Here is a 143,810-nt window from a genome sequence, read left to right as displayed (position 1 = left end):
TTAGGGGAATGAAGATTCTACCTAGTTTATCTTCACAGGTCATCCCAGAGTGCCCAATCCCAAGCATTTCAGATGAAAATTCTTTGTCTCCCCAGCCAACTTCAGCTCTCTGTCTACACATCTACTGCTTCCCAACAGCTGTGGTCACATTTGGTAGGCAGGCAGGGGCCCAGCCCTGACTGAGGACATTGTTGCAAAGACTGAGGAACCGGAAAACACTGTTGCAATCTGCTTGCCCTGAGGTACCCTGTAGAATCAAGGCCCACCCCTAAACTTTCCAGCTGTGAGTTGAGTTTGAGGTGAGAGCCCCATTTCAGAGCCTAGAGTGATCTTAGAATCTAGAGTGATGGGAAAACTGTTAGGACATGTGAGCATGCCCTGCTATTTTTTTTTTTTGACAGGGCCTTGCTATGCTGCCCAGGCTAGTCTCGAACTCCTGGCCTCAAGCAGTTCTCCCACCTCAGCCTCCCAAAGTGCTAGGAAGGCATGAATCACTGCACCCGGGTCCTTGTGCTATTTTGGAGCTGAGGTTAGAGTTTTCCATCAAAACCAAGAAACTCAGTTATGGATCTCTCTCAGAGCTGCACTGGCTGGTGCTATAGGTTCAGGGAGTAAGTAGACCCATCCATGCCCTTGAGGGGCTCACTGTCTGGTAGGGGAACATAGCCATACATACCACTCTTGCAAGCTGGTTTGAAAAATGTACCGTCCAGTCTGTTGGGAGCAGAGAGCAAGGCAGTACCAATTCTGTGTGTTGGTTGTTCTGTGTACAACACAGAACACTTCTGTGACCAGATGTGTGGGGGGTTTCTGCCCACCACCCCCCAACTCCCCCACACCAAGCAGTTCTCCAGGAGACACCAACTGGGTGTCCTAGAATTCAATTCCATTCTGATACTGTCCACCTACAGATAGTGTCAGATCTCATAGGTTAAGAGCTCCGCCCCACAAGGCTGCTTCCCCCTTTAGACACCAATTTCAACATACAGATGAACAGCCAGAAAGAAGAGATGCAAAGAGCAAGATATGCCCCCTCTAGGCACGTCATCCTCTGAGCACTTCCAAAGTTAAGCATCTCGGAAGCTCATCAATTTTTTTTTCAAGAGTTTTCATAGAGCTTAATTGCCAGTCTCCACCCCATTTCTGGAGGTTAGTGAGTTGGGCTGAAAGTTCCATCCCTCTAATTCCCTATTCACTTGGTCTTTCCGGTAACTGGACCCTTTCTGAGACTATCAGGGAAAGAGGCTCTTTATAAATAACAAAAGACACTCCTATCAGAAAACTCAGGAAATGTTGGCAAACTCAAGGGCTTACCAAATATATTTCATAATATATCCCACAGTGGGGAACTACTGCTACAAATTGGAGGATGGTGGGCCAGACAATGGAATCAGTATGAATACAGCCCCAGAGGTAAGTATGGTAAGAAAACAAAAAATTGAGGTGGGCACGGTGCCTGTAATCCCTGCACTTTGGGAGGCAGAGGCGGGTGGATTACTTGAGGCCAGGAGTTTGACACCAGCCTGACCAACATGGTGAAACCCCGTCTCTACTAAAAATACAAAAATTAGCCGGGCATGATGGCCCGGGGCTGTAATCCCAGCTACTCAGGAAACTAGGGCAGGAGAATGGCTTGAACCCTGGAGGCAGAGGTTGCAGTGAGCCGAGATCACCCCACTGCACTCCAGCCTGGGTGACAGAGAGACACTCTCTCAAAAGAAAAAGAAAAAAAATTTTTTTAAATCATTAAAAAATAATTAAAAAAAAAATCTCAAGGCAAGTGGGTGCACTTACAGTTCCAGTCACTTCGGGAGGCCGACGTGGGAGGATCTCTTGAGCCGGGGAGGTCGAGGTTGCAGTGAGCCAGGATCACGCCACTGCACTCCAGCTTGGGTGACAGAGTGAGACCCTGTCTCAAAAAATACCAAAACACACACACACACACGCACGCGAACAAAAAACCACCGACAGTTCTTGGATATGGCTGAGACTTGAGATGCCAGTGGGGTGGGCAGTAGGAGGTGCAGACTAAGATGTAAATTTTAACTGAGTCACCCTGCAAGGCCTGAAAGGCCAAGGCTTCACTGTGAGTGGGAGCTGGAAGGAAAAGCAACGTCAGGTTTTGGAGATCACTCGACTTAGGTAAGAGCAGATTGACTGTGCTAGGCATTTTATTTCTTTCGTTCAACAAATATTTGTGGAGTGCTTATTACGTGCCAGAAACTTTTCTGGACACTGGGAAAGAGGGATGAAGAAGAAACAGATCCAAGCCTTCCTAAGAGTAACCTCCCTAGGTTTCATGGAAGAGGAAACTGAAGATCGTCCTGACTCAGGCTCACGGCTGCAACCCGGGCTTCTGTGGCTGGAGAGCAGCACCTTACTTAGATGTCCTAGGGCACGTGGGGCAGACCACGGGTCGGTTGTTAGGCTGCGCGCGCCGCCCGGGCCTCTCCAGTGCCCCGCCTGGCTCGGCGTCCACCCCCAGCCCGACCCACACGTGGGTTCCCGCACGTCCGCCGGCCCCCCCCCCGCTGACGTCAGCCTAGTTGGTCTACTTAAGGCCCCTCCCGCGTCCGGCTCCGAGTGCTGGAGCAGCTGCCGCCGAGTCCGGATCCCGCTGCTGTGCGCCCCCGACGCCCGCCCGACGTGCATTCCTGGTACGGCGGGTCCCAGAGCGCTCTGCGCGGGAGGGGGAGGGAGAGCGAAATGCCTCCGGCTCTGCTGGCCTGGGCTGCTCGCGAAAGGGTTCTTGCCCCCGGGAAGTGTAGGAGCCGCTTCCCAGAAGCAGAGCCCCGAGACCTCTGGGCGGTGGCCCATACCACGCGTGTATTAGGAGCTCGCCGCGCTCTGCTTTTGCTGTAAGCGGGATCCATGGCTTCTGGCCGCGCTGGGGAACCAAGGAAGTGGCCTCACACAACCAGGGGTCGAAAGCCCGGGCGGATGCGGAAAAATAAGGAGATGATAGGCCTGAAGGGTGGAGGATACCTCTGGGTTCGAAATTCAGCGAGCGGTGTAAAACTCGAGGTCCAGTTTCCGGAGCCCACTGAGCCAAAAAAGCCTCGGTATCTCCGGGCGGGTTCCTGGAATCCGGAAAGGGACTGAGTACCACGCGGTTTGCATTTTTCTCTTGGGACGCTCGAGAGGTGGGCTCCGTGAGGGCGACTGCTGTCTGCAGATTATAGGGAGCTCTTTGCGCATTTATTAAGCAGCTGCTGGTGTATCTCCGGCTGCGCTGAGCGCCGGCTCATGCAAAGATGAAGCAGGCAGAATCCCAGCCCTCCCGCACCTCAGTCAGTTGAGTAGGATCCGCCGCTACCAACTCCTTTTAACAAATGGGGAGACGTTCAGGGCATCTCTAAGGTCTCCGTGAGTAGGTGCCAGAGGTGAGGAGTAGAACTCGTTTTGCATGTCTGTCGCCGCCAGACTCACCCTCCGTCACCCCAGCTCCCCCACTCCAGCCCCACCCCCACGTTAAAGGTAGCTCTGGATCCTGAGTCCACTCACTGAAGCTAGCAGGTGTCCGCAGGAACTCCCTTCCCCCTACCAGGCTAGAAACCTTACAAGGCTGCCTAGAAATAGCAGTGATTTGTAAGGAGAGACCCGACACCATCTTGGTGACTCTGGGCTGGCTGCCTAGAGGTCCTCTCGGATATTTGCCCTTTTGGGTAGTGTCAAAACAAGACGTGATGCCTTAGGGATGCAGCCTGTGATATCCCTTCCAATGAATGCAGTGTAGGGTTGGATTAGCAGAGTGGAAATAATTCGTGAGTTCCATCAAGTAGCTATTAACTCTAGGGCCGCAGGCCTCGGGCCGTCTGCAGCTATTTCTACACTCCCTCTACTGAAACGATTTCTTCATACTGGGCCTAACAGGCCTTTGCAACTAAGATCACGGCAGAAGCCACACCGTGCGCCTCCCTCCCGGTTGGTTAACAGTCCCTGATTTCCAGTACTGCGATTTAAAGTCTGGCGCTGGCCGCGCGCCAGGCCTGGGAGGCTGCCAGCTAGGCTTCAGGTTGCTCGCGTCTGCTTCGGGGCATTCATCAGGTCTAAAGTCTGCTCCCTCCCTCTCACCCACGAAGCTGGATAGCTCCAGATTGCCTCTCCTTACGGGCGGGGCTTCTCAGGCTTCAGCCGTCTGGCCCGAAGCCCACTTACCTACGGCCAGCGGCCGCTAGACTAATCGCCTCCGCCCTTGCGTTCTGTAATGCGCATGCGCACGTGCACAAGTTTCCTGAGCCCGCCAATCTTCCGGATTTGGGCGGGGCGTGAAACCCTGGCGTTCTGAGGACCGAGCTATTAGTGTGATTTCCGCTCACCTTTCGGAGCGGGAAGGAGAGCAACAGCGCGCATGCGCAAGGATCACCGCACGCCCCTGTGCCTTGGGCTCGAACTTTGTGGCAGTTAATGGCTTTTCTCCACATACCACTGGTTTTTACTTGAGAGGCCTGGCTGTGTCCTTGCTGTAGGAGCCGTAGTGGCTGAAGGAGAACTGGGCGGGTGGCTCAGAGTGATCTTGTGTGAGGAAAGGCCAGCCCCACTTCGGGTTAATAAACCGTGATGGGTGAGCCCTCAGGAGGCTATACTTACACCCAAACGTCGATATTCCTTTTCCACGCCAAGGTGAGGGCCTTCACTCTTCACAGACCCTGGCATTAGGCCTTTCAACTCCCTTGGCAACCATTAGGTTTTTTCCCCTCTCTTTTTAGTCATCTCTTGTGATTTTTGGTGGCAGGTACCCCAAAAAGAAGTAAAATAAGCCCTTTTTCAATACATCTCTTGGTTAATAAATATTAAAGAGGATGTAGTGACTAAGTGTTTTTCCCCCTATAGGTTCCTTTTGGTTCCAAGTCCAAAATGGCAACTCTCAAGGATCAGCTGATTCATAATCTTCTAAAGGAAGAACAGACCCCCCAGAATAAGATTACAGTTGTTGGGGTTGGTGCTGTTGGTATGGCCTGTGCCATCAGTATCTTAATGAAGGTAAGTGAGAATCCACCACACAGGAAGCACATACCTTGACCACATCCTCCACCCCGGCTCCCACCCCAAGAATTGTATTATTACATTATATATAACGATATTTAGGTTTATTCACTCATTGAGATAACTCGCTGTGAAACAAACTTTTGAAATATGATGATACACCAAAAACGTATCTGAAATGAAAACGAATCAAAATTTATCAAGCTGGAGACCCAGTTCCTAAAATTCATTTTTCTGTATTAACATGCATGAATTGACTACCAATGAAAAGGAAGGGCCATTCCTTTAAATGAGCCAGGATTCTTTTAAAGTAATTTTTGAATTGAAAATGACACATACATATGGTAAAATTAAAATAATATGGGAAATCTTTTTTTTTTTTTTTTTTTTTTAATGAATGAGAGGTTCTCATATTGCCCAGATTGGCCTTGAACGCATAGCTTCGCCGCCTCAAGCGCCAGGACAACTGGCCGGAGCCACTGCGGCTCCCGAATGTGGGAAATCTTAAGTTCTCCCACTCAAGCCCCATTGCCCCTGTGCCTTGGATAGCAATTTTGTTATCAATTATGGAACTAAAATTTAATTAGAAAAAGATAAATTGTGAATAAAGCACTCCTTATTACACTATTGAAACCTGGTTTATATTTAAAAGAAATTGAGGCAGCATACAGCATTAAAATATCTGAAGTTCAGATGTGGAGTTTCTAATAAAAGTAAAATGATGAATTGTGGGTTCTGAATAGAGATGGATTGAAGTGAGAAGGGACTAAAGCAGAAATGAGCTATGAAAAGGCCTTGTAGCAACACAGGACTCTCCATATGTTTTTGGGAGAGAGAGGCCACATAATACAGCAACTTTTATTCCTTACCCACTAGATGAGAAAGTGATGCTGTTTTCCCCACACCTACAAACTGCCTATGGTTTTTCTCTGTGATAGCCTCTGGCTCAGTTGTGGGTAAGAAGAGGAACTGCCACTCCTTATATTGTAGATGATTTGGGGGTAGATCTGCAGCTTGAATAACCTTTTTGGTAACAATAGACCACATCCATTTGTATTAAAGCCATTATTGGTGCTTCTGGCCTGAAATACACCTATGAACTTTCACAGTTGCAAGTATAAGGATATTTTTTGCCAATATTATACACTGCACAAACCTGTTTATCTGTAACTGTTAGTATTGGTTCATATACGGAATCAACCAGGGAATGGTTCAGATTCCAGGTCTGAAAGATGGGCAGAAATCAGACTTTTTATTTATTTATATATTTATTTTGAGACGGAATTTTGCTTTGTTGCCCAGGCTGGAGTGCAGTGGCGGAATCTTGGCTCACTTGACCTCCGGGTTCAAGCGATTCTCCTGCCTCAGCTTCCTGAGTAGTTGGGACTACAGGCGACTGCTACCATGCCCTTCTAATTTTCGTATTTCTTTTCTTTTTTTTTTTGTTTTTTTTTTTTGTTTTTGGAGACAGAGCCTCACTCTGTCACCCAGGCTGGAATGCAGTGGCGCCATCTCAGCTCACTGCAACCTCTGCCTCCCCCCAGGTTCAAGCTATTCTCCTGCCTCAGCCTCCTGAGTAGCTGGGATTACAGGCGCACACCACAATGCCTAGCTAATTTTTTGTATTTTTAGTAGAGACAGGGTTTCACCATATTGGCCAGACTTGTCTCTAACTCCTGACTTCAAGTGATCCGCTCTCCTCAGCCTTTCAAAGCGTTGGGATTACAGGTGTGAGTCACTGTTCCCAGCCAGAACATTTCTTATTAATTTTAAGTCTTGATACTGGTCAATATCACCTAGTTAAATGAATAACAATCTAAAATTGGTGTGCAGTATGGAATTTGAGAGAGTAGATAGAGCAGTTTTATATAATTGGAAGTCGTTGTTGTTGAGATGGAGTCTTGCTCTGTCGCCCAGGCTCTAGTGCAGTGGCGCGATCTCGGCTCACAGCATCCTCTGCCACCTGGGTTCAAGCGATTCCCCTGCCTCAGCCTCCTGAGTAGCTGAGACTACAGGCATGCACCACCATGCCCAGCTAATTTTTTTGTATTTTAGTAGATACAGGGTTTCACCATGTTGGCCAGGATGGTCTTGACTCTGACCTCGTGATCCGCCTGCCTCAGCCTCCCAAAGTGCTAGGATTACAGGCATGAGCCACTGCACCTGGCCAATTGGAAGTTATTCTAGCACCTGTTAACCCAGTGTTCTGCTTCCACATCTGCAGTGGTGGAACTCCTGTAAAGCTTGCTTCAATGCGGAGAGAGGGTCAGTGCTATCTACCTATCGGGTAATCTGTAAGTCAGCTTTTGAAACGAGGTCCTGCCCCTACTTTGAAGTGTATCTCAATACTGTACTCATAAAGTAACAGAACTCTCTTATGCTGATATATAGAAATTTTTCATGCTCTTCTAAAAATCCAGGAGTAGCAATTTCCCATTTAACTAAAGATTTGATGTCTTTTAGGACTTGGCAGATGAACTTGCTCTTGTTGATGTCATTGAAGACAAATTGAAGGGAGAGATGATGGATCTCCAACATGGCAGCCTTTTCCTTAGAACACCAAAGATTGTCTCTGGCAAAGGTTGATTTCAACAAGTTTATATTCTAATCCATGCTACACTTAAGTTCTTTTTTTCGGATGATCTCCCTTTGTTGCTTAGGCTAGAGTGCAGCTTCATAATCACAGCTTATGGAAGCCTTGACCTCCTGGGCCCAAGCAATCCTCCTCCTACCTCATTACCCCCAGCCCGCTCACAAACTGGGACTATAGGGCATGCCACCATGCCCTGCTATTTTTTTTTACTTTTTGTAGAGATGGGGTCTCACTGTGTTGCCCGGGCCTTTCTTGAACCCCTGGGCTCAAGCGATACTTCCTCCTTAGCCTTCCAAAGTGCTGGAACCACTGTGCCCAGACTTAGACTTAAATGCTTTATCAGGCTTAAAATCCTAGCTCTTTAAAGATTTTATTTAAATGCAGCGTACAAGAGCCTGGGAATAATTTCACTTCGGTACCTATGAATATCAAAGTTTCAATTTCTAGTCAATGGTTTAAAATAGAAATCCAATTTGTCCATGCTGTGGAAACCATCTGAATGAGAACGTAATGAGCAGAGCTTAAACCTTAGGTCTGTATTTAACCACATTGTGTTAAATACTTTTATTAGATATACTTACTTGCCCCCACATCCTTTCACATTCGCAGCACAAAGTTGATAATAGGGTAAACGAGCCAGTTCAGCTGATATTCTTGGCTTGACCCTTTCACACTTAATAGCACCAGCCAAGAAACCTGAATGTGGGCCCAAATAGTGTCTGTTTTGATACCTGAAAATTACTGGCCACCTTCCTGATGGGCAACTCCCTTCATCTTCATCCCTAGCTTAATTTGTGCTATAGGGTATCTAGAAGCAAAATATGCTTGTTAAGTGTAAAGCTGTCTCTGCTTAAAAACAACTCCCATACCACACAAGCACACACACACACACACACACAAAATTGCCTGTTCCTGGACTGATAGAACACCAGTTAAGTACTTAATTAGAAACAGGAGTATGGAGAAGTGTGAACGTTGAGCTTGGGTAACAGAAAATTTGAGGATATGTAAGAAGTTAATATGAGAATCAAATAATAAACTTGATTCCCTCCATCTCCCCCAATGGTTATATAAAGTTACAACTTGACTAAAGCTAGACTACAAGGAGGGTGTTGGCATGCTCTTCCTCCATTTAAGAAGCCATAATGATAAAACTCTAAATAAAAACAATAAGGAAAGGTCTCTGGGGCATTTATGGAACAAATTTTTGCGACTAGGTAAAAGTTATTCTAAAGCCCTTAATCTGGTCATTATTTCCCTTTTCTCTAGACTATAATGTAACTGCAAACTCCAAGCTGGTCATTATTACGGCTGGGGCACGTCAGCAAGAGGGAGAAAGCCGTCTTAATTTGGTCCAGCGTAACGTGAACATCTTTAAATTCATCATTCCTAATGTTGTAAAATACAGCCCAAACTGCAAGTTGCTTATTGTTTCAAATCCAGGTGAGGCTTTTAACTGTATAGATATTGACAAGCTATAGTGAAACTGATATGTATGTTTATTTATTTATTTATTTATTTATTTATTTATTTTTGAGGTGGAGTCTCACTCTTGCCCAGGCTGGAGTACAGTGGTGTGATCTTGGCTCACTGCAACCTCCGCCTACCCAGTTCAAGCGATTTTCCTGCCTCAGCCTCCTGAGTAGCTGGGATTACAGGCGTGTACCACCAAGCCCAGCTAATTTTTTTTTATCTTTAGGTAGAGATGGGGTTTTACTATGTTGGCCAGGTTGGTCTCAAACTCCTGATCTTGTGATCTGCCTGCCTTGGCCTCCCAAAGTGCTGAGATTGTAGGCGTGAGCCACCGCGCCCGGCCAATTTTTGTATTTTTGTATTTTTAATAGAGATGGGGTTTTGCCACGTTGGCCAGGCTGGTCTCGAACTCCTGACCTCAGGTGATCCATCTTCCTCTGCCTCCCAAGGACATACTGGGATTACAAGTGTGAGCCACCGTACCTGGCCATACGTTATATTTTGTGTATGCATGTTTATTGATTCATTTCTCATGCTTCATTTCCCTTCTAAGGAAATTTGTTTTTTTTTTTTTTTAGTAGTGAATTTTAAAACATTAAAGGGAGTATAATACCTTTAAACATAGCTGGAGCTTAAAATTACCTGCTTAAGATCTTGGATAAGGGATAAGTTTGTGAATAATTGATATTCTCTCTTTTTTTTTTTTTTTTTTTTTTGAGACAGTCTCACTTTGTAGCCCAAGCTGAAGTACAGTGTTTCGATCTTGGCTCACTACAACCTCTGTCTCCCAGGTTCAAGCAATTCTCCTGCCTCAGCCTCCCCAGTAGCTGGGATTATAGGCATGTGCCACCATGCCTGGCTAATTTTTGTATTTTTATTTTTTAATTATTATTATTTTGAGAGAGTTTCACTCGTTCCCCAGGCTGGAGTGCAATAGCGCCATCTTGGCTCACCACAGCCTCCACCTCCTAGGTTCAAGCTGTTCTCCTGCCTCAGCCTCCCGAGTAGTTGCAATTACAGGCATGCGCCACCATGCCCGGCTAATTTTGTATTTTTAATAGAGATGGGGTTTCTCCATGTTGGTCAGGCTAAGCTGGTCTCAAGCTCCTGACCTCAGGTGAACTGCCCACCTTGACCTCCCAAAGTGTTAGGATTATAGGTGTGAGCCATCATGCCCAGCCCCATAATTGTTATTCTCTTTTGTTGATGCACAGTTTGTTTTCATAAAACTGTTACACTTTTTTTTGAGACGAGTTCTCACTTTGTCGCCCAAGCTGAGGATGATCATGGCAGCTTTGATCTGCTCAGGTGATCCTCCTTCCTCAGCCTCTTAAGTAGCTAGGACTGCAGGCATGCACCAATATGCCTGGCTAGTTTTTTAAAGTTTTTTTGTGTATGGAAATGGAGTCTTGCTATGTTGCCCAGGCTGGTCTTGAACTGCTGGCTTTGAGCGGTTCTCCCACCTCAGCCTCCCAAAGTGTTGGGATTACAGGTGTGAGCTGTCATGCCCAGCCAAAACTGTACTTTTTGAATACTTAATGGATTTGGTATACATAGTATAGAGACTTAAAAATATTAACAAAATTATTGGTTAGCCATGTTCAGTATCAAAATCCATACAGAGCCATATATCTGGAGCAGACTATCATTATCTAATGATGTACCTAGTATCTGCTTAAGTGTTTTCTTCATAGTAGGGATATCTTTTTTGTGTGGGGGGAGGGGATAATGGGTGATTTTTATTTTCTCCTTTTTCATAGTGGATATCTTGACCTATGTGGCTTGGAAGATAAGTGGCTTTCCCAAAAACCGTGTTATTGGAAGTGGTTGCAATCTGGATTCAGCCCGATTCCGTTACCTGATGGGGGAAAGGCTGGGAGTTCACCCATTAAGCTGTCATGGGTGGGTCCTTGGGGAGCATGGAGATTCCAGTGGTAAGCATAAATTATTTTCTTTTTGTTTTCAAAAAGATTATGTAAAAAGTCGATGGGTGTTTTATTATTAAATTAGAGCCTAATCAGATATCCATTCAGATGGTTTCCCAAAGTCTACCATTTTGTATAATTACATGTTAAGAATTGGTAAGATTGCTGCCATTTTCTATGACATTTTATGGCGAGGGGGATGGGGAATGAAATTTCTCTTTTTACCATGGATATCTTGAGACTATAGTTTTTAGGAAGACTTTAGTCATTTAGTATCACAGATGTTTATACTTGACTTGTACTGTCTGGCCCTGAAAAGGTCAGCAAATCCAAATGGAGTGTATAAAAAATTATATTATTATCACAGTTGAAATGTTATAATTTGGTTAGAGTTCTGTATGCTAAGAAAATTCCCCTTATGTTCTCATACTGTCTTTATATTTCAAATATATATGGGTTAAACATTTTAATTGGTTAGAGAAACAGGTTAATAGAGTGAAAATTCTTAGTTTTATATAATGTAAATAAATGAAAATCTAATCTAAAAGTGAGTAGTGACTACATTAGTAGTCTTGACCATCTACCAAAATTGGGTATTCCTCCTCCAAAGATAAGAGAATTAGAAAAATGAATCACAATTTTTAATCTGTTGGTGCATGGAAATAAATGTAGTCTGTACGATTTCTTTTAGTGCCTGTATGGAGTGGAGTGAATGTTGCTGGTGTCTCCCTGAAGACTCTGCACCCAGATTTAGGGACTGATACCGATAAGGAACAGTGGAAAGAGGTTCACAAGCAAGTGGTTGAGAGGTAATAAATCTTTTAATTTGGCAACACAGAAGATTAAAATTTACTATTTAAAAGGTTAAAATTGTAATCACATTTGCATTTGAGAACCTTTTTTTTTTTTTGAGATGGAGTCTCGCTCTGTTGCCCAGGCTAGAGTGCAGTGGCATAATCTCGGGTCACTGTAACCTTCACCTCCTCAGTTCAAGCGATTCTCTTGCCTCTGCCTCTTGAGTAGCTGGGATTACAGGTGTGTGCCACCACCCAGCTAATTTTTTGTATTTTTAGTAGAGATGGGGTTTCACCATGTTGGCCAGGCTGGTCTCAAACTCCTGACCTCAAGAGATCCACCCACCACAACCTCCCAAAGTGCTGGGGTTACAGGTGTGAGCCACTGCGCCTGGCCGAGAACTTTTTGTTGGAGAGAAACTTGTGTGGTTTTTTTGTTTTTTTGGTTTTTTTGAGACAGTCTCACTGTCACCCAGACTTGAGTAAAGTGGTACTATCTCTGCTTACTGCAGCCTATGCCTCCTGGGTTCAAGCAATTCTCCTGCCTCAGCCTCCCGAGTAGCTGAGATTACAGGCATGTGCCACCATGGTCAGCTAATTTTTATATTTTTAATAGAGGTGAGATTTTGCCATGTTGGCCAGACTGGTCTTGAATTCCTAACCTCAGGTGATCTGCCTGCCCCTGGCCTCCCAAAGTACAGGGATTACAGGCATGAGCCACCTTAACCATCCAAGAAAACTTGTTTTCTTAAGCTTTGTTAAGATCATACTATAAAAACAACTTTAAAAAAAAAAATGTGCCTCACTTTGCAAGGCCTAGGCCCTAGTATCACTTGAACTCAGGACCAGCCTGGGCAACAGGGTGAAACTTTGTCTTAACAAAAAATATAAACATTAGCCAGGCATGGTGGTGAACACCTGTGGTCCCAGCTACTCGAGGGGCTGAGGTGGGAGGTTCGCCTGAACCTGGAAGGTCAAGGCTGCAGTGAGCCGAGATCCTGCCACTGCACTCCAGCCTGCTAGCCTGGGTGACAGAGTGTGACCCTGTCTTAAAAGAAGAAAATGAAATTGTTGAAATAGGGAAGCTTTCAACTTGGTGGCATTATTTACCTTTGTGGTCCTGCATGGACCTCAGGTCCATAGAATTGAAAAATGAATCATAATCTTTAGTTCATGACTTATTCTCATGATTGGTCAAGCAAGGCTCTCTTGTTTATATTTGTTTAATTAAATAAAACCTGTGAATCCACCACCCAACTCAAGAAACATTGACAACAGCTGTCAAATAACATTGTTTTGTGTGTGTGGTGGGGGTTTTTTTTTTTTTTTTTTTTTTTGAGACATAGTCTTGCTCTGTTGCCAGGTGCCAGGCTGGAGTGCAGTGGCGCAATCTTGGCTCACTGCAGTCTCCACCTCCTGGGTTCAAGCAATTCTCCTGCCTCAGCCACCCGAGTAGCTGGGACTACAGGCGCACGCCACCACGCCTAGCTAATTTTTGTATTTTTTATTAGAGACGGGGTTTCACCATGTTGGCCAGGATGGTCTCAATCTCGTGACCTCATGATCTGCCCACCTCGGCCTCCCAAAGTGCTGGGATTACAGGCATGAGCCACCGTGCCCGGCCCATAATATCGTTGAATCAGAATTTATATTCTGCTGGTGTTTGGAAATAAGTGGACTCTGCTCTTCCTCCAGCTATCCCTCTGTCTCCCTCACCCTCCCACTTGAGATGATCCTGAGTTAGGAATGCTATATGTTATCTTGGATTTCTTTTTAAAATTCATAATACATTTTTAAGAATTACTCAATTTCTTTTACAAGTAGCTGTAGTTTGTTATTTATTTATTTATTTGAGATGGATTCTTGCTCTGCTGCCCAGGCTGGAGTGCAGTGGCACGATCTCGGCTCACTGCAACCTCTGCCTCCTGGGTTCAAGCAATTGTCCTCTCAGCCTCCTGAATAGCTGGGATTACAGGTGCACACCACGACGCCCAGCTAATTTTTTGTATTTTTAGTAGAAACAGGGTTTCACCATGTTGGTCAGGCTGGTCTCGAACTCCTGACCTTGTGACCTGCCTGCCTCAGCCTCCCAAAGTGCTGGGATTACCGGCATGAGCCACCGCGCCTGGCCTTTTTAAAAATTATTATTTTTTGAGACAGAGTCTCTGTCACCCAGGCTGGAATGCAATGACACAATCTCGACTTACTGCAGCCTCCGCCTCTTGGGTTCAAGCGATTCTCCTGCTTCAGCCTCCAGAGTAGCTGGGACTACAGGTGCATGCCACCACACCTGACTAATTTTATGTATTTTTAGTAGAGACTTTAGTAGTGGGGTTTAACTGTGTTAGCCAGGATGGTCTTGATCTCCTGACCTTGTGATACGCCTGCCTTGGCCTCCCAAGGTGCTGGGATTACAGGCATGAGCCAGTGCGCCCAGCCTGTAGTTCATTTTTTGATAGCTGTGTAATATTTTATTATATCAGTATGCCACGATTTATCCATTCTTCTGTTAGGGCATTGGAAAGATTGCCATGTTTTTGCTGTTACTAACAGTACTGTTAATGAATATCTCTGTCATAATATGCTGGTATACATGTGGAAAGGTTATTCTTGGTATAAGGTAACGTTGTGTCATTAATCACTGTAAAATGTGTTTAATGAAAGCTTTGTTTTTCTTTCTTTCTCCTACCCTACCTTTTCTGTCCTTACCTATGGTTTCCTACCCTACAGTGCTTACGAGGTGATCAAACTCAAAGGCTACACATCCTGGGCCATTGGACTCTCTGTGGCAGATTTGGCAGAGACTATAATGAAGAATCTTAGGCGGGTGCACCCAATTTCCACCATGATTAAGGTAGGTCTGTGTAGCAATACACTGTATTTGAATGCTTTTTCCTGGCTTTTTAAGGAAATGCTTTTTAAGCATATGCTTTTTCCTGGCTTTTTAAGCATATGCTTTTTAAGCATATTAATGCTTCTTTAAAAAAAAAAAAGATTATTCGGAGAAAGATTAATGTAAGTCTTCCATCACTGGCTTAAGTAAAATAAATTAATATACCCACAGTTTTCCTTTTTTGAAAGAAATGGTTGCGCTTTAGGATTAATGTCCACTAGGCCTGTTCAACACACAACACATAGAAACTTGATAATTTGACTACAAAAAAGTCTCACTCAATTATGCTGAGGTAGGTAGAAGACTAGATGTTCAAGTTAGGTTCATCATGTTGCTATTTTTAATGACTTTCTTTTACACTATTACATCATAACATCTGGAAAGGAATTTCTGCTTATCGAGCTGTATTTTAAAATCTTCATAATTAGGCCAGGCACAGTGGTTCACAGCTGTAATGCCAGCACTTTGGGAGGCCAAGAAGGGCGGGAGAATTGCTTGAGCCCAGGTGTTTGAGACCACCCTAGGCAGTATAGTGAGACTTCGTCTCTGTTTAAAAAAAAAAAAAATGCTTCATCAGGATAAAAAAAAAAGAGAGAGAAAAAAATGCTAGGCGAGGTGGCTCACACCTGTACTCCTAGCACTTTGGGAGGCCAAGGGGTGGATCACCTGACAATCAGGAGTTCAAGATCAGCATGACCAACATGTTGAAACCCCGTCTCTACTAAAAATACGCAGCCAGGTGTGGTGACACATGCCTGTAATCCCAGCTGCTTGGGAGGCTGAGGCAGGAGAATCACTTGAACCCAGGAGACAGGTTACAATAAGCCAAGTTCGCATCATTGCACTCTAGTATGGGCAGCAAGAGTGAAACTCCATCTCAAAAAAGAAAAGGCGGTCTAGCCACGCCTGTAATCCCAGCACTTTGGGAGACCAAGGTGGGTGGATCACAAGAAGTCAGGAGTTCAAAACCAGCCTGGCCAACATGTTGAAATCCTGTCTTTACTAAAAGTACAAAAATTAGCTGGGTAAGGTGGCACAGCCAGGAGGCTGAAGCAGGAGAATCACCTGAACCTTGGAGGCGGGGGTTGCAGTGAGCTGAGATCATGCCACGGCACTCCAGCCTGGAAGACAGAGCGAAACTGCCTCAAAAAAAAAAAAAAAAGCCTCATAATTATAGAGAATGTAAGTCTTGGGAAACCCTGGAATGTATAGGCAAAATGTAAAATATTTTTCATTTCATCTTCAGGGTCTCTACGGAATAAAGGATGATGTCTTCCTTAGTGTTCCTTGCATTTTGGGACAGAATGGAATCTCAGACGTTGTAAAGGTGACTCTGACTCCTGAGGAAGAGGCCCGTTTGAAGAAGAGTGCGGATACACTTTGGGGGATCCAAAAAGAGCTACAATTTTAAAGTCTTCTGATGTCATACCATTTCACTGTCTAGGCTACAACAGGATTTTTAGTTGGAGGTTGTGCATGTTGTCCTTTTTATCTGTTCTGTGATTAAAGCAGTAATATTTTAAGATGGATTGGGAAAAACATCAGTTCCAAAAGTTAGAAATAGGAATGGTTTGTAAAGTCCTACAGCTATATTCTCATGTTGGATGGTGGTAACCTTGTGTAGTCCTAAACTGGTTAGTGTGAAATAGTTTTGCCACCTCTGAGGCACCACTGCCAATGCTGCACATGCTGCAGTTGCCCCTTGAGCCAGAGAGATGTTCATTTGTTACATAACTTCCTGGCTCCTTCACTGAACATACCTAGTCCAACATTTTTTCCCAGTCAGTCACATCCTGGCATTCAGTGTATAGATCCAATATTGCATGTCTTGTTCCAAAGGATCTTATTTTGTGAACTATATATATCAGTAGTGTACATTACCATACAATGTAAAAAGATCTACATATAAACAGTGCAACCAACTATCCAAGTGTTAGACCAACTAAAACCCCCAATAAACCTTGAACAGTGACTACTTTTGTTAATTTATTATATTAAGATATAAAGTCATAAGCTGCCAGTTATTCATTATATTATTAGGCTGTTGGGCAACCCTGCAATGATTTTTTTTTTTTTTTTGAGACGGAGTTTCGCTCTTGTTACCCAGGCTGGAGTGCAATGGCACCATCTCGGCTCACTGCAACCTCCGCCTCCTGGGTTCAGGCAATTCTCCTGCCTCAGCCTCCTGAGCAGCTGGGATTACAGGCACGTGCCACCATGCCCAGCTAATTTTTTGTATTTTTAGTAGAGACAGGGTTTCACCATGTTGACCAGGATGGTCTCAATCTCTTGACCTCGTGATCCACCTGCCTCGGCCTCCCAAAGTGCTGGGATTACAGGTGTGAGCCACTGCACCCGGCTGATTTTTTAAAAAAGGGATATTAATTACTAATAGCAGACGAAGTAACTAGAATTGTTTTGGTACCACTTCTATTAAAATCGATAGTTATAATATACTAAGGTTGGGTGCATTGGCTCATGCCTGTAATCCCAGCACTTTGGGAGGCCAAGGTGGGCTGATCACTTGAGGCCAGGAGTTAGAGACCAGCCCGGCCAACAGTGAAATCCCATTTCTTTAAAACAAAACCAAAAAAAGAAGTATCCTTGGTGGTTGTCTACTCAAGTTTTCTTTACATTTTTCTAAAAATACAACTGGCCTGAAAACCATACTTGTAAAGATTAACTGGACAATATTATTGCATAATTCCCAACTCTAGGATCTTTTTCCAAAGATTCTTTCCTGAGAGCCAGTTAAGAGAAGGAATTATCTCAAAGCATGGTTTTCCAACCTTTTGCTTTGTCTGAGCCACATTGGAAGAAGTGTCTTGGGCCACACATAAAACACACCCACCAGGCATGGTGGTTGACACTTGTAATCCCAGCACTTGGAGAGGCCGAGGTGGGTGGATCACTTGAGGCCAGGAGTTCAAGACCAGTATGGCCAACACGGTGAAACCCCATCTCTGCTAAAAATAGAACAATTAGCTGGGTGTAGTGGCCTGTGCTTGTAATCCCAGCTACTTGGGAAGCTGAGGCACAAGAGGCTGAGGTGATGATCAGGGGATGAACTGGTGATAAATCCACAAGAGATTGCAGTGAACCCAGATGGTGCCACTGCACTTAAGCCTGGGCAACAGAGGAAGACTGTCTCAAAAATTAAATAACACTACCAATAGCTAATAAGCTAAAAAAAGTTCATGCATAATCTTCCTGATACCTGCCACCACAGATAAGCAAAAGAGTCCTCACATTCAAAGGGTTGGACACATCTATAAAGTATAATTCTGTGGAGTTTTATTGTATTCACATAGTTGGCAACCATCACCAATATCTAATCTTAGAATACAGGCTGGGTGCAGAGGATCACACTTGTAATCCCAGCGCTTTAGGAGGCCAAGGTGGGTGGATTGCTCAAGCCCAAGAGTTTGATACCAGCCTGAACAACATGGCAAAACCCTGTCTCTACAAAAAAAATTACCCAGGTATGGGGGTGGGCACCTGTAGTCCTAGCTGCACAGGAGGCTGAAGTGGGAGGATCCCTTGAGCCCAGGAGGCAGAGGTTGCAGTGAGCCGAGATTGTGCCACTGTACTCCAGCCTGGATGACAGTGAGATCGTGTCTCAAAAAAAAAGAAAAAAAAAAAACATTTTAATTAGCTCAAAAAGAAGCCTGTACTTACTCCTGTAGCCTTTTGTAAACTTTGAGGCACCTTCAGTCTTTAAAATTTTTTAAATTTACATTAATTTCATATTATTTGATACAATAAATTAATATCAACATGACTGAAAAATAACACTTAAATAGACTGATTGTATTAGTCGTTCATGAGTTTTCAAATGGAATTTTGTAAAGCTTCCTTATTTACGGGCAAAATAAATGTTCCAGGTTCACTTTGTAGCTTTCTGCCTCAGGCAAGGAATAGGCCAACTCTACAAGGAGCCCTGATTCTTTTTGTCTTAGTAACCTTGGAAACTGGATTAAGCAGGCCTTATCCATCTCACAGAAGTTGCCAGTTAGTGTAGAAGCAAATGTGATCATCAGAACATGGTTCTTTTTTTTTCCCCCCAGAAACTTTCATTTAATCAGAACATGGTTCTACTGCCATTTTTTAAAAATCCCACTAAAGCCCATGTTGCCAAAATAAAACTCAATACTTCAAAGCCATGTTCTTTAAAATTTTTTTATTTTAATTTTTTTTTTGGATGGGTTTTCCCTATGTTACCAGCTGGTCTTGAACTCCTGGGCTGAATCACTCCTTGTGCCTCGGCCTCCCAAAGAGCTGGGTTGCAGGTGTGAGCCACTATGTCTGACCTCAAAATTCTTTAGTGAGTACCTACTATACTTTGGTAAATGTTGCAATATATAAGAATAAATAAAGACAATTTTTGGTTCGCCTAAAGTTTCTGCAGTCAAGTAAGCAAAATGGTAAGTCTGGAGTATTTGGGCAGGCATGGATGAAGAGCCAGTTCTAGTCACCTAGCATTAGTTTGGCCACTACCAAGCTGATAACTTCCTTGGCCGCCAGGGGCCTGAGGCAGTATAGAGCTTAAATTTCCAGTCCATTCAGGCCAGCAGTCTCCTTCTCAGCCCAGGGATAAATAAGGTTGCTGTGGAGGTATACAACCAAGTGGTTGCTGTTTCTGTCTGATATAGGGGGCCTCTAGCTTCAGGCTACTTGTTGGTTGAGAAAATTGCCATAAGAGAGAGGTATACTGGAAATGATGGTAGTTGACATTTGTCAAGGAAAGCCAGAGCATGTATGTGCAAAGCTGAAAATGAGGAATTAACCTTGAGAAGGGAAAGAGCTTTCTAGGTTTAAAGAACAGCAAAAAGTCCTGATCCAAAAAAAGTTGCCCAAAGCCTATTTGGAGGGGAGTGTATTGAGTGTCCTGAGATGATATCGGAGGTGGCATAGGAGGCCAAATCTTGAATATCTAGCTTGTGGTAATTGGTTACTCTACGTGCAATGGAAAGCCACTGAAAGGTTTAAAGCAGGGTTATTGCATAATCTGAACCATATTAAAAACAAATACTGGCCAGGCACGTATTTGTTTAACCATATTAAAAACAAATACTGATTCATGCATGTAAAACCAGCACTTTCGGAGGCCGAGGTGGGTGGATCCCTTGAAGTCAGGAGTTCAAGACCAGCCTGGCCAGCATGGTGAAACCCCATCTCTATTAAAAATAGAGAAAAAAAAAATTAGCCAGGTGCAGTGGCATACGCCTGTAGTCCCAGCTACTTGGGAGGCTGAGGCAGGAGAATGGCTTGAACTCGGGAGGCAGAGGTTGCAGTGAGCCGAGATCGCGCCACTGCACCATCAGCCTGGGCGACAGAGCGAGACTCCGTCTCAAACAACAACAACAACAACAACAACAACACTACAGGCTATTATATGAAAAATAAATTATATTTTGAATTTTGGAAAAGGTTCAAATGCAAATACTCGACAAAGATGGAGTAGGTTGTGTCCCCTTCTGTGAGTTATAAATATTAATAATTTCTTGCTGTAAATTGAATGCATCCTTAGCATCTTTGAGTTTCAATTATTATCCTCTGTTCTCTCAAGAGAAATTCTGACTTTATTTCAGCACTCAGTCCTGAGAAGTTAATAATTTTTTTTTTTTTTTTTTTTTTTTTTTGAGACAGAATCTCACTCTGTCCCCCAGCTGGAGTGCAGGGCCACCATCTCTCCTCACTGCAACCTCCACTTCCCAGGTTCAAGGGATTCTCCTGCCTCAGCCTCCCGAGCATCTGGGACTACAGGAGCGCACCACCACACTCAGCTAATTTTTGTATTTGTAGTACAGACGGGGTTTCACCATATTGGTCAGGCTGGTCTTGAACTCCTGACCTCGTGATCCGCCCGCCTTGGCCTCCCAAAGTGCCGGGATTACAGGCGTGAGCCACCGCGCCCGAGAAGTTAATAATTTTTTTAAATCCTGCAAATAATGCATCCCCGTCTTGCACACTCTTAGGTCAGTCTAGAATTCTTCGCGTCATTTCCCTGATCTGGACCGCCGCAACCCACAGCGCTCTCCAACCTGGAGAAGTCCACGTGCCTGCGCCGTTGGGGGAATGGGGGCGGAGCTTGCGTGCTGACGCAGAAGAGCCATGCGTGGGAGCGTGCGCGCCTCGAGACAGACGAAGGGCAACCGTCGGCGGGCTTTGCGCCTCAACCGTCGTTGGTGTATTTTTCTGTTGTCACTTCTGTGTCTTCCTTCAAGGTGGTTCCTTGTCCTTTTGGGTCATCTGTACTGCGCCAGGCCAAGCATTTGTGAGCGTGTGGTGCTGGGGTGAAAGTGGGGGCTGGGGACAGAGAGAAATCCAAAAGCCCGCTGGTGCCCCAGCCCTCTCATTGCCTGGTAGGCTGGGCCTTGCTTTACCTTCCCCGCACCCTTGACCAGGAAGTTCTTTCTTTGGTTTCTCTCCACCCCGGCTCCAACGTTCTGTAAACTGAAGAGGCTGTTCCTTAGATGTTCAGTGTGGTTAACACATCGTAGCTGTGAGAGTGATTAACTTCGGAAGTTCGATTCCATTGAAGTTGCGTTATCCCTATCAGGTTCTCCAAATGTCAACTGTCAAGGAGAAGCTTATTGAGAAGCTAATTGAGGACGATAAAGACTCCCAATGTAAAATTACCATTGTTGGAATTGGTGCCGTAGGCATGGCTTGTGCTATTAGCATTTTACTGAAGGTGAGTAAGAAGCCCATCCTGTGACTGAAAATCAAGTGAGCACTTCAAAGTCTTGGAGATGTCAATGCATTCAGGGTTCCAGGGTTAGTCCCTTGAAAGCAGATCTGTATCCTCTTATCTGGCCTGCCCACCCGCCAGCTGGGCCTCGCTTCCTTCTTTCCTCCTCCCCCTTCCTTCTTTTTTCTTTCCCTCCCTCCCTCCTTCCCTCTCTTCCTCCCTCCCTCCCTCTCTCTTTCCTTTTCTTTCTTTTCTTTCCTTCTTTTCCTTCCTTCCCTCTTCCTTCCTTTCTTTCTCTCTATTAAAAACGTGCGCTTTGAATGAAGAGATCCCCTAAACAGGCTTTGTGCGAGCAACATGGCTGTTTATTACCTGGGTGCAAGTGGGTTAAGGCCGAAAAGGGCGTTAGCAAAGGGCAGTGTAAGGATAGGAGTTGGTTTTACAGGTTTGGGGTGGGCAGTGGAAAGTTACAGAGTAAGATCAGTTACAGTGGTGGGGGTAGGGGCAAGGAGTATACATTACCATAAGTTTAGTTACAATGGCAGGTGGGATAAGAGTAGTTAAGATGATAGGATGGGGTGAGGGGCTTCTCCGGGGAAGCTTCGCTGGACGATTAGGGACAATGGCGAATGCGGGGTGGGGGTGGGGGGGTGGGGGGAGACAATCAGTCGAGGCAAGCAAGACTTCAGACTTTCAGGCTCCAGGCTTGACACTCCTTTTCTCTTTTCCTTTTCGTCTTTCTTTTCTCTTCTCCTTCCTTTCTTTTTCTGACTTTCCTTTTTCTTTTTTTGAGACAGGGTTTGTCTGTTGCCCAGGCTGGAGTGCAATGGTGCAGTCTTGCTCCCCTGCAGCGTCCGCCTCCCAGGCTCAAGCGATTCTCCTGCCTCAGCCTCTTGAGTAGCTGGGGCCTCAGGCGCGCACCACCAGGCTTGGCTAATTTTTTGTATTTTTAGTAGAGACAGTGTTTACCATGTTGGCCAGACTGGTTTTGAACTCGTGACCTCAAGTGATCCACCTGCCTTGGCCTCCCAAAGTACTGGGATTACAGGCATGAGCCATGATGCTTGGCTGCCAATAGGTATTTTTTTAACCCTTGTCCCCTCCCTTCCTCTCTGCTTTTGGAGTTCCCAGTGTTTTCTGTTCCCATCTTTATGTCCATTTATACCCAGTGTTTAGCTCCCACTTAAAAGCGAGAACATGCAGTATTTGGTTCTCTCTTTCTGCATTAATCACTTAGGATAATAGCTTTCAGCTATATCCATGTTGCTGCAAAGAACATGATTTTGTTCTTTTTTATGGCTGTTGAATATTCAGTATTCCATGGTGTATATGTACCACTTTTTCTTTATCCAGTCCACCATTATGGGTGCTTAGATTTATTCCGTGTCTTTGTTATTATGGATAGTGCTGGGAGAAACATGCTAGTGTAGGTATCTTTTTGGCAGAACACAATTCTAACTTTCTGTACTTTATGATGCTGGTGGTGGTGGATCTCTGCACATTTTCTTCCTTGCCAGTTGACATCTTCTCAGATTCTGCCAATAGAGGTCACTAGAGGGAAGTTGGAAGGTAAGAAGAGGAGAGAATAGACCTCCTTGTTTGCTTGTTGTTCTGGTTACTGTCATCCCAACTGTAGCCCTTTGTTGAAATTAGGTTGGTTCTAACCTCCAGCTTCTTTTGGAACTCCCAACATTGGCCTCATCTTGTCCGCTCAGCAGTATCAGCAGCAACCAGGTTTTGCCTTCTTCGGGTGTCTGAACATAGCTCCATGAAACACTTCCGGTAGTCTCTCTGTTCTGTCACCCTTAGGGGTGTTAGCGTCTAACTACAGTTGCTGTGTCTGGATTACCTCCTATGTTCCCTTTTTGCTCTTTCAGAACTCCAACTGCTAGCTAATTCCCTATACTAAATTTCCTCTGTTGAAATACTTAGAGTGGTTTCCATTTTTCTGACCAAACCCAGATAGACACATAGACTGATAGAAAAATTGACCCATAAACATGATCTGGTTTTTTTTGTTTTTTGTTTTTCTTGTTGAGACAAGGTCTGGCTCTGCTGCCCAGGCCAGAGTGCAGTGGTGCAATCTCAACTCACTGCAGTCTCTACTTCCCAGTTTCAAAGCCACCCTCCCACCTCAGTCTCCTGAGTAGCTGGGACTACAGGCACACACCATCATGCCTGGCTACTTTTTGTATTTTTTGTAGAGACAGGGTTTTGCCATGTTGCCCAGGCTGGTCTTGAACTGGTGAGCTCAAGTGATTCTCTTGCCTTGACCTCCCAAAGTGTTGGGATTACAGGCATGAGCCACTGCGCCCTGCCAAATATGATCTAGGTTGTTTGTGCACAATTCTGCCTCCTTTTCTTTCTTTCTTTCTCTCTTTCTTTCTTTTCTTTCTTTCTTTTCTTCTTCTTTTTTTTTTTTTTTTTGATAGGATCTCACTCTGTCACCCAGGCTGGAGTGCAGTGGCACAGTCATAGCTCACTACAGCTCAACCTCCTGGGTTCAAGTGATCCTCCCACCTCAGCTTCCCACATAGCTGGAATTACAGGCATGCACCACCATGCCTGACTAATTTTTTGTAGAAACAGGGTTTCACCATGTTGCTCAGGCTGGTCTCGAACTCCTGAGCTCAGTCTGCCACTTTGGCTTCCCAGAGTGCTGGATTACAGGTGTGAACACGTGGCTGGCTTTCTTATCAATTAGCTGAGAAGTGTTAATGTGATCCTTTTAGATGAAACTTCTTATCCTCCTCCCATTCATGATACATAACACATTATTTAGTAAATTTTAGAATATATAGTTTTTCAGAATGGCCAAATGGTACCTGATCTAAATAAAAAACAGTAGTAAGTAGGGACTTTTATCTCTTTCCCTTACTGTCCCTTTGGAATCTGGCCACTGGAATCTGAAGTACTATATAGTTCTGTACTCTGTTGCATGTGACAAAAACCCAATTCAAATTCAGTTAAGCAGAAAGAGACAACATATTGTTCATGTAACTTGAAATAGGGCAGAAATAGCTTCAGGTACTGCTGGATTCTGAAGTTCAGACATATCAAGATACAATCTGCATATCTTGGTTTAGATTTTCTCTGTTGGCTTAACTCTTCAAGTCTTTCTGTGTGGTGGTAAAGATGGCTGTACAGTTTGTTCTTACATTCTTTTTTTTTTCCCTCCAACTCTACAGTCATTACTAAGTTTCTTAGATTTGCATGTCATTCTTAGAGCTTATGATTCCGAAGAAAAGTGAGATGTAATCTTCCATCTTCCATTTTCAAACTTTATAGACATACTTGTTTCTTATACCTGGGCCATATGTCCACTTATGAACTGATTTCTGTGACCAGAAGGAAAAAATGGAACAATTGGCTAGATCTGGGTTTATGCCCATCTCCTCCAAGGTTGGAGGACTGATGTTAACTGTACTGCACTGAACCACATGGAATGGATTCCCATGGAAAAGAGGAATTCTATTACCAGGGACACTAGACAGATGAAAATAAGTGTTCACCAGAGGTGGTTACCTTTCTGTTTGGGCCATAAGGATGCATACTCAAAGCAGCTTCAGCCAACTCAGAAATAAGGCTTAAGGTTAAATATAATAAAATCCTGGCAGGGCACGGTGGCTCAGGCCTGTAATCCCAGGACTTTGGGAGGCCAAGGCAGGCGGATCACTTGAGGTCAGGAGTTTGAGACCAGCCTGACTAATGTTGTGAAACTCCATCTCTACTAAAAATACAGAAATTAGCCAGACATGGTGGTGGGCGCATGTAATCCTAGCTACTTAGGAGGCTTGAACCTGGGAGGCAGAGAGGTTGCAGTGCCTGAGATCATGCCACTGCACTCCAGCGTGGACAACAGAGTGAGACTCTGTCTCAAAAAAAAAAAAAATACAGGTTAAATATAATAAAATCCTTTGAAATCATTTTATTTTCCTTGGTTTTAAATTATTTAAATGGTAAAAAACAAAACAAAAACCCAACTCTAAAAAGTTATAACTTTTTAATGTGAAGTCAAAACAATAATTTTTGCTACATCCTAATGTTTACTTACCTTTACTTTTGGTCACCCCAGTTTCATTGAAAAACTATTTTTATATCATTTTTCCCTATTAAAATATGAGATTCCTTTAATTATGAAGTAGCCATATGAAAATTCTTCTTCTCCTAAAACTTGAGTAGGAACATTTTCCAGAACACTTTACTCAGAACTTTTATATATTTTAGGATTTGGCTGATGAACTTGTCCTCATTGATGTCGCATCCGACAAACTGAAGGGAGAAATGATGGATCTTCAGCATGGCAGTCTTTTCTTTAGTACTTCAAAGATTACCTCTGGAAAAGGTTAATTTTAGTTTTATAAAGTTATTTTCAAAGCTTTAAAAAAAAATAAATTTTACCAAACTTTGTCAATAAATGTAAAATTTAAAATAGCACCATTAGGCCATATAATTTAATTAATTTTTTTTTTTTGGAGACAGAGTCTCTGTAGTTCAGGCTGGAGTGCAGTGGTGCTATCTTTGTCTCACTGCAACCTGCCCCTGCCAGGTCCCGGTTCAAGCAATTCTCCTGCCTCAGCCTTCTGAGTAGCTGGGATTATAGGCGCGAACCACCATGCCAGCTAATTTTTTTTTTTTTTTTTTTTTAAGTAGAGACGGGGTTTCACCATGTTGGCCAGGCTGATTTCGAACTCCTGACCTTGTGATCCACCTGCCTCAGCCTCCCAAAGTGCTGAGATTATAGGTGTGAGCCACTGCACCCGGCTAATTTTTTTTTTTTTTTTTTTTACACGGAGTCTTGCTCTGTCACCATGCTGGAGTGCAGTGGTGCGATCTTGGCTCATTGCAACCACCGCCTCCTGAGTTGAAGTGATTCTTCTGCCTCAGCCTCCTGAGTAGAGCTGGGACTACAGGCACGTGCCACCATGCCCAGCTAATTTTTTTGTGTTTTTAGTAGATGATGTTTCGCCACGTTGGCCAGGATGGTCTGGATCTCCTGACCTCCTGATCTGCCCACCTCAGCCTCCCAAAGTGCTGGGATTACAGGCGTGAGTCACCATGCTTTGCCAATATTTCTGTTTTTTTGAGACGGAGTCTCACTCTGTCACCTAGGCTGGAGTGCAGTGACATGATCTTGGCTCACTGTAACCTCCACCTCCCAGTTTCAAGTGATTCTCCTGCTTCAGTCTCCTGTGTAGCTGGGATTACAGGCTTGTACCACCATCCCTGGCTAATTTTTGTATTTTTAGTAGAGAATGGATTTCACTATGTTGGCCAGGCTGGTCTTGAACTCCTGACCTCAGGTGATCCACTCACCTCAGCCTCTCAAAGTGCTGGAATTACAGGTGTGAGCCACTGTGCCTAGCCAGGCCATATGACTTTAAAAGTTAATTTTTTGAAAAGAACATTTCAGTATAATTGGAGGATATTTAGAAAACCTGTATAAAGAAAATTTGAATCTCTTCTATTAATGACTTTATGTAGGTTTTCTAAGCTTTTGTTTTCTTTACATAACTGATGTATAAATGCTTTTAAGCTTGTCATTCTCTCTTTCTTTTTTTTTGAGACGGAGTCTCACTCTGTCGCCCAGGCTGGAGTGCAGTGGTGGGATCTTGGCTCACTGCAACCTCCGCATCCCGGGTTCAAGCAATTCTCCTGTCTCAGCCTCCTGAGTAGCTAGGATTACAGGTACATGCCACTACACACAGCTTGTTTTTGTATTTTTTTTTTAATAGAGATGGGGTTTCACCATCTTGGCCAGGCTGGTCTCGAACTCCTGACCTCGTGGTCCAACCATCTTGGCCTCCAAAAGTGCTGGGATTACAGGTGTGAGCCACTGTGCCTGGCCTCGTCATTCTGCTTTATTTATTTTCCCAAAAATATATGCTCTTGAAGAGTTTTTATAATATTATTGATACATTTATCCATATTCTTTAGGTTTTTTTTTAAGGAAAATTTGTATTATTGTAATTATTTTTATGTACAGAAAACTCAGTAGTGTACATTTAACCCAGTTTAGTGGCAAGGTCTTTAGCCTTTGACTTTTCAAGCTTGGCAATAAAAGCCATAGACTTGGGACCCACGACATTGCCTCCCCAGTGACAGCAGATCTCATCATATCTGTTGTTGTAATTGGTCCTAATAGCTTCCACCAGCTTAACCAAAGTGCCTTTGTCTTCCAAGTTAACCTGTGTGAAGGTGACAGTGGTGCAGGTCTTCCTGTGGACTAGATGTCCCAGTCTTGCCTTCCCCTTGATAATGAAGTAAGGGATCCACATTTTATAACACAAGGCAGGCAAGAAGACAACCAGCTCGATGGGATCCATGTTGTGTGCGGTCACCACCAGCTGAGCTTTCGTGTTCTCCACCAAGGTGGGGACAGTGTTAACTCCTAGAACACACAGTCACTGTGAGCACTCACAGGGCCTGCTCTGGTCACATGAAGCTGCTGGGCCCAGCTGTTGTAGTTTTCTTTCTATATTTATAGTGAACCAGGTTTCAAGGCATAGCATGAGGCCATAGAACATAGGGAATGGAGGACTTGGCTTCATCGTCATTAGCATCACGTGTTGACCAACTAAAAGCCTCTGATAATTAGGAAAAATATTTACTTTTTATCATACACTAAAGTATGTGGTGCACTCTTTGGTAATGTGATTCAACAGATATACTTTGTTTCTTTCTTTTTTTTTCCTTTGAGACAGAGTTTCACTCTTGTTGCCCAGGCTGGAATGCAATGGCTCAATCTTGGCTCACCACAACCTCCGAGTCCCAGGTTCGAGCAATCGTTCTGCTTCAGCCTCCTGAGTAGCTGGGATTACAGGCATGCACCACCACACTCGGCTGATTTTGTATTTTTAGTAGAAACGGGGTTTCTCCGTGTTGGTCAGGCTGGTCTTGAACTCCTGACCTCAGGTGATCCGCCTGCCTTGGCCTTCCAAAGTGCTGGCATTACAGGCATGAACTACTGTGCCTAGCCTTCAACAAATATACTTTTTTTTTTTTTTTAAAAAAAGATGGGGTTTCACCGTGATGGCCAGGCTGGTCTTGAACTCCTGACCTCAGGTGATCTACCCACCTCGGCCTCCCAAAGTGCTAGGATTACAGGCGTGAGCCACTGCGCCCGTCCAACAAATGTACTTTCTACTAGAAGTCCTCTTATCTAACATGATTAAGATTAAAGGTAGTTACCTAATTTAAAAATGCTTCTTGCCAGGCACGGTGGCTCATGCCTGTAATCCCAGCACTTTGGAAGTCTGAGGCGGGTGGATCACGAGGTCAAGAGATCGAAACCATCCTGGTCAACATGGTGAAACCCCGTCTCTACTAAAAATACAAAAAATTAGCTGGGCGTGGTAGCATGTGCCTGCAATCCCAGCTACTCAGGAGGCTGAGACAGGAGAATTGCCTGAACCCAGGAGGCGGAGATTGCGGTGAGCCGAGATCGCGCCATTGCACTCCAGCCTGGGTAACAAGAGCGAAACTCCGTCTTAAAAAAAAAAAAATGCTTCTTAGAAAGAGCCATGATAAACATTTTATATTGACCTAAAACATACACATGTAGGTAGAAGTTTATTTGCTGATTTTCTGATTGTAGAGCAAGGCCTTTGAGTAAGACTCAGCTGATTAGAGTTTTGCAGTGCCTTCCCATGCCTTCCCCCTTCCCTTCCTTTTCTCTTTCCCCTTCCTTCCCCTTTCCCTTCTCCCTTTCTTTCCTTCCTTTCTCCCTCTGATCCTCTCCCCTCCCCTCCCCAGCCCTCCGTTTTCTTTTCTCTCCTCTCCATGTTGCCCAGACTGGAGTGGCTATTCATTTACTTACTTATTTTTGAGACAGAGTCTCACTCTGTCGCCCTGGCTGGAGTGCAGTGGCACAATCTCAGCTTACTGCAACCTCCACCTCCCAGGTTCAAGTGATTCTCCTGCCTCAGCCTCCCTAGTAGCTGGGACTATAGGCATGCGATACCCTGTCTGGCTAATTTTTGTATTTTTAGTAGAGACAGGGTTTCACCATGTTGGTCAAGCTGGGCTCAAACTCCTGACCTCAGGTGATCCGCCTGCCTTGGCCTCCCAAAGTGTTGGGATTACAGGTGTGAGCCACCACGCCTGGCCTGAAGTGGCAATTTATAGGCATGGTCTTAGCACACCACAACCTCGTACTCCTGGGCTGAAGTGGTCCTCCTGGGTCAGCCTGACAAGTACCTGGGACAACAGGCAGTGTCTTCCTGAAAGCACGTCAATAATGATTATTTAGATTGCTTTTTGTTTTTTGAGATGGAGCCTCGGTCTGTCACCCAGGCTGGAGTGCAGTGGCGCGATCTTGGCTCACTGCAACCTTTGCCTCCTGGGCTGAAGCGATTCTCCTGCCTCAGCTTCCCGAGTAGCTGGGGCTACAGGTGCGTGCCATCATGCCTGGCTAATTTTTTGTATTTTTAGTAGAGACGGGGTTTCACCATATTGGTCAGACTGGTCTTGAACTCCTGACCTCGTAATCCACCCACCTCGGCCTCCCAAAGTGCTGGGATTACAGGCGTGAGCCACCGCGCCTGGCCTAGATTGCTTTAAAGTACCACAAGTAATTTAAAATTGTTCATGAAGCAGTCTGGTTATGAAACCTTTCTAAATTTTATGACTTTATTTTACTTTTGGTTACAGTCTCACCAGGCTGGAGTGCAGTGACGTAATCATGGTTTGCTGCAGCCTTGAATTCCCAGGCTCCTCCCACATTACCCTCTTAGGTAGCTGGGACTATTAGTGTGTGCCACCATGCCCAGCTAATTTTTTAAAAAATTACTATTTGTAGAGATGGGGTCTTACTCTGTTGCCCAGGCTGGTCTTAAATTCCTGGGCTCAAGCAATTGCAGGTGTGAGCCATCATGCCTAGCTCATTTTTATTCTTTTCTCAAACCTAGAAGGACAGTTTTTTTTTCTTTTGGAGACAGAGTCTCACTCTGTCGCCCAGGCTGGAGTGCAGTGGCATGATCTCAGCTGACTGCAACCTCTGCCTCCTGGGTTCAAGCGATTCTCCTGCCTCAGCCTCCCTAGTAGCTGGGACTACAGGTGTACCACCATGCCCAGCTAATTTTTGTATTTTAGTAGTGACAGGGTTTCACTGAATTGCCTAGGCTGGTCTCAAACTCCTGAACTCAGGCAGTCCACGTGCCTCAGCCTCCCAAAGTGCTGGGATTACAGGCACGAGCCACTACTCTCAGCCTAACCTAGAAGGACAACTTGCTTTTGGGATTAACTTAATTTTCATAGAAACAATTATTTTTAACATTAATGATGGAATACTTGATAGAGAAAAAGAGATTAAAAATAATGTAACGTTGGGAGGCTGATGTAGGAGGGTCACTTGAGGCCAGGAGTTTGAGACCAGCCAGAGGCAACATAGTGAGACCCTGCCGCTATAAAACATTTAAAAATTAGCTGGGCATGCTGGAGTGTGCCTGTAGCCCTAGCTTTGGGAGGCTGAGGCAGGAGGATTGCTTGAGTTCAAGATTGCAATGAGCTATGATTGTACCACTGCACTCCAGCCTGGGCACAAAGCAAGATGCTATTGCTAAAATATATATGGTAATATAACAGACATAAGTGCATCTGCCACTCAGCGAAAAAAATAAAACATTCCCAAGTCAGTTGATACATTTTATGTATTTGTATCTTCCTGTCCCCCAAATCTCAATGTTGAATGTAGTGTTTACCAAACATTTCTTTCACACTGGTATTTAGTAACTTACATTATCCTTAATTATACATAATAAATATAATTACGTAAATGGGTACAAACATGACTAATTCTTGATATGTAGCAACTAATGAGCAGAAGTACACAGACATACTGGGTAGTAGTTTACTAGGTGAGACTGTTTAGTATGCCTGGGGTATCAGTATGTTTTGTATCAGTTAATTTGTTGAATTGGTTAAATGGAGTCAAATTTAAAAAAAAATTACTATTTTATCTTTATTTTTTGAGACATCTTTGCTCTGTTACCCAGTCTGGAGTGCAGTGGCACAATCTCTGCTCACTGCAACCTCCACCTGCCAAGTTCAAGAGATTCTCCTGCCTCAGCCTCCCGAGTAGCTGGGATTACAGGTACACACCACCATGCCCAGCTAATTTTTGTATTTTTAGTAGAGACGAGTTTCACCATGTTGGCCAAGCTGGTCTCAAATGCCTGACCTCAAGCGACCCGCCTTCCTTGGCCTCCCAAAATGTTGGGATTACAGGTGTGAGCTACCACACCTGGCCATATTTTAAAATACTTTAAAACATATTCAACCTTCAATTTCTAATAATATGGCAGGATAAATACCTGGATTTATCTTTCAATGTAAATGAGAAAACTCCTGCACAGAATATGAAAGAAAGACCAGGTACAGTGGCTCACACCTGTAATCCCAGCACTTTGGGAGGCCGAGATGGGCGGAGCACGAGGTCAGGATTCGAGACCAGCCTGGCCAACATGGTGAAACCCCGCCTCTACTAAAAATACAAAAATTAGCCAGGCTTGGTGGTGCGTGCCTGTAATCCCAGCTACTTGAGAGGCTAAGGCAGGAGAATCGCTTGAACCTGGGAGGTGGAGGTTGTGGTGAGCTGAGATCAAGCCACTGCACTCCAGCCTGGGCAACAGAGTAAGACTCTGTCTTAAAAACAAATAAATAGCCGGGCGCGGTGGCTCAAGCCTGTAATCCCAGCACTTTGGGAGGCCAAGGCGGGTGGATCACGTGGTCAAGAGATCGAGACCATCCTGGTCAACATGGTGAAACCCCGTCTCTACTAATACAAAAAATTAACTGGGCATGGTGGCGCGTGCCTGTAATCCCAGCTGCTCAGGAGGCTGAGGCAGGAGAATTGCCTGAACCCAGGAGGCGGAGGTTGCAGTGAGCCGAGATCGCGCCATTGCACTCCAGCCTGGGTAACAAGAGTGAAACTCCGTCTCAAAAAAAACAAAAACAAAAACAAATAAATAAAAGAAAAAAAACAATCCTTAAGAAATAATATGCTCTTAACGAAAAAGTAAGGCATTTTCACAATAGGTACTGAATGAAGTGAGGAAACCAGAGAGTTAAGCAAAGCACTGTAGCTCTGATAGCTCTTTTTACCCTGATAGCATTAGCCAAACATAGTGGACATCAATTTTGGTTTTCACTGACACAAAATTTAGGAGACCAGAGACAGAGCCAGATTTGGGGAGATCACCCCACAAAGCTGGTACCGTAGTGGACTAAGCCAGGGGTCACTAAACTTTTTCTGGAAAGGGTCAGATAGTAGACATTTTGGGCTTTTCCAGCTACATAGTAACTGTTATACCTACTCAACTTTGCTGTTGTGGTGCAAAAGGAAGCCACAGACAATAATACATAAGCAAGTGGGTGTGGCTGTGTTCCAGTGAGATTCTGTTTACCAAATAGGTGATACACCAGATGTTGTGTGCCTACCAGCAGTAGTTTACCATTGCCAGAACTATACCATTAATGTAATGATGATCTACAAATAATTATTCTCTCCCTACCTTTGGGGACCACAGTAAAATTGAATGTCTTAGACACTTTAGTGGGGGAAAATAGCTGCTAAGGATTTGGAACCACAAGCTGACCCTTATTTGAGTTCCAGAAAATCTTAGGCAATCAGATAATATCTGGAGGAAACTGATTTATTTCAGGCCTCAAAGAACTTCAACAAATAAATTTTCAGAGAAAATGAACATCTCACAGTAGGAATAATTAAATCTGCAAAAAAAGGCAAGAGCAAGAGCCAGCATAACAGAAACATGCCACTATAGATTTTAAAATTATCAAACACAAATTATAAAATTAATATGATTACTCAAAAAATAAAAGACAGACTTGAAAAATATCAGCATGAGACAGGAAACTATAAAAACACTTTAAAAAATAACAAAGTAATAACTTATAAATGTGAAATAAAAACTCAGTGGAGCCAGGCTTAGTGGCTCACTCCTGTAATCCCAGCACTTTAGGAAGCTGAGGTGGGTGGATTGCTTGAGGTCAGGAGTTGGAGACCAGCCTGGCCAACATGGTGAAAACCCGTCTCTACTAAAAATACAAAAATTAGCTGGGTGTGGTGGTGCACACCTGTAGTCCCAGCTACTCAGGAGGTTGAGGCAAGAGAATCACTTGAACCAGGAGGCAAAGGTTGCAGTGAGCTGAGACTGCACCACCACTGCACACTCCAACCTGGGCAACAAAGCAGGACTCAGCGGGGCAGGGGGAACCTCTATGGATTTAATGATAGATTAGACACATTTGAAGAGAGAAGTGGCAAATCTAAGGCAATTATCCAGAAGACAAGAAGTGGAAAATATAACAGGTTGAGAGTTATGGAGGATAGAATCATCACATTTGAAGAGATTATGATTGAGCATTTTTGAAGACCACTGAAAAATGTCAACCCACAGATTTAAGAGGCCAAATAATATCAAGAAGAATAAATACAATATCCCTACCTGGACATATTCTTGTGAAATTAGAAAACACTAAAGGCAAAAAGGAGTGTGTAAAAATTGTCAGAGAGAAGATATATTACCTACAGAAGAAAGAGAGGGTGATAGTAGCAGCGGTGAAACCAGAAGACAATGGAATACAATGGAATGATATTTTTAATGTTCTGAGAGAAGAGTAAGTGTCAATCTGGAATCTACCCAGCAAAAACATCTTTCAAGAACAAGAACGAAGCTGGGCCTGCCACAAGAATGTATTGTGGTTTACTTTGTAGTAGCCCCAAACTGTAAACAAGTCAATGAATCCCAGTACTAAGTTATATAAATTATGCAGTGTCGTATTACACAGCAGTGAAAGTGAAGGAACTACAGGGACACACATTAACTGGATAAATATTCAGATATATAATATTTAGCTAAGGGAATACATGCCTTGTTCAAAAACAGATAAAATTTAATATGTAATTCTGGGCATGGTGGCTCATGCTTGTAATCCTAGAACTATAGGAGGCTGAGGTGGGCAGATCAGTTGAGGTCAGGAGTTCAAGACCACCCTGGCCAACATGGTGAAATCCTGTCTCTACTAAAAATACAAAAATTAGCTGGGCGTGGTGGTGTGCACCTGTAATCCCAGCTACTCAGGAGGCTGAGGCAGGAGAATTGCTTAAGCCTGGGAAATGGAGGTTGCAGTGAGCTGATATCGTGCCATTGCACTCCAGCCTGGATGACAGAGTGAGACTCCATCTCAAAACAAAACAAGGCCGGGTGCGGTGGCTCACGCCTGTAATCCCAGCACTTTGGGAGGCCGAGGCGGGTGGATCACGAGGTCAAGAGATCGAGACCATCCTGGTCAACATGGTGAAACCCTGTCTCTACTAAAAATACAAAAAATTAGCTGGGCATAGTGGCGCGTGCCTGTAATCCCAGCTACTCAGGAGGCTGAGGGAGGAGAATTGCCTGAACCCGGGAGGCGGAGGTTGCGGTGAGCCGAGTTCGCGCCCTTGCACTCCAGCCTGGGTAACAAGAGCGAAACTCCGTCTCAAAAAAAAAAAAAAAAAAAAAAAACAGTTAATATGTAATTTAAACATGCATAAGTAGTAACACATTTTTAAAAGTAATGTGATTTTTGCCAGCCACAAGAGTGGTTGATAGATATAATCTATTTATTAGAGGCACACAGGGGCTTCCAAGGTGTTGACAATGTTCTATAAATTTGCATTTTTTGTTTGTTTGTTTGTTTTTAGACAGGGTCTTGCTCTGTTGCCTAGGCCAGAGTGCAGAGGTGTGATCGTAGCTCACCACAACCTCAAACCCTTGAATTCCTGGGCTCAAGCAGTCCTCCCACCTCACCCTCCAGAGGTAGAGTTGTTTAATATTTTTTAAATATTTTTTTCAAGGCCAGGCGTGGTGGCTCAAGCCTGTAATCCCAGCACTTTGGGAGACTGAGGCGGGTGGATCACCTGAGGTCAGGAGTTCAAGACCAGCCTGACCAACATGGTGAAACCCTGTCTCTAAAAAAAATATACATTTTTCATTAAAAATTATTATTATATTATCATTTTGAAACAGAGTTTCTCTCTTGTTGCCCAGTCTGGAATGCAATGGCATGATCTCAGTTTACCGCAACCTCCGCCTCCCAGATTTAAACAATTCTCCTGCCTCAGCCTCCCAAGTAGCTGGGACTGCAGGCATGCACCACCATGTCAGGCTAATTTTGTAATTTAGTAGAGACGAGGTTTCTCTATGTTGGTCAGGCTGGTCTCGAACTCCTGACCTCAGATGATCCACCCACCTTGGCCTCCCATAGTGCTGGGATTGATTACAGGTGTCAGCCACTGCACCTGGCCCATTAAAAAAAAATCATTTTATTTTAGAGACTAGGTCTTGCTCTGTCACCCAGGCTGTAGCACAGTGGCACCATCTCAGCTTACTGCAGTCTCTGCTGCCCAGGTTCAAGGGATTTTCATGACTCAGCCTCCCCAGTAGCTGGGATTACAGGTGTGAGCCACCATGCTCGGCCTTTTGTGTGCTTTTAACAGAGTTGTTTAATGTTTTATAAATTGAATGTCTATTTTTTATATGTTCTTCTATATGAAGTATGTCACAATAGAACATTTTGAAAATACGTTTTGTGAGGTCTAATGGGGAAGAGCAATGATGGAACATTGTTGATTATCCACAGATTTTTTTTTTTTTTAATTTTTAGTTTAGAGATGGCTGTTCATGGGTGCAATCACAGTGCAGTGCAGTTTCCAACTCCTGGGTTGAAGTGACCCTCTTGCTTCAGCTTCCCAAGTAGCTTGGACTACAAGTGCATGCCACTACGCCCAGCTCCACAGATATTTTTAATTACTTCATATGTACAATGAGTCCAGGTGCCTGGAACATAGAAGGTGCTAAAATATTTATGGGCCAGGAGTGGTGGCTCACGCCTGTAATCCCAGCACTCTGGGAGGCCAAGGTGGGCAGATCACCTGAGGTCAGGAGTTTAAGACCAGCTTGGCCAACATGGCAAAACCTTGTCTCTACTAAAAATACAAAAATTAGCTGGGTGTGGTGGCAGATGCCTTTAATCCCAGCTACCTGGGAGCCACTGCACTCTAGCCTGGGCAATCAGAGTGAGACTCTGTCTCAAAAAAAAAAAAAAAAAAAAAGATATTTATGGAAAGAAGGGAGTAATGTGAAATCAGAACCTATTATTAATATGGTGCTTATGATTAAGTTAGGGGTTTAAATAAGACATAACCATGGGAAGATAACATAAGCTCTTATAAGGGCATTTTGATAATTATAGGCAGTAAGTGCTATAAAAAATTCTGTGAAGAAAGTAGTATTTATGAATGATATGATAAATAATGAATGATATGATGGCTTTATGTCTTATTTTTATGTCAGATTTTCCAGGTGCCCTGATCCTGTTAATGTCGTCATTTCCTTACCTGCTGTTTATTTTTCTTTCTAAAATATAACCACATATCGTTTATAAATGATATGATAAATGCTTGGGGATACCTAGCAGAGGAATTGGTATTTGAGGAAGTACTTGACTAACGTAATAATAATGTTAATTGCTAACATTTATCAAACATTTAATACACACTATTGAATACTTAATGTATATTAACTCACTGAGTTATCTTCTTAAGAACCATATTTTTTAAACTGCTGTTAGCTTGATCTCGTAGATGAGGAACTGAGAATTAGAGGGATAGGCAAAGTAATTTTCCAGGGTTACACAGCTAGTAAGTGGCCAAGTTGGGAATACAGGGAGTTGGACCTCAGAGCTTTTGCTCCAGACCACTGTAGTTTATGGTCTCTTTGTGGTTATATTTACAAACAATAAATAAATAAGAGGTAAGGAAATGATGACATTAACAGGATCAGGGCACCTGGAAAATCTGACACAAAAATAATATATAAAACAAGTAAGATAATTTGAAGCCAGATTTTTTTTAATTTTTTTTTTTTTTTAGACGGAGTCTCACTCTATCAACCAGGTTGGATTGCAGTGGCACAGTCTTCCCTCACTGCAGCCTCCATTTCCTGGGTTCAAGTGATTCTCCTGCTTTAGCCTCCTGAGTAACTAGTATTACAGGCATGCGCCATCACACCCAGCTAATTTTTGTATTTTTAGTAGAGAGTTTCACCACGTTGGCCAGGATGGTCTCCATCTTTTGACCTGTGATCCACCCGTCTCAGTCTCCAAAGTGCTGGGATTACAGGCATGATCCACCACGCCCGGCCTCATTTTGGTGTTTCTAAGAAGGCAGAGAGCTGACTTTCATTGCCTTGGGCCTTTATAACACACGGGAATGTGGGCAAAAGGGGACGTTAGTTTCTATTGTTATAAAAATTTTTGAGGTAGCTATGTGAAAGTTGGCAAGTGATAGTGACAAGGCTTCCTTCAAATTATACAGGTTAGAAAAGTTCGTTCATCTCCAAAATGCCAGACATAAAGGTACATGAGTACTTTAATACTAAGAACAGATGATAGACTTTTAAAGAGGTAAGGCACAGTGGTTATGGTAATCTTGATCCAAATATAGTATTTTGTTTCCTTTTTAGATTACAGTATATCTGCAAACTCCAAAATAGTTATTGTCACAGCAGGTGCAAGGCAGCAGGAGGGAGAAACTCGCCTTGCCCTGGTCCAACGTAATGTGGCTGTCATGAAGTCAATCATTCCTCCCATAGTCCATTGTAGTCCTGATTGTAAAATTCTTGTTGTTTCAAATCCAGGTGAGTCTTTTCTCTTTTGTTTTATTGCATAAGGATGATTTTCCCTTACCATTCCTTTAAAAGAATCAACTTGGCCAGGCGCGGTGGCTCACGTCTATAATCCCAGCACTTTGGGAGGCCGAGGCGGGTGGATCACGAGGTCAAGGGATCGAGACCATCCTGGTCAACAAGGTGAAACTCCATCTCTACTAAAAATACAAAAATTAGCTGGGCATGGTGGTGCGCGCCTGTAATCCCAGCTACTCGGTAGGCTGAGGCAGGAGAATTGCTTGAACCCAGGAGATGAAGGTTGCAGTGAGCCGAGATCACGCCATTGCACTCCAGTCTGGGTAACAACAGCGAGACTCCGCCTCAAAAATAAATAAATAAATAAATAATAAAAGAATCAACTTCATTGAGGTAACATTTGTGTACAATAAATTGCACTCATTTAAAGTATATAATTCAATTTTTGATATATGTAATCACTCATGAAACTAACACCATAATCAAGATACAAAACATTTATCTCTGAAAGTTTTCTTGTGCCTCTTTGAACTCATCTCTCATTCCAACTCTGGCCCCATTTTCTGGAATTTCATATGAATGGAATCATGGTGAATGTAATTTTTTCTGCCTGACTTCTTTTGCCCAGCATTATTATTTTGGGATTCATCCATATTATTGGGTGTATCATATTGTTCCTTTTTTAGTGCCAAAGTATTATTTTAATTATACATTTTTTTTTTTGAGATGGGGTCTCAGGGTCTCACCCTGTTACCCAGGTTGGAGTGCAGTGGCATAATCTTGGCTCACTGCAACCTGTTTCTATCAGGCTGAATTGATCCTCCCACCTCAGCCTGCCCAGTAGCTGGGACCACAGGCATGTACCACCACACCCAGCTAATTTTTGTATTTTGGGTAGAAGTGGGGTTTCACCATTTTGTCCAGGCTGGTCTGGAACGCCTAAGCTCAGGCAGTCCACCTACCTTGGACTCCCAAAGTGCTGGGATTATAGGTTTGAGCCACCACACCCAGCCATTGTTTATACATTTAAAATACTATTTTCTTTATCTATTCATCTGTTGATACATAGTGATGTTATTTCCAGTTTTTGGCTATTATGAATGAAACTAATATCTTTTGTGTATAAGTATTCGTGTGGTCATATGTCTTTATTTCTCTTAGGTAAATACCTGGGAGTAACATAGGTGGGTTATGTGGTAGGTATATGTTTAACTCTATCAGAAATTACCTAACAGGCTGGGCATAGTGGCTCATGCCTGTAATCCTAGCGCTTTGGGTGGCTCAGGCAGGAGGATCTCTTGAGCCCAGGAGTTTGAGACCAATGTGGGCAACAAAGAGAGACCTTGTCTGTACATAAAATCAAATAAAAAATCTGGGTGTGAGGAGGAAGGATTACATAAGCTTGGGAGGTCTAGGCTGCATTGAGCTGTGGTTGTGCCACTGCACTCTAGCCTGGGTGGCAGAGTGAGACCTTGTCTCAAAAAAAAAAAAAAACACAAAAAACCAGTTTTAAATTTTAGCCAATCCAGGCCAGGCATGGTGTCTCATGCCTGTAATCATAGCACTTCGGGAGGCCAAGGCAGGTGTATCACCTAAGGTTAGGAGTTCAAGACCAGCCTGGCCAACATGGTGAAACCCTGTCTCTACTAAAAATAAAAAAATTAGCCAGGCATGGTCGTGGGCACCTGTAATCTCAGCTACGTGGGAGGCTGAGGCAGGAGAATCACTTGAACCCCGGAGGTGGAGGTTGCAGTGAGCAGAGATCACACCAGTGCATTCCAGCCTGGGCAACAAGAGCCAGATACTGTCTTAAATAAATAAATAAAATAAATAAATTTCAGCCAATCCAATATCTGTGTGTGTGTGTGTGTGTGTGTGTGTGTGTGTGTGTGTTTTGTTTTTTTGTTTTTTTGTTTTTTGTTTTTGAGATAGAGTCTTCCTCTGTCTCCCAGGCTGGAGTTCAGTGGCTCAGGGCAACCTCTGCCTCCTGGGCTAAAGTGATTCTCGTGCTTCAGACTCCAAAGTAGCTGGGATTACAGGTGCATACCACCACACCCGGCTAATTTTTGTATTTGTATTTTTAGTAAAGATGAGTTTACACCATGTTGGCCAGGCTGGTCTCGAATTCCTGACCTCAGGTGATCTGCCCACCTTGGACTCTCAAAGTACTAAGATTACAGGCATGAGCCACTGTGCCTAGCCAGGGTTTTCAAGGTAAACAATCATATTAGCAGCAAACAGGAACAGTTTGACTTCCACTTTACCAATTTGGATGCCCTTTATTTCTTTCTCTTGTTTGATTGCTCTGCCTGGGACTTCCAGTACTGTGTTGAAGAGGAGTGGTGATAGTGGGCATCCTTGTCTTATTCCTGTTCTCAGAGGGAATGCTTTCAACTTTTCCCCATTCAGTGGTATTATATTGGCTGTGAGTTTGCCATAGATTACTTTTTGGTTTTTTTTGGAGACAGTCTGGCTCTGCTGACCAGGCTAGAACGCAGTGGCACGATCTCGGCTCACTGCACCTTCTCCCTCCTGGGTTCAAGCAATTCTCCTGTTTCAGCCTCTCAAGTAGCTGGGATCACAGGTGCATGTCAAATTTTTTCTGTTTTTAGTAGAGACAGGGTTTCACCATATTGGTCAGGCTGGTCTCGAACTCCTGACCTCAGGAGATCCACCTGCCTTGGCCTCCCAAAGTGCTGGGATTACAGATGTCAGCCACCATGTCCAGCCCATGGATGGCTTTTATTACATTAAGGTATGTCCCTTGTATGCTGATTTTGCTGAGGGTTTTAATCATAAAGGGATGCTGGATTTTGCTGAATGGTTTTCCTGCATCTATTGAGATGATCATGTGATTTTTGTTTTTAATTCTGTTTATGTGGTTTATCGCATTTATTGGCTTGTGTATGTTAAACCATCCCTGCATCCCTGGTATGAAACCCACTTGATCATGGTGGATTATCTTTTTAACATGTTGTTGGATTCAGTTAGCTAGTATTTTGTTAAGGATTTTAGCATCTATGTTCATGAAGGGTATCAGTCTGTAGTTTTCTTTTTTGGCTGTATCCCTTCCTAGTTTTGGTATTAGGGTGATGCTGGCTTCATAGAATGACTTAGGGAGGGTTCCTTCTTTCTCTATCTTGTGGAATAATGTCAAAAGGGTTAGTACCAATTTTTCTTTGAATGTCTGGTAGAATTCTGCTGTGAATCTATCTGGTCCTGAACTTCTTTTTGTTGGTAATTTTTAATTACCATTTCAATCTCACTGCTTGTTATTGGTCTGTTTAGGGTATCTAATTCTTCCTGATTTAAGCTAGGAGGGTTGTATATTTCCAGGAATTTGTCCATCTCTTCTAGGTTTTCTAGTTTATGAGTGTAAAGGTGTTTATAGCAGCCTTGAATTATCCTTTGTATTTCAGTGGTGTCAGTTGTAATCTCCTATTTTATTTCCTAATGAGATTATTTGGATTTGCTCTCTCTCTGTTTTTTTGAGATCAAGTTTTGCTCTTTCACCCAGGCTGGAGTGCAATGGCGTGATTTCAGCTCACTGCAATCTCCGCCTCCCGGGTTCAAGTGATACTCCCACCTCAGCCTCCTGAGAAGCTGGGATTACAGGCACCTGCCACTATGCCTAATGTTTGTATTTTCAGTAGGCACGGGGTTTCATCATGTTGGCCAGGCTGGTCTTGAACTCCTGACCTCAGATTATACGCCCACCTTGGCCTCCCAAAGTACTGGGATTACAGGCGTGAGCCACCGTGCCCGACCTGCTCTCTTCTTTTCTTGGTTAATCTTGCTAATGGTCTATCAATTTTATTTATCTTTTCAAAGAACCAACTTTTTGTTTCAGTTTTCTTTCCTTTTTTTTTTTTTTAAGGCGAGGTTTCACCATGTTAGCCAGGCTGGTCTTGAACTCCTGATCTCAAGTGATCCGCCTGCCTTGGCCTCCCAAAGTGCTGGGATTATAGGCGTGACCTATCGCGCCTGGCCTTCATTTTTCTTTTGTAATTTTTATTGTTTCAATTTCATTTAGTTCTGCTCTGATCTTGGTTATTTCCTTTGTTCTGCTGGGTTTGGGTGTGGTTTATTCTTGTTTCTCTAGTTCCTTGAGGTGTGACTTTTGCTTGTCTGTTTGTGCTCTTTCAGACTTTTTGATGTAGGCATTTAGGGCTATGAACTTTCCTCTTACCATTGCCTTAGCTATATCCAGAGGTTTTGATAGGTTGTGTCATTACTGTCATTCAGTTTGAAGAATTTTTCATTTCCATCTTGATTTCATTTTTGATTCAATGCTCATTCAGGAACAAGTTATTTACTTTCCACGTATTTGTGTGATTTTGAAAGTTCCTTTTAGAGTTGATTTCCAGTTTTAGTCCAGTTGTCTGAGAGAGTGCTTGACATAATTTCAGTTTTCTTAAATGTATTGAGGCTCATTTTATGGCCTATCGCATGGGCTATTTTGGAGAAAGTTCCATGGGCTGTTGAATAGAATATGCATTCTGTGGTTGTTGGATAAAATGTTCTGTATATCTCTGTTAAATCCATTTGTTCCTAAGTATAGTTTAAATCCATTGTTTCTTTGTTGATGTTCTGTCTTGATGACCTGTCTAGTGCTGTCAGTGGAGTATTGAAGTCCCCCACTATTATTGTGTTGCTGTCTATCTCATTTCTTAGGTCTATTAATAATCGTTTTATAAATTTGGGAGCTCCAGTGTTAGGTACATATTATGTTTAGGATTGTGATATTTTCCTGTTGGACAAGGCCTTTTTATGTACCTCTTTGCCTCTTTTAACTTCTGTTGCTTTAAAGTTTGTTTTCTATGATATAAGAATAGCTTCAAACCCCAGCTTGTTTTTGGTGTCCATTTGCATGAAATGCCTTTTTCTTTCCACCCCTTTAAGTTTATTTGAGTCCTTATATGTTAGGTGAGTCTCCTGAAGACAGCAGATAGTTCGTTGGTGAGTTTTTTTCTTTTTATGTTATTTTATTTTATTTATTTATTTATTTATTTGAGACAGAGTTTCACTCTTGTTGCCCAGGCTGGAGTGCAATGACGCAATCTTGGCTCACTGCAACCTCCGCCTCCTGGGTTCAAGTGATTCTCTTGCCTCAGCCTCTTGAGTAGCTGAGACTACAGGTCTGCACCACCACGCCCAGCTAATTTTGTATTTTTAGTAGAGACAGGGTTTCTCCATGTTGATCAGGCTGGTCTCGAACTCCCAAGCTCAGGTGATCTGCCCGCCTCGGCCTCTCAAAGTGTTGGGATTATAGGTGTGAGCCACCATGCCTGGCTGGTTGGTGAGTTCTTATTCATTCCACAGTTCTGTACCTTTTAAGTGGCGTATTTAGGCCATTTACATTCAATATTACTGTTGAAATTGGAGATACCGTTGTATTCATCATGCTGTTTGTTGCTTATGTACTTTGGTGTTTTGTTTGTTTGTTGTTTTTGCTTTTAACTTGTATTTTTATTTTATAGTTCCTGTGTGATTTATGCTTTAAAGAGATTCTGGGCCAAGCATGGTGGTTTATGCCTGTAATCCCAGTACTTTTGGGAGGCCAAGGGGGGCAGATCACATGAGGTCAGGAGTTCAAGACCAGCCTGGCCAACATAGTGAAACCCTGTCTCTACTAAAAACACAAAAATTAGCCAAGCATGGTGGCAGGCACCTGTAGTCCCAGCTACTTGGTAGGCTGAGGCAAGAGAATCACTTGAACGTGGAGGCAGAGGTTTCAGTGAGCTGAGATCATGCCATTGCACCCCAGCCTGGGCAATAGAGCAAGACTCTGTCTCAAAAAAAGTAAATAAATAAATTAAAAAATAAAGAGGTTCTGTTTTGTTATGTTTCCAGGAATTGTTTCAAGATTTAGAGCTCCATAGTGGTGGCTTGATAGTGGCAAATTCTCTCAGCATTTGTTTGTCTGAAAATGACTGTATCTTTCCTTCATACATGATGCTTAGTTTCACTGGATACAACTCTCCTGGCTGATAATTGTTTTGTTTGAGGAGGCTGAAGATAGGGCCCCAGTCCCTTCTAGGTTGTAGGGTTTCTGCTGAGAAATCTGCTGTTAATCTGATAGGTTTTCCTTTATAGGTTACCTCGTGCTTCTGTCTCACAGCTGTTAGGATTCTTTCCTTTGTCTTAACTTTGGGTAACCTGATGACAATGTGCCTAGGCAAATATTCTTTTGCAATGAATTTCCCAGGTGTTCTTTGTGCTTCTTGTATTTGCATATCTAGGTCTCTAGCAAGGCTGGGGAGGTTTTCTTCAATTATCTCCCCAAATACCAAATATGCTTCCCAAGCTTTTAGAATTGTCTTCTTCCTCTGTAATATCGATTATTCTTAGGTTTGGTCGTTTAACATAATCCCAGACCTCTTGGAGTCTTTGTTCATATTTTCTTATTCTTTTTCTTTGTTTTTGTTGGATTGGGTTAATTTGAAGACCTTGTCTTTGAGATCTGAATTTCTTTTTGTTCAGTTCTATTGCTGAGACTCCAGGGCATTTTGCATTTCTAAAAGTGCGTCCAAAGTTTCCTGAATTTTTTACTGTTTTTTTTTACTTTAAGCTATTTATTTCTGTGAACATTTCTCCCTTCACTACTTGTATCATTTTTTTTTTTTTTATTTCCTTGCATTGGGCTTTGCCTTTCTCTGGTCTTTTCCTGATTAGCTTAATGACTAACCTCCTGAGTTCTTTTTCAGGTAAACCAGGAATTCTTACTGGTTTGGATCCATTGCTGGTGAACTAGTATGATTTTTGCAGGGGGTGTTGATGAGCCTTGTTTAGTCATATTACCAAGGTTGGTTTTCTGATTCCTTCTTAGCCTCCTGAGTAGCTGGGAATGCAGGCGTGTGCCCCCACACCTGGCTAATTTTTGTATTTTTTGGTAGAGACAGGGTTTCACCATGTCCAGGCTGGTCTCAAACTCTTGACTTCAAGTGATCCGCCTGCCTCGGCATCCCAAAGTGCTGGGATTACAGGCATGAGCCACCAAGTCCAGCCAGTGATTTGCTTCACTTTGAACTCTGTAGTAAATCTGTACTTGACTCCAAAACAATTCATCTATTGAGGAAAAAAAAAATTTAAAGTTACAATGAATCTTTTTCTAACATGAAATTTTTCTTTTTAGTGGATATTTTGACATACGTAGTCTGGAAGATAAGTGGCTTACCTGCAACTTGTGTAATTGGAAGTGGTTGTAATCTAGACTCTGCCCGTTTTCGTTATCTAATTGGAGAAAAGTTGGGTGTTCATCCCACAAGCTGCCATGGTTGGATTATTGGAGAACATGGTGATTCTAGTGGTAAGTAGAAATCTATTATCATTATGTGACTACCCTTACCTCTGATAATGCTTATTTTCTTTAAAGTTTTTTCCTGATATTAATATAGTTATATAAGTTTCATTTTGTTGTTATTTCCCTGGTATAACTTTTACTATTCTTTACTTTCAATCTTTTGCATCATTTATTTATCTTTCATAAAATAGTCCATAAAGCATATAGCTGTTTTAATAGTCAATGAGTGTTTCTCTTATCTGTAATACTTTTTTATTTATTGTGATTTTTTAAAACAGCTTTATTAAGACATAATTTATGATATGGTTTGGGTCTATGTCTCTGCCCAAATCTTATGTTGAATTGTAATCCCTAGTGTGGGAAGTGGGGCCTGGTGGGAGGTGGTTGGATCATGCAGACAGGTTCTCATGGTTTAACACCATCCTCCTTGGTGCTGTTTTCACAACAGTGAGTTCTTGTGAGATGCGGTTCTTTAAAAGTGTGTGGCACTTCCCGCCATCTCCCTCCTTCTGCTGTAGCCATGTAAGATGCTCCTGCTCATGCTTCCCCTTCGCCTTCTTCCATGATTGAAAGTTTCCTGAGGTTCCCCCAGGAAGACAAGCAGATGCCAGCATTGTGCTTCCTGTACAGCTTGCAGAATTGTGAGCCAGTTAAACCTCTTTTCTTTATAAGTTGTCCAGTCTCAGGTATTTATAGCAATACTGGAATGGACCAATATAAAACATATACCATAAAACTCAACCACCAAAATATACAATTCATGAGTTTCTAGTATATTCACAGGGTCATACAAATATCACTATGATCTAAATATAGAATGTTTTCATCAGCCCAGAATGAAATCCCCATTTTTTCCCCTACCCTAGCCCCAGGCAACCACTAATCTACTTTCTCACTCTGTAGATTTACTTATTCCAAATTTTTCATATAACTGAAACAATACATGATTTTAACTATTGAGGCCATACCAATCTGTCTTTACTGAATTTAAACATTTGATCTCTGCTATAGGGTTAGAACTTTATACTTTTTACAGTGTTCTTTAATTGTGTCATGTATGTAAATCTTCTTTCCATAATGGCAATGAACCCATTGAGAATAAAGACCATTTATTCAAACATTCATTCATTTATTCAAAACATTTAAAGTGCCCTTTTCTTTATATGCCAAGAGCCATAATATAACAAATACTTTTATTTGATTTGGATAAATATTTCTTCAACCAGAGCGTTACTTTGACCCTGTTGGCTTGTGTTATTGTCCTAACACAGTTATTCTTCCTGAAGGTCATTAAAACTGATTTTCTCAGGTATATTTTAATTTCTCACATTTAATATTATATAATTTTATTTTTAGAAGACAGTATATTCTGGCTAGGTGTGGTGGCTCACGCCTGTAATCCCAGCACTTTGGGAGGCTGAGGTGGGTGGATCACGAGGTCAAGAGATCAAGACCATCCTGGCCAACATGATGAAACCCTGTCTGTACTGAAAAATACAAAAATTAGCTGGGCGTGGTGGCACGCGCCTGTAGTCCCAGCTGCTTGGGAGGCTGAGGCAGGAGAATTGCTTGAACCCGGGAGGTGGAGGTTGCAGTGAGCCAAGGTTGTGCCACTGCACTCCAGCCTGGCGCCTGGCAACAGAGTGAAACTCTGTCTCAAAAAAAAAGAAAACAGTATATTCTGATTAATATTAATTTGAACATATTTAGTATTCTATTTAACATGATTTTTCTGTTTCCTTTCTCTTTTTCTGCTTTCCATTGGATCTACTTTCTTTAATTTCCTCATACTTTGATAGTTATCTATAAATTTTTAACATCAGTGCTTTACCTCAGGTGATCAATTTATTTACTCTTCTTTGGAATAATACAAATATCTTAGAATGTTGTTAGTTTGATCATCCTCTTTTTTATGATGTTGACACCATTCTCTTTCTGTTACACATGTAATTATTAATTCCTTTTCTGTAGCCATACTGTGCTTATCTCTCCCAAACTAGTTATAATGATTATTGTTTCAATAGTCAATGCTTGTTTTGATTCATGTACCAGTTTGCCAATTTTACCAGGTTTTGTGTTGCTTATCTTTATTTTCTCCATCTAACTTCTTCCCTTGGATTCAATTTCTTTCTTCCTGAGCTATATCCTGTTGGTGTTGTTTCTATAACTGTTTTAGTCTCACCTTATTCTGGAATGACACGTTAATTGGATCTGAGATTCTAGATTGACAGTTATTCCTCCTTGGCTCTTTATTCCTATTGAGAAGTATGGTATTAATTTGATATTCTCTAATTGCTTATAATATTTAATCTTATTAAATCATTAGTCCTTTTTTTGTTTATATTGTATTTTGTATATTGTTTAAAAAATATGTATTGCTTAAAAATGCCTCCTATACCACACAATTATAAATAAATTCCACTACATATTTTCTAAAAACTTTATAATTTTATTTCTTACATCTCTTTTGTGCATTTGAAACCTATTTTGTGTAGGGCATAAGGTGGTGTTTTAGGCCATTTTTGTGTTGCTATAAAGAAATACCTGGCCAGGCTGGGTGTGGTGGCTTACACCTATAATCCCAGCACTTTGGGAGGCTGAGTTGGGTGGATCACGAGGTCAAGAGATCGAGACCATCCTGGTCAACATGGTGAAACCCCGTCTCTACTAAAAATACAAAAATTAGCTGGGCATGGTGCTGTGCACCTGTAGTCCCAGCTACTCGGGAGGCTGAGGCAGGAGAATTACTTGAACTCAGGAGGCAGAGGTTGTGGTGAGCTGAGATCACGCCATTGCACTCCAGCCTGGGTAACAAGAGTGAAACTCCATCCCCCACCAAAAAAAAAAAAAAAAAAAAAAGAGAGAGAGAGAAATACCTGGCCAAAAGTAGTGGCTCCTGCCTGTAATCCCAGCACTTTTGGAGGCCAAGGCATGCTGATTACTTGAGGCCAGCCAGGAGTTTAAGACCAGCCTGGCCAACATAGCGAAACCCTGTTTCTACTAAAAATACAAAAAAAGTAGCTGGGTGTATTGGCATACACCTGTAATGCCAGCTACTCAGGAGGCTGAAACAGAAGAATCCCTTGAACCTGGGAGGCGGAGGTTGCAGTGAGCTGAGATCAAGCCACTATAATCCAGCTTGGGTGAAAAAAGAAAGAAAGAAAGAAAAGAAATACCTGAGACTGAGTAATTTATAAAGAAAAGAGGTTTTGGCCGGGTGTGGTGGCTCACGCCTGTAATCCAAGCACTTTGGAGGCCAAGGCGGGCAGATCACCTGAGGTCAGGAGTTCAAGACCAGCCGGACCAACTTGGTGAAACCCCGTCTTAAAGAAAAAAAAAAAAAAAGAAAAGAGGTTTTGTGGGTTTTTTTTTTTTTTTTTTTTTGATGGAGTCTCGCTCTGTTGCCAGGCTGGAGTGCAGTGGCTCGATCTCAGCTCACTGCAACCTCCGCCTCCTGGGTTCAAGTGATTCTTCTGCTTTAGCCTCCTGGGTAGGTGGGACTACAGGCATGCGCCACCACGCCCAGCTAATTTTTTTGTAGTTTTAGTAGAGATGGGGTTTCACCATATTGGCCAGGATGGTCTCTTCCTCTTGATCTCGTGATCCACGCGCCTCAGCCTCCCAAAGTGCTGGGATTACAGGCATGAGTCACTGCACCCGACCAAGAAAAGAGGTTTAATTTAGCTTGTGCTTCTGCAGGTTGTACAGGCATAGCTCCAACATATGCTCTTGATGAGGGCCTCAGGAAGTTTACAATGATAGCAGAAGGCAAAGGGGGACTAGATGTGTCACATGGTGAGGGTGGTAACAAGAGAGAGAGAGAGGAGGTGCCATACATTTTTAAACAACCAGATCCCACGTGAACTCAGAGTGAAAACTCACTTATCAACAGGGGGATGATGCTAAGCTATTCATGAGGGATCTGCACCCATGATCACACACTTCCCACTTCCAACCCTAGGGGTTACAATTTCAACATGAGATTTGAAAGGGACAAACATCTGAACCATATCAAGTGGCAGCCTAACTTAAAAAAACAACCCTGAACTCAAACTCCTGTTGCAATATTGGGAAGAAGAGTTTATTTTGAGATCTATATTTTTTAGTGCCCTTATGGAGTGGGGTGAATGTTGCTGGTGTTGCTCTGAAGACCCTGGACCCTGAATTAGGAACAGATTCAGACAAGGAAAACTGGAAAAATATCCATCAACAAGTTATTCAAAGGTAATATTACCTATTAAGTTTCTTAATGCCTTAATAATCAGTCTTAATAATAAGTTTCACAGATAAAAATCAAGTAGTTGATCTTTGCTTTTTGTGAGATAAATAACTCTAGGCTTCTGGAAATCACTAAATTCAGACTTATACATAGCTTTCTTTTTGGGGGCATTTTTCAAAAAGAGTAAGTACTTGTTCTTTTACAACTCATATATTTGAGGATAATAAAACCATAGTGATTATGAGCATGGACTTTGGAGCCAGGTTGTCCAGGTTTGAAACCTGCTTCATCATTTATTTAGTGAGATGATATTGGGAAATTACTTAAAATATCAAAAGTTGTTTACTCATCTTCAAAATGGGGATAATTATAGAACCTACTTTATAGAGCTATTATAAAGAGTAAAAAAGTTAATACTACATGTAAAATACTAGAACCATGCCAAGAACTTATTAAATGTTCATCATTTGACTTGATGAAACATTAAGCTAATGCAGATGTTCAGAAATCATTATGGTTTTCTTATAAATGAAGTATCTGACTCCATATATATTAGTCTTTTTAAAAATATATATATATTAGTCTAAACAGCATGCAGGATTATCCTTCCTGCTTAAGCCAAGTTACATATTAGTAGAAGTTATAGAACTTAAAAATTGGCCGGGCATGGTGACTCACGCCTGTAATACCAGCACTTTGGGAGGCCACGGCGAGTGGATCACCTGAGGTCAGGAGTTCGAGACCAGCCTGGTCAACATGGTAGAACCCCGTCTCTACTAAAAATACAAAAATTAGCTGGGTGCAGTGACAGGAACCTGTAATCCCAGCTACTTGGGAGGCTGAGCCAGGAGAATCGCTTGAACCTAGGAGGCGGAGGATGCAGTGAGCCGAGATTGCGCCATTGTACTCCAGCTGGGGTGACAAGAGTGAAACTCTATCTCAAAAAAAAAAAAAAAAGAACTTAAAAATCACTTTTGGATGTTCACAGCTTGGAATATTAAAATTACAAAAACCACAAGTCTACTATATGTGTACTAATGATAACAATCCTACAAAAATGTGTAAGAGGCTGGGTGTGGTGGCTCATGCCTGTAATCCCAACACTTAGGGAGGCCGCAACACGTAGATCACCTGAGGTCAGGAGTTCGAGACCAGCCCAGCCAACATGATGAAACCCTGCCTCTACTAAAAAAAAAAAAAAAAAAAAAAAAAAAAATTAGCCAGGTATGGTGGTGCATGCCTGTAATCCTAGTTACTTGGAAGGCTGAGGCAGGAGAATTGCTTGAACCCAGGAGGCAGAGGTTGCAGTGAGCCGAGATCATGCCACTGCACTCCAGCCTGGGCAACAGAGCAAGACTCTGTCTCAGAAATAAAATAAAATAATAATAAACCAAAATGTGTAAGAATTAGAGCAGAGACTAAAAAGTCACATAACAAAAAAGTGATTATGGGTGAGTTTTGATTCTTTTAAATGGCTTTTAGCTTTAAAAGTTTATATATATCATTTGGGTAGACTGTTGCAGTAGAAAAAAAAGTTTATATATATATATTTATTATAAAAAGTAACATGGTAACATTTATGAGTACAGAGTTTCAGTTTGGGAAGATGAAAATATTTGAGAGAGGATAGTGGTAATGACTGCACAGCAGTGTTAATGTACTTAATGCCACTGAACTGTATACTTCAGAATGGTTTTTCAGTTGGTAAATAGTGTAAAAAAAGAAAAAAAAGGAAAGAAAAATTGTTAAGATGACAAATTTTACCACAGTTAAAAAAGGAGTTAAGGCTGGGTGCAGTGGCTCACACCTGTAATCCCCACACTTTGGGAGGCTGAGGTAGAAGGACTGTTTGAGGCCAGGAGTTTCAGATCAGCAGGGGCAACAGAGTGAGATCATGTCTCCACAAATAAATTTTAAAAATTAGCCAGGCATGGTGGTTTGCCTGTAGTCCCAGCTACTAAGTCAGGAAGATCACTTGAGCCCAGGAGTTTTAGGCTTAACTTGAACTCACAGAGGTATGATCACACCACTGCACTCCAGCCTGGACAGCAGGATCGTGTCTCTAAAAAAAAAAAAAAAAAATTGTTAACCAACAGCAACAACAAAAAATTAAAAATTAGCTAGATGTGGTGTTGCATACCGGTAGTCTTAGCTACCTGGGAGGTTGAGATGGGAGGCTTACATTAGCCCAGAATGCAAGGTTGCAGTGAGCAATGATAGTGCCACTGAATTCCAACCTGGGCAACAGGTTAAAAAACAAAAACAAAAAACCAAACAACAACAAAATTAAAAGTATATAGCCACTAATTGTCTGAAATTCAGATGGTTCAACTCACAGGACATAATAGATTTTCACCCAACATTAAGTTTATCTAGCATGGTAAAAGGATACCAAGAAGAAAACACAGTATAGCATATCAGTATCTTCTTTAGAAGGTTTTTTTTTTTTTTTTTTTTTTTTTTGTTACAGTGCCTCACTCTGTCACCAGGCTGGATTGCAGTGGCACAATCTCGGCTCACTGCAACCTCTGCCTCCTGGATTCAAGTGATTCTCCTGCCTCAGCCTCCCAAGTAGCTGGGACTACAGGTGCATGCCACCACACCCAGCTAATTTTTGTATTTTTAGTAAAGACGGGGTTTCACCATGTTGACCAGGATGGTCTCAATCTCTTGATCTTGTGATCCCCCTGCCTCAGCCTCCCAAACCGCTGGGATTTCAGGCGTGAGCCATCAAGCCCAGCCCTTTAGACGGTATTTCAGTGCAGCCAGGTGTGGTGGCTCATGCCTGTAATCCCAGCACTTTGGGAAGCTGAGGTGGGTAGATCACTTAAGGTCAGGAGTTCAAGACCAGTCTGCCAACATGGTGAAACCCTATCTCTACTAAAAATACAAAAGTTAGCCAGGCTTGGTAGCGGGCACCTGTAATCCCGCTATTTGGGAGGCTGAGGCATCACTTGAACCTGGGAGGTGGAGGTTGCTGTGAGCCGAGATCATGCCACTGCACTCCAGCCTGGGTGACAGAAGGAGACTCTATGTAAAGAAAAAAAAAAAACAGTATTACAATGCTTGTTCACTGAAACATTTTAACTTGCATTAATGCTTTATGACTCTGCATTTATATTAAAAATTCACACACAAATGAAAATGGAAAAACTACCAATACCTGATTTCTGTCCTCTATTTTTCCACTGACAATCATATACTTAGGAACCTTTTGACCCCATGGAAAAAAAAATCTAACGTACAGAACTACCAATAACAGGAAGAAAATAATTTTTTTTTTTTTTTGAGAATGAACTGTTTCCCATCATAGTGGATTCTATTTTTTTTTTTTTTTTTTTTAAAGATAGGGTTTCACCATATTGGTCAGGCTGGTCTCAAACTCCTGACCTCAGGTGATCCGCCCACCTCAGCTTCCCAAAGTGCTGGGCTTACAGGTGTGAGCCCCGTGCCTGGCAATCATAGTGGATTCTTAAGCACGTTCTCCACATATGTGGTGTGCTAGCTCTATGTCTTTTGACATAATTGTTACATGTTTGGCATGGATAATAGCACACAGGTTGGTGTCTTCAAAAGGCCAATCAGATAGCCCTCACTTGCCTCCTGCAAAGCACTGATAGCTGCGCTCTGGAAACTCAGATCTGTTTTAAAGTCCTGAGCAATTTCTCATACCAGACACTAGAAGGGACGTTTGCAAATCAGAAGTTCAGTGGACTTCTGATAACGTCTAATTTCACAGAGTGCCACAGTACCAGGACTGTAACAGTGAGGCTTCTTCACCCCTCCAGTAGAGGGTGCACTCTTGCCAGAGGCTTTTGTAGCCAGTTTCTTCTTGGGTGTTTTACCACTGGTCGATTTGCAGGCAGTACACTTTATATGAGCCATGTATAGAGACTTCCTTACTTACCCCACTTCTCCTTTGGCTGGAGCTCAGTGAGCAAGAGGCAGCGCTGGTGTTGGAGAGCAACAGCCGCCTGGCGGTGGCTGCAAACATAAATTTTTATATTTTTAGTAGAGACAGTTTCACCACGTTGGCCAGACTGGTCTTGAACTCCCGACTTCAGGCAATCCGCCTGCCTCGGCTTCCCAAAGCCACCATGCCTGTCCTGTTTTAGATCTCTAAAGCAAATTTATTTCTTTTTTTGGCCAAACTGTTTCCATAAGAATCACATCAATTGAAAGTTTTAGGTTAATTTACCAAAATATCTTTTACTTTGGTAATCATTATTGGTATGTTTTATTTTCTTAAATTCTCTTAAGGGAACCTACAAATGCTTTGTTTCACCAAATAGCTTTGGATGAGAGGTTAATACCTAGAAAACAAAATGTGTGTTAATATTACAGTATATTTTCCTATCCTTCTCAAAAAGAATGTCCCTTATCCCCATATATTTTCAGCTATAGGGGCCATTGGAGATCAGTCTCCAGTAAATGCAGGGATCTAACTGGTCTGGAGGCCCATCCATACCCCCTACCCACTGAGGAACCTGTTTTAACCAATAGTGGTTTCCAAGTGTTATGGAGCAGCCCATCCACCCCCATAGGGATGTCACAGTGTTGGTATTTTATCTACCTAGTCACTAATAATTGTACCACAGAGAATGGTAGTTTTTTTTTTTTTTTTTAGACAAGGTCTGGCTCTGTTGCCCAGGCTGGAGTGCAGTGGCATAATCTTGGCTTACTGCAACCTCTACCTCCTAGGCTTAAGCCATCTTCACACCACAACCTCCTGAGTAGCTGGGAACACAGATGCATGCCACCATGCCTGGCTACTTTTTGTATTTTTGATAGTAATGAGGTTTCACCATATTGCCCAGGCTGGTCTTGAACTCCTGAGCTAAAGCAATCTGCCCACCTCGGCCTCCCAAAGTGTTGGGATTACAGGTGTGAGCCACTGTGCTCCGGCAGTTCCTTTTTAATTTGAGACACTTGCTTTCAGGGAACAAGGATTAAGATCACATTTCCCATTGAAGTCCTGTGTGATTTGAATACTAAATATTCCAACGTGTTTTAGGTCAGTACTTATCACTATTGGTCCTCTCAATTCTGCAGTATCTAAAATTAAATTATTTGCCTCTTGATAACTTAGCCGAGGATGTATAATTATAAACAGTCCTCAGGGTCCTGCTAATATTTATTTAAAAACTACTCAGCTCTTTTTACACAACAGCCTCTGATTTGCTGGTGTCTAACCACCAATTGCAGGGGAATAACATCACGATTTAATAGGACATCCTTACTTGTTCCCAAGAGGGCATTTGGTTTATAATGCTTATCAGTTTTTGTCTTAAAGTACCAGCCTTGAAACTATTTCTTCTGTTTGCTCCCTCTACCCTTTCTTTTACACCAGCAGTTTTATTTTCATCAGGATGGTTGATAACAACTAAAGGATTATGTTTTTAGCCATTCTCAACTTTCTTCTCTTTCTCAATTCATTTTGTTAATACCTGAGAGGATAAATCTGTCATCTAGATTCAGCTGGTGAGATTTGTCCCCAGTTATCTACTATAGAGCTTTCTTTACTTCAACTCACAGACGGTATGCTGTCAGTCAGACGCTAGGCTCCCTCTCTCCCTTTCCTTTTACTTACCCCCAGAGTCTTGGCCTTATAGAATTGAGGGCCTAAAAGTACTTTTGTCATCAAAAGTACTGCATGGCCTCTGATAGTGGCCCTGGTTTTGGACTGATACTCAAATCATAGGACACTACTGTAGGAACAGTCCAGGCCCAACCTCCCTGTGCTTAAGTGGTCCGTATATAAATATGTATCAGCCTTATCTTTGGCAACCAAGTGTGTCATGTGCATTCCTGGGCCTTTAAAACTGGGTAGTTGTAAGACCTCCTGATATGAACAATATGCTGCAGTCTATGCTTCTTGTCCTATATCCTTTCTTAAATAAACTTAGTGCTAAATTGAAGCTTCTTGGTCCAACGATTTTGACTGTCAATCTAAACCTGAGACCACTATTTATAGCAATGCAAATATATAATAAATATTAATTGTAGAAAATAAGAAAATTCAAAAAGGCATAAAGAAGGCTCACCTGTAAACCTGTCATGTAAAAATAATCACTCTTCATAACTTGGTGGGTTGATGCTGCTCTAAAGTTTATACAAAAATTTGCTTTTTACAAGCCAGAGATGAGAAAGTGCATAATGTTTAGTTTTGTGCTATTTTCCATTGAAAATGTATCATGAATATTTTCCATATTCATTATTGATTTAGTGATATATTTTTAGAAAAATATAGACACACAGCTTACAACTATATAAATTTACATTGGCACATTAGTAACAATTTTAAATGGTCAGAGAAATTTATATGGTAACTTTCAAGGTGATTAGTTTCTGTGTTTGCATATTTAAGCAACAATACAAAAAAATATTAAAAACTTAGGCCGGGCGCGGTGGCTTACATCTGTAATGCCATCACTTTGGGAGGCCGAGGCGGGTGGATCACCTGAGGTTGGGAGTTCGAGAACAGCCTGACTAATATGGAGAAGCCCCATCTCTACTAAGAAAAAAAAAAATTACACAATTGGCCAGATGTGGTGGCACATGCCTGTAATCCCAGCTACTCGAGAGGCTAAGGCAGGAGAATCACTTCAACCCAGCAGATGGAGGTTGCATTGAGCTGAGATTGTGCTATTGTACTCCATCCTGGGCAATAAGAGTGAAACTCTGTCTCAAAAAAAAAAATAAAATAAAAACTAGTTTCATCTTGAGTGGCACATATGTCCTAGTATTCTGCCTTTATGATAAAAAGAAGGGTGAATTAATTTTTATTTAAAGTATGTAGGCTGGGCACGGTGGCTCATGCCTGTAATACCAGCACTTGGGGAAGCCGAGGCAAGCAGATAGCTTGAGCTTAGGAGTTTGAGACCAGCCTGGGCAACATGGCAAAACCCCGTATCTACAAAAACACAAAAATTAGCCAGGCATGGTGGCTCACACCTGTACTCCCAAGTAGCTACTTGAGAAGCTAAGGAGGGAGGATTACATGAGCCCAGGAGGTGGAGGTTGCAGTGAGCCATAATCACACACCACTGCCCTCCAGCCTGGGCAAGGAAGCAGGACCCTGTCTCCAAAAAAAAATTCATCAATAAAAAAAATTAAGTAAATAAAGTACGTAGTGAAGTTTTATGAGACCAGTATAGTAAGTTTTGTTGCCTATTTATAAATTCTATAAGAAATCTATGAGAATATTTTAATATAGTTGCATTACATGTAGATTACTTCAAAATGGATGCTTGAAGACTATTATGTTTTCTCTGGGTTGACATTATGAATTTGATTTTCTTACTTTCTACAATTGAAGTGCCTATGAGATTATCAAGCTGAAGGGATATACCTCTTGGGCTATTGGACTGTCCGTGATGGATCTGGTAGGATCCATTTTGAAGAATCTTAGGCGAGTGCATCCAGTTTCCACCATGGTTCAGGTAGGCTTAAATTAAATCATCATTTGTCATTCTTTCCTTTGATATTTATTGAGTCACTACTGTGTGCCAGACAGTGTACAAGATGTTGAAGATATAATCGTGAATAAAAAATACAGAGACCTTGACTTCAGGTCAGGTCAAAAAAATACAGATACCTTGACCTAAGGAAGGGAATCCTGAAAGAGAACCAGGTTTGAAGATCACATTTACAGTTTTGGGCACAGTTTTGGGCACTGGCATATAAACAATGTGAAGACAACTCAAACTAGCTTATGCAAAAAGAAAATATATTGGCTCATGTAACTGAAATGCCAGTGAGGCCGGAATCAGGTACTCAGACTATGTTATGAGAGCTATCTTTTCTCTCTATTCTCTTGGCTTATCTTTTTCCTCTACTGGCTTTCAACTAATGCAGACTTTTTCCGTGGGGCAACAAAGATGGCTCCCAGTAGCTGCAGGCTTAGATCCTATACTACCTCTGGCTGAGAACCACTGGAGTGGACTGAGGAAATTAAGACAAGTGTCAATAGCTATTTTTAGGAATTTGACTGTGAAGGTAAGGAAAATCAGGGCAAGAAGTTTGTTTGTTTGTTTGTTTTTTACACAGGTAAGATGCTTATGGTAAAGATCAGGTACCAAGGGAGAGGATCAAGACAGAAGTGGTAAGCAGAAGGGGATGGAGTTGAGAGCATAGATGTAGGCATTACCCCTAAAAGGAGGAGGGGCAGGAGTTAATAAAGAGAGAATGTGTACTGACACATATAGATTTGTAAATTTGACATTGGAAGCATCTGATAACCTCTCTATTTTTAGTGAAAGGAGATAAAATCATCTAATGAGAGTCAAGGGAAGTATAGGGAATTCAGAGATTTGAGAAAATTTGAAATAGTCTTTATGGATAATGGGAAAGAGAATTTGATTTTAAAAAACAAAGCAGAGGCCGGGCGCAGTGGCTCACGCCTGTAATCCCAGCGCTTTGGGAGGTTGAGGCGGGTGGATCACGAGGTCAAGAGATCGAGACCATCCTGGTCAACATGGTGAAACCCCGTCTCTACTAAAAAAAAAATACAAAAAATTAGCTGGGCACGGTGGCGCGTGCCTGTAATCCCAGCTACTCAGGAGGTTGAGGCAGGAGAATTGCCTGAACCCAGGAGGCGGAGGTTGCGGTGAGCCGAGATCGCGCCATTGCACTCCAGCCTGGGTAACAAGAGTGAAACTCTGTCTCAAAAAAAAAAAAAAAAAAAAAAAAAGCAGAATTACTGTCATGCTTATTTGGGGTTGGTAAGCATTAATTAGTAATGTTAAATTTGTAATGTAAGTTAAAGATAAACTTTCTTGTGTGTTTTTTTCCCAGTGACTTGAGTGCAGGAATAGACAAAGCACATAGCTGAATTCATTCAGGTTTGGGTTTTACTGGCAGAATGTGAAAGGAAAAGAGAGAGGCAGACAGAGAGATTGAGGGAGGGAGGAAGAAGAAAGAGAGAAAGATTGAGAAAGAAAGAGGTGCAAGCATTTTGGCTTATACAGTTGTAAATGGGTTTAATATTCTGCTAAAAGTCACAGACAAAGACTTTTGTCCTTGAGTATATCTACTACACATGAATAAATTATAAAAATAAATAATTAAGAAATATTTATAAAAACTAAACATTAAAGTGGACAAAGGAGCTTAGGGTATGGCCAAAGGATTACAGAATGATGGATCATGAAACCTAAGTTGGGTATGGAGGAACCCCATAACAAGGTCCAGAGCAGGATAATAGGAGTGGGAGCAGAAGGTTCCACAAGCTAAAAAGGTCTAGAAACTGGAAAGAAAGGGAATTTTGGTTGGATTATTCATATGTATATTGAAGTCAACAAGGATAATGGCAGTAATTGGGATAGACAGGGAAGACTGTGAGCCATATGTCAGTCTTGTGAATGAGATGGAATAAATAGGAGGTTAGTAAATGGTCACTAGAAAGGGAAGAAGAGCTGAATTAGATCCTCAAAAAAAATAGGGAGAATATGTTTTGTTTTTATAAGAGCAGGGGATGATTTGGAAGAAGGGCCAAGCGCAGTGGCTCACACCTCTAATCCTAGCACTTTGGGAGGCTGAGGTGGGTGGATCACTTGATGTCAGGAGTTTGAGACCAGCTGGTCAACCTGGTGAAACCCCACCTCTACTAAAAAGACAAAAATTAGCCAGGTATGGTGGTGCATGCCTGTAATTCCAGCTACTTGAGCAGCTGAGGCAGGAGAATTGCTTGAACCCAGGAGATGCAAGCTGCAGTGAGCCAAGATCATGCCACTGCAGTCTAGCCTGGGCAACAGAATGAGACTCTGTCTCAAAAAAGAAAAAAAGATTTTGAAGAGGCAATGAACAGTACACAATAGATACCACACACCCCTTCTTTTCAGAGGATGCAGAACCTATGGGAGAATAAGCAACTACCCCTCTAGGACTATGGAGAAAGAGTCAGGGAAGTGTCAAATGAGTAATCAATGAAGAGACTTAAGTAATATGGGAATTTAATAGCCTTTACCTAACAAGTCAATGGACGAGTTGTATTTTATTTTAATGTAATTTTAATTATTTTTTTGGGGGGGCATGAAGTCTCACTTTTTTGCCCAGGTTGGAGTGCAGTGATGTGATCTTGGCTCACTGCAACCTCCGCCTCCTGAGCTCAAGCAATTCTCCTGCCTTAGCCTCCCAAGTAACTGGGATTACAGGTGTGCACACCACACCTGGCTAATTTTTGTATTTTAGTAGAGATGGGGTTTTGTCCTGCTGCCAGGCTGGTCTTGAACTCCTGACCTGAAGCTATCCACCCACCTCGGCTTCCCAAAGTGCTGGCAATACAGGCGTGACCCACTGTGCCCAGCTGAGTTATATTTTATAGGGAACATATAAACATTTGACATTAGAAGCAGAATAATTTGTATATTCTTTTTTCTTTCTTTCTCAGTTACTTCACTTTTACTATGTCACATTTTCACCAAATCAAGGTGTGCAGAGTTTATTTCATATTAATGTATAACTGGATTTTTTTGTCAAATAAATAGGGAATTATCTTTAAACCATCTCTGTATTTCACAGCCAGTCCAAGAGCACGTGAGAGCAAATTCTAATATATCCAGGGGAACTTATAACCAACCAGGCATAAAGCTTAAAGGGAAAAGGCCAGGCTGAGGGGGCTAGCAGCAGGTCACCGTTAGCATGCAGGGCTAGGCTTGGTCCCAGGATTCAGGCAGGAGCCCTTGTTCCCAGCCCACCCAGCAGTCCTCAGATGGCATGATGGATGGACATGAATTCTTGAATTCCAGTCTGAGATGCCTCTTCTAGAGGAAAGAGACATGACAGGAGGCAAAGGGAAACCAATTCTGGAAATACCAGTAGAGAAGCAGAGGGACTTCTTCCCCTGCCACCATGGCCTTGCCTCTGATTACACCCATGGAAGCTCATGTTAAAGCTCCAAATGTCACACAGAGGTGGCAACAGAATGATCAAGGATTGGAGAGGGAGTTTGAGACCAACCTGGGCAACATAACAAGACTCCATCTCTATAAAAAATGAAAAGAAAAATAGCCAGGCATGGTGGTGTGTGCTACTTGGGAGGCTGACGTGGGAGGATTGCTTGAGCCCAGGAGGTTCAGGCTACATTAAGCTATAACTGCACCACTGCACTCCAGCCTGGTGACACAGCAAGATGCTGTCTCTTAAAAAAAAAAAAAAGGATAGGGAAGGGAATTTGAGTATGACTGTGGCTGGAGCCTGGCTGAATAGAATGTGGGTTGACAGTCTGAAAAGACAGTGGCCTTCCACAGCTAGGCAGATGCCAAAGTGGAAGGAACATAAGTAGTTCCTGGCAGGGCGCCCTCAGGGATGACACTTGGCTGATCTGATGGAGCTTATAAGGTTGAGTGTAAAGTGGCTACCAAAATGAGGGAACTGGACTATGGCAGAGGAGGTTAACCAGAGAATCCCTCTGTGGGGAGATGTTACTAGAGCAAAACAGGAACAAGGGGCACACCTTGTGTTCCTGAGGAAGAGCCCCAGAGATGGTGAGAGGGAAGCATGGCTGAATAGCGCCTGTGGGCTCTGGAGCATGGAAAGTTGTGAGGCACTGCTCCAGAGTCAAGGGGCCTCCGCTCTTCCTTCAACACTATTCCTGAACTGTTGATAATAAGACCTGGAGAAGAACAAGGCCCTCCAATCTCCCACAACCCCAGAGTCAGCCCCAAGGAGATGATTAAAGAGTGATGAGTGGTAGGAGGCAGGGAAGTGTGAGGGGTCTACTGGGTCTCCTTTTATTTTATTTATTTATTTGAAATGGAGCCTCGCTCTGTCACCAGGCTGGAGTGTAGTGACATGATCTCTGCTCACTGTAGCCTCCATCTCCTGGGTTCAAGTGATTCTCCTTCCTCAGCCTCCTGAGTAGCTGGGATTACAGGCATGTGCCACCACACCTGGTTAATTTTTGTATTTTTAGTAGAGATGGGGTTTCACCATGTTGGTCAGGCTGGTCTCAAACTCCTGACCTTGTGATCTGCCTGCCTTGGCCTCCCAAAGCGCTGGGATTACAGGTGTGAGCCACCATGCCCAACTTTGAGTCTTCTTTTAAATTTTTTAATTTTTAATTTTTTGGGATACACTGAGTACTTCTATCTTCCAAGACCAGGGAGAGGGTAGTATGGAGGTGGTGGAGGCTGATACATGCGCATGTAGATGTTGTGTGAGTTGCCCATGTGTAATAGGCTCTGGCAACTGCTGCTTGGCTTTGGTTGCAGTAGTAGAGGGAATTGTGGGGCTTCTGACAGGAGGTTCCAGGGCCCCAGGATAGGGCAGTGCCATGGGATTGCAGCTGTCTCATGGCCCTATCCCTGATGGGAGGTCCTGGATAGAACTCAGGTGGAGGTGGTGGATAGGAGTACAGAAGGACAGGAGTACATTCCATTGCAACTGGTGATGGGAGGCATAGGCCGCATCAGGCATGTAAAGAGTATCTATAAGCTCCACTGGGGGCTTACCTCTGGAGGCTTAAAATGCCACCTGCAGGCCAGGCGTGGTGGCTCATGGCTGGAATCCCAGCACTTTTTGGGAGGCCGAGGCAGGTGGCTCACCTGAGGTCAGGAGTTCAAGACCAGTCTGGCCAACATGCTGAAACCCCATCTCTACTAAAAATACAAAATCTAGCTGGGCATGGTGGCATATGCCTGTAATCCCAGCTACTTGGGAGGCTGAGACAGAAGAATCGATTGAACCTGGGAGGTGGAGGTTGTGATAAGCCGAGATTGTGCCATAGCACTCCAGCCTGGGCAAAAAGAGCAAAACTTCATCTCAAAAAAAAAAAAAAAAAAAAGCCACCTGTAGCACCCATTGTCCAAACTCATTGATGCTCCCTGCTGTAAAGGTATGAAGCAGAGCCTTCCCAGTCACCTCCTGCTTCACTGTTGCCTTAATGTAGTTTGGACTAAACACAAGCTGCTTGCCCCTCATAGTCCTTCATCTGATAAAATGGCATCATGAAGGACTGCATGGCATCCTTCCTTGGGACAGAAAGATGACCTGGTAAGGAATACGGTAAATTGTACCTTTCCTGGTCCTTCTAAAGGCCTCTGGCATCTTCTTCATGTCATCGAATGTAAGCTTCACATGGCCATAGGACATAAGGCTGCTCTTGCTTTTGCTGCTCATCACTCTGCTGCCCTCTGAGCAATTCATGTTGAGTGCCTTAGTCTCTCCTGTATACTCTTATTCTGATGCCCTTTTGCACAGCTCCTTTTCCATATCAGGTTACTTGAACAATAATCTACTTTTGTCTTTCAGGGATTATATGGAATAAAAGAAGAACTCTTTCTCAGTATCCCTTGTGTCTTGGGGCGGAATGGTGTCTCAGATGTTGTGAAAATTAACTTGAATCCTGAGGAGGAGGCCCTTTTCAACAAGAGTGCAGAAACACTTTTGAATATTCAAAAGGATCTGATATTTTAAAACCTTCTAATGTTCCACTGTTTGGAGAACAGAGGATAGTTGACTGTATAAATTTTGAAAGTAGTTTCATTTGATCTTTAAAAAATAAAAATTGGAGACCTATGACATAACTCTACTCTCTCAAGATTAGAACGAGAAAATGGTAAAGAGATTTTCCTCTTTAAGACGCCTTTATAGCTCTATTCTAATGATACCAATCTGTAGAGGTGTAAGTTATACTTCTGAGGTGTCATATATGTAAGAGTGCCTTCAGATATAGAATATGTATAATCATTATAATATAGAACTTTGATCCTTTTCATGAACCAACCCCTTTTTCTAGTATTACAATTTTATCTTGTACTTCCATCCATTAGAGTATCAGCATATTCATTTCATATTGCATTAGTGTCATATGTTTATCCATAATCATTATAAATGCGGCTGGGCACGGTGGCTCATGCCTGTAATCCCAGCACTTTGGGAGGCCAAGGTGGGTGGATCACCAGAGGTCAGGAGTTTGAGATCAACCTGGCCAACATGGTGAAACCCTGTCTCTACTGAAAATACAAAAAAATTCGCCAGGCACGGTGTTGGGTGCTTGTAATCCCAGTTTTTTATATATATGGTCTTAAAAATAAGCATTTATAATTACTTTTTTTTTCAAGACAGTGTCTCTTTGTTGCCCAGGGTGGAGTGCAGTGGTGCAATCTTGGCTCACTGCAAACTCCACCTCCTGGGTTCAAACGAGTCTCCTGCCTCAGCCTCCCAAGTAGCTGGGATTACAGGCGCACACCACCACGCCCAGCTAATTTTTGTATTTTTAGTAGAGAAGGATTTCACCATGTTGGCCAGCCAGGCTGGTCTCGAACTCCTGACCTCAAGTGATCTGCCTGCCTCAGCCTCCTAAAATGCTGGGATTACAGGTGTGAGCAACTCCACCCGGCTGATTATTGACTAATGTTTAATAACAATCATTATTAGCTCCCTTTTGGTGTCTAAAGGTGAAATGCTTCTACTGATTTATATAGTTACCGAGTACCAGCTTGGTCAGGAGACCCCCACCCAGGCGGCACTGAAGGTAATGAGAGGCAGACACCCAGATAGAACAACAGAGTGGATCTCTCCAGGGGACCAGCAGCCTATCGAACTGAGAGCCTCAGGGGCTGACAGCATTCCAGGCTGAAGGCCCTGAGCAGATTCTCATCCACGTAGTTATTCTCTCTTAACAGGTGATTCTTATTAATAAACAGGTGTCCTGTATTTACTCATAACTCATAAATATTCCAAGTAGGCAACTGTTAACTGCCTACTACTAATTACAAACTAAAAGGTATTCTCCACAAGGGAGCCACGGCGACAGAGCAAACTGAATGTTTCTCAACATATAGTATATACATACATATGAAATATTTCCTTGATTCCACCAAGAATTTAAGGCAGCTATTGGAACTATACAATACAATAAAAAACTAAGAAATCGATATCAAGGTAATTTACCATTTTTTTTTCTTTTTTTAGACAAGGTCTTGTTCTGTCATCCAGGCTGGAGTGCAGTGGTATAATTGTGGCTCACTGCAGCCTTGAACTTGGGTGCTCAACAGATTCTCCCACCTTAGCCTCCTGAGTAGGTGGGACTACAGGCACATGCCACCACATCCTGCAAATTTTCATATTTTTTTTGGAGAAAGGGTTTTGCCATGTTGCTCAGACTGGTCTTCAACTCCTGGGCTCAAGGGGTCCTCCTGCCTTGGCCTCCCAAAGTGCTGGGATTACAGGCATGAGCCACCACTCCTGGCCAATTTACAAATTATGACTAAAACTAGACCAGTGGGAAGATTAGAAGGTAGATATGCAGGCCCTGAGGACTCACATGACTAGTGGAGGCAGATTCATTTGGTCAGAGTCATGGTTTACCCTCACAGTTGATTATTCTTGCTGTCTTGATAGCTTTCATTCTGGTCATCTATTCCTGAACATGATTAGTTTCCCATTATTTTATTCTTTTCCCTTTTTCTTCAGAATCTTCCCTTGAATGTATAAAATTATTATCAGTTAGGATGGGGACAAGGGGAGTCTTCTGTGGGTTTTGGCTTTTTTCAAAGCTCATTTGTACATCAAAACTTCATTTTAGGAAATTCTTGCAGAGATTAAAAGGCTGAAAAATTGATACAGTTTCTACAGGGAACATTCTAGTGAGTAAAACTGCTCTACATCATGTATTCTCAACAGGGCAATTTTTTCCTTAAGTGGCTGAAAATTGGTTGTGGGGAGGAGGGAGGAGGAAGGAAAAGATTTTTTAAAAATCTTAGATATTACAAGAGTTTGGTTCTCCAAAGCTCAACCCTGCTTGACCAAATATTAACTCCTTAATATTTAATTTGATGATGGCGGGGTGCAAAACAATTAGGGGGAAAATATCTACAAAGGCTCTTGAAGGAGTGATAATGAAAAAAGATTGAAAAACACTGCTCTATGTTTTATAAAAATTTGTCAATGTGTTTTACTATATTAGGGTTCTCTAGCAGGACAGAACTAATAGGATGTGTGTGTGTGTGTGTGTGTGTATATACACACATATATACAAGTTTAATGAGGAGTATTGGCTCACATGATCACAAGGTGAGGTCCCACAATAGGCAAGGGGAGGAGCAAGGAAGCCAATCGGAGTTCCAAAACTGAAGAACTAGGAGTCCGATGTTTGAGGGCAGGAAGCATCCAGCACAGAAGAAAGATGAAGGCTGGAAAACTTAGCCAATCTAGTCCTTCCACGTTCTTCTGCCTACTTTTATCCTAGGCGTGCATCTGACTAGATGGTGCTCATCCAGATAGAGAGTGGGTTTGCCTTTCCCAGCCCACTGACTCAAATGTTAATTTCTTGTGGCAACACCCTCGCAGACACACCCAGGATCAACACTTTGTATCCTTCAGTCCAATCACGTTGACACTTAATATTAACCATCAAAATTACATGATTCACAAATGAGTTAGAAAACAGGTAAAATGTGGTGGGAGAAATAGAAACCTTGGTTTATTCCAGACTGATTTTGGAGTCTGTATTTTTATTTTTTATTTTTGAGATGTAGTCTCACTCTGTCATCCAGGCTGGAGTGCAGTGTCATGATATTGGCTCACCGCAACCTCTGCTTCCCAGGTTCAAGCAATTCTCCTGCCTCAGCCTCAGCTGGAATTACAGGCTTGCGCCACCATGACAGGCTAATTTTGTGTTTTTAGTAGATGGGGTTTCTCCATGTTGGCTGGTCTTGAACTCCTGACCTCAGGTAATCCACCTGCCTCGGCCTCCCAAAGTGTGGATTCTATATTTAACTACTTAATGAGTTGAGCTTTTCCTTCACCTTGTAAAAATGGTTATCAATTGGCACTCAAATTCTTCAGGTTTCATATCGTTTTTCAAAATTCCTTTTGCAAACAGCGTTTTGTTGTCATTGTTTTGAAACGGTCTCACTGTCACCCAGGCTGGAGTGCAGTGGCATGATCTCGGCTCACTGCAACCTCTGCCTCCCAGGTTCATAAACAATTCTTGTGTCTGAGCCTCCCAAGTAGCTGGGATTACAGGTGTGCGCCACCATGCCCAGCTGATTTTTGTATTTTTAGTAGAGAGGCGGTTTCACCATGTTGGCCAGGCTGGTTTCGAACTCTTGACCTCAGGAAATCCGCCCACCTCGACCTCCCAAAGTGCTGGAATTACAGGCTTGAGCCACTGCGCCAGGGCCAGAGTTTTAAATTTTTACTTTTCTACTTTAGCTCTCAGCTGAGGTGGTAATAAGTAGTCTTGAGGTCCCTTTCTCCTACAGTGCTGGGGGAAAATTTTCCAAATGAGAGTCAAAAAGTCCTTTTCAGATACATCCAGACAAGATTTTGTTAGAAATAAAATTACTTGGGCTCTCTGGTGGATGGGTTCTAGGCAAACAACTCCGCCTGACACCAGAGGCCCTGCAGTGCATTATGCCTGCGGTATCTCGCGCCTCTTTTGCAGCCGGCCAACTACCCACCCCGCAGCGTTCCCACCTGCACGCGGGGGCGGGGCGGGCAGGCAGAAGCGCAGGCGCAGTGCCCCATAGCCTGCTTCTGGCCTCTCACCTGCCAGGCCTCACACCTGCTGGGCATCATACCTGCGATGCCTGCACGAGCTGGGTGCGGCCTGCGCAGCTGCATTAAAGCGGTGACCCGGCGTTGACCTTCGTGCCTTGAGGAGCTTTACTCCATTCTCGCTCCATTCTCTTTCTTCACCTCTTGAGTGAGTGGCCATGAGCTGGGCTGCAAGTGTTCTGCGGAGCAGCCAGAGAGCAGGCGCCGCGGGAGCGGACTGTTTTTGCCCAAGGATGGTTCCGTGTCTCCGCCAGGCGGTATGTGACCTGCTCGGGTGAGGCTGGCCCTTCACCTGTGAGTGTGGCCTGCGGACCCTGGGTGCAGTCCTGGAGCTGAGAACTGGAGGTTGGGGGAAAAGGAGGGGAAAGGGAGAGAAAAGGGAGTCAGCTGTGGGACAGAGAACCGTCCCAGCTGTAATCTCATATTTGGTGGAGCAGCCCCTGTTCTTTCCTCTCTCTTTCTTAACTCCTCTTAACTGTACTCACGCTTCCTTCTTCTTCCCCTGGTCCGCTTCATGGAGGCTGAGCTGCCTGGCTAGAACCTACCCAGCTTCTTTGCTGGTCAGATTTGTCGGTCTCTTGGGTGTCTGCAGCACCTCTTTCCGCACGGAGGCCCAGGAGTTCTCCATACGCGCTCTCACCACAGACCAACTCCAGGTCTGGAAATGGCTGTGCAATTTGTTTTCATTGTTAGGTTTCCAGGATGGCAACTGTCAAGGGTGAACTTATTAAGAATGTTGCTGAAGAGAAGCCCATTCATCACAATAAGATCTCCATTGTAGGAAGTGGATCGGTTGGTGTGGCTTGTGCTATCAGCATCTTATTAAAAGTAAGCGATGTGCTCTGTGCCACAGGATTCACCTCGTTTGGAGGCAAGGCCGCAGCATAGGGTTGTGCAGGTTGTGTCCAGCTCACGGGGTGAGTGGGGATCCAGTACAAGGGGAACCAGAGGAAAAGGTGCCCTTTTTAAAGTTGTTCCACCCAGAGGGGGTTCCTTTTTAAAAATTGTGTGATGATATCACGTATTAGAAGCATCTCTGTGATATGGTGACATTTCACTTAATGACAATATGAGGTACCCCTTTGCTTGATTTGGAAACTCAGCTCACAAAACAAACTGGAGAAATAGGTGGCAGAAGGGAGTATACAAGCATGTCAGTGATGGTAGGCCGCCTACAAGTACCAAAGACAATAATCTTCTTCCCTTTAAATATCTCTCTCCCATTTCCTAGTCTCTATATCTGTATTTCCCTTTGTTCCTTGTTCACGTTAGTTTAGTTTTAGTGTTTAGCTGTTCTTAGTATTGATATAGCTGATAAAGTTTAATGGCTAGAGACAGAGGCCAAAAAAAGATTCTGACCCCCTTTTTTTTTTTTTAAATAAAGATGGGGTTTCACCATGATGGCCAGGCTGGTCTTGAACTCCTGACCTCAGGTGATCCACCCACCTCGGCCTCCCAAACTGCTAGAATTACAGGCGTGAGCCACCGCGCCTGGCTGATTCTGACCCTTTCTAAAGATATTACCTTGATCTGAACTTTATTACCATAAAGTTTTAGTAAATCATAAGAAACTTTGAGCTACACTTTTACTAATGGAATATCTGTAAAATGTTTTAAGCCATCTTTTAGATAACCTTTAATTCCGGCCTGAGTCATTGGATTTAAAAGATTGGTTCTGGGTTTCATATCTAGATGATATAATGACTTTATAGCACTAAGGATGGCAGCTGCAGCCAACTGCTGTTTGTGCTAGCCATACACACTCCCAATGGTTCATTTCGTCCTACCTATTGTAATGCCTTTATCAGCAGTGTTCTCATTGCTAATGAAGAATACACACATGTGAAAACCAACACATTTGTGACTGACTGACTGTTTGATGGGGCCTCCATGTACTTCCCCAGGCTGATCTCAAACTTCTGGCCTCAAGCAATTCTGCCTTGGCTTCCTAGAGTGTGGAGATTACAGATGTGAGCCACCTTGCTTAGCCCAACACTTTTTTTTTAAACATCAGTAATAATAATATGTTTATATATCCAAGTGCTCTCTGGTATTAAAATTTAAAAAAAAAGAAAAAAATGTTTATATACGTTATCCAATATTACAACTCTGAAAAGTAAATACTAGACCTTTTTAGAGGAGAAAAAAGGCAGACTATCTCCAATTGCATAAATAGATAAGTATACAGGTAATATATATATAGAAAATCTTGAAATGAAAGATTTACCACCTCTGCTTTGAAGGGCCATTCTGGGAGGGATTGAGCCATATCCCTGGAACTCCTACCTCTGGCAGCTGCTGCTTGGCTTTGGTTGTAGGAGTGGAGGGTGTTGTGGGGCTTCTGACAGGAGGTTCCAGGGCCCCAGGATAGGGCAGTGCCATGGGATTGCAGCTGTCTCATGGCCCTATCCCTGATGGGAGGTCCTGGATAGAACTCAGGTGGAGGTGGTGGATAGGAGTACAGAAGGGCAGGAGTACATTGCATTGCAACTGGTGATGGGAGGCATAGGCCCCACCAGGCATGTAAAGAGTATCTATAAGCTCCACTGGGGGCTTACCTCTGGAGGCTTAAAATGCCACCTGTAGCACCCATTGTCTAAACTCAGTGATGCTCCCTGCTGTAAAGGTTTGAAGCAGAGCCTTCTCAGTCATCTCCTGCTTTTAGAACTTGAATTCTATTATGTTGCTAACTATGACATTTGTATATCTTAGGAAATGTGGTACATAATCCCCCTGCAAAGTCTCAGGTTTAGGCTCACTTTAATCTTTCCCTCTTTTGGCCCTTGACACTGCAACCTCTGTCATTCGAGGAGGTGGTAATAGCCTAAAACATCCTTGTGATAAAGAAGGAATTCTCAATAGGAATTGTTCAGGAATTTATTGTTAGAAATTTATGGTACAAACCTAGTAGAGAGACAGAAATGTCTTTTAAAATTTCTGAATTATACCATAGTACATAAACTGTAATTAGTGTAATGCAAGATCCACTTTGCTTCTTTTAGTGTTGGATCCCGAATCGAGAATAGTGCCTCCTGTAATTGATATTTAGTGGTTGAATGAAAGAATTGCTAAAAGCTGCCCACTAAAAGGGAAAATGCACTGAATTGTGAATATAAAGATTGGATATTTTGTTTAACTTCATTTTTAGAGGAAAGAGTTCAGAGAGATTGTTAGAATATACTTTTATAGGCTGGGCGCGGTGGCTCACGCCTATAATCCCAGCACTTGGGGAGGCCGAGGCGGGTGGATCACAAGGTCAAGAGATCGAGACCATCCTGGTCAACATGGTGAAACCCCGTCTCTACTAAAAATACAAAAATTAGCTGGGCATGATAGTGTGCGCCTGTAGTCCCAGCTACTCAGGAGGCTGAGGTAGGAGAATTGCTTGAACCCAGGAGGCGGAGGTTGTGGTGAGCAGAGATCGCACCATTGCACTCCAGCCTGGGTAACAAGAGTGAAACTCCGTCTCAAAAAAAAAAAAAAAAAAAAAAAAGAATATACTTTTATAGACTATTTTTAAAACAGATTTAGATTTACAGAAAAATTGAAAAGATAACAGTTTATACCCCACTTGTAGTTATTAACATTATACCTTAGTATGGTGTCATGGCTAATATTGAGTGTCAATTTGATTGGATTGAAGGATGCAGGGTATTGTTACTGGGTGTGTCTCTGAGGGTGTTGCCAAAGGAGATTAACATTTGAGTTGAGGACTGAGAGAGGGAGACCCACCCTCAGTCTGGGTGGGCACCATCCAATCAGCTGTCACCACATCTAGGATAAAAGCAGGCAGAGGAACGTGGAAGGACTAGACGGGCTAAGTCTTCTGGACTCCATCTTTCTTTCGTGCTGGATGGAGTCGAACATCAGACTCCAAGTTCTTCAGCTTTTGGACTCCGAGACCTACACCAGTGGTTTGCCAGGGGCTCTCAGGCCCTTGGCCACAAACCGAAGGCTGCACTGTTGGCCTCCCTACTTTTGAGGTTTTGGGACTCGCGCTGGCTTCTTTGCTCCTCAGCTTGCAGACGGTCTGTTGTGGGACTTCACCTGTGATCGTGTGAGTCGGTACTCCTTAGTAAACTGCCTTTCATATATACATCTATTAGTCCTGTTCCTCTAGAGAACCCTAATACCTTAGTATGGTGCATTTGTCACAATGAAAGAATGGATATTGACATATTACCTTAAAGTCCACACTTAGATTTCTTTACTTTTTACCTGTGTCCTTTTTCTGTTCCACGATCCTATCCAGGATGATACTACATGACATTTAGTCACTGTGTCCCCTCGTGTTCCTCTAGACTATGACAGTTTCTTTAGATTTTTCTTGTTTTTGTTGACTGAGCATTTTGAGGAGTACTAGTCAGGTATTTTGTAAAACATCTTTCTGTTGAAATTTGGTGTTTTGTTTTTTTTTATGGTGAGACCGAGGTTTGGGATTTTGGGGAGGAAAACATAGACATAAAGTGCCATTTTTCATCACATCCTATCCAGGATACATGCTATCAACATGATTTATCAGTGTTGATGTTGACCTCAGTCACCTGGCTGAGACTGTTGATCAGGTTTCCCTACTGTAAAGTTACTCTTTTCCCCCTTTCCATACTCGTGTCTTTAGAAGACAGTCCCTATGTAGAGCCCACACTTATGGGGTGGAAAATTATTTTAATTCTGCATGGGAGATTTGTCTCTCCTCCCCTATTTATTAATTCAATAATTTGTCAATATCAGTATGCACTCATGGATCTTATTTTATACTTTGGGTTATAATCTAATACTTCCTTGTGAATTTGTTCCAACTGTGGCCATTGGTAATTCCTTAAGTTGCCTGCTGTGTCCCTTTGACATACTATATCGATATAGGGCTTGGTTTTGTTTTGAGCACTTCCTAATTCTGTCATTTCAAGATGTTTCAGGTTCTTCATCTTGTATATTTTCTGTACCAGTCCCAGAATCAGCCTTTTCCCCCAAGGAACCTTGGTTCCCTTTATTGGATAATGGTATTAGAAACCAGTATCTGGGGCTAGGTATGTTCATCGCTACTGGAGTTATGATACATTTTCAAAACTGCCTTTCAAAGATAATTTTATCACTGTTGTGGATTTCTGCTCCATATGACTCCAATCTCTGAATAATTGAGTGTCCAAAAAGCTTTGGCATTTCATTAAGCAACAACCTGTTCCTTGTAATACAGCTTAGACTTCTAGGTTAATCAGTTGTAGTGTAGTTTAAAATGTAAAGCGCCTGGCTTTGAATTTCCAGTAATTCAAATAAAGTAAAAAGATCCAGGCTGCGTGCAGTGGCTCATGCCTGTAATCCCTGCACTTTGGGAGGCGGAGGCAGGAGTATCACTTGAGGCTAGGAGTTTGAGACCAGCTTAGGCAACAAAGCAAGACCCTGTCTCTAAAATATAAATAAATGAATAAAAATTAAAAATTAGGTGGCTGGGTGCAGTGGCTCACGCCTGTAATTTCAGCACTTTGGGAAGCTGAGGAGTGGTTGGATCATCTGAGGTCAGGAGTTCGAGACCAGCCTGGCCAACATGGTGAGACTCCATCTTTACTAAAAATATAAAAAATTAGTTGGGTATTACAGGCATGTGCCTGTAATCCCATTTACTCAAGTGGCTGGGGTAGGAGAATCGCTTGAACCCAGGAGGCGGAGGTTGCAGTAAGCCACGATTGTGCCATTGCACTCCAGCCTGGGCAACAAGAGTGGAAACTCCGTCTCAAAAAAAAAAAAAAAAAAAAAAAAGTAAAAGTAGGCTGACATGGTGGCTTACACCTGTAATCTCAGAACTTTAGTAGGCTGAGGCAGGCAGATCACTTGAGCCCTGGACTTTGAGACCAGCCTGGGCAACATGGTGAAGCCCTGTCTCTATAAAAACTACCAAAATTAGCCAGATGTGGTGGCAGGTGCCTGTTGTCCCAGCTACCCAGGAGGCTGAGGATCATCTGAGCCTGGGAAGGTCAAGGCTGCAGTGAGTCATCATGCTACTATACGCCTGCCTGGGGGACAGAGTGAGAACCTGTCTCAGAAAAAAAAAAAAAAGTATAAGTAAAACTCAGAAAGATATATATAAGGCCAGACGTGGTGGCTCATGCCTGTAATCCCAGCACTTTGGGAGACCAGGGTGGGTGGATCACTTGAGGTCAGGAGTTTGAAACCAGTCTAGCCAACATAGTGAAATCCAGTCTCTACTGAAAATACAAAAAAATTAGCTGGGCGGGTGTGGGTGGTGGCTCATTCCTGTAATCCCAGCACTTTGGGAGGCCGAGGCAGGTGGACCATGAGGTCAGGAGATCGAGACCATCTTGGCCAACATGGTGAAACCCTATCTCTACTAAAATACAAAAAATTATCCAGGTGTGGTGGCACATGCCTGTAGTCCCCGCTACTTGGGAGGCTGAGGCAGGAGAATTGCTTGAACCCAGGAGGCAGAGATTGCAGTGAGCTGAGATCAGGCCACTGTACTCCACCTTGGCAACAGAGCAACACTCCATCTCAAAAGAAAAAAAAACTGGCTGGGCATGGTGGCACATGCCTGTAATCCCAGCTACTCAGAAGGCTAGGGCAGGAGGATCACTAGAACCCACAAGGCAAAGGTTGCAGTGAGCTGAGATTGCACCACTGCATGCCAGCCTGGGAAACAGAGCAAGAGACTCTGTCTCAAAAAAAAAAAAAAAAAGAAACACATGGAGAAGTCAAACAAGTTTCCATCCAACCTTTCTTTAGCATCTAGGTTTTTTTTTTTCAAATAGAACTATATTTTCTTTCCTTTCTTACATATATAGCAGCATCATAGAAATTACAGTACTAATTGGTTTTTGCAGGTAATAACTGATTATAGAGCTAAAATGTTCTTGCATTGGAAGGAGCCTTGTATTTTAATCCGTTTTCTATGGTTTGAATGTTTGTCCTCTCTGGAACTCATGTTTTAATTTAATCCCCAATGTGGTGGTATTGGGAGGTGGAGCCTTTAAGAGTTGACTGGGTCATGACAGCTCTGCCATGGATTAATCCATGGATGAATGGGTTATTATGGGTGTGGGATTGGTAGCTTTATAAGAGGAAGAGAGAGACGTGAGTTTAGCAGTCTCGGCCTCCTTGCCATGTGATGCTGCCTTGGGACTCTGCAGAGTCTCCTCCAGCAAGAAAACCCTCACCAGATGTGGCCCCTTGACTTTGGACTTCTCAGCCTCCATAACTGTAAGAAATAAATTCCTTTTCTTTATAAAGTACCCAGTTTCATCTATTCTGTTATAAGCAACAGAAAATGGACTAAGATATCATTTACTCAAAAAGCTTTTATTGCGCTCCTGTGTGCCAGGTGGATGGTAAGTCGGCATGGGAAGGCTGGTGAACTTCCTATTCCCAAGGAGCTTGTGGTCTGGTGAGAAATTCCTTCAGCAGAATCCCTACTTTATCACTGTGCAGGCTCAGCTGAAATAGAAAATGGGGTGTTCACTACTTTCAGAGATTGTTTTATTTACTATGCAGTTTCTGTTTTTGTTTTCCTAATGATGAGCTGAAATGTTCCTGTTCGTAACTTGTATTTTTTCTGGTTTAGATTTTTTAATATCATGAAATGATGATATCATTTCTTATGTTACTTTAATTTTAGTAATTCACATGCTAGACTTGGATCACCAGTTTTCTTTCATTCTCCAATTAAGAGCTACACCCACACCCATTTGACTAATAATGTTCTTTAGGGTTTGAGTGATGAACTCGTCCTTGTGGATGATGATGAAGGCAAACTGAAAGGTGAGACAATGGATCTTCAACATGGCGGCCCCTTTATGAAAATGCCAAAAATCGTCTCCAGCAAAGGTTAATGTCATAGTTAAATGCTATAAATATTCTAATATACATGAACTCTAAGAAAATCATCTTTATTTCCTTTGACCGCCCCAGTTTTTATACATAAGGCTGGTTGCTCCCTACTCTGTACTCTCATAACATGTTCAGATTCCGTAGGTTGTGCTTTATTTGCAAGCTTTCCCACAATAGCAGACTAAGTGCCTTGTGAGCAGCAGTAATAGCAGTTAAGACAGCTACAACAAATTGACTGCCTACTGTGTGTGAGACATTGACCTAAGCACTTTATTACTTAATCCTGAGCACAACTCTGTAGTTTAGAGATGATGGACCACTGAGCTAAGGTTAAATAAAAGTGATGGAATAGGGACGTGAACCCTGTGCTGTTTGATTCCAAAGCCTAAGCTCTTCACTACTGTACTTTATTCGCTTGGCACCTGGGAGATACTTGAAAAAACGAATGAACCAACATCTCCCTGTTCGAGGGTTTGTTCACACATCTATCTCTAAATATTCTTGCCAGACTAATCCATATTTTGACCTGTTAGTCTAAATAGTACAAAAGGGTTGTTTTTTTTTTTGAGACATGAACTTCTGGGCTCAAGCGATCCTCTTGGTCTCGGCCTAGAAGTAACTGGGACTACAGGGGTGCACTACTGCACCCAACTTAGGAGGTTTTTGTTTTTGGAAATGGAGTCTTGCTCTGTCACCCAGGCTGGAGTGTCATGGTACAATCTTGGCTCACTGCAACCTCTGCCTCCCGCCCGGTTCAAGTGATTTTCTTGCCTCAGCCTCCTGAGTAGCTGGGACTACAGATGCCCACCACTGTGCCCGGCTAAATTTTGCACTTTTAGTAGAGATGGGGTTTCACCATATTGATCAGGCTGGTCTTGAACTCCTGGCCTCAAGTGAGCCACCTGCCTCGGCCTCCCAAAGTGTTGGGATTACAGACGTGAGCCACAGAGCCTGACTTAGGCTTTAATTTAAAAAAAAATTGTACAAGGGAAACTTAGTACTAATTTCCTGAAATTAAAAAGTAGTCTGAGCATTCTAGAATATTGAAGGGAACTCTTTGGTAAACATAGTGTGGTGACTGAAGTAAACAGGAGGTATACTTAAATGTCCAATGTTTTCTTCCATAATCTATTTTTTCTTCGAATCTTTCCCCAGATTACCCGGTCACTGCAAACTCCAATCTAGTAATTATCACGGCAGGTACACGCCAGAAAAAAGGAGAAACACGCCTTGATTTAGTCCAGCGAAATGTGTCCATCTTTAAATTAATAATTCCCAGTATTATCCAATACAGTCCTCACTGCAAACTGCTTATTGTTACTAATCCAGGTCAGCTTTGTTGTTTTTAAATTTTCAGCTTTTAGAATCGGGGGTACACCGTGTTAGGTTTATTATGTGGGTATTTTGCATGATGCTAAAGTTTGGAGTAAGATTAATCACGCCCCCAGGTAGTAAGCATAGTACCTAATAGTTTTCAGCCCTTGCCGCCCTCATTCCCGCCCTGTCTAGTAGTCTCCAGTGTCAGTCGTTCCCTTCTTTATGTCCGTGTGCACCCACATGTTTAGCTCCCACTTATAGGTGAGAACAATGTGGTATTTGGTTTTCTGTTCCTGTACTGATTAGCTTAGAATAGTGGCCTCCAGCTGCATCCACGTTGCTGCAAAGGACATGATTTTGTTTCTTTATGGCTGCATAGATCAGCTTTGTTTTCACTGTTGAGTGAAGGAGTTTTTGGGGGTGGGTTTAGTAACTTTGAAGAGAAAAATAATTTAATGAGTATTAAATCATAAACTACCAATGTAATTCCAGAATCTTTGTTTTGTTAGTGAAATATGTACTTTGCACAGTTGTAATCAGTACGTATACTATAATCACTTTAAAAAAATACTAGTGTGAGGCCAGGTGCAGTGGCTCATGCCTATAATCCCAGCCCTTTGGGAGCCCAAGGTGGGTGAAGCGCTTGAATTCAGGAGTTTGAGACCAGCCTGGGCAACATGACAAAACTCCATCTCTACAAAAAATGCAAAAATTATCAGAACACGGTGGCATGCACCTGTAGTCCTAGCTACTCGGGAGGCTGAGGTGGGAGGATTGCTTTAGCCAGGGAGGTCAAGGCTGCACTCCAGCCCAGGTGACAGGGTGAGACCCCGTCTCAAAAAAACAAACAAATAAAAAATATATAAATATATATATAGTGGTGTGTATGGGAAGATACTATGCTTAATCATATGACTTCAAGGTTTACATGCTAAAGGCTGAGGTTTGTTTTCCAAATTACTGTTTGTGAAGTGAAAATAGTGCTATAGTTTACTGCCTGACTCTCCAAAATTGTACTAGACTCCTCACTGGTGCATGTACAAGGTGGACCAACTCAAGATAGACTTTGGAGAGAAAGTGTACAGGACTGCTGATAGATTATGTGTAGTGAGGGAAAGGGAGGAATAAAAAATAACTTCCGGATTTTTCCTTTGAGTAACTGAATAGATGGTAGTTCCATTTAACTGGATTAGTAAATTTACTGATCAGGTGGGAGTCAGGGAAGTAGGAGGGGATGTTACATATAGAGGAGAAAAATCAAGATATTTGAAAAAGTACTCAAGAGGAAATGTTAAGCAGCTAGAGATTGAGTCTGGATCGTGGTAGTTTACGAATATTGAAATTACTGTATTCTGAAATCATTTGGAACAGTTTTTCTCTGTGCAGACCAAAACTGAGTGAGTGCATGATTGGTTATTCATTTCAGTTTTGATAACTGAGGAACTACTACTGAAATTTTGTTTCACAGTTTTATAAAATACTCACATGGCTCCAACATCAAATCAAGAACAGTAATGATTCAAAGTGGTCCAGGTTCCTTCCTTGTGCCCTTTTCCCTGTAGCCTCCATCCCTTTATAGGTAACCATTTACATTTTTTATGGTTTACAGCTTTTTGTTACTACATAAATTTTTCTCCATCTTCTTTCATATTTAACTTATGAAGCTCACTCCATAGTAGAATTTATAAATATGTTCATTACTGTGTCTTTGTTGTAAGTTTTAAAATCGGGATGTGTTAAGTCCTCTGACTGTTCTTTAAGATTATCTTGGGACAAGCATGGTGGCTCATGCCTGTAATTCCAGGACTTTGGGAGGCGGAAGCAGGTAGATCACCTGAGGTCAGGAATTTGAGACCAGCCTGGCCAACATGGCGAAACCCTGTCTTTACTAAAATACAAAAATTAGCTGGGCATGGTGGTGCACACCTGTAATCCTAGCTACTTCGGAGGCTGAGGCAGGAGTATTGCTTGCACTTGAGAGGCAGAGGCTGCAGTGAGCTGCGATCGTGCTGCTGCACTCCAGCCTGGACGACTGGGCAAGACTCTGTCTCAAAAAAAAAAAAATTATTTTGGCTTGTCTGGATCCTTAGAATTTCCATATAATTTATGAATCAGCTTGTCAATTTCTGAAATAAAACCAGCAAGGATTTTGATAGGGATTGGGGCTGATTTATTTTGGTTCTTTTGTATTTGATAAGTTGTTTTTCTCTTGCTATTTCCAGTATTTTCTCTTTGGCTGTGAACAATTTGACTATGATGTGTCTAAGTGTGAATTTCTTTAAGTTTATACCACTTGGAATTAATTGAGCTTCTTGGATGTATAGATTTTATTTTTTTTGAGACGGAATCTTGCTCTGTCTCCCAGATTGGAGTGCAGTGCTGCGATCTCAGCTCACTGCAACCTCTGCCTCCCAAGTTCAAGCAATTCTCCTGCTTCAGCCTCCCAAGTAGCTGGGATTATGGGCACCCATCACCACTCCCAGCTAATTGTTGGTATTTTTAGGAGAGACAGGGGTTCACCATGTTGGTGAGGCTGGTCTTGAACTCCTGACCTTTAGTAATCTGCCCACCTCAGCCTTCCAAAGTGCCGGGATTACAGGTGTGAGCCACTGTGCCCAGTTTGGATGTATAGATTAATGTTTCTCTATTTGGGAAGTTTCAGCTGTTACTTCTTGGAATAATTTTTCTGCTCCTCTGTCCCCTCCTTCTGGTGCTATCATACATGCATATTGGTGTGCTCACAAGTTTGAGGCTCTGTTTTTTCTTTTTTAAAATAGTTTGTAGATTATCAAAAGTTCCTTTTTCATGGTATGAGATATTTATTTGTATATTTAACTGCATGCATATCTTTAGCTTTCACATAAATGTTCTTTCATACAGGCTATTGGTATAAACATTTGTGCTTTTCAAGAGTTTAATTCTTTAACCAAAAAAATACCAAATCCAAAATTCAGAAATGGTAGTCTGACCCTACAAGGAAGCACACTGAGAATAACAAGCTGATGATACATTATCATATTGTATAATAGTATTTGATTTTATTTTGTTTTGAGACAGAGCCTCACACTGTTGCCCAGGCTGTAGTGCGGTGGTATGATCTCCACTCACTGCAATCTCCGCCTCCTGGGTTAAAGCAATTCTCCTGTCTCAGCCTCCCGAGTAGCTGGGACTACAGGCATGTGCCACCGTGCCCAGCTAACATTTTTGAATTGTTAGTAGAGACGGGGTTTCACCATGTTGCCCAGGATGGTCTCGATCTCTTGACCTCATGATCTACCCGCCTCGGCCTCCCAAAATGCTGGGATTACAGGCGTGAGCCACTGCGCCCGGCCATATTTTACATTTTCTAACACACTTTCCAGTAAGTTTTTCCACAACCTGAAATCTGACGGTATCATTTTGAAATGAGAGCTGTGGAGAGATTCTGACATGACTGAGTTGTGAAGCACCTGATGGAGCTCTGTCATTAATTTCTGTAACCACTCAGGGCGCTGAAGTCTGTGGAGACAGTTGACATTTAGTGTTTGTGTTAAATGAATCCCCAACCTGCTGTTTTAATTTGCACCAAAAAGCCTTCACCCTCAAAGTACCACATCACTAAGGTTATATGATAAATTAGGAAACACGAATTAAGCATCACTTGCTTGGCAACATTAACGGGCTTACCACATTCACACTGCAGATTTTAGCAGTGTACATTAGCAAGAGATGCTTTCCTATGCATTATGGCAGAAGTCTGTTAAAGAATATTCATTGACTAATATTTCTTTCTCTTTTTTTTTTTTTTTTTGGAGACGCAGTTTCACTCTTGTTACCCAGGCTGGAGTGCAATGGCGCAATCTCGGCTCACCGCAACCTCCGCCTCCTGGGTTCAGGCAATTCTCCTGCCTCAGCCTCCTGAGTAGCTGGGATTACAGGCACGCGCCACTCTGCCCAGCTAGTTTTTTGTGTTAGTAGAGACGGGGTTTCACCATGTTGACCAGGATGATCTCGATCTCTTGACCTTATGATCCACCTGCCTCGGCCTCCCAAAGTGCTAGGATTACAGGCTTGAGCAACCGCGCCTGGCCTCATTGACTAATATTTCTAATAAGCACATTCAGAGGATTTTTTCTGCATTTTATATACTGGCTTTTTGCCATTAAGAGCCGTAAAAAATGAGGAAAAATAATCCTAATCTCAATCTCAAATACAGCTTAGTTCTATATTTGCTTGACAGTGCACATAAAGTTATAGTACATGCTATCAAATATATCTTCCATATCTATTTAAAATACTTTTTCTGATACTAGAAACATGTGAAGAAAGTCTTCTCCATTATTTGTGAGTCTGTTAAGATGGTTCACTAGGAACCATCTTTAAAATTTCAGTAAGTTGCTTCAAAAGTTAAGAGAAACAACTTCGTTACTCTTCTGATACAAAAAAAAACTGATAACTTATTAATATTATTAAGCTACCAAACATTGATACCACTCAGGAAAGATTTTTTTCCCCGAATGATAATATTTATTTTTTTGAGACAGTCTGTCACCCAGGCTGGAGTGCAGTGGAGCAATCTCTGCCTTCCAGGTTCAAGCAATTCTCATGCCTCAGCTTCCCGACTAGCTAGGATTACAGGCACGTGCCACCATACCTGGCTAATTTTCATATTTTCAGTACAGATGGCGTTTTACCATGTTGGTCAGGCTGGTCTTGAACTGGCATCAAGTGATCTGCCTGCCTTGGCCTCCCAAAGTGCTGGGATTACAGACATGAACCGCCATACCTGGCCAGGCTTTTTTTTTTTTTGTAAAATAAAAAATTGCATCCAGATCTTAGTTCAGTTATAAATAACACAGTATTGACATTATTTTAAAATAGCATTTTAGGTTACTACTGTGGAAATGTGGAGCTCAAGACATAACAAATACTAGGTATTAATTTCAAAACTATTCAGAATGAGGCTGGTCATGATGGTTCATGTTTGCAATCCCAGTACTTTGGGAGGCTGAAGCGGGAGGATTGCTTGAGCCCAGGAGTTCAAGACCAGCCTGGGCAAAATGGCGAAACCCTGTCTCTACTTAAAAAAAAAATCAAAAAGAAATCTACCCAGAATGACTTGAGATCTTCCATTATTGATTTATGAGTATTTAAGAATGTTTACAAATTAAAAAGTTGTAATAACTAATTATTTACAGGAACTAAATGACCAAATAGAAGTGAAAAATGGAAAATTTAGAGGGCAGTATGGTAGGAGAGGGGATGTAAAATAATACAGGAAGAGAACTGAAACAAGTGAAGATCAAAGATTTAGGAAAAGTTTAACCTTTCCTTCAACTCTATAGTCATTCACCTAGGAAATGCGGTTGGTACCCCAGGATACAGCTGAGTTACTTGCTCTGCTTTCAGTTTACCAATTAAAACAGGCCACATTCTCAGTTCCAGACCCAGGGACTGACGGAGGGACCTCCAAACCCCTTGCATTTCAGTGGCAGTTGACAAACCTTTTTTTTTTTTCCTCTTTGTGGAGAACAGGGTCTCGCTATATTGTCCAGGCAGGTATTGATCTCCTGGGCTCAAGCTGTCCTCCCACCTCTGCCTCCCTAAGAGCTGGGATTACAGGCATGAGCCACGGCGCCCAGCCTTGACGAACCTCTAAAGACCCAGCATGACTAATTGTTTTTTACTTGATAGCTTTATGTGTGAGGAAACTTAGACATTTCTACACATACTTCTGTCCATCTCAGGTATTAGAATGAATACTTACCATTTTAAATTGTGGTATGATCAAACTGTTTCAGTGTCACTTTTTTTTTTTTTTGAGATGGAGTCTCGGTCTGTCGACAGGCCAGAGTGCAGTGGCATGATCTCGGCTCACTGCAACCTCTGCCTCCTGGATTCAAGTGATTCTCCTGCCTCAGCCTCCTGAGTAGCTGGGCTACAGGTGTGTGCCACCATGCCCAGCTAATTTTGTTTTGTATTTTTGGTAGAGAAGGGGTTTCACCATGTTGGCCAGGATGGTCTTGATCTCTTGACCTCGTGATCCACCTGCCTCTGCCTCCCAAAGTGCTGGGATTACAGGCATGAGCCACGGCGCCCAGCCTCACTTCTTACCATTAATGAGTATTAAAAAGGGAACAGAAGCTCTAACTTTATGTTAATAGAAATACTACATATTTAGAAAACACTATGTTCTAGATGATGAAAGACATCATCTTCATATCTTTTTAAAGTGTCTAGTTTTTACTACTTAAGTGAATACTTAAATCTGCCATAAAAACATGACCAAGGCTGGAGTGCGGTTGCACGATCTCGGCTCACTGCAACCTCTACCTCCTGGATTCAAGCGATTCTCCTGCCTCTGCCTCCCGAGTAGTTGGGACTACAGATGTATGCCACCATGTCCAGCTAATTTTTTGTATTTTTAGTAGAGATGGGGTTTCGCCATGTTGGCCAGGATGGTCTCAATCTCCTGACCTGGTGATCCGCCCGCCTCAGCCTCCCAAAGTGCTGGGATAACAGGAGTGAGCCACTGCGCCCAGACTTTAGGCTATATTATTATGTATAAATTCATGGTTTTATAAATATTATTGCATTGTTTTATATATTATGTATCTCTTATACATTAGTGAGAATTATATAGATAACACATTATATAGTCTCATTAACGTGTAAGATATATAATATATAAAACATACATATCTCTATCCCCACTAGTGTATAATATACATTATATACAATTATATACTAATGTTTAAAATAAGTGACACTAAAATATCACTGTGTCAAAAATTTATCCCTTCCCTAATGGGACGAAAGCCCGATTATGTTTCCCTGCCAATTCTTTTTTTTTTAAGAGACAGAGTTGGTCTTGTTCTTGCTCTGTTGCCCAGGCTGGCGTGCAGTGGTGTAGTCATAACTCACTGCAGCCTTGATCTCCTGAGCTGATGTGTTCCACCTGCCTCAGCAGCCCAAGCAGCTGGGACAACAGGCACATGGCACCACGCCTGGATAATTGTTTTTCCTTTTGGAGACACAGTTTTGCTATATTGCCTAGGCTGGTCTCAAATGATTGCTGGCTTTAAGGGATCCTTCCACCTCTGCCTCCCATGTAGCTGGGGTTTATACTTGTTTTTTCTGTTTCCCTCTTAACTTTTGTTGAAAATGGTTTATTCTCTGAGAAAAACTACTTGAAAGATGTGGTAAGAGACTGTTTATTCATGTTTCTTAGAATTTTCTGTGGCGTGAACCTTCTGTGTTTCTGCATACCAAGCTATGCAAAGTAGCAACAAAAAGGTTTTTCATTACTTCTTTTTGGTAGATATTTTTAGAGTTGGGGTATAGCTGGGGTTGGATAGAGAACCATGTTTCTTGCCCTCTCCACGAAACACCAGATTGACTAGTTTTAGGTAAATCTAAAAAATGTATCCTTGTAGATTAGAACATTTCTTGATAAGAACTTCTTTTTCTTAGTGGATATCTTAACTTATGTAGCCTGGAAATTGAGTGCATTTCCCAAAAACCGTGTTATTGGAAGTGGCTGTAATCTGGACTCTGCTCGTTTTCGTTACTTTATTGGGCAAAGGCTTGGCATCCACTCTGAAAGCTGTCATGGGCTGGTCCTTGGAGAGCATGGCGACTCAAGTGGTAAGCCTGAAGCACGACTGAGCCCTGCATGCTCTCTGAAATCCGTATTTCCTATCATATAGACATTTAATGTAAAGTGGCTCCTGGGAGGGGAGAAAAGACTTTATTCCACTTTAGGCCCTTTTAGTAGTGTTTAATTTTTACCACCCTATTTTTAAAATAACCAACAAAAAATACAGATTTGAAAAATGTGACATTGACACTATAATCCTACATATGGATGGCTAAGATTATAATGCTTTTCTTAGAGAACTAAGTAACATGATATAGTTTGTATTTAATTTGGGACACTCCAGTTCAGAAAGGTCAGCAGTGTACTTCAAGTAGTAGGCATTCTTCAGATTAAGCGATGGGTACAACTGAAGAATATAAAAGGAAAGAGAAAGAGTGCTGTGGTAATAGCAGTCCTTTCCCCTCCTTTAATGTCTTCTGGCTAAAAACTTTTGAAATCTATTTAATGTAAACCTTGGCTATGGAAAAAGACTTAAAGGGAGAAAAATTAAAACTTACTAGTGGAAAGTTTAAAACTGCAACTTCCTTATTTGGAGAATCTTTGCCAAAATGATAGAATTGTGGATCCCCATCTGTGGAGATCTGGATTTAGAATATCGGAGTGGGGCTCAGATATTTTGAACATTCCTAGTTGAAAACCACTCAAGGCTATTAAAACAGTTTTGCTAACGTCAAAAACCAAAACCCTGCTAATACCATATAAGAAGTGGATTTTTGGGTATCTCTTTCTTAGTTCCTGTGTGGAGTGGTGTGAACATTGCTGGTGTCCCTCTGAAGGATCTGAACCCAGATATAGGAACTGATAAAGATCCTGAGCAGTGGGAAAATGTCCACAAAAAAGTGGTTTCCAGGTAAGATGTTATTTTTACATTTTCAGTACTTTAGAGTTGTGAGCTTGAACTCTGCTAGAAGGCTAAGATGATTCCCTTAAGTATATGTTGTTGTATTTCCCATACTTTTATTTGCACTTCTACTTTTTGTGTGATCATATTCACCAGCGTAAGTTCTTCAACAGTCAGGGACTGATTCTATGTTGTTCATTCCCGAGCCTAACCCAGTATCGAGCACATGGTGTAGGGACTGACTTGGTGACTGACAGTATATTTTTTTGAACATCTGCTAGCGTTTAATACCTATGTGGAATTGATTCCATACTAATTTCTGCATCTCTGTACTTGTAACTCTCATGTTTACTTTCACCACTGTGGCTGGGCATGGTAGTTCATGCTTATAATCTCAGCACTTTGGGAAGCTGACGTGGGAGGGTCACTTGAGCCCAGGAGTATGAGACCAGCCTGGGCCACATAGGGAGACCCCATCTCTACAAAATATATAAAAATTAGCTAAGCATATGGTGGCTTGCTTGAGCCCAGAAGGTTGAGGCTGTAGCAAGCTCTGTTTGCACCACTACACTCCAGCCGAGACCCTCCCTCAAAAAAGCATACATACAGCCGGGCATGGTGGCTCATGCCTGTAATCCCAGCAATTTGGGAGACCAGGGTGGGCAGATCACTTGAGGTCAGGAGTTCGAGACCAGCCTGGCCAACATGGTGAAAATCCATCTCTACTAAAAATACAAAAATTAGCCATGCATGGTGGCACACGCTTGTAATCCCAGCTACTTGGCAGGCTGAAACGGGAAGATCGCTTAAACCCAGGAGGTGCAGGTTGCAGTGAGCCAAGGTTGCGCCATTGCACTCTAGCCTGGGTGACAGAGCAAGACTTTAAAAAAAAAAGGGCCGGGCGTGGTGGCTCACGCCTGTAATCCCAGCACTCTGGGAGGCCGAGGCGGGTGGATCACGAGGTCAAGAGATCGAGACCATCCTGGTCAACATGGTGAAACTCCGTCTCTACTAAAAATACAAAAAAAAATTAGCTGGGCATGGTGGCACGCACCTGTAGTCCCAGCCACTCAGGAGGCTGAGGCAGAAGAATTGCCTGAACCCAGGAGGCGGAGGTTGCGGTGAGCCAAGATCGCGCCATTGCACTCTAGCCTGGGTAACAAAAGCGAAACTCTGTCTCAAAAAAAAAAAAAAAAAAAAAGCATACATACTACAAGAAATTTCTAGGAGAAACTGTTGATGGAGTCATTACAGTTTTGTGGCACTGTCAGATAAGCTGCTGCAAAGTGGAAGTTCAATGACAAGTGTTTCTTCTAAACTAACTTCTTACGTTTATGATTTCTTCTAACTACAGTGGCTATGAGATGCTCAAAATGAAAGGTTATACTTCTTGGGGTGTTAGCCTATCTGTAGCTGATTTAACAGAAAGCATTTTGAAGAATCTTAGGAGAGTGCATCCAGTTTCTACCCTAAGTAAGGTAGGACATTCATGTTTGAAAAATCATTAACTTCAACATAAAATAGGGGTAAAGAACATTTTTTGAGGGACTCTAGTTTTGGGTTTGATCTCGTGGAAGCACCTCTCTTCCTGAAGTCTGTTCTTTGCTGCTGAAGAGCAGGGGAGACTGCGGAAAGAACCTATTTTTGTAGACCTTTGTCCTGGTCTAGTGTGACATTTCTTATTACATGTATTAGATAAAAGTAAGTGTTTTGCATCTTTATTAATTGACTGAACTGACTCCACCAGTATCTAGAAACACTGGGAACCACTGTGAGCAGAACTTGGTACCTTTGAAGTTGTTCTTACAGTTTCAATTATGTCCAATGAAGAGCTCTAGGATAAAGAAGCACTAAACACAAAAGTATTAGCAGTTAGTCTTCTGGGGAAAGGGGAGTTGGGGCATCGGTAAGAGCCCTCTGCTAGTCTCAGTGGGAGAGGTTATAAAACAAAACAGATGTAAATCATTGCAAATAAGATCATAGGAATTTTGAAGTGGTCCCCTGATAGGAAGTGGTATGGGGTAAGGAGATGAGGAAAGAAGGGTGGGCCCCAGCAAACATGGCAGGAAGCTGGGGCCTATGCGGAGAGATGGTGGATGAAACTGAACAATAAATATGTCTAATCGTGTTTTAAATTATTGTCTTGGTACTCTGCCATAGTTCATACTACCAATCATCTGTTATTCATCCACCTCGCAACTGTTGCTTTTCATATTGCAGACCTTTGTTAAGTTAAAATAAAAATAATTTAAGGTGTTTACTTTCAGGGCCTCTATGGAATAAATGAAGAAATATTCCTTAGTGTCCCATGTATCCTGGGAGAGAATGGTATCGCAGACCTTATACAAGTAAAACTGACCCTTGAAGAGGAGGCCTGCTTGCAAAAGAGTGCAGAAATACTTTGGGAAATTCAGAAGGAGCTCAAGCTTTAAAGAAGTTGCTTAAAGTTACCATTCTGTAGATTGAAGATGAAATAGTTGCTATGGAATTGTATATGTCAAACTTTTGAATAAATTTGAATTCTAAAAGTTGGAAAAATAGAGGAAAGTGATCTATTTAGTGTAGCCTTCTAGCTTTTTTTTTTTTTTTTTTTTGGGTCTGTCAGTCACCCAGGCTGGAGTGCAGTGGCACAATCACAGCTCACTGCAACCTCAACCTCCCAAGCTCAGGTGAGCCTCCCACCTCAGCCTCCAGAGTAGATGGGACCACATGCATCTGCCTCTATCCCTAGCTAATTTTTGTATTTTTTTTTTTGTAGAGATGGGGTTTCGCCATGTTGTCCAAGATGGCTTGAACTTCCAAAGTGCTGGGATTACAGGGGTGAGCCACTGTGCCTGGCCATAGCTCTTTTAGTATCCAGATGATGGATGACACTTTTTTTTTAAGTGATGGCATGAAACATGTTTTTGGTACCTCTCAGTACTTGCCTTGTCTGTATATATAATAATTACCATCTGGTCCAAAATAATGTCTTTACTGTGTTATAGAAATCCAGGTGATAGTAATTCTTCTCTCTGGCTTAATACCTATGTCTATTTATATGCTACTTAATAAAAGCTGTAACTTCCTCTACAATGTAAAAATAAAAGTACACACACACAGTAATCTCAATGTTCCTAACAAACACTAGATAAAATCTTGATTTGACCTTGCTGGTTTTTATTCTGATAACTTTTATGAGTGCATTTTAATTTTTCCAGAAAAGATCTTAAGCTGTAAACCCCTTGGTGACAACAAACTGGTATTTCTTCTCTTGGGAGTTGAGTGGGCTGCCTAATTTTCTTAACATCCCAAATAGAAACACACTTTTTTTCCTCTTTTCTTTTTGTAACCTCATGAACCTTCTAGCACTCTCATTTTGATGGAGAACATTCTATTCTAGATGAACACTGCAGGACATACAGCAGCTATATACTTCACTGGGTGGTTGCAAACTTGGCTACAGAATCACCATGAAGACTAAACTTTAAATGACAAAAGCAGGGAGGTAATGGTACACTGGGTCTTTCCCTTTAATCCTAGTTAAAGTTATCAGGTATATAGTTTGGATCTGTCACTCTGCTCCTTTTTGATGAAAACAGTTGTCATGGTTCAGTGAGGCCTAGAAAGGAAACAAACTCAGTAGAGTTGGTAGAGTATTACCTGGGAACTTTCACAGATAAGTTACTCAAATCCTTCAATTTCAAATATTTCAAAATTTAGATTTCTATTTGGTATATTCCCCATATTCACTTTATATGCTGTAGAATAATTTTAACTTAAGATGGACTTTATGCTTTGTTTGCTAAATGAAAAGTTGGGCTTATTAAGGTTTCATGGATCTTTCCTAAAGTCCAATAAAGGAGAGAAAAATTATGCAACAAATTTTATTTAGCAGTCCCAACATTCAGCACAAAAAGTTTACAGAGGATAGAAAGTGCATTAATAAAAGCCAGTCTTTACCAAAGAAAACAGAAAATATATTATTGATTCAAAATATTTTACACTTGAATGATAAACTGCAATAACTTATTCTGGGTACCTACTGATAAGAGAAAGGAAGAGAAGAAAGTAAGAAGAGCTCAACCTCCAGCTGGTATCAGAGAAGTCAGTAGAGGTCACTGAGACCGGCAGTCTTTCTTGCTTTTTGCATTAATGCCCTCAGCTGGAACTGTTTACGGGACAGAAGACGTACATGCTGGGAGGGGGAAAAAGTTTCAATAGTTTAGAATAGCTTTGATTCAGGCCCAAGCATAAAGTATCAGACAATTTGTAACCTAGATGGGATCTAAGAACACTAACTCATGACCTGTCAACCTTTGGAATGAATACCTCATTAGGTGTGGCTTTTAAACTTTATATAATAAAGGCTTATTCAACAGGGAAAGCATTACATTGCAGGATTATGGCTCAGGAGTTTGACCTACACTTTGAGACAACCAATATGCCAGGGAAACTTGTACTGTGATGCTAATAAAAGTTACCAAAAAATGTGGGTAACTATGGCTGGCCCCACTTGGCTAAAAGAAGGGAAAGGGCAAACCATGAGAGGCATTAGGGTCAGCTTTTCTCCCTAGTCTGGTGGCAAGCAGACAGCATCTCTCTTTTGCCTCTCTGTGTACATCTTTTCCTAAGCCATGCCACCCATGCAAGAGATTGCACAGAAAGAGTCCTCTTTTGAGTTTCTGATTTGTATACAACCATTCATATGGTTGCACCAGTTCTGAGGCACATAGTTTGGCCATTCCTCCACAGTGAGAGGAGACAGGCAAGATCAGCACATGACCTGACCACGCTCCAGCTGCAGCTGGATCAAATATCCCAAGGGTAGCTGTTATTATCCCTAAAACCATGTTCTCCATGACCAAAGAGACAGCAGTAGCCAAACTTGGCTTCCTAGGTTTTCCCTGTGCAACAGCATTAAACTTGAGGCAACGTTCATTCAAGAGGGCTTGAAAGGGCAGCCCAATACTGCGAAGGGCTGTTTGATGTGGGAAAACTGGTCTAAAGTTATATAACTAAGAAAATTAACAGATAAAAAAATAAGTGGCACAATCAGTGATCTCAATTTAGGTGGTATGACCTCAAAAAACCAATGGAAATCTGATCGTGCCTCCTGATCCACCCAGGCACAGAATAATTAGACTCACTTTTTTTTTGAGACAGAGTCTTGCTCTGTCACCCAGGCTGGAGTGCAATGATGCAATCTCCGCCTCCCAGGTTCAAGTGATTCTCCTGCCTCAGCCTCCAGAGTAGTTGGGATTACAGGCGCCCACCACACCTAGCTAATTTTTATATTTTTAGTAGAGACGGGGCTTCGCCATGCTGGTCCCAAACTCCTGACCTCAGGTGATCTGCCCACCTCAGCCTCCCAAAGTGCTGGGATTATAGGTGTAAGCCACCACGCCTGGGCAATTAAACTCATCTTAATGCTGCTGCCTGGTGGGTACAGAACTGCAGCCACTAGCCCACTTTTCTTCCCCTGGTCAGTCCAATCCTCAGTACTCTACAGGTAAAAAGATGGTGAAAAACCCTTCATCTCATTTACTGTCTTTTGGGAAGATTTAGAATCTTAATCCACACTACAGAGAAACTCTTCATTTGTGGTTTGCAAGGTCAGTGCCTCTACAACCCAAGTTAAATCTTGCAAAGTAAAATGAAGACGTACCTTCAGGAAGACATCCAGGTCTATCACTCCCCTCCTCAAAGCTTCTCCCAAGTAAAAGATAGTGTCTTCAATAGCATTTTCCTCTGCATACAGATTCAGGATCTGTTTGTATAAGGGAGCTGTGGGAATGATAACTTCATCGATATCATTGTTTTCAGACTGATTTTCCATTTTCTCCAGAGCAGAACTGAGTTCTTCATCCTTCTTTTTCAAAAGTTCTATGTTTTTATCAACCTCAGCCTGAAAACACAACAGGCCAAGCATTATTAATTGTACATAATGATCCACTTGTCAGACATCTACAACACTTCACAGGAAAAGACAGACTAATAACCATGTTTAAACAACTCATGGATGAGAATAACATTTCAAATAACACTCTGGTAGAAGGTAGAGGAAAAGATATGATCTACTATCCTGAGTGAAATACAGTAATGATGGAGATATCCTGAGCTGAGAGCACTTCCAGTGACAGTAACAAGCTTGTCACTTGTCAGTATCACAAATGATACTGCAAACTAAACCATCAGACAAGATACTTTCCAGCAGGAGGTTCCTTTACATAGAAAATCAAAAGGGGTTTTTGTTCCCCACAAGTGGGTATCTGCCATAGGAGAGTAACTTTCTCCAGTCTATGAAGAGGATTCAATGCAGAAGCCCAAATGTCTGCATTCTAATCACAAAGTATCGCATCAAGGTGGCAGTTGTAGGCTCTGAGTTGTACTGCTGTCACTTTCCTGAATTCTAAAAATTGGCTACTTTGAAGCTCACTTTACAATCTAGAACCACTTTGTAAGGCTAATGTGTACATACAAATCACTTTCCACAAAGCCCTCAACTTTCTAAGAATTCTTTACTCTTACATCAGAAACACACATTTAGTTATATAAATTCTCCCTCATGGGGATGAAAATGAGAGTGAAGCTGGCACTTCAATTATGCTGATGCCTTCACTTTATCATTATTAAGCAAAGCCACGGGGCTGACTTACACATGGATTCTCCAAGGCACAGATGTCTGCTATAAATATGAGAAAGCTTAGGATGCATATGCTATGTTTACATGTAGCTCTTTAGCCAACCAAATATCTCTGGATTATTAAGTAAGAAGGTTCCCTAAAGATACTTTTAAAAATGGCTCACAAAATCTTTGGAAACAATAAAATAATACTGTCCTTTTAAGTCTGCACCTAAGATCTGCAGATCTTTATCATGGCTTAGAACTCTCTAAACTTATTTCCTGGTAACTGGCAACATCAAGCACTCAAACAGTCCTCCTTTGGGTTAAAACATCATTTCCTAGGGGAAAGGTGTGATATGGTTTGGCTGTGTCCTCAACCAAATCTCAACTTGACCTGTATCTCCCAGAAAGGGACCTGTGTGTGGGGGGCAGGTAACTGAATCACGGGGGCTGGTCTTTCCTGTGCTAGTCTCGTGATATTGTACAAGTCTCACAAGATCTGATGGGTTAATCGGGGGTTTCTGCTTTTGCTTCCTCCTCATTTCCTCTTGCTACCACCATGTAAGAAGTGCCTTTTGGCCGGGTGCAGTGGCTCATGCCTGTAATCCCAGCACTTTGGGAGGCCAAGGTGGGTGGATCACCTGAGGTCAGGAGTTTGAAACCAGCCTGGCCAACATGGTGAAACCCCGTCTCTACTGAAAATACAAAAATTAGCCAGGCGTGGTGTTGGGTGTTTGTAATCCCAGCTACTCGGGAGTCTGAGGCAGGAGAATCGCTTGAACCCAGGAGGCAGAGGTTGCAGTGAGCTGAGATCAAGGCACTTCACTCTAGCCTGGGCAAAAGAGCGAGACTATCTTCAAAAACAAAAAAAAAAAAAAAAAAAAAAAGACTTTTGCCTCCCACCATAATTCTGAGGCCTCCCCAGCCATGTGGAACTGTAGGTCCAATTAAATCTCTTTTTCTTCCCAGTCTCAGATATGTCTTTGTCAGCAGCGTGAGAACGGGCTAACGAGGTGCAAACAAAATGCTCTAAATATGATTCCCCCTCCCAACTAAAGGCCAAATGCCAAACACAGGTTCCACTGTAAACAAAGCTATAAAAAAATTACCTTCAAATATCTAAAGATGTCTATAATTTTCTGAACTCCTACTATGCCCACAACATCCAGGGTACACATAGAACACTTTGTCATGGCTACAATTCAATCCAAAAATTTTAAGTCTTTAATGAGTTACTTACTACTTCTTGATCTAAACGGGTAACCATCTCTTCCAGTTTCTGGTGACCCTTTTTCAGGTCTTCCTCTGTTCGTTTCAAGGCATTCAGCTCTGCCTGGGCACGATCCATTTCCTCCTTCATCCGCCATCTCAGTTTGTCACTGACCGCTGAGATGAGAGAGGCTCGAATGGTGTCCTCGCTGATTGTGCCGTCCCTACTGGGACCTGCAGGAGACAGAAGCAGAGACACTCGCTTACTTCCCAAGTTCCTTCTATTCCTCTCACAGGAACCTTCAGAAAAGAGGGCAATATGAACCTACACTTTCAAAATGTGAGGAAAGAAAAAAATTATGTTACCAGTTTCATCAGAAACAATGTAAAAATCTGAGTTGATTCAGAAATTCTTGCCCTGCAAGAGGTAACTATTAATCTGTGTTAAACCCAGTTTCCCTATTCATAGCCCAAACAATTAGCTATTTTCTCGGTGAGACAGAGGCTATGTTCCTACCAAATACAATTATTCCTAAATCACCAACAAATGGGACAATAATTTCTACCAAGGAAAAACATTTGATGCAGGTCAAGTCCAACATCACGCTTCACTGCTAAGTTGAAGGAAACAGGTGCCCACTGTAGCGGCCAATGAGAGGACTAAGGACGGGCAGTTTCCCTAAATCAATGTACAGGTTAATAAGGCTCCCCTCTGTAAGACTTTTACTCCTTCACCCCTGTCCTTTACAGAACAGATGAACAAAAAAGAATGACATCCAAAAAATTCAACAGTTGATAAACTGTTTATTCCTAGATTACTATTCTATTCCAAATGTCCCTTCCTAATCAGTGTATTATGTAATTTCCATGCATACTTCAGATCAAATAAACATCCCCTGGATATCTTCTTCAAAAAGGTCCCCTTTTTAATATACTGGGTATTCTTTATGACTATCAATGTTCTTCCATTATTGTCCTAAATTAGCAAATGTGTAAGTGGCAGTTTGACTTAATTATGTTTGATTATAAAATACTATATGAGGATACAAGTATATTTAACTTTAATTGCCTTTATTCTTTTTTTTTTTGAGATGGAGTCTTGTTCTGTCACCCAGGCTGGAATGCAGTGGCACTATTTCAGGTCACTGCAACCTCCACCTCCCAGGTTCAAGCAATTCTCTTGCCTCAGCCTCCCAGGTATTTGGGATTACAGGTGCACACCACGATGACTGGCTAATTTTTGTATTTTTAGTAGAGGTGGGGTTTCACCATGTTGTCCAGACTGGCCTCGAACTCCTGACCTCAAATGATTGACCCACCTCGCCTCTCAAAGTGCTGGGATTATAGGCTTGAGCCACTGTGCCTGGTCTTAATTCCTTCTTAACTCCTGAAGTTCTCTTTACCAACTTCCCACAAAGGCAAAAATCTTCAACACATCTCCAAAGAAGATGGAAACCATTACTGGGAGCCTCCCACTCTTTTCTCCCTTTCTTTTAGAACAAAAATCCTAATCCCTTTATTTACATGCCCCACCCCCCCCACATCTCCCCACCCCCTCCGCCCGCTCACTGTTCAAAAGTACAAACTTCCCTTTCTCAGCAAGACAGCTTGCTTTCCTCCAGATCCTTTCGAAGGACCAGATGCTTTTAAGCTTGTACCTACTTCTTTTTCTAATTCCAATGAGTCTAAGTGCAACAACTACCTTTTCTATTATGCTTTTGTTCTTATTCTCTGGTTAAGCTCTGCTCTTAGCTAAGTTAAGCCCCATTTATTCACTTCTCTTACCAGCCCCAACCTTGGGTCATCTTTGAAACCCTATTCTCTCTGGTGTTTACATCCTCTGAGGTCAAGTCCAGTCTTAGCCAACATTACTCTCTAATTCATGCACATTCTCAATGGGAGTGATATACCCCAACAAGAGGGTGAAAATTGGTTCAAGGTGGAATAAAAAGTCTAGTTCTTCTTATGTATAAAGCAGAGATATCCATACTGTACATAAACAGATATACAGTATAATCTGTGGTATTAACATTTGTCGGGGGTGCGAATTACTAGGGGAAAAAAGTCTAGTCTCCCTAGGAGGGTGATAATAATAATAATAAAAGGTTAGGAAACACTGCTGAGCCCCATCCGCGATCTTGTTTTTCAACTAGATGTTTTGTTGATATTGTAAAGTTCTGCTTGCTGGCCTTGTCACCACCATCCCAATCTTTTTTTTTTTTTTTTTGAGACAGAGTCTTGCTCTGTTGCCCAGGCTAGAGTGCAGTGGCATGATTTGGGCTCACTGCAACCTCTGTCTCTCGGGTTCAAGTGATTCTCCTGCCTTAGCCTTCCAAGTAGCTGGGATATAGGTGTGTGCCACCACACCTAATTTTTGTATTTTTAAGAGAGAGAGGGATTCATCATGTTGGCCAGGCTGGTCTCAAACTCCTGACCTCAAGTGATCTGCCTGCTTCATCCTCCCAAAGTGCTGGGATTACAGGCGTGAGCCACTCCACCCGGCCTCATCCCCATCTCATTCTTTTTTTTTTTTTTTTTTTTTTTGAGATGGAGTTTCGCTCTTGTTACCCAGGCTGGAGTGCAATGGCGCGATCTCGGCTCACCGCAACCTCTGCCTCCTGGGTTCAGGCAATTCTCCTGCCTCAGCCTCCTGAGTAGCTGGGATTACAGGCACGCGCCACCATGCCCGGCTAATTTTTTGTATTTTTTAGTAGAGACGGGGTTTCACCATGTTGACCAGGATGGTCTCGATCTCTTGACCTCGTGATCCACCCGCCTTGGCCTCCCAAAGTGCTGGGATTACAGGCGTGAGCCACTGCGCCCGGCCTCATCCCCATCTCATTCTTAAACTTATGGTCCACATTGTCTACATTTAAATTAAGCTAAACACAACCTATGAAAAGCAAACTTCCTGAAGGCCTGGTGAATTACCTGAGTTCTCTAATTACCTGACAGATGATCCTGCTTTTTACCAAAACCATCAACAAAGTCTGTCAAGAAACTCTAAGCCATTCTAAATAAAACAGTTTAATGCTCTTGAATATCAGATCCTGTCTTTTCTCCACCATTAAATTATAGTGAAAGCTAATCTTTGCCAATGATTTCCCTAAATTAACCATAATTAATTCCCAAAACAACAGCACAACAACTAGAATCTGCTCTCTCTTAACACTTCTCACTACATTTATCAGTTTAAAAACCTATTTTCTGAAGGAAAGGATTCTATAATCTTAATGTTAAGAGTGGCAAAAACTTGCTAAATGATCTCTTGAAACCAAGAGAATTGGTTATCTTCTAGGAGTCCTAGAGAAAAGCAATCTTAAGGGTCAGATGGTTAGAAGTCCTTAGTTTGTGCTTTTTTGGAGACTTATCTTCTGCTAGAATGTAGAAGAAGGTAATTATTAAAATCGTTTATAAATATAAAAGTGCTCCAAAATAAATGGCAAGGTGCTATTAAACCAAATGAAAGAACTCATCAGTATCTCTACTACCTGAAAACCAGAAAAGTGAACTGTTAAAGCTCTACTGCTTTGAAGGCATGTGGTTGGAGAGTGCTGAAAAGTCATTAATATAGTAAAATATTTAAAATTACGGATTTCAATAACAGCAACAGATAGGGGTGGGTCCCCAGTGAAACCCCACCTTCAAGCCAAAAACAGCCTGAGGTCTCAAAGATTAGACTGCTGGTCCCGGATGAAACCCCCAACCTAGAGTGAGAACTTCTATTCCTGTTTGCCCACCCTTTCCCATTGATTCTTTCTAAATAATGCCTTTTAACCAATCAAATGTTGCCTTTTCTAGTACTACCTATGGCCTGCCCTTCCCCTATTCTGAGCCCTTAAGAAGCCGCAGAACTTAGCTACACAGAGGGGAATTTCCCATCTTTGGGTAGGGGAACCACCCCCATGTCCCCTCTCCACTGAAAGCTATTTCATCACTCAATAAAACTCCCCGTCTTGCTCACTCTTTGATTGTCAGTGCATCCTCATTCTTCTCGGGCACAGGACAAGAACTCGGGAACCGGTAAGTAAGCCAGACTCGGCCTAAGTGGGCTGAGTGGGAGGGCTGTCTCCTGCAGCAGGTAGCGTGGTTGAGGGAGGCCCAAGAGGGGTGTCGCCAGTCAGAGGTCCCTGGCTTGCAAAATGACTGAGAAGAAAATCCTGCATCATCAGTACTATCACTGCTTCAGTTTATTCAAACAATTCTGCCTGACCAGCCACCATAATTCAGTGCTAAGCCCCTTCAGCAGTTAAATTCTTTAAAAATTTCTGTCCCTAAGGGAACATTCAAATTCTTTAGCAAAGAATATTACCATAATTACCACAGTTCGATCTCTTGGACTTGCTTTGGTTTCCATTTTTGCCAGTGACGGGAAAACTGATTTATAATTTTGGTCTCTCAAAACAAACTGAAAGGATTTTCAGAGAAAAATGTAAAATGCAATACAAGTTGAGAAAACTTGACTAAAACACATTAACTCAAGGAGGAATGAACATTAGATCTTTTTTGTAACCATTAACATTATTTTTTCTGGTAGAGAGGTAATCTCACTATGATGCTCAGGCTGTTCTCAAATTCCAAGCTTAAACTATCCCCCGCCTCAGCCTCCTGGAGTGCTGAGATTACAAGCATGAGCCACTGTGCCTGGCCTCCCACCTACAGACTGTTGCTAACAACAAAAAGAAACAAAAAAACCTCAAAGTATAGAAATCTGCTGTAATTCCTGGTTTGTAACAGGAGTTGTGGCTCAGCCCATGCTTTGGTGAGCACACATCCTCCTTTTCCATTGCTCCATGTTGCCTATTTCATCTTCAAATTACAGTATCAGGCAGGAAGCTTTTGGCAGATCTTACTCTTTTTTTTTTCCTATTCGGGTATTTGTTGTTTTTAACTGATAAAATTTTTCTTTCAGGTTGGGCGTGGTGGCTCCTGCCTGTAATCCCAACACTTTGTGAGGCCAAGGTGGGTGGATCACAAGGTCAGGAGTTCAAGACCAGCCTGACCAACATGGTGAAACCCCATCTCTACTAAAAATACAAAAATTAGCCAGGCATGGTGGTGCGTGCCTGTAATCCCAGCTACTCAGGAGGCAGAGGCAAGAGAATTGTTTGAACTTGGGAGGCAGAGGTTGCAGTGAGGCGAGATCATGCCACTGCACTCTGGCCTGAGGGACAGAGCAAGACTCCATCTCAAAAAAAAAAATTATTTCACTTTTGAATTTTTATACTTTTCCTGATTATTCTGTGTCAGGTGAAACTAGAACTGTTTAAAAGACACACACAAATCTAGTACATTGATAACCGGGGATTTTTCTTTTTTGCTATACTATTCACAACCATGAGTGTGCTTTGCTAGGCAATACAACCATCACAGAAGCAAACGTTCAGCAGAATACTGGTTAAGGAAAAGCAAAGCAAGAAAAGAGCTACCAGATATATAGACGGCTTGGTTCCACATTCACTACTGCATTTTCAAGGGCCAAGTATTAACCACATTTTTGTTCAGCCAGAAAGGAGGGATTTTTGTTAGTTTTTTCTTTTTTGGGTTTGTTTTAAATCAGTGCATGAATTTTTCTTTTCTCATTTCAGCAGATGGACAAACAGACAGACTCTATAGCTAGGTGGAATGTTAAACGTAGGGGGTGATATGGTGAGACTGACAGGCCTATTATCAATTATCTCCACTGCAGTGTCCATGCAACTTTCCTGAATATAGGGTCTCGTTAAAACACATCTGAGAGCTGAGCTGGATGAGTGCACTCAGGAGACCTGGTGAGGGGCACTAAAAAGCATGATCAGGGCCAGCCTCAATACAGGGAGAAATCATGGATATTTAAAAATATCTTTTTGATTCAGATCCTGGTATGATTGAAGATCAACACACCATGTTGAGAAATGAAGGAAGACAGAGCTCTGGTGCCAGGAGCTCTTCTCAACTCTTTAAAGCCAGGCTTGCTCACCAAGGTGCTCACTAATGTGTCTCATCCCTGCCCAGACATAGCCTTAAAAAGTGAACAAAAGACAGATATAGAATTCAAAAAGGAAAAAAGTAAGAAAGCAGAGGGACAGAAATTGAGAGAGGAGGGAAGAGAAAATCAAAGTCAACAGTCAAAAAGGATGGTGGGAAAGAAGGTTTAGATTTCAAAATTTAAAAGCCCCGAGCTATGAAGAACCTGAAAACTGAGTACTCCTCAAGTGAAAGGCAATCTCTATAGAACATCATTCATTTTTTTTTTGGAGATTAGGTCTCGCTATGTTACCCCAGGCTGGAGTGCAGTTATTCACAAGTGCAACCAAAGGACACTGCAGCCTTAAACGCCTATGCTCCGACGATCCTCCTACCTCAGCCTCCCAAGTAGCTGGGACTATATGCACACACCACCACACATGATACAGAATATTCTTAAAGGCATCATCCAGGAAACAGATAAGGTCATTCATAAAACACACAGCTTTTCTTCTTTAGCTTAGTGTTAACAATGAACATAAATTCCACTACTGAAACACAAGTTGCAAATCAGTAATATAGTGAACATATTACAATAGGAAAGGGTAAGGTTTAGTCAGGTGTGTTATATGAGCACCGAACTTTTCAAGGTATCATCACCCAGTTATCTGCCGTGAAGAATTTCAATTTCAGGATTCGAGTTTCCTTAGAGGAGACACCGAGGATATTTCTAATCATGAACTTTTGAGTGGCAACAGCCCAAACAGGTCAAGTGTCTTTAAGCTCCAAACAACAGGCAGCATTACTGTGAACTATCATTAAACTCAAATGCCAAATGATGTGTGTCTCACTACAAGTTCCAGAATCACAATATAATTGTAGGGTCCAGTCCTACAGGGTCCTGCAAGCCCCTCTCTACTGGTGCAGAGACAAGAAACTGTGGAAAAATAGGGCCGGGCACGGTGGCTCAAGCCTGTAATCCCAGCACTTTGGGAGGCCGAGGCGGGTGGATCACAAGGTCAAGAGATTGAGACCATCCTGGTCAACATGGTGAAACCCCGTCTCTACTAATACAAAAAATTAGCTGGGTATGGTGGCGCGTGCCTGTAATCCCAGCTACTCAGGAGGCTGAGGCAGGAGAATTGCCTGAACCCAGGAGGCGGAGGTTGCGGTGAGCCGAGATCGCGCCATTGCACTCCAGCCTGGGTAACAAGAGCGAAACTCCGCCTCAAAAAAAAAAAAAAAAAAAAAAAGAAACTGTGGAAATAAAGACACAAGACACCGGCTGGGCGTGGCGGCTCACGCCTGTAATCCCAGCACTTTGGGAGGCCGAGGCGGGTGGATCAAGGTCAAGAAATCGAGACCATCCTGGTCAACGTGGTGAAACCCCGTCTCTACTAAAAATACAAAAAATTAGCTGGGCATGGTGGCGCGTGCCTGTAATCCCAGCTACTCAGGAGGCTGAGGCAGGAGAATTGCCTGAACCCAGGAGGCGGAGGTTGTGGTGAGCCGAGATCATGCCATTGCACTCCAGCCTGGGTAACAAGAGCAAAACTCCATCTCAAAAAAAAAAAAAAAAAAAAAAAAAGACAAGACACCGAGATCAAGAGTTTGGGCCCAGGGGTCTACTGCCAACCAAAGCGTGGAGTCTGGCAGTGGCCCCGAGTGCCTTGACGCTCTGACTTATATTGGGTACAAAGCAGGGGGCAGGGTAGGTAGGGCAAATCATTGGTAGTCAGTGATAGGGTCAAGTAAATCATGTGACTTGGAGATAGGGGCCTTGGACTTTCAAGTAGCCGAGGCCAGGGAAGAAGCATAATGCGTCAGCAGCACTTTTTCCATACTTGTCAAGAAAGAACAAAGACATTAAGATTTATGTTACTGCCAGGCGATGTGGCTCACGCCTGTAATCCCAGCACTTTGGGAGGCCGAGGCGGGTGGATCACGAGGTCAAGAGATCGAGACCATACTGGTCAACATGGTGAAACCCCGTCTCTACTAAAAATACAAAAAATTAGCTGGGCATGGTGATGCGTGCCTGTAATCCCAGCTACTCAGGAAGCTGAGGCAGGAGAATTGCCTGAACCCAGGAGGCGGAGGTTGCGGTGAGCCGAGATCACGCCATTGCACTCCAGCTTGGGTAACAAGAGCAAAACTCCGTCTCAAAAAAAAAAAAAAAAAGATTTATGTTACGTTTAGATTCTATCTTCTAAGAAAAGAAGAACCAGGTACAGAAGCAGAACATGAAAATAGACATGGAACATGACCGCTGAAGCACAGCATCGCATAGAGACAATTAAGCCCCCAGATGTCTGGGGACCGTCAGGCCTACCGCAAGAACTTGGGGGAGTGGAGTTTTCTCCTAACTTCTCTGAGGAAGGAGACATCTCAGACGTCTCCTTCCATAGCTTGCTAATCAGCGGGCGATTTCCCAGCCCTGGCGCTGCCACACAGCCAAGGTGCCCTCCAGCAGCCCTTGTCCAGGTGTGACAGAGGGCTTAGAGCATCTTGCCTTAGGGTCACTTCTTTCACAATGTCACCTTAGGTTCACGCTTCACAACCCAAGAAACATTAGCAAAATTAAAAGGTTATACTGAGTATGTATATCTAGGTATCTATATCTATGATTACTTATGACTAATTATGTGATTATATTTCTAATTCTTTTCTATTTCATTATTTATAGGGAAAGAGGCTGAGGCTTCAGACCCTTGCCTCGGTACTTGCGGGGTCTCCCACCCACATATAATCTGTATAACTTTCTGTACAACTTTACAATGGAATTGTGTTTCAGTGATTTTGATATCAGATTAAACTTTCCAAAAAGTTACACATAATTCAGGTTTATTCTTTTCTACAAGAGTTCTGCTAAATTACAAAACCCCAGAATCACGGTGTTCAGTTTTTAAAAAATTAAACACACAGGAATCCCATCAATGTTAATCAAAATCAAAACTTCAGAATGCCATGGCATTTATGTGACCAATCTGAGTTTTAGATACAATACCAGCTGTTGATTCTATGAACCATTTTTTTTTTTGAGACGGAGTCTCACTCTGTTGCCCATGCTGGAGTGCAGTGGCGCGATCTTGGCTCACTGCAACCTCCGTCTCCTGAGTTCAAGCAATTCTCTGCCTCAGCCTCCTGAGTACCTGGGATTACAGGCGCCTGCTACCACGCCCAGCTAATTTTTGTATTTTTAGTAGAGATGAGGTTTCACCATCTTGACCAGGCTAGTCTTGAACTCCTGATCTTGTGATCCACCCACCTCGGCCTCCCAAAGTGCTGGGATTACAGGCGTGAGCCACTGCACTTGGCCTCCATGAAGCATTTTTGCTAGGCTGAGGCTGTGTGTGAAAAATCGAAAGTCAATGTATGATTCTTTTTTTTTTTTTAATCGCACAAGGGATGTATGTGGAGGGTACAGAGTGATGCTGAACAGATCACAAAGCACAACAGACATTAGTTCTCTCCCTCCCCAGCATCTCCTTTGTCTCCCTGGTTTTCTATGTGCAGCGTGAGATTGTCCCTAAGTAACTGCATGATCAGAGTGCTATCTTTATAAGACTCTTCATTCAGTGTATCCAATTCAGCAATTGCTTCATTAAATGCTGTTTTTGCCAGGCTGCAGTCCTTTTCAGGAGAGTTTAGAATCCCATGGTAAAAGACTGAGAAATTAAGTGCCAGACCAAGTCAAATCGGGTGTGTAGGCTGCATTTCTTTCTTACTAATTTCGAATGCTTCCTGGTAAGCCTGCTGGAAGTTCAACACAGTGGTTTGTTTGTTGTCTTCAGATACCACTTCAGAAAGATGCCTAAAATAATCTCTCTTCATTTTCAAGTAGAACACCTTACTTTCTGGTTGTGCACCACTGGGAATAAGATATTTGTCCAACAGCTCCAGAACGTCATTGCAGATGTCCTGCAGTTCTGCCTCTATCTACTCACGGTACTCTTTGCCCATCTACTGCTTCTTCTCATTCCTGTTTTCTGCTCAGTGCTAGAGATGACATGCCAGGAAGAGTAGCGGGCGCCTACCACATTCTTGTAGGCAACAGAGAGCAATTTCTCTCTTCGTTGGAGAGTTCATGCCTCTGTTCTGTGACTGCCTTCAGGGCTACAGCCATATCATCATAGGCTCAGCCTGCTCAGCGAGCTTGGCTTTCTGTACCAGCTCAATTTCATCCATTGTCACTCCTGTGGGAGAGCTGCAGGGGACAAAGATGCTTCCAAAGCTCCAAAGAGGTGACCCCTTCCTTTCTAAACCCACTCCTCAAGTGGCAGTGGCGGTGCCTACCATGGCTGCAGTGGCAGCGGCGGCAGCTACCCTGGCTCTGGAATCGTGGCAGTGGTGGTGGCAGCTCCTATATTCAGGTATTTTTAAAGTTCAAGCAAAATAAGGCAAAATGCCTTACAGCTTGGTTCTGTGTAGTAAAGAACTAACTTTACTCAAAGACAGGCCATGCCTTAGCCCTCGTCTCCTGGAGGTGATTTCTAAGCCCTTGGAACTTCTTGACTAATTAGAGTGTCCTTTGTTTACATCAGACAGTTTAACAATGTGATTTATGGTGGAGGCTTTGGGCCACTGCAGTGATAGGTAACAGCTCAACCTTTGGAGGAACTGGAAATTAAAGGTCAGCCTCATAGGCTGTCAACGGTGTCTACATGACCACACCCTGATAAAAACTCTAGACCCAAGGTGCAGGTGAGCTACCTTGGTTGGTAATACTCCACGCATAATGATACATATTGCTGCTATTGGGAAAAGTCAGCACTGCCTATGACTCCACTGGAGAGGACAACTAGAAGCTTTGCACTCAGAACTTTCTGGATTGTCCATGTGTCTTTCCTCAGTCTATTTTAATCTGTATCCTTTGCCATAATAAGTCATAACGGTGAGTATAACAGCTTTCAGTGAGCTTTTAAAGTCCTTCTAGATAATTATAGAACCTCAGGGTGGCCTTGGGAAACCTTGAACTTGCAATGAGTGTCAGAAGTGAAAGTGGTTTTGTGAACTTCCAAACTTTACAGGTCCTTAACTAAAGGGTATTTTCTTACCTAATCAAGAACTTGCCCTTCATGGCAATTTGAAGAATAAGTCAGTCTACTTCAAATGAGACTATGTAAAAAGTCAACACATCTTTCCACACTCACTGAACGTGTAGAATAAAATATGTCAGAGCGTGAGCTCCCTTTCACAGACACAATTAAAGTCTTATCTGTTCAGTCATATGGACAGAATTTAGACCAAATAAAAAATCTCTTATTTCTTATACTGTAATTATTCATTAAGTCCTTTAAAGAAAAAGTTAAAAAGAGCCAATTTCTACAAGAGTTTGGTTTAGAATTTCATATCCAAAGGATTCATGAAATGACTATTGAAGATTTCATTAAGTCCCCATTTTATAGTAAGGATGCATTAGCAATAGGGATTTTAAAATCTTTCTAAAAGAACCTGTCTTATAACCTATATGAAATTTTATGATGGTTCTTGTGAGATAGGAAGGAAAATCCTTTTCCCCCCTAGATTAGGTACCTAAATGATTTGACTATAGTTAAGCATTCAATCACATGCAACTGTGGTAGTATTCCATTCACTGGCACAGAAGTTATCAGAATTAATGAAAGCTTAAGGGTCTTCTTACAGTTAGTGAATTTTTGATACATAAACACATCAACATACTTTGTTAAAGCTATTATATCTGGTCTAATGGGTCAAATTATACTGATGCTAAATTTTAAATCCCTATTTTTAAAAACAAGCATTTATTAAATCCTGGAATTTACATTATGTTTCTCTTTCTACAATATATTCAGGCAAATGCTACCATAATACCACCAAATAAGTCCTTGCCAAGCCTCTCCAGCCAAAGCCATTAACATTCAAAATAGGAACCAAGCCGAGGTGGCAGTTGCTTGGCCTATAAAGGTCATAGTTCACCTGAGGAAGCTACAAAAACCAAGATTTAGACCTAGTCTTATCTCTGTCACACTAGACTTCACTGTGGAGTATATCTAAACTTTTTAAAATCTAAGTACTTTGTAAAAAGAATTATAAATTAGGATGTGAAATATGAAAGTCAAAAAAGAAAAATCCAGAGTGTTTCAAAGAAGTAAAAGAAAAACTCATCAAAGTTCAAAATTTGATGAACCATGCTACTTTAAGATATTCTTTATGCAAACAAATAAGAAAAAATTTCTACTTTGTGAACATTTACCAAACAATTTTTTTCTCAAACATCTTAGGAGAAATTTGAATATTCTCTATACCTGCTATAACAAGAAGAAGAGTTTTCGGCAAACTGCCATGCCCCAAGTCCCCAACACACTGACCTTTACTCAAACTGAGTCAGATTTCAGAAGTGCCCTTCTACAATTCCAGATTAGCAACTGAAGAGCTAACAGACTTTGAGTAACAATCTTAAGCAAAACCTCCTTTAAATGTCAAGTAGAATCTGATCTCCAAACTTAATCCTTAGGAAATAAGACATAATTTTCCTATTAGGAAACCGACACTCTACACTCCATGGATCCGAAAATTCATTGACTAATTTAGGCAAATACATTCAAAGTACACTAGTATATACTACCTGATTTAAAGCCATTATTTAAACACTTAAGATACCCAGTTTTATTTAGCTCCTAAGAGTATTTACTAACGATCACTACTTCCTAGAACTCAAATGAAGCTATATAAGCCCAAAGTAAACTATAAGATAACTCAACAATTATTTTTTTGATCTCACCCTTAATCAGCAAAACTAAACTACCTGCCCAGCATTTTTGCTCCTGGATATTACTTCTTCAGGCCCATATAATGGTCCTAGGTCTGGCATCTGTGCTACATAGCAAACTATGGAGCCCAGGTAATCCCAAACAGTAGCTTACTGACCATCTACTTAGAAACTGGACGGAGAACATATGAGGATTATTTTTCTTTCACAATAAAAAACAAAAAACAGGTCTATCTCTGAAGCAGGAAGAACATTTCAGACAACTGGACGAGCAAAGGAGTTCTGACCTGTACCATTAAGTGCAAACTCTGCAAATCCATTACAGGGCTTACAAAAGGCCTATTTATTTATGGTATATGAATATATAAGCTTTCTATTTATAGTATATGAATATAGTATATAAATATGTATAGTATATGAATATGTAGGCTCTGTGCAGGCTATAGAGCTTTTCTTTCAAAGAAATTAGGGGGCCTCAATTTATCTTTTAAACACTATCAGAAAAATGTGCTTTACTTGAGCTCTAGAAAGTTTCTATAAATACTCATTGATAAGTAGTAGTTTAAAGAAAGCTGTAAACAGGTTTACACTTCTTGAAAAACACACACCACAAAAAGGTTTAAATTCATTTATATAAAAAATGAGACACCAAAATAATAACTACTTCAAAAAAGAAACAATGTGACAAAATCATTCAACCATCACAGTCAGTCATAAAAAATAAAAGATGCTACCTGGTAGGCCTAAGCACAAAGGCCAATCAGAAGGAGAGCTAAAATTCTATTCTTAAAAAAAAAAAAAGAATCAGAATCAAAGTAATTCCATCAAAATTATCATTTTGTGAAAAAGACTAATTTAAGAATCTATTATGTTAGAGGTATTCTATAGGAATAACGACAAAGCCAAATCAATCAGCTTCTCCTACCTTTAATTTACTAATAAAATACAAATCAATTGTTAAAGTTAACAATAGCTTTTTTTTTTTGAGGCGGAGTTTCGCTCTTGTTACCCAGGCTGGAGTGCCATGGCGCGATCTCGGCTCACCGCAACCTCCGCCTCCTGGGTTCAGGCAATTCTCCTGCCTCAGCTTCCTGAGTAGCTGGGATTACAGGCACGCACCACCATGCCCAGCTAATTTTTTGTATTTTTAGTAGAGACGGGGTTTCACTGTTGACCAGGATGGTCTCGATCTCCTGACCTCGTGATCCACCCGCCTCGGCCTCCTAAAGTGCTGGGATTACAGGCATGAGCCACCGCGCCCAGCTGTACAATAGCTTTTTAAAAAGCTTTCAAATCTATCATTATTGCTTTGTATTTCTGTGGCAGAAAAGGATCTAACATTTAGCAAACTAAGCTCTCAGCATTTAAATTTCACTCATGACTCGCTGACTACCCAGGACTGGAAGAAAATGCTACTTACCCAGAAGATGAGGCAGTTATTCCCAAAGGAAGTCTGTGAAAGGTGTTGAGAAGAGGCACCCAAACCTGCACACAAGCAAGTGTGCACTAGTAAATCCACAAGAGCGGGGTGCCTCGGGTGCCATATCCTGAAAGGAGAGTTTCTGTAGGCCAAACATTTAATCTAGGATGGCCAGAGGGAAGAGCAGCACTGGACAAGACAGTCAAGAAAACCTTGTCATGTTTACTAGCTACTATCCTCAAAGGAATATTAACAGGTAAGCTTATTTTTCTTTATCTTTTCCTTTCTTTATCTGAATGGAAACTACAGAAACAAATCATTCATCTGCAGCATTTTCAGGGTTTTACGCTCCCACATTTTTAAACAAGACTTTAACAAAGGTAAAACTGGTCCCTGAATCTGTTAATAGATTCGAACTTACTGTTTCTGATCCTTATTTGATTTTTAGGAACAAAATCTTAAAATGATATTCTTAAAACTCAGAGGTTGAAATATACACTATTTATGAAGTTTCACCAAGAAAAATTCGGTGGCAGGTATTGGCTTTAACTGGGAACAAACACCTATTCTTCAATTTTATTATTAAACTGCAACTAGTAAAAAGTCACACTGTATATGTTAAAGGCCTAAAGCCTAGGATTCAGAGCTATAAATCAACTACAATAATCTATATAGCCTTTTAAAATAAGTCAACCTTCAAAAGAGAACTTTCACACTCTGCTGAGACTGTGGTGAGGAATCACCAAAGCCTTTTAAACTTCCTTTTTTTTGACATGGGCAGGAGTGGTGGTTGTGATAGAGAAACTTCGTGGTGGCTCACCTGGTGTCCATCCATACCTGCTATTTTGGGGGGATCTTGTATGTGAAATTGATTAAGATATATATATATATAGTCGGTTTATGTTTTGCTCCTACAGTAACAGGAAAAAGGATCTTTGTGTTAAGCTTCAATGCATACTACCAGTTAGGTTCTTTATTTTTTTTGCTAAGTGGATCAGTTTGTTCCTTCATTATTCAGTGACTACTACCTCCCGATTCCCCTAGAGTTTTCAAAATACTATGTAAGCTGAGGTTGCAGACTACTCTGGTAAAAGGACTCTATAGAGATCAAATAAACCTGGAGATTCTGGCATAAGCAAAGTATAGCTCAGAGTACATCCTCCAAGGGACTTCATAAAGGAGCCGGTCAGTCCACTGACTTTCCTCACAAATAAATTTGTAACATGTGGAGGTATCACTGAGTGGCACACTATGGTGTGCCATATATATGGTACCATATCTAGTATGGCTGCCATACTATATACTGACATTCTTGAACATTTGATAAATTTTAAATCTTTCTTAATTCGGATTATACCATAAAATTAAAATATAGGCTGGGCACCATGGCTCATGCCTATAATCCCAGCACTTTGGGAGGCTGAGAGGCAGGTGGATCATCTGAGGTTAAGAGTTTGACCAGCCTGCCTAACATGGTGAAACCCCGTGTCTACTAAAAATACAAAAATTAGCCAGGTGCAGTGGCTCAAGCCTGTAGTCTCAGCTACCTGGGAGGCTGAGGCAGGAAAATCACTTGAACCCAGAAGGCAGAGATTGCAGTGAGCCGAGATCACGCCACTGCACTCCAGCCTGTGTGACAAAGCAATACTGTGTCTCAAAAGATAATAATATAAACAAAATAAAATCTAGAGTGAAACTGCTAAATTTCAAAAAGAATAAAAAAACCTAGTGCAGTGGCTCACATCTGTAATCCAGGAAGCCAAGGTGGGTGAATCACTTGAATCCAGGAGTTCAAGGCCAGCCTGGGCAACATGGTGAAATCTTGTCTCTACCAAAAGTACAAAAATTATCTGGGCATGTTGGTGTGTGTCTACAGTCCTACCTACTCAGGAGGCTGAGGTGAAAGGATCACTTGAGCCCAGGAGATAGAGGTTGCAGTAGGCAGACAGTACTACTGCACTCCAGCCTGGGTCACAGAATATCCTGTATCGAAAAACAAGGATAGGGCCAGGCACTATCCTGGAGGCTCATGCCTGTAATCCCAGCACTTTGGGAGGCCGAGGTGGGCAGATAATGAGGTCAGGATTTTGAGACCAGCCTGACCAATATGGTGAAGCCCCGTCTCTACTAAAACAAAAATTAGCTGGGCATGGTGGTATGTCCCTATAGTCCCAGCTACTTGGGAGACTGAGGCAGAAGCATCACTTGAACCCTGGAGGCAGAGGTTGCAGTGAGCTGAGATCAAGCCACTGCATTCCAGCCTGGGTGGCAGAGCGAGGCTTTGTCTCAAAGACAAACAAAAAACAAGGATAAATAACCACATTCATTCTTTCTCATGGCCTCAGTAACAGAATAACAGCCCAAATCCTGACCCACTGATATACTGAGAAAATGTGACTGTGGGTTCAAAAATCTAAATGATACTTTTATGTTTCTGCTTTCCTTTAATCTAAGTCTGAAGTTCAACAGACTACTAAAAGTTCAACAACTACTGAAATATGATGAGGCCAGGCGCAGTGGCTCATGCCTGTAATCCCAGCACTTTCGGAGGCTGAGGTGGGCGGATTACGAGGTCAGGAAATAGAGATCATCCTGGCTAACACGGTGAAACCCTGTCTCTACTAAAAATACAAAAAATTAGCTGGGCATGGCAGCACGCGCCTGTAGTCCCAGCTACTCAGGAGGCTGAGGCAGGAGAATCGCTGAACCTGGGAGGAGGAGGCTGCAGAGTGCCAAGTTCGTACCACTGCACTCCACCAGTCTGGGTGAGAGAGCGAGACTCTGTCTCAAAGAAAAAAAAAATCAAGTAGACAAAGATAAAAGGGTAGAAAAACATATATATTAAAAGATATCCTAGATTATCATAATTTGCCTCTAGCCTAAGACAATATTCTTGAAAAAGTACAGCAAAATATTAGTTGATTTGATTACCCATTCAAAAATCATAAACATGAGATCTGATTCCACAATACTGTTTTCCACATATTTCTATTCTTTGGATATATGGAAATCATCTAAGCTATGAAAAATGCTTCATACCTAATGTACTGAAACAAGTTAACATAAAAAAGATCTTTATAAACTAAGGTTCTCTACAAATCAAAAGGATTATACTATTATGTCAGTGAGAAATACGGTGACAAACAGCACTATTCCTATTTTATTGATAATGCCTAACCCAAAATAGAGAGCTTCACTAGATTTAGTGTGCTTTGCTATGGATTAAATATCTTTCATCATTTGTTTCTTTGTTTTTCCTGTATTAAAAAAAGACCCCAAATATAAAGGTAAGGAAAGGGACAAGAGGGAACATACCCCTTAGTGTAGAGAAATAGGGGGCAGGAGAAGGAGAGGCCTCCAAAGGAGAGGTAGGAGGGAATGTCATTAAGGCAGCAAAGTAATCTCTATAGAAAGATGAAGGAGGAGCCTCCACAGCCTCAGAGACAAAGGCAGAGACTGCCCTCTCAGTGTTCAGAAGGGAAACGGCAGTTTTTCTTCCTTCCATGGCAGCCACTTCATTGCTCACTCCGGATTACCTTCATCCTTATGTAGATAAGAGTGCTGCAGAGTTCGAAAGGCAGAGATTTGCTTGTGTGGGTTAAAAGTCAGCATTTCCAGCAGCAGCTGTGCTCCCAACTCCTCCATCTCAGGTACCACCGACTGCACTGGGCAGGGCCCTCTGGGGTGAAAGGCTCCACAGGGCAAAGATACATCTCGAGGCCAGTCATCCTCTGCAGGCAGCCCAAGCAGGTCAAAGATTTTGCCCAACTGGTCAGCTTCAGAGTTTCCACAGAAAAGAGGCTTTCAACAAGACAGCTCAGCAAAGATACAGCCCACACTCCATATGTCCACAGGTGTAGCATATGTGGGCTGCAGAAGAACTTCGGGATCTTAGTACCAGAGTGTAACAACCACAGGTATAAGTGCTATCTGGTAGCTGTAGATTCTGGCCAGGCCAAAGTCAGCCAGCTTGACTGCTCCACCACTTGTCACCAGAATGTTCTCTGGCTTCAAATCTCGGTGAACAATGCAATTGGCATGAAGGAAATCTAGGCCTCTTAGAAACTGGCGCATCAGATCCTTGATGGTCTTGGCTGGCAAGCCTGGTGGGGGTGCCTTGTCCAGATACGTCCTTAGGTCTTGGTCTAATGCTCAAACACCAGGTTTACCTTGATCTCTCGGTTAGTTCGGGATGTGGCACAGACATCCATCAGCTGGACAATGTGGGATGCTCAAAAGCCTCCAGTTGCCTCAGTAAAGCCACCTCACAAACTGTGCTGACGGGAAGGCCTCCTCCAGCTCCTCCACTGGGGACTCTCACACCCTGGAGGGCCACAAAGTGGCCACTGTGGGGATCACAGGCCTTGTACACTGTCTCACAGGCACTGACACCAGTTTCAGCCACTGGCTTGTATCGAGAGGTAGCCATTCTCAGATCAGGGGAGACCCTCACGCCAGGCTGGAGTGCTGCAGGGGTGGCCTGTTATCAGGGCCCTGGAGCCAGTTCCTGTGGCCCCATACACCCAAGCTCAGTCCCGGGCAGCTGGAAGCAGAGGGCCCAACCACAGACACAGGCTGCAGGCTAGAGAGGTCCCCTCACCCCCACCCTCACCACATGACCAGATGCCAAAAAAGGGTGCGGAACTGGGCCATCATCTAGGTTTCTAACTCCGATCATTTTATTATATTGTAGTTACACTTATAACAAATACATTTTAATAAAACCACACCACTGGAATCTAAATAGTACGTATCAATGAGAAAAACAATGGAAATAACCCTTTATAGGGTGGGGGGAAAGACATCTACATCAGATCTCAGTATGGTTACAAGTTATCAAGAAAATATAACAGAAAAATAAACTTCAGGCCGGGCGCGGTGGCTCACACCTGTAACCCCAGCACTTTGGGAGGCCGAGGTGGGCAGATCACGAGGTCAAGAGATCGAGACCATCCTGACTAATGGGGTGAAACTCCATCTCTACTAAAAATATAAAAATTAGCCAGGTGTGGTGGCACACACCTGTAATCTCAGCTACTCAGGAGGCTGAGGCAGGAGAATCACTTGAACTCGGGAGGCGGGGGTTGCAGTGAGCCAAGATTGTGCCACTACACTCCAGCCTGGAGACAGAGCAAGACTCCCTCTCAAAAAAAAAAAAGAAAAGAAAAGAAAAGAAAAAGAACATAATCTGGAGTTCATAAGAGAGGTACAGGTCAGACATAAATTTAAGAACTGGGGGCACGGAGATGGCATTTAAAGCTATGAGAATGGTGGAAATTACCAGGAGAGTGAGGATAAAGAGTGCCAAGGACTAAGCCAGGGTAATAGCAACATTAAGAAAATGGAAGAACTTGCAGAGGAAACTACAAATACTGATGAGACCGGAAGAAAATCAAGTGAGCATAGTGTTTTGGAAAATGAGAGAAAAGTTTATCAAGGAGGGAGTAACCAACTCTGTTAAATGCTGCTGATAGGACAAGTAAGATTAGAACAGTAACCTGCTATTGGATATAACCTCAAAAAGATTATTAGTGACCAGGCGCGGTGGCTCATGCCTGTAATCCCAGCATTTTGGGAGGCCCAGGAGGGTGGGTCACCTGTGGTCAGGAGTTGGAGAGCAGCCTGACCAACATGGAGAAATCCCATCTCTACTAAAAATACAAAGAAATCAGCCGAGCGTGGTGGTGCATGCCTGCAATCCCAGCTGCTCAGGAGGCTGAGGCAGGAGAATTGCTTGAACCCAGGAGGCAGAGGTTGTGGTGAGCTGAGATCGCGCCATTGCATTCCATGCAGCCTGGGCAACAAGAGCAAAAGTCCGTCTCAAACAAACAAACAAACAAAAAAGATTATTGGTAATCATGACCAGTTTTAGCGAAATGGTATGAGAGAAAGCCCAAAAGGAGGAGGTTTAAGAGAAAGGGAGAAGAGTAATTAAAGAACAAAGGCAGTTGTTTCAAGGAATTATTCAGAGAAGAATGAAGATAAGCAATAGTGGTGGCAGGAAAAGTGGAATAGAGATGATTCTTTTTTAAAAAAAACTTTTTAAACATACATAGTATTCGTACATATTTATGTGGGTAACGTGGTATTTTGTTACCTGCACAGAATGTGTAATGATCAAGTGAGGGTATTTAGGGTATCCATCACCTTGAGTATTGATTATAATTTCTATGTGTTGAGAACATTTTAAGTCTTCTATTTTGAAATAGACAATACATTGTTAACTATAGTCACCCTACTCTGCTATCGAACATTAGAACTTATTCCTTCTAACTCTATGTTTGCACTCATTAACCCACCTTTCTTTATGAGTCCTCTCCCACCTACACACCCTTGTCTCTGGCGTCTATCATTCAGGAGGTCAAGTTTTTTAGCTCCCACATGAGAACATTCAATATTTGTCTTTCTGTGCCTAGTTTATTTCCAATTCCATTCACGTTGCTACAATGACATTTTCATTCTCTTTTTTATGGCTGAATAACATTCCATTGTGTACATATACCACATTGTCTTTATCCATTCATCTGCCGATAAATACTTAGGTTTATTCCATATCTTAGGTAGTATGAATATTGTTGCTATAAATATGGGAGTACAGGTATTCCTTTAATATACTGATTTCCTTTCCTTTGGATAAATACCCAGTAGTGGGACTGCTGAACTGTTCGGTAGTTCTAATTTTAGTTTTTTTAGAAATAGTCATACTGTTTTCCATAGTGGTTTTAATTTACATTCCCACCAACATTGTATAAGTTTCCTTTTCTCCTCATCCTTACCAGCATCTGTTATTTTGTCTTTTTAATAGTGGCCATTCAAACTGGGATGAGATTATATTTCCTTAGGGTTTTTAATCTGCATTTTCCTGATGATGAGTGATACTGAGCATTTTTTAATACACCTGTTGGCCATTTGTATGTCTTCCTTTAAGAAATGTCTATTCATGTTCTTTGCCCACTTTTTAATTTTTTTTTAACTGTTAAGTGGTTTGAATACCTTGTATATTTATATTAGACCCTTGCAGATGAGTAGTTTGCAAATATTTTCTCACACTCAACAGACTGTCTCTTTGTTGACTATCTCCTTTGTTGTGCAGAAGCTTTTTTTTTTTTTTTTTTTGAGACAAGGTCTAGCTCTGCTGCCAAGGCTGAGTGCAGTGGCACGCTCTCAGCTCACTGCAACCTCTACCTCCCGGGTTCAAGCGATTCTCCTGCCTCAGCCTCCTGAGTAGCTGGGATTACAGTGGTGCATCACCATGCCCGAATAATTTTTGTATTTTTAGCTTTTAGTAGAGATGGGGTTTCATCATGTTGGCAGGCTGTCTTGAACTCCTGACCTCAAGTGATCCACCCACCTTGGCCTCCTAAAATGCTGGGATTACAGGTGTGAGCCACTGTGCCTGGCCCAGAAGCTTTTTAATTTCCTATCAGCTGTCTATTTTTTTGACTTTGCTTTTGAGATATTAACCATAAAACCATAGCTTAGGCCAATGTCCTGAAGGGTTTCCCCTATATCTTCTTCTTAAGTTTTATAGTTTTAGGTCTTACATTAAGTCTTTAATCCATCTCAAGTTGATTTTTTATGTGGTGTAAGATAGGAGTCCAGTTTAATTCTTCTGCATATGGATGTCCAGTTTTCCCAGTACCATTTATGAACAATGATATCTTTTTCACAATGTATGTTTTTGGCACCTTTGCTGAAAATCAGTTGACTGTAAATATGTGGATTTATTTCTAGGCTCTTTATTCTGTTCCATTGATCTATACCTGTTTTTATACCAATATCATGCTGTTTTGGTTACTATAACCTTGTAATATATTTTGAAGTCAGGTAGTATGATGCTTCCAGCTTTGTTCTTTTTGCTCAAGATCATTTTGGCTATTTGGCTTTTTTGGTTCCATATGAATTTTATGACAGCTTTTTCTATTTCTATGAAAAATGACATTGATACTTTGATAGAGATTGCACTGAATCTGCAGAATGTTTTGGGTAATATAGTCTTTTTAACAATATTAATTCTTCATGGGGATGACATGTCTTTCCATGTGTTTGTCTCAAGAGGAGGACTCAACTCTTCAAGGTTTTTTTAGGACATGGTTTTGTGTGCTGATGAGAGTCATCCAGTAGAGAACATGACTTGAGAGAAAAGAATTGCTGCAGTGATGCCTGTGAGTAAGTTAGAGGGGATAAGGTCTAGTGGAGAAATCAGCTTTAGATAGAAGCAAAGATAACCAACTTATGGTAACAGGGAGAAGGCAGATGTGGTGATGCAGGTAGTAAGAGATAGACATAGATGAAGGCTGGAGTCTAAAGAAATTGTCTTACTGCCTTAGTTTTCTTAGTTGAACAAAATTATATTTCAGGTAACACTAATAAACAAATACAAAAAGCAAAAACTACTGGTCTTCAAAATAATTTGTCTTATTTGACCTGCTCATATTAACCCATTTTACTTACTTTTTTTTTTTTTTTGAGATGAAGTCTCACTCTTGTCCCCCAGGCTGGAGTGCAATGGCGTGATCTCAGCTCACTGCAACCTCTGCCTCCCAGGTTCAAGCGATTCTCCTGCCTCAGCCTCCCGAGTAGCTGGGATTACAGGCACCTGCCACCATGCCCAGCTAATTTTTGTATTTTTAGTAGAGACGGGGTTTCACCATGTTGGCCAGGCTGGTCTCGAACTCCTGACCTCACATGATCTGCCTGCCTTGGCCTCCCAAAGTGCTGGGATTACAGGCGTGGGCCACCTCGCCCAGACTTTAACCCACTTTACTTTCTTCTATTAATGATGCTCATCTGTTTTCACATATAACCAAGCTAGAAAAATGTGTGTATCTGTCAATAGTTCAACACATGTTTGGCTCACAAATAAAACTATGTGACCAAAGGAAAGATTGATGAGTTAATCAGATTTATTTTTATGCCCTGGTAGAAGGTTCATTTACATGATAATAAATCATTTACTTCAAGTTTTAGATTATAGTACACTATTAAAGGTTTTTGTCTAAGAAGAAATAGTCCAAAATTTCACAAGTAAAAGTAAATTGTGCTTTTCACAACAGGGACTTAGACTTTGCTTACACTGAGAAACACAAGTTTTCAAGGGTACTTACCAACAGTGGTCACAGGAGGCTGGGAAGGGTATTGGGAACTTGTTGTGGCAGGATATGGACCACCAGGTGGGTAAGGACAGCCTGGGTAACCACTAAAGAAAAGGACAAAAAACATTTAACATTTAAGATGACCCAATGTTATAGTATTTTCAAGAATCCCATTCAGGAAGTTAAGCTTGGCATATGGTTGTTATACCAGTTGATGAATTTATAGTTTTAGAGCTGCAGGTGTTTATTAAAGTTCTATGGAAATTGTATTAATGACAGTGGATTTACTCTTAAATAGTTAAATGCTCTTACTTTGTCCCACTTATATGACAGTCAACTTCACAGCACAGAAACTAACGAGTATTTCTAAGGACAATCCAACAGCATCAGAAGCAACAAGTAATCTGTGAGAGAACTTTTCTGATTTCTCAATCTATGTGAAATTTTACCTATGGCTTACTGGTAACCTTTGAGGATATTTAACCCGAAAATACTTGTCTTTTTTTCCTCTTTCGATAACATTCGTACCAAACTCGTCTTTAAATAGATTAAAAACAACTTTTTTCTCACTTTCTTGACACTTTCTGTTATTCATGTATTTATATCAAACTCAGAGGAACTTTCTTTAAAGGTTTTCTACTCCAATTACCTTTTCAACAATCTCTTACCTATACGTATCATTTACAACATCCCTGACAAATGGTCATCTTTCTTTAACATTAAACATCATTTCAATATAATTTCTAAATAGGAGTCCTAAATTTGCATTTTGGAAGATCACTGAACTATTTGAAGACTCCTAAAACTCATATATTTGAGAAATTCTAACATTGTTCCCTCAAGCTTCTTTTCTTTGGGTTAAATATTCTTAATTCCTTTAACCATTTGTCTCAGGACACGATTTTCAAATCTAATTGCTTTCCTCTGAATGCTTACTAGTCAGTGTTTCCCTTACAATCACGAAGAAAATTAGAAAAGGATGATTACTGGCTACCTGCTTAGTTGGACAATAAATCTCAATTAATCCTACTTTAGCTACAATTGTCAATTCTATGACATTTGCCTTTTACACGCTCATTAAAACTGCTGATTAAAAAGAGTGAGCCCAGGCTGGGTGTAGTGACTCACACCTGTAATCCTAGCACTTTGGGAGGCTGAGGCAGGCGGATCACTTGAGTCCAGGAGCTCAAGACAAGCCTAGGCAACATGGTGAAACCATCTCTACAAAAATACAAAAATTAGCTAAGTGTGGCACGCATCTGTAGTCCCAGCTACTTGGGAGGCTGAAGTGGAAGGATCACCTAAGCCCAGGAAGTGAGCTGAGATTACGCCACCACACTCCAGTCTGGGTGACAGAGTGAAGCCTTGTCTCAAAAAAAAAAAAAAAAAGGTAGCCTAAGCACTGGAGCAAGAGCTCCTTCTGAGTTTATGGTCAATAATCCTTTTTCAATGCAGTGGTTCAAAGATTCACCTATTTGTATATCAGCTCCAACTTTATAACTTCTCCTCCACAAAAAATGTTATATATGACTTGCTGAAGATTCAATGTAATCATGGTACTTATCTATCAGTATAAAATCAAAATTTTTTTAAAAGGACATTTTTGTTCCTAGTAGATACATACTAGAAGTTACTGAACACAGTACTTTTGTTTCCAGTCTCTTTGGTAATTCATGCTATAATGTTGTAAGGAAATGTCAATCTTACTGAAATTTCTAAATCCACCTTTTTGAAAACTGGGATAAACTGCTGTTTCTTTTATTCTGGAGTTTCTCCTATCTTGCATACCTTTGCAAAGATGTGATCATATTGCCAAATTTTTTTGTAACTTGGTATGAAACTCTTCTAAGCCTACAGGTATTAACTTCAGAGAAATCTCCATCTATAGCTTTATTGTTCAGAAGTCCATTTCCATAGTGTACCTTCAACAATTATTCCTCTATGTCCAAAGCTCCTTTTACTAGCAACTGTTCAGTAGAAAGGCTTGTAATTTCAAGGCTTCAGGTAGGATTCCATTTCTAGAACTTAATCAGAAAATTTAAGGCCTCAAGAAATCTAAAATGTATAACCTGCTTATATATTACTACCAAAGGAATCTTTCTCTATTGTCCCTGACAAATGTTCTTCTAATCTCTGCTTATCTATCTAAAGTGACAGTATGCTTACTACCTTCTAAAAAGTTGTGAAAAGAAGACCCAGAAATGAAATGTTTGCTAAATTAACTTTTAAGATCCTAGATATTACATATGTACATATTTATATTTACCTATGACATGTGTTCAGAAATCTGTCTGCATTTATCTATGAGGATTATGATTAGGTTATGAAACTAAGAGGAGTTAGTAGCGTTAAATTTTTCTAATTGTTTACAGCAGCTGGAAGTCTCATTTTGGCACCAGTATAGGCCAGTCTTTTATTTATTTATTTATTTATTTATTTGAGACAGGTTCTCACTCTGTTGCCCAGGCTGAAGTGCAGTGGTGCAATTATGGCTCACCGCATCCTTGAACTGCAGGCTCAAGTGATCCACTTTAGGCTCCCAAGCAGCTGGGACTACAGGTTCACACTACCATACCTGACTAATTTTAATTTTTTTGTAGAGATGGGGTCTACTATGTCACCCAGGATAGTCTCAAACTCCTGGGCTCAAGTGATTTTCTCACCTTGGCTTCCCAAAGTGCTGGCTGGCATTTTAAGTTAGCCCAAAGACCACTTTGGAGAGTACTCCTAGATTACCACTGAAACAAGTACACATTTAAAACATGAGTTAATAATTATTTCTCACTGACTTTCTAGTGTGTGTTATTAACAGACTAATTTCATTGTTAATTTAGTTATCTATGTTATTACTAAGTGGATAATAAAGGTTGATAGCACAGGTAGTCTATGAACTGAATAAATATCATGTGACAAGTTTGACCCCATTATCTGAATCACTGATTGATTCCTGCAATTTATAGAAAAGATAGGTTCTGGGTTTTTTGTTTGTTTCAGACGGAGTCTTGCTCTGTCACCAAGGGTGGAGTGCAACGGCATGATCTCAGCTCACTGCAACCTCTGCTTCCTGGGTTCAAGCAATTCTCCTATCTCAGCATCCCAAATAGCTGGGATTACAGGCATGTGCCACCATGCCTGGCTAATTTTTGTATTTTTAGTAGAGACAGGGTTTCACCATGTTGGCCAGGCTGGTCTCAAACTCCTGACCTCAGTGATCAGCCCCTCAGCCTCCCAAAGTGTTGGGATTACAGGCGTGAGCCACCACGCCTGGCCAGTTATGTCTTTTTTTTTTTTTGAGACAGAGTCTTGCTCTTTTTTTTTTTTTTTTTTTTTTTTTTTTGAGACAGAGTCTTGCTCTGTCACCTAAGCTTGAGTACAGTGGCATGATCTCAGCTCACTGCAACCTCCGCCTCCTGGGTTCAAGTGATTCTCCTGCCTCAGTCTCCCAAGTAGCTGGGATTACAGATGTGTACTACCACACCCAGGTAATTTTTGTATTTTTAGTAGAGATGGGGTTTCACCATATTAGCCAAGTGAACACGGCCTAACCTTGTGATCCACCCGCCTCGGCCTCCCAAAGTGCTGGGATTAGAGGCGTGAGCCACCGAGCCCAGCCTATGTCTTTTTTTTTCTTCTTAACAACAACAACAAAAAAAGCGTATTGCTGGGTGCAGTGGCTCACGCCTGTAATCCTAGCACTTAGGGAGGCTGAAAGCAGGGGGATCACAAGGTCAAGAGATCAAGAGATCAAGACTATCCTGGCCAACATGGCGAAACCCCATCTCTGCTAAAAATACAAAAACTAGCTGGGCATGGTGGTGTGTGCCTATAGTCCCTGCTACTCAGGAGGCTGAGGCAGGAGAATTGCTTGAACCCAGAAGGTGGAGGTTGCAGTGAGCCAAGATCATGCCATCGCACTCCATCCTGGGCAATAAGAGCGAAGCTCTGTCTCAAAAAAAAAAAAAGAAGAGAGGATTAGAAAATGTTCTTCCCCTTGGCTGAATTCATTATGATGAACAGTCCATTAATATTTCAGCTATCTATACTAGATACACAAATTTCTTAAAAGGGAAATAACAAGGACTTCAAGGTCAAAAACCAACTGAGATCACTGTCATTACTCATCCTATTCCTTTTCTCTGCAAAATAAAAACGAAGCCAAGGAGCTGCATTTCTCTAGATTGAAAGAAACACATTTCAAACTATATATACATACCTTAAAATTTCAGCAATAAACCAACCTTTATCTTCCACTAAATTGCAACTAAATTTATTTTAATACCCTAACTGGCAAATTATTTTGATTCTAGATCTAATAGAATAATTTGTAATATAATTATTCAAAAGATAATTTTTCATTACCTGGGATTGGGAGGGTATCCAGATGGGTATGAAGAGATTCCACCTGGCATGCCTGGCATGTAGGAAGCTAAAAACAATTTTTTAACATTGTAAAAATAACATACAAAGCCTGAAGATGTAGGCTACTGAATAAGATATACATCATACTGTCAATACACAGCAAAATTTCATAGTTAAAAAATCTAAATCTCAGAACCAAAACAAAACAAATACCTCACCCTCTTATAATCCTCACATCGTTAAACATGAATTACAATACTTATGACAATCCCAACCAGAAGAACTGGCAAACAGGTCAACCTGGTCAGCTTTTAAAGTTCTCAAGAAGTCTACAACCTGCGATAAAGTCAGGTTCAATTTCAAATTTAGACGGAGGTAATTCTGGTCTCCTTTGCTCCAAGGTTAACTTCTTACAGAGTAACTTCTTTATTATATCTAATAAATCTTTTGATATTTCTTTTATAACTATGTTGACCAATTAGCACAGCTGGTTTTGTTGGTTTGCTTGAAAACTTCAAGAGACTTCAAGTCCTATACAAAACTTACATTATCCAGACTGGTTAAAAACTAGTCTAGGCCAGGTGCGGTGGCTCACGCCTGTTAATCCGAGCACTTTGGGAGGGCAAGGCGGGTGGGATCATAAGATCAGGAGTTCAAGACCAGCCTAGCTAAGATGTTCATGAAACCCCATCTCTACTAAAAATACAAATATCAGCTGGGTGCAATGGTGGGTGCCTGTAATCCCAGCTACTCAGGAGGCAGAGGCAGAAGAATTGCTTGAACCCAAAAGGCAGAGGTTACAGCGGGTCAAGATCATGCCACTGCACTCTAGCCTGAGCAACAGAGCAAGACTCTGTCTTTAAAAAAAAAAAAAAAAAAACCACACAAAAACTAGTCTAGGTGACAGAGTGAGATCTTGTCTCAAAACAAAGAAACAAAACAAAAGCTCAGAAATAGTAGGGATAAAAGGTTAAAATCCAGGAAGCTTAAAGAATATTTTATATATTCTTTAAAGAGAACATGAATGTCATAGAACTAAGATCAGTGGTGCCAAGATGGTAATCAATGTAGAGGAAGAAAAAGAGAAATTATTTTGACCTTAACTGACAAAAAAAAAAAAAAAAGAAAAAAAAGAATCAGTTCTAGAGTGTTTAACATGACTTATAGTGACTGAGTACAAAACTGAACTTCAACAGTGACAACAGTATGGTGTCTTTCTTGAATACTGCACTTCTAATGTCAAGGTAAACTCAAAGAAATTTAGAAAAAAAAATGTGCAGGCCGGCTGTGGTGGCTCAAGCCTATAATCCTGGTACTTTGGGAAGCTGAGGCAGGTGGATCATGAGGTCAGGTGCTCAAGACCAGCCTGGCCAATACGGTGAAATCCCCGACTCTTCTAAAAATACAAAAATTAGCTGGGCATGGTGGTGGGCGCCTGTAATCCCAGCTATTCAGGAGGCTGAGGCTCAAGAATCACTTGAACCCGGGAGGCAGATGTTGCAGTGAGCCAAGATCATGCCACTGCACTCCAGCCTGGACAACAGAACGAGACTCTGTCTCAAAAAAAAAAAAAAAGTTGTTTAAATTTCTAAAAAAGTTACCTAGTGGTCACTGGCTATATTATCTGAGCAAATAAATAAAGGTAATGAGACTAGGAAATATTTTATATTCCAATTTTTTTTGAGATGGAGTCTCGCTCTGTCGCCCATGCTGCGGTGCAGTAACACAATCTCAGCTGACTGCAACCTCTGCCTCCCAGGCTCAAGTGATTCTTGTGCCTCAGCATCCCGAGTAGCTGGGACTACAGGCATGAGCCACCATACCTGGCCAAATATTTGATATTTCAAATTTAAGCAAGATACTCTAATCTTGGGCACTAAAGTCAATAGAATTTAATAAGATAAAAACAAATTTCTGATCCAAAAGAATCACTAGGATCTTTATTAAAAGAAATGCTAATCCTAAAATCAAGTTTATTCTGGGATGGTAGGGAAGGCAAGAGAAATGGGTTCAAAAATTCTTTCTGTTAAATTCCCATTCAGCTTATAAACTAAGATTTTCCTCAGGAAAGAATGGATTAAAAAGGAAAAAGTATAATTTTTAGCAGAAGAAAAATGAAAGCACACATAATTTGTCTTATAAGATTAAACAAGTTTGGTTAATTACAATCTTAAACAAAATTTACCAAAAAAAAAAAAAATCACAGCTCAAAACACAACAAAATCAATACAGATTTATCAAATTCAAAACAAGTAAGTACAACCAACTCACAATTATTCAGAGTGACTTTTAAGTATCAGTAAGAATTATTCAAGAAAATAGACATAACAGAGATAATATATACCAATTAGGGGAGAAGAGATACTGTCTCCTTATCATAGCACTCCACACAAGGCAAAATCATGAACTGGCTGTACGAAAGAGAAGAAAGCTAAGAGCTAGATGTCCAATTGTGGATACCCAGAATAGCTGAATATGAATGTTCAGTTGACCTTAATCCTTATCTACACACTGATTTTGGAGTTGCATAGAGAAAGGAGAGGTCAGACTACCTTGCAAGTTATATGTGCTAACAAGCTGATCAAATAAGGCTATTCTGCAGCATGCATAATTTAAAAAATTCTAGCTCTATTCCAGCACTTTCTCCTCCATGTTGGAATCCAGCACAACCATTCTTAGATTTCTACCTACAAATGGAAGCCCAAATGCCAGTCTTTGGTGGGAATCTGTACATGCAGATGTGGGGCCTCAGAATACTTCCAAAAAATCCACTAACGTGATAAGCTAAAAAGCAAAGAAGTCATTAGTTTTTTTTCTTTTTTTTACAAAGCTTTCTGTTCTCTTTTATTTGTATGAGTTTTAAAGTAAAAGCTCAATTCTACTTACTATTTGGTGGCCCTGTTGCCTGGTATGGTGGATAGGATGTCGAAATAGGACGAGAGAAGACTGGCGGTTCATCTCCAAATACCACAATCATGACCTGAATAAGCCCCAACAAGTCTGACTGTGGCTACAAAATGAAAACAAATTCAAGTCAGCTAGAGTCACTTTTCAGTAAAAAGAAAAAGGTCGGGCCAGGCGCGGTGGCTCAAGCCTGTAATCCCAGCACTTAGGGAGGCCGAGGCAGGCGGATCGCAAGGTCAAGAGATCGAGACCATCTTTGCCAACATGGTGAAACCCTGTCTCTACTAAAAATACAAAAATTAGCTGGGCGTGGTGGCGTGCGCCTGTAGTCCCAGCTACTTGGGAGGCTGAGGCAGGAGAACTGTTTGAACCTGCGAGGCGGAGGCTGCAGTGAGCCGAGATTGTGTCACTGTACTCCAGCCTGGCACCTGGTGACAGAGTAAAACTCTGTCTCAAATAAAAAAAAAAAAAGGAAAAAGAAAAAGGTTGGTCATTTCTCATCAGTTTTCAACTCAGCTTGACAATTTTCTTTGTAGGACCCCAATCATGAAAATTTCATTTAATTATTTTAATAGAGCTAGGTGGTTTTAAACATTATGTGCAGCAAGTTTCTTGCTTCAAGCATATAAAAATAGCACTAGTTAAAGCAGTATGTTGCAAAATTCATATAGTTTTGTTCTTCATTTGACTCCACAGAACAAAAATTTATTTTACTGCCACTATACAATTTATTATAAGTATACTGGTACAAATTTAGAGATTAAGGATAGATACAGGCAGCAGTCAGAATATTATTTAGGGCTGTTAAAAGACAGCAATGATATCTTGGAAATACATATTCTAAAATTAATTTTTATTAAAGATGTTATAAACTCTGAAATTATAAGTAGATTCTAGCCAAGTGTGGTGGTTCACACCTGTAATCTCAGCACTTTGGGAGGCCAAGGTGGGCGGACTGCTTAAGGCCAGGAGTTTGAGACCAGCTGGGCCAACATGGGAAAATCCCGTCTCTCCTAAAAACACAAAAATTAGCCGGGCGTGGTGGTGTACGCCTGTGGTCCCAGTTACTCTGGAGGCTGAAGCAACAGAATCACTTAAACCTCAGAGGCGGAGGTTACAGTGAGCTGAGATTGTGCTACTGCACTCCAGCCTGGGTGACAGAGCAAGACTGTCTCAAAAAAAAAAAAAAGCACAAATTATAGGTAGATTTTAGCTTAGAAATTGCTAGATTGTAGTACAAAAGGGGTGAATTGTTAAAGGTGCTAAAAGATCTTTCCTTCCAACAACAGTGACAGTGACAAAGAGACTGCCTATTTTTCCATAAGGGTTACTAAGATTTTCTCTCAAATATCTTTTGACCACTGGCCATGCATGGTGGCTCACATTTGTAATCCCAGCACTTTGGAAGGCCGAGGCCAGAGGATCAAATAAGGCTATTGTGCAACATGCATAATTTAAAAAATTCTAGCTCTATTCCAGCACTTTCTTCCCCATTTTGGAATCCAGCTTGAGCTCAGGAGTTTAAGACCAGCTTGGTCTCTACAAAAATAAAAAATAAAAAACTGTACGTGTGGCACGCGCCTGTAGTCCCAGCTACTTGAGAGGTTGCAGTGGGAGGATCACCTAAGCCAGGAAGGTTGAGGCTGCAGTGAGCCATGATTGTGCCACTGCACTCCAGCCTGGGTTAGAGACCCTGTTTCAAAAAAAACAAAACCAAAACCCAACAACAACAACAACAACAACAAAAAAACCAACAAGATATATCTACCAACCACTAATTAAACTGTGATAGACAAAGGTGTTCAAACAGCTTATTGATGATTCTTCTTTTACTCCTTAATCTATTTTGTGTGGATCTCATCTCACATACTTCATTCATAAGTTCCCCGAGTTCTGAAGAATTACTCAATCACCTTGAGAGGGTAACAATCTTCATAGTAACTACTTTTTACACCCTCCTGACCCCCAACCCACCAGTCAAGGTCTTGCCATGTGGCCCAGCTTAGACTTGAACTCCTGGCTCAAACAATCCTCCTGCCTCAGCTTCCCACGTAGTTGGATTTACAGGATTAGGATTGGCACTTCTTTTAATACTCCTGACAGAAGAGTTCAGTGGTAGTTTTCACCTACTCTAAAGAACCAGACTCACCACAGTTGTTCAATTTTGACCTAATTTATGAAAGATGGCAATGAGTAACATTTCCCAAAGCTTTCTGTAAAAACTTGCTGATTTCTACTGTTCTAATACTTTTCTTGTGTCTGTAAATTTATACACTGAGACTTGGGGTGTTACAAGCACAGTATCTGTGCCACATTCACAGATATTGTGGCTGGCGTGTGTGGGAGTGGCCAATGAGACCACACACTTTCTTTTCTCAGTTTTTCAGCCCAACAAAATTCCTTAACTAAATCATAGCCTCATGTAAGCCTCATGAATGTAAGTGAGATATAATTCACATCTCATAAAATTTCTCCTTTTAAAGTATACATTTCAGTTGGTTTTATTATTTCACAAAGCTATGCAACCATTACCACCATCTAATTCCAGAATATTTTCATCATCCCAAAAAGAAACCCTGTACCCATTAGTAGTCACTTCCCATTTCCCTTTTCCCACAGCCCTTTAGCAACCACTAATCTACTTTCCATCTCTATGGATTTGCTTTCCTGAATGTTTCATATAGATTAAATCATATAATATATGGCCTTTTGTGCTTGGCTTCTTTCACTTGGCATAATGTTTTCAGAGTTCATTCATGTTGTAGTATGAATCAATTCTTCATTCATACATTCCTACAGTTTTGTCAAGGTAAGTTTTAATTACCACATCATTAATTTTACACTAAATTCTTTGAAGAAAAGAAAATTAATATCTATGTTAATATCTACTTCCAGGTCTATTATAAAGCAACATTTTAAGAAGTCAAACTGAGGCTGGGTGTGGTGGCTCACACCTGTAATCCTGACTTTGGGAGGCTGAGGCAGGTGGATCACCTGAAGTCAAGAGTTTGAGACCAGCCTGGCCAAAGTGGCGAAACCCCATCTCTATTAAAAATACAAAAATTGGCCAGGTGTGGTGGTGGGCACCTGTAATCCCAGCTACTCAGGAGGCTGAGGCAGTCTCTATTCTACTGAATCCAATGTGCTACTAAACCCATCCACTGAGTTTTTTTTTTTTGAAACGGAGTTTCACTCTGTTGCCAGGACTGGAGTGCAGTGGCAGGCACGATCTCGGCTCACTGCAACCTCTGCCTCCTGGGTTCAAGCAATTCTCCTGCCTCAGCCTCCCATGTAGCTGGGACTACAGGTGACTACATAGCCCGCCACTACACCCAGCTAATTTTTTTTGTATTTTTAGTAGAGACGGGGTTTCACCACGTTGGCCAGGCTGGTCTCAAACTCCCGACCTCATGATTTGCCTGCCTTGGCCTCCCAAAATGCTGGGATTACAGGTGTGAGTAACTGCCTCCGGCCTGAGTTCTTAATCTCTATTAATTCTATTTTTCAGTTCTAAGATTTCCACTTTTCTTTTTAATAAAATTTTTCATTTTGTCCTCTATTTTCTTGAACACACTGATCACAATCATTTTTAAGTTTGTGTCTGATAACTAAGTTACGTGTGTGTTTGTGGGGCTATAGTGGGGGGGATGTCCTGTTTCTATTGTCTTTTTTCCTTCTTGGTTTTCTTGGTGTACCTGATAGATATAAATTATATGCTGGGCATTGTGAAAAATTATAAAGGGTCTATATATTACCTTCTTCCACTAAGGGCTCACCCTATCCTGTGGCAGGCAGAAACAGTCAGGATCACCTTAATAAAATCAGGGACTGAGCTGACTTAAGGATTTTTTTTTTTTTTTGAGACGGAGTCTCACTCACTCTGTCACCCAGACTGGAGTGCAGTGGCGCGACCTCAGCTCACTGCAACCTCTGCCCCCCCAGGTTCAAGTGCTTCTCCTGCCTCACCCTCCTGAGTAGCTGGCACACCCGGCTAATTTTTGTATTTTTAGTAAAGACAGGGTTTCACCATGTTGCCCAGGCTGGTCTCAAACTCCTGGCCTCAAGTGATCCTCCCACCTCAGTCTCCCAAAGTGCTGAGACTACAGGTGTGAGGCCACCCCACCTGACCTCAAGGACAGATTTTTATAAGGCTCATTCTACCTCTAAGTTCTCCCTCCTAACATGGGTTCCTCCAGTGGTGCCAACTAACGGCCTAGGATGTTTACTTGTTCCTCTTATTCTTGATAAGGTACTGAATTTCAATTGCCTCCTCAACCTGAGACTGCTGAAAAGTTGGCTGTTTTTCAGAGGCTTTCTGCTTATTTTTTTAGCATCTTTTTCTTTTTCTTTTTTTTGAGACAGAGTCTTGTTCTGTCACCCAGGCTGGAGTACAGTGGTACAATCTTGGCTCACGGCAACCTCTGCCTCCCAGGTTCAAGTGATTCTTCTGCCTCAGCCTCCCAAGTAGCTGGGACTACAGGTGTGTGCGACCACACCTGGCTAATTTTTATATTTTTAGTAGAGATGGGGTTTTACCATATTGGCCACGCTGATTTTGAACTCTTGACCTCGTGATCCGTCCATCTCAGCCTCCCAAAGTGCTGAGATTACAAGCATGAGCCACTGTACCTTGCCATCATCTTACCTTTGAAGCTCAGAAATTCAACATATCTCTTAGGGTGAGAAACTCGGAGTATCTCATTTTTTTTTTTTTTTTTTTTTGAGACAGGTCTTGCTCTGTTGTCCAGGCTGGAGTACAGTGATGTGATCATGGCTCACTGCAGCCTCAAACTGCCAGGCTCCAGTGATCTTTTCATCTCAGTTTCCTGAGTAGCTGGGGTCACAGGCACACACCACCATGCCTAGTTTTAAAATATTTTTTTATAGAGATGGGGTAATCCTCCTGCCTCAGCTTCCCAAAGTCCTGTGATCACAGCCATGAGCCACCATGCCCAGACCCACTTACTTCTTCATGACTTCCTTTTCTCCCAAATCTTGGATCTGAAAGTCGTAGTTACTTTGGTAGACAGAACAGCAACTTTTGTCTTTTCAGCCCTGTGAGACTGCTTAGAGACTCTGTAGGTTTCTCTGCCTCTTAGCTATGGCCCTTTGCCCAGATTCTCAGCCATTCTCCCTGCATCAAGAATCAGTAAGTAGACCAGGTATGGTGGCTCATGCTTGTAATCCCAACACTTTAGGAGGCCGAGGCGAGTGTATCACTTGAGGTCAGGAGTTTGAGAACAGCCTCGCCAACATGGTGAAACCCCATCTCTACTAAAAATATAAAACTTAGCCAGGTGTGGTGGCGGGTACCTATAATCCCAGCTATTCAGGAGGCTGAGGCAGGAGAATCACTTGAAGCTCGGAGGTGGAGGTTGCAGTGAGCTGAGATCACGCCACTGCACTCCAGCCTGGGCAACAGAATGAAACAACAACAACAAAAAAAATCGGTAAGTACCCCAGGAGAAAAGCTATTGGCAGAACTGCCTCATCTCTTTACTGTTTCCTTCTCTATAGAATCTTGGCCATCCATGTCTTTGATTGCCTAAACAGCTTTCCAAAGCCTTCCAACAGGTGTTTTATTTTGTATTGTTTTTCTAGTTATTTTTCATAGGAACATTAATCTGTCACAGTTACACCATCAGATACGTGAACAGAAGTTCCCTCCTATTATTCTTGACAGAAATGCTTTGAGTAATGAGATTTGAATTCTATAACTACTCCACCAGGATACTATTTTTTAAAATGCACTTCCAAAAAATAAAAATAAAAAATAAATAAATAAAATGCACTTCCTACCATGTGAATCCTGCCTATTTTAAAAGGTTCAACTCAAGCCAAAAAAAAAAAAGTGAATATAAGTATACTGAAAATTACAATGCTCTATACAAATCCATTTCTTTTAGCAAGTAATTTACCCTCAACTCAGTGATTAGTCCATGACCTGGACTTATCTATCCTACTTGGCATCCTCCTTCAGTGCTTAAGAAAGCAGATGCTAGTGAGCAAAATATAGAACACACAACTAATTCACAGAACATTATTAATACTTACGTGTTTCCATTCATGTAGATAAGGAAGATATATCTTCCCATTTGCATCAACATGCTTTCCTGTTTTAATAGTCATTGAACTAGTAGGCTTAACAAAACAGATAGGGGGATTATATGGATATGTGTCCAGTAGCCATAGGCATATTGGAATATTATATGTATTACCTAAAAAAGAAATAGAAACTTCAGTTACTTTATTTTTATTATTTTTAAATTAATAGCATAATAGGTAAATAAGAGAGAGCTACAACAAAGCAACACTTAAAAAAAAAGTATTTTGTGTTTCAAAATTCTGCTTACAATCAGTTTCTAGCATTTTCAGTCTTTAAACCACAACAGCAGGATGAAGGAGCTAACTGATCATTATTCTGCCGGCATCTGTTTGCTATTGCAAAATGTTTTTTATGAGTTACCTATTGAGCCAATCTATTCTTTGCTACTTGACTCCTGTCATTTCAGTTAATAAGGATGGCTGGGAAGGGATACAGAAGGAAAGGAAGAACAGGGATTAAGGTACCATATCAGAAAGTGTTAAAATAAGCTACACCTGAAATTCTCTTACCAAAAGCCAGATTACAAAACCCAATCCAACTGCCAAACAGACGCTGACGTATTCACAGCTTGACCAATGCCTTACGGCATTTTCAGTGAGTTATTCAGATCAGTGATGTCCACTTCTCTGCTTTATATAATAAAATCTCAGTTGAGAAAGTTGACTCAGTGTTTCAAAGGATCCAATAGATTAAATATATGAAACATAAATCATACTCTTTTCTTACTATGCTCAAAGTCCTATGTCCCAAGTAACTATATGAATTTCCTAACATAATTAAGATGCATTTTTTTCCCTTAGAAACAGTTTCACTACATATAAATGTGTATACATAAATTTCACCTAAAGATATCAGGTATCTGTGAGTCTTTGGATTTACCTTTTTAACCACAAATTACTTCTACAATGAACAACAAAAAATCTCCAAAAGAATATATCCTAATACATAAGTTTATTTCCACAATCCAGAATTCTCTGCTTTGTGAAAATGAAGAATTCTCCAGAGTAATTTAGGCTTGTGGACTATGCCATATTAAGAATGGCTAAAGGGGGCCGGGCGTGGTGGCTCACGCCTGTAATCCCAGCACTTTGGGAGGTTGAGGTGGGTGGATCACGAGGTCAAGAGATCGAGACCATCCTGGTCAACATGGTGAAACCCCGTCTCTAATAAAAATACAAAAAATTAGCTGGGCATGGTGGCATGTGCCTGTAATCCCAGCTACTCAGGAAGCTGAGGCAGGAGAATTGCCTGAACCCAGGAGGTGGAGGTTGCGGTGAGCCGAGATCGCGCCATTGCACTCCAGTCTGGGTAACAAGAGCGAAACTCCGTCTCGGAAAAAAAAAAAAAAAGAATGGTTAAAGGAACAGAGGTTTAGTTTAGATATGATTTATACATATATCCGCCCCCACCCCATACCAATTTCCCCCAGTAGAATTTATTTCCTGAGGGCAAAAGCAAAGTTAGTAATCTTAAATTTTACTGTCTTCCCTAAACTTATACTTGCTTTATAAAATGCTGATGCTCAATTAACTGTTTTTTCCCTCTGCTTTTTATGAATGGTTGACTTATTATTTAATACCATCTCAAATGTCACTTCCTCTGTGATCTTCTCATGTGGCCCTGTTCTCCTCTGTAATCTCATAGCACTTTATTTTATAATTCTATAGCAGTTTTAGAATAGTGTAAATATCTATCTATTCTCTTTGTTTCCCTATTAGTGGAGTTCTTCCAAAAGAGGTACATCCTTTATTCATCTTTGTATCCATATTTCCTCTCGTTACTGCCTTATGCATAGCAGGCACTATGTGAAATCAATGGGTAAAGGACATAGGTCTTAACTAGTTACAAGGAATAATTAACAAACAGAGCTGTCCAAAAACAAAATGGTCTCTCATGAGGCTAAATGCTTCCTTACCGCTAAGTATTTCAGCAGAGGGTAAAGGACTGGCTAACAAATTAATGATCTATCATTAGCATTATCACCAACATCACAACCATAAATAATAGCTACTTTTAATTGTCTGCTTATTATATTCCAGGTTCTGTGCCAAGTCCTTTACATCCATTATCTAATAAATGCTCATTTTCCCCAAGTTAGGTACCATTACCCAAATTTCATAGATGTCCACCTAGAACATGTCACAAAACTGCTAAGATTGGCGACACAGCAAGACTCTGTCTCCCTCAAACAAACAACAACAAAAAAGGTAATGTATTGTGCTACAATGTTATTATGGCTAAGATGTCACTAAGCAATAAAAAGTTTTTCAGCACTATTAAAATCTTATGGAATCTCCATCATATATGTGGTCACTGACTGAAACATTGTTATGTGACTCATGATTACAGTACTTGGAAAAATGGACCAGAATGCTACAGTCCCTGTAGTTATGTTTGAGCAAGAACTCAAACATAACTCCGTCCTGACTTTGAAGCCTGTATCTTAGCTTCCCATTGTCAGAGAAGTTTGAATGGTGTGGGAGGCTGAACTAGGAAACAAGTAAGATTCCTTTCTAGTTCTAAGATTCTTTGATTCTGTGAAACATCAAATTCCTCAGGTGAACTTAGGCACTTATTTGTTCATATATCTTGGTAAAGAAGTTTGAAAAGCTGAAAATGTTAGGTGTTGCTGCCACATAAAATTCAATTTAAATAGAAGTTAAAATCCCTGTCAGTATGAAAGCCATGAGAAAGTAGATTTAATTTACTTATAACTCTTTGGCAACGTATTTATTATGTATTCAAAATTCATCCATGCTGGAAACCTAATAACGTAAGACATTTACCTCTATAAGGCACAGGAATTGTTCCAGTGAGGTTCATTAGTTCCCGGGAACTGCCATCGTTAAAAACTAAAAGGAAAGAACAATGATTTAACCATGAGCATTTTTTTCAGATACTCCCGTAAGTTATTCTATCAGAATAACTGGTTAAAATGCATTTTTATCCTTGAAAGAGGCTAACTTGTCAATGTATCGTTCATCCCGTCCAATAACTAAGATTTTTTTGTTAATTCACTCAATGTGATTGATCGGCTTTTTTTTGGGGGGGGGAGACAGAGTCTCGCCCTGTCATCTGGAGTGCAATGGCATAATCTTGGCTCACTGCAACCTCCGCCTCCTGGGTTCAAGCAATTCTCCTGACTCAGCCTCCCGAGAAGCCAGGATTACAGGTGCGCGCCACCACACCCGGCTAATTTTTATATCTTTAGTAGAGACGGGATTTCACCATGTTGGTCAAGCTGGTCTTGAACTCCTGACCTAGTGATCTGCCTACCTGACAGTACTGGGATTACAGCCGTGCGCCACTGAGAGAGCCAAATGATCAGCTTTTGAATCAGCAAAGCAAAGATAAAATGCTTTGAATTACAGTCGTGTGTCACTTAACAATAGGGATATGTCTGAGAAATGCATCATTAGGCAATTTTATCACTCTGCAAACATCATATAAAGTATACTTATGCAAACCTAGATGGTATTTAGCCTGCTACAAGTCTAGGTCATATGGTATAGTCTACTGTTCCTAGGCTACAAATCAGTACTGCATGTTACTATACTGAAGATGTAGACTATTATAACACAATGGTAAATATTTATGTAATTTTTTTCTTTTTTTTGAGATGGAGTCTTGCTCTGTCGCCAGGCTGGAGTGTAGTCGTGTGATCTTGGCTCATTGCAACCTCCGTCTCCCAGGTTCAAGTGATTCCCTGCCTCAGCCTCCTGAGTAGCTGGGACTATAGGCGTGCGCCACCAGGTACAGCTAATTTTTTGTATTTTAGTAGAGACCGGATTTCACCATGGCCAGGATGGTCTCAATCTCCTGACCTCATGATCCGCCTGCCTTGGCCCCCCAAAGTGCTGGGATTACAGGCATTAGCCACTGTGCCCAGCCTATGTATCTTTACATACAAAAGGTAATGTAGGCCGGGCGCAGTGGCTCACACCTGTAATCCCAGCACTTTGGGAAGCTGAGGTAGGCAGATCACGAGTTCAACAGATTGAGACCATCCTGGCCAACATGGTGAAACCCTGTCTCTACTAAAAACACACAAAAAAATTAGCCGAGTGTGGCGCACGCCTGTAGTCCCAGCTACTCGGGAGGCTGAGGCAGGAGAATCACTTGAACCCGGATGACGGAGGTTGTAGTGAGTTGAGACGGTGCCACTGCACTCCACTCTGGCGGCGACACAGCAAGACTGTCCCCCACAAACAAAACAAAAAAAAAAGGTAATACATTGTGCTACAATGTTATTATGGCTAAGATGTCACTAAGCAACAAAAAGTTTTTCAGCACTATTAAAATCTTATGGAATCTCCATCATATATGTGGTCTGTCACTGACTGAAACGTTGTCATGTGGCTCATGATTGTAGTACTTGGAAAAATGGACCAGAATGCTACAGTCCCAGTAAATATGAGCTCTTGGTCCCTAACTAATATGATTATAAACCTATTTAAAAATCACTATCAAACAATACCATACTAAATGTTAATCTAATGTCATTATATTTTAGAGATCCCCATTTATCCCTAGTCATTCACAGTTATTATTGTTTTTTAGAGACAGGGTCTTGCTATGTTGTGCGGGCTATCGTCAAACTCTAGGCTCAAGCAATCCTCCTACCTCAACCTTCCAAGTAGCTGGGACTACAGGCGGGCACTACCATGACCAGCTTTTTGTTTTTTAGAGAAGGGGTCTCACCAAGTTGTCCAGGCTGGACTTGAACTCCTGGGCTCAGCCTTCTTAGTCAGTATAAAAAGTTAAAAAAGGAAAAGTTCATAGCCAAATATAGACATTTTCTTTTAATCTGTATTTCTCATACCACACACATTTTTCTATCTATAATTTATGTCTATAATTAAAATGGCACACAGTTTGTATTACCTGGACAGCTATTTATTTCTAACAATGATTTGGAATTAACACTATATTACATAGGGGAAAGGCTGCAATGTGCAGTACAAAAGCACAGAACTATAGCCATCTACTGTGTAATGTTTGGATCAACGATGGACTGCATACAAGACACTGGTCCTGTAAGATTATAATACTGTATTTTTACTGTAACTTTTCTATGTTTAGATACATAAATACTATTGTGTTACAACTGCCTATGGTATGCAGTACAGTAACATCTGGTATAGGCTGTAGCCTAGAAGCAACAGGCTATGCCATATAACCTAGGTGTGTAGTAGGATTTATCATCTAGGTTTGTGTCAGCGTACTCAATGATGAAATCGTCTAATAATGCATTTCTCAGGCCACATCTCTATCACTACAAAATGCATGACTGTACACTGTTGCCCTTTGTTCTTTTCCTTACTGTTGACAAATGTATACTGCAATGTATTCTGATTCTGTGCATTTTAAAAAAGAAAACCATCTTATATAAATTTGGGGCTTTGTTTACTCTAAAAGAATTTTGGTAACAATGGTATATACTTGATCCAGCCATATGAAACTATACAAGATTTGATAATGGAGTCTTTGTCAGTTTTGATCAATGTATTTACTCTTTTATATGAAGTTAAAAACTATAAAGTTTTAGCTCCAGCCATTTTTCTCCCCACTGAAGCCATTTAAAAACTAACTTTAATTTTGGTAACGTGTGGACAGAAATAGGGGAGGCTGAGATGAGAAGGAATCGTGTCCCAGGGTTGGAAGAGGACTTTGGGTTCATGTCCGTATTGTTCAGGAAATGCAGAACTGATTGCCCTTCTGCTGCTTCTCACCTCTCTTCATCAGGTTTCTAATGTTTCAAAGCCTTGGAAGGGAGTAAAATTTACAAAGTCTCAGATACAAAATTCAGTTCCTTGCCTTCAGAGCTAAGGGTCTCTATAGAATTAAAGACCACATTAAATAACATTTTACTCATCTATAAAAGAAAGGGACAGTGGACAGTCCAGAGTATAGTTTTATAAAATGTGTTCCTGAAATTATAAAGAGACTCTGTGGGGGCAAGGAGTTTCAGCAGTTAAATAACTTTAAAATGTATTGCACAATATATTCTCTCTCATGTTTGTGATATACAACACATTAGCATATTAAAGGCTCCAAGAAATCTTCATGCAATGAAACTCAATTTTGTTTAATCCATAAGTTGCTCAAACTTAACTACAGAATTCTGCCTCTGCCCCCAGCACAACTAAGGGTCTACAGACAACACTTTGAGAAATGGACTCAACTTTATCTTTAACATCCCCTCCTAGGTCTAAATTAGCATAGTTCTATGTCAGAGGTTTTTTTATTTTTTTGAGATAGGGTCTTCCTCTGTTGCTCAGGCTGGAGTGTAGTGGCCTAATCTCGGCTCACTGCAACCTCTGCCTTCTGCGTTCAAGTAATCCTCTCACCTCAGCCTCCTGGGTGGCTGGGACTACAGATGCACCAGGCTAACTTTTTTATTTTTTTGTTGAGATGAGGTTTCAGCATATTGCGCAGGCTGGTCTCAATCTCCTGGGCTGAGTGGTCCGCCCACCTCAGCCTCCCAGAGTGCTGGAATTATAGGAATGAGCCATGCGTCAACCTAGAGTTTTTTTTTTTTTTTTTGAGACAGAGTCTCACCTGTCACCCAGGCTGGAGTGCAGTGGCACAATCTCGACTCACTGCAATCTCTGCTGCCCAGGGTCAAGCGATTCTCCTGTCTCAGCCTCCCAAGTAGCTGGGATTACAGGTGCCTGCCACCACACCTGGCTAATTTTTGTATTTTCAGTAGAAACAAAGAGTTTCACCATGTTGGCCAGGCTGGTCGTGAACTCCTGACCTCGTGATCCACCCACTTCAGCCTCCCAAAGTGCTGGGATTACAGGCGTGAGCCACCATGCCCAGCCAAGTATTTCTTTTTAACTTAAAAAACTAAAACTAAAGAAATATAAACCTTTTTTTTTTTTTTGAGACAGGGTCTCGCTGTGTCGCCCAGACTGGAGTGCAGTGACATGATTTTGGCGACGTGATTTCGGCTCACTGCAACCTATGCCTCCTGGGTTCAAGTGATCCTCCTGCCTCAGCCTCCCAAGTGGCTGGGATTACAGGCATGCGCCACTACGCCCGGCTAATTTTTGTATTTCTAGTACAGATGGGGTTTCACGATGTTAGTCAGGCTGGTCTTGAACTCCTGACCTCAGGTGATCCGCCTGCCTCGGCCTCCCAAAGTGCTAGGATTACAGGCGTGAGCCACCGTGCCCGGCCAAAACGTTTTTATTAGATCTTATAATTTGCTATCCTCCAACAGTTTTATTAAGTGGTGGTGCAATCCTACAATTGAAAAACGCACAAGCCTCAAAAGAAAACGGAAAAAATTACAATCATTAACAAAGAGAGTAAACTCCAAGTATAGGAATTGCTATTTTTATTGCATAAACTCACCATATGAATCCAAAACAGGTTTGAGATCTTTGTATAGAGTAATAACATTGACAGTTTCACGTACAGTTAGGTCTCTGTATTTGTACTGAAAAGCAAAATTGCATAAGAATTTAGTTTAAAACCAATGCATGTATTTTACTGCTAGATGAATTTTCTTAAAACCTTTTCCACTGATCGTTAACATTAAGGAAAGCCTGAAAGAACCTAAAAAGCCCACAATGCTATTATCTCACTAAAATAATCACTATTCCCTTAATATCAGTAAATATCTATAGTCTCAAGTCATGTTTTTTATGTTTTCAGTTTGAATCAGGATCCAAATAAAGTCCATACACTGCATTTGTTAAAATGTCTCTTAAGACCCTTTTAATTCATATTTTTTAACTCACCATTTATGGTTTTTTAAAGATATAATTCACACATTTAAAGGGTACATAGTTCAATGGTTTTTAGTACATTCAGAGTTGTGCAACCACCACCATAATCAATTTTAGAACATTTTCACCATCCCTAAACAGAAATTCATACCCTTTAGCAATCACCCCCCAATTTTACTTGTCCCCAGCCTTCATCCTGGACAACCAAGAATTTACTTTCTGTCTCTATGAATCTGCTTATTCATACAATATGTGATCTTTCATGACTAAATTCTTTCACTTAGTAGGTTTTCAAGATTAACCATGTTATAGCATTTATCTGTATTTCACTCCTTTTACTTATTTTTTTTGGAGACAAAGTCTCGCTCTGTCACCCAGGCTGAAGTACAGTGGCACAATGATAGCTCACTGCAACCTCAAACTCCTGGGCTCAAGTGATCCTCCTGCCTCAGCCTCCCAAGTATGTAGAATTACAGGCGTGTGCCATCATGCCCAGCTACTTTATTTTTTATTTTTGTAAAGACAGGGTCTTGCTATGTTGCCCAGGCTGGTCTCCAACTCCTGGCCTCAAGCAATCCTCCTGCCTCAGCCTCCCAAAGTGTTGGGATTTACAGGCATCTATGGTCCACTTCTTACTGCACATTTATCTACTGTTCAGCTACAAATACAAATACTTAACTGATGGGTGCATCTCTATTTTTGCTCCTTAAAATTTATTTGTTAAAGAAATCTGTTCATTTGTCCTATAGAGGTATGGAATTTCTTAACTGTATCCCTTTAGTATAAGATAAATGTTCCTGTGATTTAGTTGGATCTAGAGGTTATTATCTTCATGACTAAAAAATTTCCTTTAATTTTTTTTCCTCTTCTTTCTCTCTAAGATCACTTCATAGAGGATAAAGTTTTTCATCAGGGAGCACAATATATCTGAGTATCTCTGTGATGTTAGCAACCACTGATGCTCAATGTCTAGAGACCTAGTCTCTTCAAATCCACTCCGATTAGGCTTCTAAACTCAGCACTTCACTAAACTTGTTCATTAAGGTCACCAATAACTGCCACATGATATGCAATGACCGATTCTATCTTTGTTTTACTTCATCTATTAGCAGTATTTGACCAAGCTGATTCGGCAACATTTGACCAAAATGATTCCTTCCTTTTTTTTTTTTTTTTTTTTTTGAGATAGGGTTTCACTCTGTTGCCCAGGATAGAGTGCAGTAGTGCTATCATGGCTCACTTCAGCCTCAACATCCTGGGTTCAAGTGATACTCCCACCATAGCCTCCTGAGTAGTTGGGACTACAGGCATGCGCCATCACACCTGGCTAACTTTTAGATTTTTCATAGAAATGAGATCTCACTATGTAGCCCACCCAGGATGGTGTCAAACTCCTGGGCTCAAGTGATCCTCTCACCTCAGCCTTCCAAAGTGTTAGTGTTACAGGCATGAGCCATCACGCCCAGCCCCCTTCCTCTTAAAACATGTTCTTCATTTGATTTCCAGGACATCAACTGTTCTCCTGCACTGTGTCTGTGTCTTCTCAAGTCTCTTTGCTGGTTCGTTCTCTTATCCTAACCAATTATTATTGAGTGCAGGCTCAGTCCTTGGTCCTCTTCTCTATCTAAACTCATTCCTTTGATCACCCTCGTGGTTGAAAATATAATTTATATGTTGAAAACCCTCAAATTAAAATTTTCCAATCTTAGCCTCTTCTCTGAACTCCAGAAAACATGTATACAATTAACAATTTGACGTTTCCCCTTGAATATCTAATGAATGTCAAATTGGAACATGATCAAAACTGAACCCCTTATCTTCCCCCCAATTTACTTCTCCAATGTCTTCCATATGTATGTATGTATGTATGTATGAATGATGTGTGTGTGTGTGTGTGTGTGTGTGTGTGTGTGTGTGTATCCTTCCAGGTGCTCAGGACAAAAACTTTGACATTATCCTTGATGCCCTCTCTTTTCTTCACATCCACAGGAAATCTGTCAAAATATCCTGCTAGCTTTACCTTCAAAATATATCTGGAATCTCCACAGCTACAGTCCTGGTCTAAGCCACCAGCACCTCTCACCTAGATTACTGCAACAGCCTCTTTATGGTGTCTCTGCCGCCATCCTTAACCTCCTGCAGTCTAGTCTCAACATAGCAGCTAGACTAATGCTAACAGCTGAAACAGAGCAATGGCTTTTCATCATACTCCAAGTAAATGCCAAGGTCCTTACAATGGCCTACGAGGCCCTCTAAATCTCCTATACCACTGATGCTCTATGTCTAGACCCATATCACCACTTCCTCCCTTGCTCACTCCAGTCTAACCACCCTACCCTCCTTTGTTGTTCCTCTATCATGCATGACAAACTTCTGTCTCAGAGCCTTTGCACTTGTTTTTCCTTATTTCTGAAATGTTCTTACCCCAAATTATTCCATGTTGGTTTTCTTTTTGAGTCAGAATCTCACTCTGTCACCCAGGCTGGAGTACAGTGGTGTGATCACAGCTCACTGCAACCTCAAACTCCTAGGCTCAAGTAATCCTCCCATATCAGCCTCCCAAGTAGCTGGGATTAGAGGTACATACCAAGCCTAGCTAATTTTTTTATATTTTTAGTAGAGAAGAGACAAGATCATACTATGTTGCCCGGGCTGGTCTGGAACTCCTGGCCTCAATACGATCCTCTAGCTTCAGTCTTCCAAATGCTTGGGGTTCAGAGGTGTGAGCCCCATGTCAAGCACACAGTTTCCTACCTCTCTCAGGTGAGCTCAAATAGTTTTTTTCAGAAAGACCTCCCTTTACTATCATATTTAAACTGACTCATCCCAATTCCAGCCCCTAGCACTCCCTGTTTCTCTTTCCTACTTTCTTTTCTCTAAAGCATCTATCACTTTCCAACATACTACTTAAGGTATTGAGTTGTTTATTGCTTTAAGAATTTAAATTCCAGAAGCATATTCTCTGATTGTTCACTGTTGTATTCCTAGAACCTAAAACCTTATGAGGGATATAGCAACCTTTATTTTGTTATTTTTTTATTATTATTATTTTGAGATGGAGTCTCTGTCACCCAGGCTGGAGTGCAGTGGCATGATCTTGGCTCACTGCAACCTCTGTCTCCAGATTCAGGCAATTCTCCTTCCTAAGCCTCCTGAGTAGCTGGGATTATAGGTGCACGCCACCACGTCTGGCTAATTTTGTATTTTTAGTAGAGATGGGGTTTCACCTGTTGGCCAGTCTGGTCTCAAACTCCTGACCTCAAGTGATCTGCTCGCCTCAGCCTCCCACAGTGCTGGGATTACAGGCATGAGCCACTGCACCTGTCCAATTCTATTACTGTTTACATTTTTTTATTTTTTGACAGGGTCTCACTCTGTAATAGCTCACTGCAACCTCAAACTCCTGGGCTTAAGTGATTCTGCTGCTTCTGCTTCCCAATTAGCTAAGACTACAGGTGCATGCCACCAAGTCTGGCTGATTCTTAAATTTTTTGTACAGACAGAGTCTAGCTATGTTACCCAGGCTGATCTAGAACTCCTGGTCTCAAGGGATCCTCCTACCTCTACTTCCCAAAGTATTGGAATTACAGGCATGAGCCACCACACCAGGCTCACAGTTTTCTTCTACTCATTTAGCAGTGACTGCACCTTTAGAAATGCTATAGATAAACTATGTAAAAATATAAGTGGTTGTATGTATGAAACATCTAAAGTGGAAAGTTATTTTCTGTAAAGCAAGAAGGACTAATTTAGTATAAATACATCTCCATTAATTGCAAAAATGATAATACAGAAGGGTGATGAAAGTTATGTTTAAGGGCAAGGTGGCTCACGCTAGTAATCCCAGCATTTTGGGAGGCCAAGACAGGCGGATCACAAGGTCAGGAGTTTGAGACCAGACTGGCCAACAGGTGAAACACCATCTCTGCTAAAAATACAACATTAGCCAGACATTCCTGGCTAACACGGTGAAACTCTGTCTCTACTAAAAATACAAAAAATTTGCCAGGTGGCACCAGCCTGTAGTGCCAGTACTCGGGAGGCTGAGGCAGGAGAATTGCTTGAACCTGGGAGGTGGAGGTTGCAGTGAGTCGAGATTGCGCCACTGCACTACAGCCTGGGCAACAGAGAGAGACTCTCTCAAAAAAAAAAAAAAAAAAAAAAAGTAAGTTATGTTGAAGTTGGGAGCTAAGATAATGTACAAAGGAAAAACAGAACTTCTATAATATATATATATAAAACATAAGGCAGATGGCCAGAGTACCATGATGGGTGAGAGTCTTCAATCAGATAAAGAAAAAACAATGACCTTCACCCTAGCCATGTGTACAGTTCACACCAGCTGAAAGGAAAACATTTCAAGCCCTTCTTTAGGAGGAAGAAGCCCCACAACTGCTTCTATTACTTTACTTTCTATTCTTACCTGTCTAAAATTCATAGGTTGGACGGAAAATTCATGGGATGCTCAGAACCGTCATAATCACATACAGGAGTCTCAGTTTTTCAGATAGTAAGCTAAGGACCAACAGACAGGTAGGATGCCCTCTCCCACCTCTTCCCTATATCTGTTTTTTGTTTTTAGGGTAGTCAGAGGTTGGGCGGAGGGGGAGGCAGGTAGAGGTATAAAATCTCTCTGAACACACCTTGCCTTTGTCTTTAATGGCAGGTTTCTCTACAGGAAGCTTAGGAGGCTTAGAGTATAAAAAATAAGCTCATATTTGAATACTCTTGCTCTTTATATGAATATACATACATTAAGGAATAAATCTTAAAATGACTATGCTATCAAAAGAAAAAAAAATGACTATGCTATCAATTTAAACATTAAAAATGTCATGGAGGCCAGGCGTGGTGGCTCATGCCTGTAACCCTAGCACTTTGGGAGGCTGAGGTGGGCGGATCACTGAGGTCTGGAGTTTGAGACCAGCCTGGCCAACATGGTGAAACCCCATCTCCACTAAAAATACAACAAGGCTGGGCACGGTGGCTCACACCAGTAATCCCAGCACTTTGGGAGGACAAGGCGAGTGAACTGCCTGAGATGAGGAGTTCGAGACCAGTCTGGCCAACATGGTGAAACCCTGTCTCTACTAAAAATACAAAAAAATTAGCCGGGCGTGGTGAAGTGCACCTGTAATCCCAGCTACTTGGGAGGCTAAGGAATCACTTGGACCTGGGAGGCGGAGGTTTCAGTGGGCCAAGATCGCGCCACTGCACTCCAGCCTGGGTGACAGAGCAAAACTCTCAAAAAAAAAGTAATTGAACAGATGCTATTCAGTTACACATTATATAAAACAATATACCTTTTTATTTTCTTAAGTGATATAACATAGATCTTTACCTGGGTCCCAATCTTCTACAGCTTCCCACAACCTCCTCTATAACTAAGGATAACTAGTTTATCAAAACAAAATCAAGAAGTCTAGAATATATGATTACACAACTAAGGTATGCTTTATTTTGAAAACTGTCACTTTCTCTTTAGAGGTTATTTGTTCTTCAATCAAGTACTATGGGGGTGATTTAACTGGAAGAGGTCTGTTTTTTAAAAAGTTTTATGCATAATGGTGTGTTTTACTAAAAACTGAAACCACTTAAACCGCTGATTGCTACCACTCTTGCTTTGACAAACTATCCAAAGCTAACACGTTGAACTGGTTAAGACTCAACTCTCAATCATTTTACATAGTTTTGGCAAATTACAACAAAACATAACAAAAGCCATTCCACTCCGGTGTGAGGTGCCACGTTTGAAGTAATTATATAAATAAATCATGGCTTTAAAATACGAAATGTTTAATTGCTTTTTTTAAAAAAAAAAAATACACTATACCTGAGCTGTGAGGACCATAAATTAAGCTCAAAGCAAACAAATACGAGTTATAAGAAGCATACACTTAATAGTAGTTACTCTTAGCAAATTTCTGAAATGGTAATGGTATTTATTTCACCTGGGGAAGTAAGGGATTGGCATTTTGGCTTCTCTGGACTTTTCTGGAGCATACAAAACTGAAAAGGCCACAGTCCCTGCCGGCCGACAAGAAAAGGTGAAGACTGGAGGATCCCTAGATTGGGACAGTAGTAGAGGACTGCCTCAGATCTAGAACTAAGTATAATCCCTCCTTTGTGTTATAAAAAGTAAGACGAAAAACTACTCTGCCCCACAGACAGCTCCCAACTCTGTGGAAGAGAGGAGGGCGGGTAGGTGGCAGGTGGCAGGCGGCCTCCGCTCGGCGCCTTTGTTGAGTGTCGCCGCCCCCCACCCTCCCTGCTTCCGTACGGGGATTCCCGCACCAGGCGACAGGCGCCTCGGGGCTGGGGGCCGAGAAGGTGGCCAAGGACCGCACTCGGGCTTCTGGCCCGTCTGGGAGGCTTGCTTGGTTGGGCCGGGACGGACTGGGCAGGGCGCGGAAGGGAGCGGCGGGCGCGTCGCAGCCTTACCTTGGACACCATCTTCTTGAGCTGGCTCTCCGACACCGCCATGACGGCCGCCTCGCGACTCCAGTCCCCGCAAGCAGAGGGTCAGCCGCTGCTGGGTTGCCCCAGGCTGCCCCACACAAGCGCACACCCCCCGCCCAGCCTCAAACAACAGGAAGTCGGTACCAAGACAGCACTTCCGTTTCCTCTACGTCACTTCCGAGACTCCATCCTGAGGGCAAGGGTGGACACCGTGTGAGATTGAGGGAGGCGTGGCGGGGTGGTTCCAACCAACCCGCCCCTCGAATGCCAGATTCAGCCGGACGAATCGGGTCCCAAAGATGAGGGCAAGACTTCCGAGGGTCGAAACTCTGTTTCAGGATAAGATTGGCCGGTATTTCAGAGTCGATTTAAGGAACCTAGTGACGGGAGGGGAAGAAGTACGAAGGGCTTGCCAGTTAATTTTAATGACTGATTAATCAAGTGGGAGGACTCTGCACTGGCAGGCAGAGAACTGTTCCGCCACTGACTTGTCCTTGTGATAATGGTAG

The 143,810-nt window shown here is 41.8% G+C and overlaps 4 protein-coding genes and 2 pseudogenes across 7 annotated transcripts; 3 read left to right on the top strand and 3 right to left on the bottom strand.

The window, feature by feature from the left end:
* The first annotated feature begins 2,587 nt into the window (after positions 1-2,587).
* LOC105720198 (L-lactate dehydrogenase A chain) lies at positions 2,588-19,062 on the top strand. The gene is given in 10 exon segments (XM_021675177.2): positions 2,588-2,657; positions 4,834-4,983; positions 7,450-7,567; positions 8,849-9,022; positions 10,813-10,986; positions 11,669-11,786; positions 14,502-14,625; positions 15,911-16,046; positions 16,049-16,122; positions 16,124-19,062. Coding segments are annotated over 9 exon segments (1,092 nt in total). The 5' UTR covers positions 2,588-2,657; positions 4,834-4,857; the 3' UTR covers positions 16,172-19,062.
* Positions 19,063-20,481: 1,419 nt separating this feature from the next.
* Positions 20,482-63,104, top strand: LOC105719995 (L-lactate dehydrogenase C chain). 2 transcript variants are annotated; one of them, XM_021675178.2, is made up of 7 exons: positions 20,482-21,361; positions 25,586-25,703; positions 37,885-38,058; positions 45,200-45,373; positions 49,474-49,591; positions 56,905-57,028; positions 62,838-63,104. In XM_021675178.2, the coding sequence occupies exons 1-7, from the start codon at positions 21,236-21,238 to the stop codon at positions 63,000-63,002; spliced, it is 999 nt and encodes a 332-aa protein (XP_021530853.1). In that variant the 5' UTR covers positions 20,482-21,235; the 3' UTR covers positions 63,003-63,104. The 2 variants fall into 2 exon arrangements, with proteins under 2 accessions (XP_021530853.1, XP_021530854.1); XM_021675179.2 differs by lacking the exon at positions 56,905-57,028 and having other exon boundaries at positions 62,838-62,956.
* A 4,689-nt stretch (positions 63,105-67,793) lies between these two features.
* On the top strand, positions 67,794-87,446 carry LDHAL6A (lactate dehydrogenase A like 6A). Its single transcript, XM_021675181.2, has 7 exons — positions 67,794-67,919; positions 74,807-74,924; positions 76,083-76,256; positions 83,697-83,870; positions 84,616-84,733; positions 86,079-86,202; positions 86,992-87,446. Exons 1-7 carry the CDS (start codon positions 67,794-67,796, stop codon positions 87,154-87,156), a joined length of 999 nt encoding a protein of 332 aa, XP_021530856.2. The 3' UTR covers positions 87,157-87,446.
* A 1,130-nt stretch (positions 87,447-88,576) lies between these two features.
* Positions 88,577-143,447, bottom strand: TSG101 (tumor susceptibility 101). 3 transcript variants are annotated; one of them, XM_012456528.2, is made up of 10 exons: positions 143,284-143,447; positions 136,466-136,550; positions 131,890-131,955; positions 129,052-129,215; positions 122,980-123,103; positions 120,094-120,160; positions 115,747-115,838; positions 92,572-92,774; positions 90,372-90,611; positions 88,577-88,901 (listed from the first exon to the last, which is right to left on the bottom strand). In XM_012456528.2, the coding sequence occupies exons 1-10, from the start codon at positions 143,323-143,325 to the stop codon at positions 88,812-88,814; spliced, it is 1,173 nt and encodes a 390-aa protein (XP_012311951.1). In that variant the 5' UTR covers positions 143,326-143,447; the 3' UTR covers positions 88,577-88,811. The 3 variants fall into 3 exon arrangements, with proteins under 3 accessions (XP_012311951.1, XP_012311952.1, XP_064221190.1); XM_012456529.3 differs by lacking the exon at positions 136,466-136,550 and having other exon boundaries at positions 143,284-143,432; XM_064365120.1 differs by lacking the exons at positions 136,466-136,550; positions 143,284-143,447 and adding an exon at positions 133,805-133,823.
* Positions 101,796-106,283, bottom strand: LOC105720197 (14-3-3 protein beta/alpha-like; annotated as a pseudogene).
* Positions 106,387-111,614, bottom strand: LOC105720196 (cyclin-dependent kinase 4-like; annotated as a pseudogene).
* Positions 143,448-143,810: the final 363 nt, after the last annotated feature.

This window comes from Aotus nancymaae, unplaced genomic scaffold (assembly GCF_030222135.1).
Source record: "Aotus nancymaae isolate 86718 unplaced genomic scaffold, 86718_ANA_hifiasm-v0.15.2.pri h1tg000059l, whole genome shotgun sequence".
NCBI lineage: Eukaryota > Metazoa > Chordata > Mammalia > Primates > Aotidae > Aotus > Aotus nancymaae.
Note: the sequence above shows the minus strand (reverse complement) of the source record. Positions and strands in the feature narration are given on the sequence as shown.

Bases quoted from the DNA above. Each gene is read 5' to 3' on its own strand.
- LOC105719995 (XM_021675178.2), top strand. From the start codon at position 21,236: ATGTCAACTGTCAAGGAGAAGCTTATTGAGAAGCTAATTGAGGACGAT. The intron at 38,059-45,199 runs GTGAGTCTTTTC...TTTTCTTTTTAG, and splicing joins TCTTGTTGTTTCAAATCCAG to TGGATATTTTGACATACGTA. The intron at 45,374-49,473 runs GTAAGTAGAAAT...TATATTTTTTAG, and splicing joins AGAACATGGTGATTCTAGTG to TGCCCTTATGGAGTGGGGTG.
- LDHAL6A (XM_021675181.2), top strand. From the start codon at position 67,794: ATGGCAACTGTCAAGGGTGAACTTATTAAGAATGTTGCTGAAGAGAAG. The intron at 76,257-83,696 runs GTCAGCTTTGTT...TCTTTTTCTTAG, and splicing joins GCTTATTGTTACTAATCCAG to TGGATATCTTAACTTATGTA. The intron at 83,871-84,615 runs GTAAGCCTGAAG...TCTCTTTCTTAG, and splicing joins AGAGCATGGCGACTCAAGTG to TTCCTGTGTGGAGTGGTGTG.
- TSG101 (XM_012456528.2), bottom strand. From the start codon at position 143,325: ATGGCGGTGTCGGAGAGCCAGCTCAAGAAGATGGTGTCCAAG. The intron at 136,551-143,283 runs GTAAGGCTGCGA...TTTGCTTTTCAG, and splicing joins TCAAGAAGATGGTGTCCAAG to TACAAATACAGAGACCTAAC. The intron at 120,161-122,979 runs GTAAGTAGAATT...AATTGTTTTTAG, and splicing joins GGCAACAGGGCCACCAAATA to CTTCCTACATGCCAGGCATG.